General features: G+C 31.6%; 7 protein-coding genes and 1 non-coding gene across 18 annotated transcripts in view; 5 read left to right on the forward strand and 3 right to left on the reverse strand.

The window, feature by feature from the left end:
* The window catches only part of LOC110649193 (putative disease resistance RPP13-like protein 1), a 5,592-nt gene extending 961 nt beyond the window's left edge, over positions 1–4,631 (reverse strand). For 5 of the 7 annotated variants that reach the window (XM_058133601.1, XM_058133599.1, XM_058133600.1 and 2 more), the window contains exons 1-3: positions 4,107–4,631; positions 404–3,986; positions 1–219 (exon numbers count right to left, since the gene is read on the reverse strand). The exon at positions 1–219 is cut by the window's left edge. In XM_058133601.1, the coding sequence (XP_057989584.1) occupies positions 459–3,986; positions 4,107–4,421 (3,843 nt within the window). In that variant the 5' untranslated portion in view covers positions 4,422–4,631 and the 3' untranslated portion in view covers positions 1–219; positions 404–458. The remainder of the gene's footprint in view (positions 220–403; positions 3,987–4,106) is intronic. The other 2 variants (XM_058133603.1, XM_058133602.1) reach the window with 2 other exon arrangements.
* A 42,918-nt stretch (positions 4,632–47,549) lies between these two features.
* Positions 47,550–53,427, forward strand: LOC110650610 (factor of DNA methylation 1). 2 transcript variants are annotated; one of them, XM_058133605.1, is made up of 6 exons: positions 47,573–48,987; positions 49,548–49,705; positions 50,092–50,229; positions 50,407–50,616; positions 50,983–51,159; positions 53,093–53,427. In XM_058133605.1, exons 1-6 carry the CDS (start codon positions 48,807–48,809, stop codon positions 53,114–53,116), a joined length of 888 nt encoding a protein of 295 aa, XP_057989588.1. In that variant the 5' UTR covers positions 47,573–48,806; the 3' UTR covers positions 53,117–53,427. The 2 variants fall into 2 exon arrangements, with proteins under 2 accessions (XP_057989587.1, XP_057989588.1); XM_058133604.1 differs by lacking the exon at positions 53,093–53,427 and having other exon boundaries at positions 47,550–48,987; positions 50,983–52,294.
* On the forward strand, positions 52,162–52,293 carry LOC131173725 (small nucleolar RNA snoR143). Its single transcript, XR_009144038.1, has one exon. It is a non-coding gene; the product is annotated as a small nucleolar RNA snoR143 (small nucleolar RNA).
* Positions 53,428–55,715: 2,288 nt separating the features above from the next.
* On the reverse strand, positions 55,716–57,682 carry LOC110650608 (expansin-A4). The gene is made up of 3 exons (XM_021805668.2): positions 57,430–57,682; positions 56,862–57,180; positions 55,716–56,345 (listed from the first exon to the last, which is right to left on the reverse strand). Exons 1-3 carry the CDS (start codon positions 57,575–57,577, stop codon positions 56,036–56,038), a joined length of 777 nt encoding a protein of 258 aa, XP_021661360.2. The 5' UTR covers positions 57,578–57,682; the 3' UTR covers positions 55,716–56,035.
* An 18,316-nt stretch (positions 57,683–75,998) lies between these two features.
* On the forward strand, positions 75,999–81,084 carry LOC110650611 (telomere repeat-binding protein 3). Its single transcript, XM_058133606.1, has 10 exons — positions 75,999–76,317; positions 77,519–77,641; positions 77,736–78,576; positions 78,674–78,892; positions 78,993–79,061; positions 79,166–79,245; positions 79,542–79,783; positions 79,965–80,282; positions 80,390–80,453; positions 80,694–81,084. Exons 2-10 carry the CDS (start codon positions 77,561–77,563, stop codon positions 80,910–80,912), a joined length of 2,133 nt encoding a protein of 710 aa, XP_057989589.1. The 5' UTR covers positions 75,999–76,317; positions 77,519–77,560; the 3' UTR covers positions 80,913–81,084.
* A 7,741-nt stretch (positions 81,085–88,825) lies between these two features.
* LOC110646221 (scarecrow-like protein 30) lies at positions 88,826–92,526 on the forward strand. Of its 3 annotated transcripts, XM_021799604.2 has the most exons (3): positions 88,826–89,033; positions 89,429–91,783; positions 92,104–92,526. In XM_021799604.2, the coding sequence occupies exons 2-3, from the start codon at positions 89,651–89,653 to the stop codon at positions 92,173–92,175; spliced, it is 2,205 nt and encodes a 734-aa protein (XP_021655296.2). In that variant the 5' UTR covers positions 88,826–89,033; positions 89,429–89,650; the 3' UTR covers positions 92,176–92,526. The 3 variants fall into 3 exon arrangements, with proteins under 3 accessions (XP_021655296.2, XP_057989590.1, XP_021655294.2); XM_058133607.1 differs by having other exon boundaries at positions 88,827–89,033; positions 89,396–92,526; XM_021799602.2 differs by having other exon boundaries at positions 88,827–89,033; positions 89,429–92,526.
* Positions 92,527–96,170: 3,644 nt separating this feature from the next.
* On the reverse strand, positions 96,171–102,389 carry LOC110646219 (actin-related protein 5). 2 transcript variants are annotated; one of them, XM_021799599.2, is made up of 12 exons: positions 102,120–102,389; positions 101,940–102,010; positions 101,607–101,731; positions 101,323–101,367; positions 100,512–100,614; positions 100,296–100,405; positions 99,272–99,381; positions 99,093–99,183; positions 98,576–99,019; positions 98,228–98,355; positions 97,091–97,433; positions 96,171–96,983 (listed from the first exon to the last, which is right to left on the reverse strand). In XM_021799599.2, the coding sequence occupies exons 1-12, from the start codon at positions 102,218–102,220 to the stop codon at positions 96,477–96,479; spliced, it is 2,178 nt and encodes a 725-aa protein (XP_021655291.2). In that variant the 5' UTR covers positions 102,221–102,389; the 3' UTR covers positions 96,171–96,476. The 2 variants fall into 2 exon arrangements, with proteins under 2 accessions (XP_021655291.2, XP_021655292.2); XM_021799600.2 differs by lacking the exons at positions 101,940–102,010; positions 102,120–102,389 and having other exon boundaries at positions 100,512–100,619; positions 101,607–101,708.
* A 749-nt stretch (positions 102,390–103,138) lies between these two features.
* On the forward strand, positions 103,139–103,663 carry LOC110646223 (cyclin-dependent protein kinase inhibitor SMR4). The gene has a single exon (XM_021799606.2). The coding sequence runs from the start codon at positions 103,243–103,245 to the stop codon at positions 103,438–103,440; it is 198 nt and encodes a 65-aa protein (XP_021655298.2). The 5' UTR covers positions 103,139–103,242; the 3' UTR covers positions 103,441–103,663.
* Positions 103,664–144,179: the final 40,516 nt, after the last annotated feature.

Genomic DNA, 144,179 nt, shown 5'->3' on the forward strand with positions numbered 1-144,179 from the left:
AGTGAATTAAATTGCTCAGAATTTTACTGCTGAACCGTAAGCACAAAGGAGGGGCACTGTCAAGATTAGCAGGAATTAGCGTGTCAACAGACGAGGAAAAGATTAGCTTTGCTTAACCTCTTTACAGCTAGGCTCTCACAGACTAAGAGAAATTTGTCTTCCACTAACATGTCATCCTTGTCCTTGTTCAGCTCCCCAGTGTGATCAGTGAAGATGCAACTGGTACCAAAGAAACAAGAAGAAGAAGAAGAAGAAAAAGAAGAAGAAGAAGAGAGAGAGAGAACAGCAGCAACAGACAGAACAGCCTCTTCAGAACATCAAATATAGATGCAGAACTAAAAGGTCAAAAGGAAAACATGGAGTAAATCCATTATCATAACTAGATAACATCATAAATTATTACCTGAAGCGAAAGTATGTTTATCCTTGCCTCACTGGTCCAAGAAAGTTGAATTTTCTCATGAGATCAACACGTAATTGATTGTAATGCAGGGAATGTGTGCTATCTTGTACCAGTCTGCTCCAATATCCTTTTGGCATCTATCTTTAAGAAAAGGGCAGTTTCGAATATGTAAGGAGGATAGTGAGGTAGGAAGTGCCCCTTCAGGCAAATGCAAAAGCTTACTGCACCCTCCAATCTCTAAAATTTCAAGGGAATTAAGATACTGGATTGCCTTAGGCAGAGATGTGAGATTTGGAATACCAAAAATGTGGAGAGAGGAAAGACTTGAGGGCAAAGGCCACTCCTCTGGGAAGGACTCCAAGTTTGGACACCTAGCAATTTCAAGATGTCTTAGGGAGAAAAGTTTGTGCAGTTCCCACTCGATTTTCGGCATAAGCATGAGGCAGTTGTTAATCGTAAGGGAATTTAGATTTGTAGGAAGACCACTATCAGGAAAGCAAGTTATTTGTGGACAATTGGAAATATGCAGCCTCTGAAGAGACTTCATGATGTGCATCTGATCAGGAAGGAACATAAGGTTGTCACAGTGATTGATTTCCAAAGAAATAAGGTTGGGAGGAGGTCTTAGAAAAGAGCAAGGAAGAGGACAGTTCATGATGGTTAAATTCTTGAGTGATGTGAGATTCTGAAGATCCTCTGGGAAGGATTCAAGGTTTATACAACCACTGATGTCAAGATATTCAAGGTTTGGGAAATGTAATGAAAGTGACTTCACCGAATGACAACCAAATACATTTAGACGTTCTAGGGTTGTGTTGTCTAACAACATTCCTTCAGGGAACAACACTAGTTTTTTACAATTCATGATCCTGAATTCTTTCAGTGTGGTAGGCAGACCACTGCAAGATGAAGATGGATGAAGAGAATATGAAGTAAGACCTGTAGAACAGCTGCTGCTGTGCATTGTTACTCCAGGAAGGGATTGTAGAGCTTCACATTCCTCAACGATAAGTTGAGTAAGCATCGATGGCAAACCCATATCAGGGAAAGATACTAGACTTGGACACCCATCAATGCGCAACATTCTGATAGATGTAAGCTTGTATAATCCAGGTGGCAAGGCCATCAATCTCTGACAGCACGAAATTTCAAACCTTTCTAGCATTGAGAGACACTCAAATCCAACTTGGTTGGACAAAGTTGAAAGGTTACTACAATGAGCAATCCTAAGTTCTTTAAGTGTTGTTACCTGATGCAAGAACCCTTCAGGTAGCCTAGTAAGGTTTGAAATCACATTCAAGGAAAGTAGAGAAGGCAGGCAAGAAATACCAGTTAGCAACATCTCATCACAGTCCTCTAACTCTAATTTACGGAGAGATGGAAGCGTTGGAAGTGCTGAAGCCAACTTAGGACATTTTAACAAGCAAAGGACTTCAAGGTTTGGGAACCCTTGACTTTCATTGTCAATAAAGAAAACCCAATCCTCCCATTCCATCATTTCCTCAAACCTCAGAGTCTCCAGTGATGGAAATGTTATAGCTGAAGAAGAGCTGGCCCCATAAAACTCAGGACCGACGCTTTTGATGCCATTCATCCCAATAAAAACCAAGTCTTTGAGAAGGGGTAGTTGGCCGAGTGTAGGTAAGGCTTTGCAATTCTTACAATTGCTGAGACTGAGGAACACCAAGTTGGAATGTGAAGGATTCCCTATCCAGTTCGGAAATTTTGCACCTCCATAGCACTTGACTGAGAGCAATTTCAAGTGTCTATGAGGTTGCAGCTTTTCAAGGACATCCATATCATTGTTTGGATGATCATTATTGTTATCCCATTCCAGCATCAACTCATCAAGATGTGGCTTATCTTTGAAATTGGCCAGCTGGGCATCATTGGCATGGACAACATATTGAAGCTTTGAAATAGAAAGTGCCCCTCGGAGATTTGACAGTTCTCTCAACTCCCTAATTCTCGATCCGCCACTCTCTCCTACCACAAAGTTGGTCAACCTTTGTAGTTCCTTCATTTGTCCCATATACAGGGGCATCTTTGACAGCCTACTTCCACGAATATCTAGATGTCGCAGATTGATCAGTTTCCAAAGATTTTCAGGTAATTCTGTCAGATAGCAAAATGATAAGAGTAGTGTCTGCAAATTGTACAAGTTTGTTACTGATTCAGGAAGTCTTCTGATTGCTGTGTGAGAGAGATCAAGATACCGTAAATATATCAGGTTGGAAATTGATTCAGATAAGCTGGTGATCTTGTAGTGAGACAAAGATAGTACCCGTAAGTATGTCAGTGTTGGCAGCAGCTCATTTGGGACCTTATCAGATATGTAGCAAATAGCATCCTCACTGCTTAAATTCAATGGTATGAAGGTCCGCAAATTCTTGATGCAAGCAAAGACCTCAAATCTTTTGAAGCAATCATATTTTCCTTGAATATGGGATGAATGGCGTGCATTTTTAAAAATGTCATGCTGTTTATGATCCTCTTCAAGATGGAAACAAAATTTTCCAGACACAGATTTAGCTAGATCGTTGATGAGATCATGCATCGTGAAAAGTGATTTCTGGTCATTCACCAGCTGGAAAAGTGACCTTGATACTAAATCACGAAAATACTCATCCCCCACTTCTTCCATCAATTTGTTTCCTCCTGGTTGCTGCAGAAGACCTTCTGCCATCCACAATAACACCAACTTCTCTTTCTCAAAAATATAGCCTTTAGGGAATATCGAACAGTATGCAAAGCATCTTTTTAAATGAACTGGGAGGTAATGGTAGCTCAATCTCAGAACTGGGAGAATTTCACAACTCTTAGTTGGGAGATCCCATATTTCGCTATAAAGGACGTTTTCCCACTCCCCAGTGGATAATTTGCCATGGAGGAGACCAGCAAGTGTTTTTGCAGCTAGTGGTATGCCGTTAGATTTCTTGACAATTGCTTTACCAATCACCTCAAGATTTGGATGTGCACCATGAACTTCATCTTCAAATGCATGTTTTGCAAATAACAACCAACAATCTTCAAATGATAGCGGCTGTAAGTAGTAGCTAGGGACAGTGCGTATGGCTGATGCTGCATTTGCATTGCGAGTTGTGATAATAAGCTTACTTCCTTTCATTCCAGCTCTAAATGGGAGCTTAAAAACATCCCATTCATTATAGTTCTCATTCCAGAAGTCATCCAAGACAATTATAAATTTCTTCCCTGCCAAGTTCTCCATCAACCTTACTTGAAGTTGATTGAGGTCTTCAGTTTCAAAATTCAGCATAGTGATTGACTCGAGAATTGTTTTTGTTATCTTAACTATGTCAAATTCTTGAGAAATACAAGCCCATGCCCTCAAAACGAATTGTTCCTTCACTCTACAGTCGTTGTAAGCAAGCTGAGCTAGGGTTGTCTTGCCAACCCCACCCATTCCGACAATAGTAATTACACCAACGTCTTTGCTCTTTGCATCATCTGAGAGCAACAATTTGATTATCTCTTCTCTGTCACCTTCCCTGCCATAAACACAGGACTCATCAACTAGAGAAGTCGTTGGTAACCTTTTTGATTGCTTTCCTGTAGTAACCTCCTTTAAACCAAGGACGTTAGTTAGGCTTGCCATGTATTCTAGTTTGTGAATGACCTGCTCTAGCTTGGATTCAATATTTCTATCAAATTGAAAAAAAGAAGCAGTGATATAGTTCCAAACCTGTTTTGTCATGGATCGAGAATTTCTCTCAGCCGTGCATCTCAATAATTCAGTAGAAATTAAATCCAGCAGGTCTTCAGCTTGATACACTGTATCTTTAAGCTCAACTAGCCAATCTTTCACGGATGGATTTGTGATTTGCTTCTCTTCCGCATCATTGAGAACTGCAGTAATTGCCAGTATTGTTATCCTCAATTTCTTAAGTAGTTCTTCATCAAGACCCCGTCTCCGGAAGAATTCTATAAGCTCATAAGAAGCAAACCTGTCAAACAGCACTTGAAGGAAAGCGGAGAGAACTGCCTCGCCTAAGGCCATCTTCTGGTCTGTTTATCTTGTGGATGGAAACGAGAAAGGAAAGATCAGTGACTACATTATGCTGAGAGGAAAGGTCAACCTGCTATAGTATTTCCTTGCACTTTATGCAAATTAGTTATCAGCTTGAGGATTAAGAAGAAAAAGGTAGTAACCCACTAGTTGCTCATTGTCTACCTCTTCTGCCCCACATGATAAAAAGATAAACTAATAATTCTGAACCAAAAAATTTTTAAAAAAATTAAAAAAAAAAAGAGAAAAATAATTGATAAAGCTGAAAGGCAAAAACACATTGAAGGGAAAAATACTCCACTGGAAAAAGACATGATGAAAAGATGCATCTGTTGACCCCATAAGCTCAAAGGAGCATAGATTTTGATGATACCAAAACTCAACTAGAATCAAACTAATCATATTTTAAGTATTGTGCTTCTCAAAGAACAAAGAAAAAGACTCAAGGAATTCATGATGGATTCGTGCTTTTAAAAAAAGGATGACATTTTAAGATAACAAAGGACGAATCAAAGGAGATAAAGTAAGAAAAAGTTACCTTCCAAAGCTGCATTGAAGATCAAATTTGAAGGTACATGTAGTATAGAAGTTAGTTTTAACTTTTAGGATTACTTGTGAAAAGAATTGAGGAGTAGAAGTCAAAGATACTTATTTTTAATCTCTCAATTATTTTCTTTTGAATATCATAAATGGCTTAAAAGCATTTGATTATGATTTGGTGTAAAGTTTTAAAGTTTTTATAGTTATGCAGAAAAGTTTTCCTGGTATGCTAACTGGTTTGCTACTTGTTTTGGTATGCTAACTGGTTTGCTACTTTTTTTGGTATGCTAACTGTCTCAACTATGCACAACATCATAGAAAAAAACAAAATAACGGCTATTTTCTTGAAATTTGAAATTGTAACGTTCAAATGAGTTATCAAACAGTCAGAAACGTTCCAAAGCTATAAATACACCTATCCTTGGCCATTTTGCACTCAATGAAAGTCTCTCTATTGTTCTTAACCTTTTAAGATCATTAAAGCTTTCATTCAAAGTGTTCAAATTGTTTTTATTGCTCATCATTGGCTTACTTACTCATCTCTTCTTTATAGATTATGTTGTATTGAGTGAGATTGAGTTTTAAATACTTTCTTATCATTTATGAGAGGTCATTCAAGCACCTATTGAAGCTTGATTGTGAAAAGTATTTAGGATAACACTTGGTAGAAGTGTGAAGCTACTTGTAAAAGCTTTGGTGAGTAGATTTGTAAAGGGCTTTTGTCTGTTGCCTTTAAAAAAGAAGATTAGCGGAGTGAAGACTCAAAGTGGGATCTTTGAGAGAGTGAATGTAGGCTAGTTGAGCCGAACCACTATAAAAATTCAGTGTTCAATTTTTTCAACCCTTACCCCTTACATTTATGCATTTTAACTTTCTAATTGAAGTCATTTTGCTGAGATAAAAAAATTGATACTGTTTACTGTTAACTCTGCTGCAAACTGAGATAATTGGTTTACTATTGAATCTGCTGATATCTGATAAAATTTGTTTACTGTTATTTCTGCTGTCAACTAATATATTTAGTGTACTGCTCTGTTTGATGTGTTGTGATTTTATTCAAATTACTGAAATTCTTACTGAATGTCAATATATCCTGTTAGATCAATATACTTAATGCTTATGAGCCAACCTTGTATCAACTTATCAATTGAGCAGTATTGCACATATTTCACAGTAGAAAATTAGGTTGAATTTAGCTGTAATTTTTCAAAGGTTTTGAGCAAGAACCGAAAAATTATTTTTAAAGTCCAATTCACCCCCCTCTTGGACATATTTTGGGACATCAATTTGGTATCAGAGCTTGTCTCTCTTGCTTGAGGATTAAAAACCTTAGAGTGATCCATACACATGGCTGATTCATCTAGAAACTCGGCTGGTATATGCTCTCTTAGCTGAAGGTTATTCAATCACTAGACCATCACTTTTTAATGGCACAAATTACTCTTTTTAGAAAACTAGAATGAGAAATTTTATACAATCTGTTGATATTGATACTTGGAGAATAATTAAAGATGGTCCTTATATTCCTTATAAAACCAGTGAAGGAACTGTGCAAATTCCTAAAGTTGAGATTGAATTTGATGATAATGATTGCAAGAAAATTTTTACAAATGCCAAAGCTATTAACATTCTTCATTGTGCTCTTGATATTAATGAGCATAATCGTATTTCAAGGTGTCAAATTGCAAAAGAAATATGGGACAAACTAGAAGTCACATATGAAGGAACCGATGTGGTGAAAGAGTCAAAGGCAAACCTCCTCATCCGTGATTATGAGTTATTTGAGATGAAAGTTGGTGAAACTATTGCTGAAATGAGTACCAGATTTACAGATCTTGTTAACCTCCTTAAAGGTCTTGAAAAGAGATTTGAGAAACAAGAACTTGTAAAGAAAATTTTGAGATCTCTTCCAAAGTCATGGGAAGCAAAGACCATTGTTATTCAAGACACCAAGGATTTCAGAAAGTACACCTATGATGAGCTAATTGGTTCTCTCATTGCACATGAGATGATCCACAAGAAAGATGAGAAAGAAGGTGATCAAAAGAAAAAGAAAGGTATAACCTTCATATCCGAAAAGGTAAATGAGAAAAAGAAAAGTGTTGCTTTCAAAGCTAGTTCAAGTGATGATTCAAGTGCATCAAGTGATGATGATGAAGATATGGCTATGATAGTCAAGAGATTCAAAAGAGCATTTAGATCAAGGTGGAAGCAAATACAAGAAGTTCACAAAAAAATATGCCCCAAAGACTCCAAATCATTCAACTGAAATAGTTTGTTATGAGTGTAACAAACCAGGCCACATTAAGCCAAAGTGTCCTACATTGAAGAAGAAAAACAAGTTTAGAAAGGATAAAAGTAAAAAGTTAATGGCGGCAACATGGAGTGATAGTGACTCTTCATCAAATGATGACACAAGTGACAAAGAGGTTGCAAATACTTGTATGATGGCAATTGAAGAAAAAGGTGAAAGCTCGCACATTGAAGATAGTGAAAATGAGGTAAATCTTAAACCTTCTAATATTGATGAGTTAGAACTTGCATTTGTAAAGACATATGATAAATATAGATCTTTTAAAAAGAAATGCACAATTTTGATACATGAAAATTTTGCTTTAAGATCAAAAAATATTTCTTTGAGTATGGCTTCAAAGGAAAATGAATTTTACAAATCTCAAATAAAATTATTTAAGGAAGTTAATGATGAGCTTCAAAGATCAAAAGAAGTGTGTGAACAACTTATTGAGAAAAATAGAATTATTGAAGCAAAAGTTAAATCTTTGACAAGAGAATTAACTAAATTTACAAAAGGAAAAGAAACACTTGATATACTTCTTGGGAATCAAAGATCTATAAATGAAAAATTTGGAATTGGTTATGATGGATTTATGAAATATGGAAAATACAAACATTATTTTGTTAAAGCTTTATCTTCTTCTCAACCAAATATTACATGCTTTTATTATAATCATAAAATTCATATGACTAATGCTTGTCCTATTAGGAAAGGAACCTTTAAGGCAAAGAAAGTATGGGTGCCTAAAGGAACCCTACCAAATATTACTAACATACAATGACCCAAAGTTGCTTGGGTACCTAAGGACAGTTAACTGATTTTACGTCTGCCTACGGAGTATGCTGGAAACAGAACACTGGTACATAGATAGTGGCTGCTCTAGACACATAATAGGAAATAAAGGCAAATTCTCCTTTCTTACTTTGAAAGAAGAAGGTTATGTCAAATTTGGTGATAAAAGTAAAGCTAAAATTATTGGATGTGGAACTACTGGTAAAAATCCTTGCATTGAGAATGTTGCATTAGTACAAGGATTAAAATATAATATTTTAAGTGTTAGTCAACTGTGTGATAATGGTTTTAAAGTCATTTTTACTTCTACACATTGTGAGATTCATGGAAATAATGTTATGTTTGCTGGTGCTAGAATAGATAATATTTACCTACTTGATTTAACAAGTCTTGAAGAAAATTGTGAAACATGCTTTATGACTTCAGATGATAGTGCATGGTTGTGGCATAGAAAATTAGGACATGCTAGCATGAGTACACTTGCTAAACTTTCTAGAAGAAATCTTGTTAGAGGCCTTCCAAAGTTAAGATTTGAAAAAGAGTTTCAATGCAAAGCATGTGCACTTGGTAAGCATACAAAATCATCTATTAAATCAAAAAATGTTGTAACTACATCTAGACCATTAGAGTTATTACATCTTGATCTTTTTAGTCCAATCACACCTAGAAGTCTAGAAAACAAGGCATATACATTTGTAATTGTTGATGATTTTTCAAGATTCACATGGACTTTCTTTCTTGCTCATAAAGATGAAACCTTTGATATATTTGAAGCTTTTTGCAAAAGAATTCAAAATGAAAAAGGCTATTGCATTACATTTTTGAGGAGTAATCATGGAAAAGAATTTGAAAATAGTTTGTTTGAAAATTTTTATTCTCAAAATGGTGTTTATCATACATGTTCAGCTTCTAGAACTCCATAACAAAATGGAGTTGTTGAAAGGAAAAACAGATCTTTGCAAGAAATGGCAAGAACAATGCTGAATAAAAACAGTTTACCAAAATATTTCTGGGCAGAAGTTGTAAATACAGCATGCTACATTTTGAACAAAGTTTCCATTAGAGCTATTTTAAAGAAAACTCCTTATGAATATTGGAAAGGAAGAAAATCTAATATTGCATATTTTCATGTCTTTAGTTGCAAATGTTATATTTTGAATAACAAAGACAGCAACCTCAAGAAATTTGATGCTAAATCTTGTGAGGGATTATTTCTAGGTTATTCAACAAATAGCAAAGCATATAGGATTTTCAATAGAAAAACCTTGACCATGGAAGAATCAATGCATATACTTTTTGATGATGCTAACACTTTCTTGCAAAGAAAAGATTCTTGTGATGATGAAATTAAGCAGATTCTAAATTCAAAGAATTCAAATAAAGATGAGCTTGATCCAAAACAACTAGTAGAGGATCATCAAAATGACAAAGAAGAAGAATTTCCTTATTCCACAAATATTGAAATTCAAGAAGACTCCCAATCAAATGTGGAAGAATTATAAATTGAGGAACCTCAACATCAAGACATTTCACAAGAATTGAGGTACCATGAAAATCATTCCAAAGATAAGATTCTTGATAGTCCATCACAAAGAATGATGACAAGAGCTCAACTTAGAAGATATTTTGGTAATGTTGCTTTTGTCTCTCAATTTAAACCCAAAACATATGATGATGCTCAAAATGATGAAAATTGGCTTTTTGCTATGCAAGAGGAATTAAATCAATTTGAAAGAAATAAAGTGTGGACATTTGTTCCTAAACCTAAAAAGCATTCTATTATTGGAACTAAATGGGTATTTAGGAATAAAATGGTTGAAAAAGGACACGTAATTAGAAATAAAGCTAGACTAGTAGCTCAAGGATACAATCAAGAGGAGGGTATTGATTTTGATGAAACCTTTGCTCTGCTTGCTAGAATTGAAGCTATTAGAATATTGTGTGCATTTGCATGTTTTAAGAATTTCATGCTTTATCAAATGGATGTTAAAAGTGCATTCTTAAATGGATATATTAATGAAAAAGTTTATGTGGCTCAACCTCCTGGTTTTGAAGACCCTCATTTTCCAAATCATGTTTACAAGCTTACTAAAGCTCTCTATGGTTTAAAGCAAGCTCCTAGAGCATGTTATGGGAGACTTAGTAAATTTTTGCTTCAAAATGATTTTAAAAGAGGAAAAGTGGATACTACTGTTTTCATTAAGAAACTAGGAAAAGACATGCTTATTGTGCAAATCTATGTAGATGATATTATTTTTGGTGCTACTAACCATTCCCTTTGTAAGAAATTTTCCAATATGATGAAAAGTGAATTTGAAATGAGTATCATGAGTGAACTTACTTTCTTCCTTGGATTGCAATTCAAACAAATGAAAGATGAAATTTTTATAAATCAGTCTAAGTACATAAGGCATATGCTAAAGAAATTCAAAATGGAAGATATGAAAAGCATTAGAACTCCCATGAGCTCAACAGTTAACTTAGAGAAAGATGAAAAAGGTAAGGAGATAGATAATAAACTGTATAGAGGTATGATTAGTTCTTTACTCTACTTGATAGCATCCAGACCAGACATTCATTTTAGTGTATGTTTATGTGCAAGATTTCAATCATGTCCAAAAGAATCTCATCTTGTAGCAGTTAAAAGAATTTTTAAGTACCTCATTGGCACACACAACATTGGCTTGTGGTATCCAAAATATGAATCATTTGATCTTATTAGTTATAGTGATTCAGATTTTGCTGGTAGTAGATTGGACAGAAAAAGCACTTTTGGAACTTGTCAATTTCTAGGTCATGCATTAGTTTCATGGCACAGTAAAAAGCAAACTTCTGTTGCACTTTCTACAGCAGAAGCTGAATATATTGCAGCTGGAAGTTGTGTTGTACAAATTTTGTGGATGAAACAATAGCTTGAAGATTTTGAAATTAAATTTGATTATATTCCCATAAGATGTGACAACACTAGTGCTATAAACTTGTCAAAAAATCCTGTCCAACACTCTAGAAGCAAGCATATTGAAATTAGACATCATTTTATTAAGGATCATGTTCAAAATGGTGATATTCAAATTGAATTTGTCCCTTCTGAAAAACAGCTTACTGACATTTTTACAGAGCCACTTAATGAGGAAACTTTTTGCAAAATAAGAAGAGAACTTGGTATGACTGATGCTCTTGCTTAACTTTTGATGCATACTCATGTTCCTATATGAAAATGAAGTGATATATGTTGGTTTGTGGTGTTAAAAATGTGTTCTGATATTTCTGGTGCAATTTGAAAATTTCTGGGTCTGATCTGACGTGAACAGTATTTTGCAGAATTTGATTGCAGTGGCATACTAATCTGTTTGCTAATTTTCTTATTTGCTAAGTGTTTTACCACTGCTCCTAATTCTTCATTGGTAAACTAGTAGTCAGATTTGATTGTACTAAAATTCTAAGATTATTCTTCTTTTCTGAGCGCTTATTATGTATTTTTAAAAGCCATATTACTTAAATACTCCTTTATTTAAAGCAATGCATCATTATGTGTTTTAAGGGCAAAATAGACTTTTTATATATTAACTAGTGCAGGACTCAAAAATTTTTGCAGAACCATCAGTCTTCTCTGCTTCTCCACTGGTACATGGTATCCATCACTCTGCAAAATCTCCATTTATGTCTTTTCAAGTTTAAAATTCAAAATTTTTCCCTTTTTCGACGCATCGCCTCCCAAAATTTGATCGAATGCATCCTCTCTCCATTGGTAACCTGTTTCACTCACAATCCTCTCAACCATCATCTCCCTTCATATTCTTTAAAATTTCAGAAACCCATTGGCTCTAAAGCAAAGCTATCGTTCCACATTCTTCAAGTTAGAAAATCCCTAAATCCTTCCTACTCATTCCCCGACATCTCTCTCAATCTGCCAAAAGAAATCATTCAAATTGATTCTCATTGGGTTAAAATTTTTCGATGCATTTTCTCTTGTCGTCATTGATTCGTATTCTCTCTACAAGGTTCAGGTATTGATTTCGAAACATTAATGGAAAAGTGTTTTACATTTTTTTTGTTTATTTTGCTTTCGTCTCTCACTCTTGAAATTAGTTGATGGATTTTCTTATTTTGAGTATTCACATTATGCCAAAATGCGCTATATGAAAAAATCATGAATTTGTTGTTTTTGATTCTCAAAAACCTGAATTTTTCTTAATGTCAGTCCTAAAATTTTTTTGAATATTACATGACATTGTGTTAAAAATGTGTTGATATGCTTCTAATGGTTATACGTTGACTACTCACATTGTTCATTTTGTGAACCTAGCTTTCTCTATCCCTACTGCCAACTTTTTCTGATTTGGTCATGGCACGGTCAAAAGGAAAAGGCAAAGAAAAGGTCACCACACCCTCATCATCTTCAGATTCTACTGATGCGAGTGTCCCTGCATCACCTCCTCCACAGAAAGAAGTTCCTTTGGTCATTGGAAAATCAAAAGAAAAGTCCAAGAAGAGGACCAGTGAGCCTGTCCAGGAAAAAGGTTCTAAGAAGAAAAAGACTTCAAAAGCTCCAATTGTGATTATGGAAAGGGCCATTCATGAACCAAGGTTTATTCACTAGCCTGCTTTTAATGAAGTCTATGTTCCTTTACAGTCTCTGTTTGAATATAAAAAATGGGACAAATTATGCTCTAATACTGAGGGAATATATGTGGATTTAGTTCAAGAATTTTATAGAAATTTAAGAGTTGATTATGCTAAAAGAGATGAATCTTTTAAGGTTAAAATGAAAGGAAAAGTTTATGAGGTGACAATAGAAAGGTTAGCCAAAACCCTAGGCATCCCAAACAGTGGGAATAGAATCTGTTCTCACAAAGAAGTATTTGCTGTTGGAGGGTTCAATAAAAGAGATTTTGAGGCAGAAGTATTTAAAGGAGAAGTGAAAGATAAGACTAGCATCACCCATGCTCACCAACACATTAAAATCCTTCATAGCTTTATCATCTATGTGCTGAATCCTAGAACTGGTAGTCCAAACTATTTAAGCACACTTGATCTCTGCATAATTTGGCATATTGTGAATGAAATTGAGTTTAATCTTGCCTACTTTATGCTAAAGCAAATTATGAGGTGGAAATCACCCTACAAACTTCCCTATGCCCATCTTCTTAATGGCCTATTTAGAGACTTTGGGATACCCTTAGAAACTAAGAAACTTAGAACAAATATGATCCCAATTACAAGTCTGCATAAAGATGATGATGGCAGAAAACTAAGGTTTGAACAAGGTGTTAGTTCTAAGGATAGTGCAAGTGGTGCTTTTGATATTGAAGAAATTCTGGAAGAAGTGAATAATTTAAGGCAATTTGTTGAGGTTGAATTTGAAGAAATACAGAAATTTAGAGCTTTTCAAACTGCTCTTATGAAAGCACTTGATTCTAAGATTGATGGAACTTTGATGTTGATGTATAAAATTGTGGAAGAACTATTCAAAATCAAAGTTCATTTGGTTATTTCAAGCACTGAAGCTGGAGAAACCAGTAAGGCTACTGCTCCTGGTTCTATTCCACAAACAGAGGAAGAAGAAGAAGAGGAAGAAGAAGAAACTGAAAAAGAGGAAGAAGAAAAGGAAACAAAACAAGAAGAAGAGGAAGAGGAAGGAAAGGAAGAAGAGGAAGAAGAGGAGGAAGAAGCAACTGAAAAAGAGGAAGAAGATTTCGATGATGATAATGGAAAAGGAGGCAGCAAAGAAGGAAATGGAAATGACATGAGTGACTCTGATTCTGAGCCGGAACCATAGACTCCTACTCCTGCTGCACCTGCAAAAGGAAAGACAAAAACAGCTAAAGAGGAACAAAGAAGCAAGCGGAAAGAAAAAAAATTAGTAAACCAGCTGGCAAAAAGGCTAAAACTAGCAAAAAGCCTACTGCAGAATCCGGTACTACTGCTGCATCTGAGTTAATTGCTAGCCCTATTGTTCCCTTAACCCTTGGAATTGCAATGGCTGCTGAAATACTTCAAACCTTGAGTGATAAACCTGTTAAGACAAAAAGGGTGAAGATGGCTGCTCTGAGACAAATCAGAAGAAGCTCTAGGCTGAAATGATAAATCCCCATACTGGATGTTTACTAATTTTATTTTGTCTGATAGTCTGTCTATTAGTTTGCTATTCTATTTGCTATTTTTAGTTTTCTGGACTTTAATTAGTTTGTTATATTATCTACTAGTTTGACTATTTTGTTCATTGCACTTAAATTGAATTTTGGTTTATACACATGTGCATGTCTTCTCCCATGTTCTTTTGATGCTGACAAAAAGGGGGAGAAATGAATGAGTGATCTTGTTAGTATAACTTGTGATTAATATATTGTTGATATAGCTTATGAAATTAATTGTGCATATTTAGTTAGTATTTCAGTCACACTTGCCTAAAACTCCTTGTGATAGAAAATGCTTGTGAATATTTTATTGAAATTATTAAGGGGGAGTTATTTGTTAATATGTGTTGATATAGGCACATACATAGGGGGACTTATTCACACATATACATTCATACACATACTCACACTTGATTCTTACATGGTGATTCAATTGAGTTTTGACATCATAAAAAAGGGAGAGATTGTTGACCCTGTAAGCTCAAAGGAGTATAGATTTTGATGAAACCAAAACTCAACTAGAATCAAACTAACCTTATTTTAAGTATTGTGCTTCTCAAAGAACAAAGAAAAAGACTCAAGGAATTCATGATGGATTCGTGCTTTTAAAGAAATGATGACATTTTAAGATAACGCGGGACGAATCAAAGATAACGCGGGACGAATCAAAGAAGATAAAGGAAGAAAAGGTTACCTTCCAAAGTTGCATTGAAGATCAAATTTGAAGGTACATGTAGTATAGAAGTTAGTTTTAACTTTTAGGATTACTTGTGAAAAGAATTGAGAAGTAGAAGCCAATGATACTTATTTTTAATCCCTCAATTATTTTCTTTTAAATGGCCTAAAAGCATTTGATTATGATTTGGTGTAAAGTTTTAAAGTTTTCAAAGTTATGCAGAAAAGTTTTCCTGGTATGCTAACTAGTTTGCTACTTATTTTGGTATGCTAACTGGTTTGCTACTGTTTCTGGTATGCTAACTATCTCAACTCTGCACAACATAGCAAAAAAGACAAAATAACAACTATTTTCTTGAAATTTGAAATTGTAACGTTCAAATGAGTTCTCAAATGGTCAGAAACGTTCCAAAGCCATAAATACACCTATCCTTGGCCATTTTGCACTCAATGAAAATCTCTCTACTGTTTTTAACCTTTTAAGATCATTAAAGCTTTCATTCAAAGTGCTCAAATTGTTTTTATTGCTCATCATTGGCTTACCTGCTCATCTCTTCTTTATAGATTCTGTTGTATTGAGTGAGATTGAGTTTTAAACACTTTCTTATCATTTATGAGAGGTCATTCAAGCATCTATAGAAGCTTGATTGTAAAAAGTGTTTGGGATAACACTTGGTAGAAGTGTGAAGCTACTTGTAAAAGCTTTGGTGAGAAGATTTGTAAAGGGCTTTTGTTTCTTGCCTTTAAAAGAGAAGATTAGTGGAGTGAAGACTCAAAGTGGGATCTTTGAGAGAGTGGACGTAAGCTAGTTAAGCCGAACCACTATAAAAATTCAGTGTTCAATTTTCTCAACCCTTACCCCTTACATTTATGCATTTTAACTTTCTGATTGAAGTCATTTTGCTGAGATAAAAAAAATTGATACTGTTTAATGTTAACTCTGCTGCAAACTGAGATAATTGGTTTACTGTTGAATCTGCTGATATCTGATAAAATTTGCTTACTGCTATTTCTACTGTCAACTAATATATTTAGTGTACTGCTATGTTTGTTGTGTTGTCATTTTATTCATATTACTGAAATTCTTACTGAATGTCAATATGTCCTGTTAGATCAATATACTGAATGCTTATGAGCCAACCTTGTATCAATTTATCAATTGAGCAGTATTGCACATATTTCACAGTAGAAAATTAGGTTGAACCTAGCTGCAATTTTTCAAAGGTTTTGAGCAAGAACCGAAAAATTATTTTTAAAGTCCAATTCACCCCCCTCTTGGACATATTTTGAGACATCAGCATCAAAGTGGGTGAATGCAGTTAAGGGAGGCGAAGTGTAGTCATTATCCATGGCTTTGATTGTGACAATCTCTGTCTACCCTTGAACTATTTATGAAATGGTAGGGAAATTTTGCTGTGTTTTAGAGAAATTGCAGCGGAATGGAGAGCAGAAAATCAAAGTATTCAAAATGAAAGGGATAATTCTACAGCTCTCACTATTTTCTAATATATATATATATATATATGCTTCAATACGTGGATGAGATTCAAATAGTACAAATTACAAAACCTTGTTGCAGCTGGTCAACAACTAATACCAACTAAAGTAACTTAGTTAGACAAACTTTCACAAATTCTGGAACACCACAAACTATATCAGAATTTATGGCTAAATATAAGAGAATCTAAAAGTAATCAAAAAGTAATCAAATCTGTCTCCAAAATGAATCTCAATCAGTCGACACTCCTCCTTGAGATTCTTCTTGGAGAAATCTTACATTGATCTCAACATCTAAAACTTAGCTTTTGGCAAAGCTTTAGTAAAGATATATGCTTGTTGCTCATTAGAAGAATAGTGAACCAACTTTATTTCACCATTTTTGTCACACCTTACCCCTCTATAAGGCATAACATGATCCCGTAGAATACCTAATGAACTACCGTACTTCACCTACCGATAACTCATTAAGTACCCTACAAGGGATTTTAAACAATTTTCTTACTTTTGATAAGTGGTGAGCATTTTCTAATTAGTATCAAAATCATTTATTTTAAGTTGAAACCCAATTAAAATTTTTGACCTATTTTATTTTTCTGTAAATTTTATAAAAATTTCGGCAGAGTGCTGTCTGTATTTTGAGAAAACCGTTCTTCAGATACCTGTAAAAAGAACTTCCAATTATTTATTTCAACCATTTCTTCAAATTCACAATCAATCTCAATCAATTTCTCAAGTTTCAAAATTCAACAATCTTCATTTCTCAATGTCCGAAAATTCAATAATCATCAAGATATTATCAATTAATTTCATACATTCATATTTCATTAAGGATAAACAATTTATATATACATCATACTAAAAATTTACATTAAGAAAATTCAAACTAAAATTTATTACAAACTTTATACAAACTTTGTACAAGCTGCTCAAGACCAATTTTACATGTCCATACATTTACATGCATTATATACATCAAATTAAATATTTACAGTCACGGTACAAATTATACCCGATAGCTTCACAGCAGGTAGTTTCTCTGTCCTCAGCAGCTCACTCTGCTGCTCTTCTAGTCTCTATATCTACGACAGTAATAACAGCCATCGCTGAGTACTAGGACTCAGTGGTGCACAACATACTAAAATAATCTTTGTGCAGAATTTAAATTATATTTATTCAAAAATTGGATTAAACATGAGAATTAAATACAAAACATGAATTATGAGATTTTAATCTAAACAATTTCATTTCAAAGTATCAAAACCAATTTCATAAAACCCACAGTTATATCATGCCATTCGAAACAAATATAATCTCAATAGCTAGAGGCTAAGGAGAAGTCACATCACAAGGCTAGCTAGCTCAAATATATGGATATCCATTCAATTTCTTCTTCTACTGGCACACACCTCAACACTTCAGCCAGAGAAGGAATCAAAATTCGAAACTGATTACCCTCACTAGTCATGCTAGTGAGGTGTTCAAATATATGGTCATGACACTGTGGTTTCAAAACTTATCTTAACAATTTGCTAAACATTGCCATTTCAAATATACACAATTAACTTTCAACAATGTAAATCAAAAGCATCATAAGAATGTCATAATTCAATATTTCACATTATTCAAAACAATATGCAGAAGATAATTTATAAAAATTTTATGTTGTGCACAAACCTTAAACGAGTCGCCTCTTGGCCTTGACTCTATTCCTCGGGTTCTTTCCCAGTGTCCTTTTCCATTGAAACACACAATTTCACAGTGTTTCAATATCATAGCTCATAATTAGTCCAAAAATAAATTTACATTCATTTATACCTAGCTCTAATGTGCTAAACTTGACGTTCTTTAAATTTGGTGTTTCGGGGTTACTATTCACTACACTATTCAAGTCAAATTGTTGACTTTCTAAGGCTTAATAGGTATGGGAATTCCAACTTCACCCACATACCACATTTTAGTCACTAAATTTGTTGGTTTTGGTTATTTACTCAAATTCTAAGTCTTTTAGGCAAATTTGAAAATTTTCAATTTTGGTGTCCAAGGTTGCACTGTTCTATTGGTCATTTTTCTGTTAGAATTTGACAAAACTTTCTTCATAGAAAATGTTCCCTATTGTCTTAAATTTATTCTCCTTTTTGAATCACTCCAATTGGAGTTTTGTAGCTCAAGTTATAGCCATTTGAACCATGGCTACCGGATTGGACTTAACCCAGATTTCTGAGCAATTTTTAGTTCTAGCAGTTTTAGGTTACCAACTTTGGGTGGCCAAATGACTTGGTTAATGGCATAATTTGGGTTTTTTTTCCTCATGTAATTTTTAGGTCTATATCTCAACTATCCACTGGTAAAATTTCAGGTCATTTAGACCTGCCTAGCTCAAGTTATGGCCAAATGAACAAACACTGTTCATTTGGTCAGTTTGTACAGGGCAGACTGAGAATTTCCAGATTTAGTCAATTTGTTCACTAGGTTTTGTCCACTTTTTGGGCATGATTCCTAAATGAAAAATGTTCCATTTTGTGTCTATTTTCATTCTCAATTGGTCTCATACCGATTGGACTTGTAAATTTTTAGTTTTGGTCCCTCAAAGGGACCTTGGTCCTGTTGCCAGCAACATGACTACATTGAATCCAAATTTAACCTCAACTCCAATACTTCCAACACACTTCATTTGGTCACAAATGACTATTTCTCACCTCAAACCAAGTCAAACATATCATTTCACCATTTCTCACATTTTTTACTTCTAAACCCTAGGTGTACAAAACCCTAGTTCACCAATTCATTGCATTTAACCAAATCTAAGCATATCAATCTCACTACCACCTTCATATAAGCTTGCCTAACATATTAAATTCAATCAAAACACAAGCATATGCATAGTAACCCTAGCTGGCCAAATTTTCATTTTGGTCCTCCACAAATGTTTTCATTTCATTTCATTAGTTTCTAAGTTCATTTAAGTAACTAAACATGCACTTAAAACAGAAAATTGAAAGTTAGAATACCAACCTTAAGTGAAGTCTTTGATCTTCACTTTTTCTTCCAATTTCTCACTTTTTCTTTCCTCTAATCTTCCTTTCTATGGTAATTTAGAAGTTTTCTAGGGTTTAAGGTTAAAATTTATGGGAAAGATTCAAGTTATTCAAGCTTGAATAACTCATCAATGGTGGACAATCATGGAGTTTAGGGAGAGAGGGGTTTCGGCTAGCTTGAAGAAAGAAGAAGGAAAATGAATTTTGTTTATTTAATTTGTATATTTATCTTCTAATTGACTTAGTCAAATTATTAAATAATGAAAAATTATTTATGACCTCAAGTATGATGTCACCATGATGATGTCACCATGATGATGTCATTACCTTTTTAACTTTTCTTTTTCTTTTTCTTTTTTTTTTATTTATTTTTCCTTGGTTCTTTAATTTAATTTTCAACTCCGAAATTTTCTTTTCTCTGATTTTATTTGACAGTTAGGTCAGGAGTCAGCTATCGGGGTCAATTGACCAAATTGCCCCTCGCCGGTTCAACTCGGGTTGCAAATAATTCAATATTTCTATTGGCTCCCTGACCTAATTATTTGACTGACTTAACAATTCTTTTTCGTGATTTTCTCTTTTCCACTGTGTTCACAATAGTCTTAAGGACCACAGCGTCACATTTTACGGATCGAAATTTGAGTTTAAATCGACTTCGCAGTCCTTCCCGAGAAGGTCACCCATCGCTGTGACTCTCGGCTCGTTTAACTTCTTATGTTCTGTTTTTCTTATTTATACTTAACTAATTGACAATTACTAATTATTTGTGTTTATGGCTTATCTAGTTGTCTTAAGTGTGGTTCTAATCCTCTTAATTGTCCGGACTGACTCCGGTAACCGAAACAGTGAAATATACCAAGCTATACAAATGGGGGTGTTACAATTCTCCCCCCCTTAAAATAAATTTCGTCTCAAAATTTTACCTGGTATCAATCTCTGAATAGCTGTGGGTGCTGTCTCCTCATGTCCTCCTCTCATTCCCAAGTAGCCTCCTGGCCCGAATGATGGTTCCATAGCACTTTCACTAACGGTATCTGCTTGTTCCGTAGCTGCATCACCTCATAAGCCAGAATCTCTATGGGTTCTTCTTCATATGTGAGGTCTGGATTCACTTTAATTTCTTCTACTATTAGTACATGAGATGGGTCTGATCAATACTTCCTCAACATAGACACATGAAAGACATTATGTATCTTCTCCAACTCTGGAGATAGTGCCAAACGATATGCCAAAGGACCCACTCTTTCCAGAACCTCATATGACCCAATGAAACGAGGACTCAGTTTCCCCTTTCTGCCGAATCTCATAATTCTCTTCCAAGGAGAAACCTTAAGGAATACTTTCTCACCCACTGCATACTCAATATCCCTTCTCTTCATATCAATGTAGGACTTCTGACGGTCTGATGCAGTCTTAAGTCGATCTCTGATCACCCTGATCTTCTCTTCAGTTTGCTGAACAATTTCAGGTCCAATCATCTTTTTTTCACCCACGTCATCCCAACACAACGGGGTTCTACATTTTCTGCCATACAAAGCTTCATATGGAGGCATTTCAATGCTTTATTGGTAGCTGTTGTTGTAAGCAAACTCAATCAAAGGCAAGTGTGTGTCCCAATTGCCCTCAAATTTAATCACACAAGCCCGTAGCATGTCCTCTAAGATCTGAATTACCCTCTCAGACTGGCCATTTGTCTGTGGGTGGAATGCAGTATTGAAGTTCAATCTAGTTCCTAAGGCTCTCTGAAGACTACCCCAGAATCTAGAAGTGAACCTAGGATCTCTGTCTGATACAATGGATACTGGCACTCCATGTAGTTTCACAATTTCATCAATGTACAACCTGGTCAATCTTTCTAAACTGTAGTCCATCCGAACTGGCAGAAAATGAGCAGACTTGGTCAGTCTGTCAACAATGACCCATACTGCATCACGACTCTTCTGTGTCCTCGGAAATCCCATCACAAAATCCATCGTTATTCTCTCCCATTTCCATTCTGGTACTGGTAGTGGATGTAGCAACCCAGCGGGTACTTGATGCTCTGCCTTCACTTGCTGACAAGTTAGGCATTTAGAAACAAATTCAACCACATCTCTTTTCATACCCATCCACCAGTAATGCTCCTTTAGCCCTCTATACATTTTTGTGCCACCAAGGTGCATGGCAAAAGGAAACTCATGTGCTTTCTTCAAAATGATCTGTTTCAAATCAACATCATTAGGAACACACATTCTACCCTGGTGTAGCAGTAGACCGTCATCTCTTATTGAGAATTCTGGCTTCTTACCTTGTCGGACTTCTTCTAATAGCTTCTGATACTTTTGATCATTCTGAACAGCCATTCTGATCTGATCAATCAACACTGGCTGTTTATGCCATGCAACTGCTGTCTGCCCGTCATCATTAATCTCTAAGCTGGCATGCAATAATCTCAACTCATGTACCATAGACAAAGGAGTAACCCGTAGACTTGCCATAGTCTTGCGACTTAAGGCGTCAGCCATAACATTAGCTTTCCCTGGCTGATAGTCTATCAGACAATCATAGTCTTTTATCAACTCTAACCATCTCCTTTGTCTCAAATTCAACTCTTTCTGGGTCCCCAAATACTTCAAACTCTTATGATTTGTGTAGATGTAACACTTTTCCCCATACAAATAGTGTCTCCAGACCTTAAGAGCAAACACTATAGCTGCAAGCTCCAAATCATGTGTTGGATAATTCCTCTCATGCGGTTTCAGCTGGCGTGATGCATAGGCAATGACATTTCGATATTGCATTAATACACAGCCTAACCCATTGTGCGAAGCATCACTGTATACTGTGTATTCTTTACTCGGAGTAGGTAAAGTCAGGACTGGAGCTTTAGTCAAACATTTCTTCAATTCATCAAAACTCTGCTGGCATTTATCCATCCACTGAAATTTCACATCTTTTCTAAGCAGCTTAGTCAATGGAGATGCCAACATGGAGAATCCCTTCACAAATCTATGGTAGTATCCAGCTAAACCCAGAAAACTGCGAATCTCTGTGATATTTCTGGGAGGCCTCCAATTAAGGACAGCTTCAATCTTACTTGGATCTACCTCGATGCCCTCTTCTGATACTACATGCCCCAAGAAAGATATTTCTTTCAGCCAAAACTCACATTTCGATAATTTGGCATATAACTGTTTCTCTCTCAAAGTCTGCAGTACAATCCGCAGATGTCTATCAAGCTTTTCTGCATTCCTCGAATAGACCAATATATCATCAATGAATACCACAACAAACTGGTCGAGGTATGGTCTAAAGATAGTGTTCATCAGATCCATAAAAGCAGTCGGAGCATTAGTTAACCCGAATGGCATAACTAAAAACTCATAATGGTCATAGCGGGTTCTAAAGGCAGTTTTAGGAATACTCTGCTCTTGTACTTTCAGCTGATAATAACCTGATCTCAGGTCAATTTTGGAGAACACAGCTGCACCCCTTAATTGATCAAACAAGTCATCAATGCGAGGCAATGGATATCTATTCTTTATTGTCACCTTATTCAATTGCCGATAATCAATACATAAGCGGAGAGTGCCATCCTTCTTCTTTACAAACAACACTAGCGCTCCCCAAGGTGACACATTAGGGCAGATAAAGCCCTTGTCAAGCAGCTCTTGCAACTGCACTTTCAACTCTTTCAATTCTGCAGGTGCCATTCTATATGGTGTTATAGAGATTGGGTCCACACCAGGCATAACATCAATCTCAAACTGCACCTCTCTTTCTGGAGGTAATCCTAGCAATTCATCAGGAAATACATCCGGAAAGTCACATATAGTAGGGATGTCCCTTAGTGCTGGATTCCCCACTTGGGTGTCTATCACATGTGCCAAGTATGCTTCACACCCCTTTCTAATCATCCTTCTGGCTAGTGCAGCCGAAATGATGTTTGATGGCAATAAATGCCTCTCCCCATGTATTACCACATCACCGTACAAAGAGAGACTAAAAGTGACTGTCTTCAGTCTACAGTCAATTATGGCGTGATGCCTGGCTAACCAATCCATGCCCAAGATAATATCATAATCTCTGAAGGGCATTTCAATCAAATCTGACAGGAAAACATGTCCTTGGATCACCAAAGGACAGTCTCTATAAATTCTGTTGACCCGAACCTCTTGTCTTAATGGACTAATTACTAGCACTTCAAAACCCATTTTGACACATGGAGTTGAACCCGGATCAAACAACACAAATACTTCTTGATCAGAGATAGAGAATTTACCAGCTACAACATTAGAAGTCTCAGCCTCTTCTCGCTGTCTCATTGTGTAGACTCTGGCTGAAACACTTCCTTGTGCTGACTAACCAACTGTACCCTGACTGCCAGAAGCAGTGCCTCTACCTCTGCCTCTTCCTCTGCCAACAGGTTGTGAACTTCTGGAAGCAAGACTCTGAATAGATCCTTCTGTCGTCGTAGGAGCTGGACCATATCTCGGAGCACTAGTGTAGTCTTTGGCAAGATGGCCCTTGCCTCCACAGTTAAAACAGGCTCCAGTGGCCCAATAGCATTTCCCTCCATGAATCTTGCCACAAGTCTCACAGGGGCAGGTAGGATATGAACCCCTGCTCGACTGCTGACCAAACCTAGGGGGTCTCTATCTAAAGAATTGGCCCCTTCCAAATCTTCCACCTCGACCTCTGCTAGGTCCACTAAATTTCTTTCTCTTCCCAGAAGTACCATCAGAACTTTGTTCAACTGATTTTTCCCACTTGTCTTTCTCTGATTTTTCAACTTTTTCTGATTTTTCTTTTGTTGGGGTTGCTTCTGATTCAATCCTTTCTAACTCAAGTGCTTGAGACATGAGTTCTGAAAAATTGCTGTGTCTGAATCCCACTACTTGCATTCTCAAACTGGGCTTCAAACCAGTCTCAAATCTCTTGCACCGTTCCTTGCTGGTAGAAAGGAGACTCCCAGCATAGTGGCTTAAGCGGGAGAACTCCCTCTCATATTCTGCCACTGATTTACTCCCTTGCTTCAGACTCAAAAATTCTTGCAATTTCTGATCAACACATGCATCTGGGATGTATTTTTGTCTGAATTCTCTGATGAAATCATCTCAGGTCAGTACTGGTGGTTAAGCCAAGCTGTGGGGGATGGTCTTCCACCAATTATACGCATCCCCTTACAGTAGCGACACAGAATATTAAACTTTAGTTCATCTTGGCAGTGCAGCTTCTTAAATACTCTATCCATCCTTTCAAGCTATTGCTCTGCCTCTAAAGGTTCCACTGTACCCTTAAATTCTGTAGCCCCATACTTCAATAACTTATCATAATGTCTGGCTGGAGGCAGTGGTTGTGCCACAGGTGTTTGGGGTGGAGCTTGAACAGGCATACCCCCAGCCATTTGTTGAAACATCGCAACCATCTGCTGTGCAAACTGTGTAGGAAACTGCAGCATTTGTGAGGCCGGTGCTACTAATCCACTGACATTCTGTAAAGCTGGGGCTTCTCCTTGTGTCTCAGCTTCAACAGATTGCTCGACTGAGCGATCCCCTTCTTCCATTTCAGTCTGAAGTTAGGGTATCTCCTGAACAAATAACAGAAGGAGATTTCCCTCCGCTAGTTCATATTTATGATATAATGCACTGTATGTAACAAATATGGACATTGAGCAGTTGTACTTAACAAGGAAAGACACAAATTCTCAAGTTAAAACATACTTCAAAAATTTGCTCTGATACCACTAAAACATGTCACACCTTACCCCTCTGTAAGGCATAACATGATCCCGTAGAATACCTAATGAACTACCGCACTTCACCTACCGATAACTCATTAAGTATCCTACAAGAGATTTTAAACAATTTTCTTACTTTTGATAAGTGGTGAGCATTTTCTAATTGGTATCAAAATCATTTATTTAAAGTTGAAACCCAATTAAAATTTTTGACCCGTTTTATTTTTTCGCAAATTTTATAAAAATTTCGGCAGAGTGCCGTCTGTATTTTGAGAAAATCGTTCTTCAAATACCTATAAAAAGCACTTCCAATTATTTATTTCAATCACTTCTTCAAATTCACAATCAATCTCAATCAATTTCTCAAGTTTCAAAATTCAACAATCTTCATTTCTCAATGTCCAAAAATTCAATAATCATCAAGATACTATCAATTAATTTTATACATTCATATTTCATTAAGGATAAACAATTTATATATACATCATACTAAAAATTTGCATTAAGAAAATTCAAACTAAAATTTATTACAAACTTTATACAAACTGTTCAAGACCAATTTTACATGTCCATACATTTACGTGCATTATATACATCAAATTAAATATTTACAGTCAGGGTATAAATTATACCCGATAGCTTCACAGCAGGTAGTTTCTCTGTCCTCAGCAGCTCACTCTGCTGCTCTTCTAGTCTCTATATCTGCGACAGTAATAACAGCCATCGCTGAGTACTAGGACTCAGTGGTGCACAACATACTAAAATAATCTTTATGCATAATTTAAATCATATTTATTCAAAAATTGGATTAAACATGAGAATTAAATACAAAACATGAATTATAAGATTTTAATCTAAACAATTTCATTTCAAAATATCAAAACCAATTCATAAAACCCACAGTTATATCATGCAATTCGAAACAATTATAATCTCAATAGCCAGAGGCTAAGAAGAAGTCACATCACAAGGCTAGCTAGCTCAAATATATGGATATCCATTCAATTTCTTCTTATACTAGCATACACCTTAACACTTCAGCCAGAGAAGAAATCAAAATTCGAAACTGATTACCCCCACTAGTCATGCTAGTGAGGTGTTCAAATATATGGTCATGACACTGTGGTTTCAAAACTTATCTTAACAATTTGCTAAACATTGCCATTTCAAATATACATAATTAACTTTCAACAATGTAAATCAAAAGCATCATAAGAATGTCATAATTCAATATTTCACATTATTCAAAACAATATGCAGAAGATAATTTACAAAAATTTTACGTTGTGCACAAACCTTAAACTAGTCACCTCTTGGCCTTGACTCGATTTCTCGGGTTCTTTTCTGGTATTCTTTTCCACTGAAACACACAATTTTACAGTGTTTCAGTATCATAACTCATCATTAGTCCAAAAATAAATTTACATTCACTTATACCTAGCTCTAATGTGCTAAACTTGACGTTCTTTAAATTTGGTGTTTCGGGGTTACTATTCATTACACTATTCAAGTCAAATTGTTGACTTTCTAAAACTTAATAGGTATGGAAATTCCAAATTCACCCACATACCACATTTTGGTCACTAAATTTGTTGGTTTTGGTTGTTTACTCAAATTCTAAGTCTTTTAGGCAAATTTGAAAATTTTTAGTTTTGGTGTCTAAGGTTGCACTGTTCCATTGGTCATTTTTCTATTAGAATTTGGCAAAACTTTCTTCATAGAAAATGTTCCCTATTGTCTTAAGTTTATTCTCCTTTTTGAATCACTCCAATTGGAGTTTTGTAGTTCAAGTTATAGCCATTTGAACCATGGCTGCCGGATTGGACTTAACCAAGATTTCTGGGCAATTTTTGGTTATGGCAGTTTTAGATTACCAACTTTGGTGGCCAAATGACTTGGTTAATGGCATAATTTGGGTTTTTTTTCTTCATGAAAGTTTTAGGTCTATATCTCAACTGTCAACTAGTAAAATTTTAGGTCATTTAGACCTGCCTAGCTCAAGTTATGGCCAAATGAACAGATCATTTGGTCAGTTTGTACAGGGCAGACTGAGAATTTCTGGATTTGGTCAATTTGTTCACTAGGTTTTTTCCACTTTTTGGGCATGATTCCTAAATGAAAAATGTTTCATTTTGCGTCTATTTTCATTCCCAATTGGTCTCATACCAATTGGACTTGTAAATTTTCAGTTTTGGTCCCTCAAAGGGACCTTGGTCCTGCTGCCAGCAGCATGACCACATTGAATCCGAATTTAACCTCAACTCCAACACTTCCAACACACTTCATTTGGTCACAAATGACCATTTCTCACCTCAAACCAAGTCAAACATATCATTTCACCATTTCTCACATTTTTTACTCCCAAACCCTAGGTGTCCAAAATCCTAGTTCACCAATTCATTGCATTTAACCAAATCTAAGCATATCAATCTCACTACCACCTTCATATAAGCTTGCCTAACATATTAAATTCAATCAAAACACAAGCATATGCATAGTAACCCTAGCTGGCCAAATTTTTAGTTTGGTCCTCCACAAATGTTTTCATTTCATTTCATTAGTTTCTAAGTTCATTTAAGTAACTAAACATGCACTTAAAACAGAAAATTGAAAGTTAGAATACCAACCTTAAGTGAAGTCTTTGATCTTCACTTTTTCTTCCAATTTCTCACTTTTTCTTTCCTCTAATCTTCCTTTCTATGGTAATTTAGAAGTTTTCTAGGGTTCAAGGTTAAAATTTATGGGAAAGATTCAAGTTATTCAAGCTTGAATAACTCATCAATGGTGGACAATCATGGAGTTTAGGGAGAGAAAAGGGCTTCGACTAGCTTGAAGAAAGAAGAAGGAAAATAAATTTTGTTTATTTAATTTGTATATTTATCTTCTAATTGACTTAGTCAAATTATTAAGTAATGAAAAATTATTTATGACCTCAAGTATGATGTCACTATGATGATGTCATTACCTTTTTAACTTTTCTTTTTCTTTTTTTTTATTTATTTTTCCTTGGTTCTTTAATTTAATTCTCGACTCCGAAATTTTTTTTTCTCTGATTTTATTTGACAGTTAGGTCAGGAGTCAGCTCTCAGGGTTAATTGATCAAATTGCCCCTCGCTGGTTCAACCCGGGTTGCAAATAATTCAATATTTCTTTCGGCTCCCTGACCTAATTATTTGACTGACTTAACAATTCTTTTTCGTGATTTTCTCTTTTTCACTGTGTTCACAATAGTCTTAAGGACCGCAGCGTCACATTTTACGGTTCGAAATTTGAGTTTAAATCGACTTCGCAGTCCTTCCCGAGAAGGTCACCCATCGCTGTCACTTTCTGCTCGTTTAACTTCTTATGTTCTGATTTTCTTATTTATACTTAACTAATTGACAATTACTAATTATTTGTGTTTATGGCTTATCTAGTTGTCTTAAGTGTGGTTCTAATCCCCTTAATTGTCCGGACCGACTCCGGTCACAGAAACAATGAAATATACCAGGCTATACAAATAGGGGTGTTACAATTTTTCTTAGCTTCTCTCAAGGCATTGAACTTCACATTAATATGTTTGGTTTTGCCATGTTGAACTGGATTCTTAGTCATTGAAATGGTAGATTTGTTATCCACAAATATCAAAGTTGGCTCTTTGAGGTCTTGTTTCAAATCAGGTGTTACTTTCCTTGGCAAAATTGCTTGATTTGCAGCTGAGGCAGCAGCAACATACTTAGCTTCTGCAGTAAACTGAGCAAATATATCTTGCTTCTTTGAGTTCTATGAAAATATGCCAGAACCAAGTGAAAATGCATAACCTGAGGTGCTTTTAAAATCATCCAAGCACCCAGCCCAATCACTATGAGAAAAACTAGAGAGAGCAGCTTCTTCAACCTTTCTATACATGATTCCAAAATCAACAGTCCCCTTCAAATACCTAAGAACTCTTTTTGTTGCACCATAATGCTTTTGACTTGGAGATTACATGTATCTAGACAATAAGCCGGTTGAGAACGTTAGATTAGATCTGGTAGTTGTCAAATAAAGAAGACTACCTACCAAACTTCTATAAACAGTAGCATCCACCTTTGTTGCTCCAACTTTCGTCTCCAGCTTCTCATTTAAAACCAGAGGAGTTGCAATAGACTTACAGCTTTCTAAATTAAATTTTTTCAGCAAATCCAAAGCATATTTATGCTGAGAAATAAAGATGCCACAAGAGAATTGATTGACTTCAAAACTAAGAAAATAGCTCATTTCCACAAGATCAGACATTTCGAACTCACTCATGATCTGTTGCTTCAGCAATTGAATTTCATCTGCATCATTTCCAGTCACCAATAAATCATTTACATAGAGGGAAATAATCTACAAACTTCCATTTCCACTGCATTTAACATATAAAATGGGCTCATTTGAACTTCATGTGAAACCATAGTCAAGTAGATGCGAATCCATCCTGCTATACCAGGCCCTAAGAGCCTGTTTTAGGCCATACAAAGCTTTATTGAGCTTGTATACCTTATCCACACCCCACAACAAATCCTTCAGGCTGCTCTACAAAGATCTCTTCCTTTAGTAGCCATTTAGAAAGGCTGACTTTATGTCTAAATGATAGATTTTCCATTCAAACTGAGCTGCAACAGCAATTAACAATTTTATAGTGCCATGTGTAGATACCACATTTTAGTCGACCTTTGAATACACAACTTGTGTAATTAATATACAATTTTCTCTTTAAAAGTTATAATGCAGTTTTAATCTCCTTAAAAATATTATCTTCTTGAATGAATTTCCCATCTTAACATTATCCAATCTCAACAAGTTATTTTTCTAAACTCAGTAATGCTCCAAGTTGTTTCCCGAATAGATGTTAAGTTTCAAAATTATTCGATCTTACGCACATTTAGGTTAAGTTGTTTCCTGAGCTCTTCATTGTGTGTTCATATATTCGAGTTTCAGGATTATCTGATCTCATGCGCTTAAGTTAAGTTATTTTTCGATCTCTTCATCTTTGCTCGTCCTGTTCTGATCAATATCCGATCTTCGGATCCGATCCCACATTCTGTTATTTTTCGATCTCATTGTGTTCAAATATATCAAAATTCTAAATTGCGATCAGTTTTGTGATCAGTTATCTGGTCTTGTTTGTGTTAACACTTGTTTTAATAAAGGTTAATGTTTTATCTGATCTCTAAATAATTATCTGATCTTAGAAAGTACGAGATTGCTAATGTAAAAAGAGTTATATTATTTATCTCAAACTTTTAACTACATTCATTCAGTAAGCAGGTCTTCCCCAACCCGATCTAGAGTTAAAACTTCAATAGTCACTCCCTCCTCTCCCTCTTGTTCACCCTCACTCTTAACCTCAACACCTAGGGTGAGCTTTTCAAACCAGGTAAAGTCCTCTTCGAGGTAGCACTTAACTAGCTTGGCTAAGAGATCACTGTGGGTGTTCACGTAAGCTACAGCATCCTTCACCATAGCTTTATCCTCCTTTACCTTGATCTCTTTGGAGAACTTAGCCACGTCGGAAGCTTGACAGGATCAAGCGTCTTTAAGTTCTTTCTCTAGCCAAGCTATCCTCTCTTCATGAGACGTCACTTGTCCCTTCAGCTCGGCGATCCTCTCATTAGCAGCAGAGAGTTGGGTCTTTGCAGTCGCCGCATCCTGGACCGCCTTGGTGATCTCTCACCTTAAGAGATGGGCCTTTTCTCTAAGCATCTATTGGTTCGCAATCGCTTCTAAGCCCAAGCTCATCATTTAAGTAAGGAGATCTTCCATACTCTCTGGACCCATTCGAGTTTGATACTCAGGGAAGCAGATTGAAGAGCTCAAAACTTTGGCTAGGTCGGTGTTCCCTCGTACTGAGCGATTCCTCTTCAGTGATTGAAGCAAGACTTGGGTACCCAGGGAAAGTGGTCACCTGGCCTTGATTGCCTGACTTAAGGATCCGATCTCTGCAGCTGAAGGGACTGGAGGTTGGGAAGGGGGCTAGTCAGGTTGAGTGGGAGGCTCCACAGTAAGGATCTCCACTTCCAAGGTTGGTTGCTCTTAAGTTCGAACTAGAGAGCTCTGCACTTCCACTAGAACCCGGCTCTGGGCCTCAACAGCAGCAGCAGGCTCCTTCATTTCCAACACTTTCCTGGTGAGCTCCCTCTTCCATTTCTGACTTTCTTTCGTGGCCTCAGTTTTGCCATAACTATATAGAAAAATAAGTTAGTGAGTTCGCTAGGACTAAAAGACTAAAGATTCAGATTTTACCTGTCCCGAAACCAAAATCAGAGAGTTGCAGCCGGATGTTCTCATGGGTGATCACGTTCATCATCGACTACTTCAGTTTGGCCATATCCTTAACTCGGGCCTTTTGGCCAAATAATTCCAACTTCGTGGGATCCCCTTAAAGCCATGGGGATCTTTAGTCCGGAGGATGAAGAATCTATCTTTTTAATTTTTTAGTGAAGACGGGAGATCGATGAAGAACCTATAGTGCGATTTCACTTGAAAGAACTAAAATTCTTCATCTTTTTGCCCAGCGAGTCTGTGTAGTTAGGTGAAGACCTTCACTATGGGCTCGAGCCCTTTAGCTCGGCATAATCCTCTAAAGACCGCCAGAGTTCGTCAGGAGTTCGAATGCACTTAGGCGATGTAAACTCGGTGGTACCTCAGGACATCCTTGTAAAATTGATCCAGAGGGAACTGCAGCCCGACCTTCAATTATTCTTCGTATACTACAATCAGATCTACCTCATCGAAAAAATGATCAACTTGAAGATCCCCGTGGCACTGAATGAGCTCGAAGGAGTCAGTTGGAAGATTGAACTCCTGACTTATTAGCTCGAGATCGGACATCCCAAGGGTCGAGGTGAGTTCATCCATGAATAAAGGCTCTCTCCTTATGACTGGAGCTTGTTGTAGGCTTGACACGGGCTGACTAGTGGTCGGAACGATATCTGTAATAGTTTCAGTTCGCTCACTCGGTCTGGTCTCATCACCTTCTTTAGAAGATCATGAAAAGTGAACGGAAGGCAGACATGTAACTCTTTAACCCTCGGTGCCACTCATTTTCAGCCAGTAAAGGTAAAAGGTGGCCGAAAAAGATTAAAGCTATTACCTAATCACAAATCGGCGTTAGAAAAAGCTAAGAAATTAAGAGAGTCATCAAAAGGCTTGAGGAGAAAGATGAAAGAGAAAGTGAAAAATAACTGAGCCCTTCCTCTATTTATACAGGTCCAGACATTAAATGCTCGCGAGAACCTAGGCAGCGCATCAATCAGTGAAAAATTTAATTATGTCCCAATTTTTGATGTGCACTAAGAGAAGATCGAATCAAAAGAGATAGATAGAATAGGGTATGACTAGAGATCGCATAGGAAAGGGTCCCGGCGAAAGAGATCGACTAAAGAGAGTATTAGATAGAAGAGATACCGGAAGGATAATCAGAATAATGAGAACAATAAAAGATATAATGAATAAATAAAAACAGAATAAATAAATAAAATAAAAATAGAATCAATCTTAAATAAAAGCCCATTTCATTTCCAAAAGATGAAATTACATCAATGGGCGGTTTTCTCCAACCCGATCATTAATTACAAATGTACCTACATTCTACCCTACATTTTACCCATCTTGCTTTCATAGTTCGGACACCTGTACAGTTTGAACATCTCCCGATCTCAAGATGCCGTTCAAAAGATATGTGGAGATTGAGAAAGTAGCTCTCATCAACTATGATAAATACTACGGAAAGCTCGTTGTCATCGTCGATGTCATCAACCAAAACTGAGGTTTAATCGGGACTCCTGAGATGGTTAGGAGACAAATAAATTTCAAGAGGTGGTCATCGATATCAAGATTGAAATTAGCAATCTCCTTGCCTAAGATTATTCTTTGGCTCAATCTGATAGGCCGATTAGAGGTTGAAACGATAATCATTTCGGTTCCAGATTAGCTGTTTAGTCTGGTTCCCTCACCATCATCAGATAACGTTCTCATAATTCTCTGATAGTCGGTGTCGCCCATTTTCAGGTGATAGGTAAAGGAAGTTATCAAAAAAAGATCAAGACAATTGTCATAATGAAAATCAGTGCCAAAGATGTAAGGCATAGAGGAAGAACACGTCGGAAATTGACCAGAGAAGAAAGGTGTAAATGTGAGAATGGTAGCCTACTACCTCCTAGTATATATAGGCCTAGGCATTTGATGCTCGTAGGACTCTAAGCGGCTTATCAGTAAATGGAGAATTTAATATTTTCCCGATATTCGATATTCACCGATATATACCAGACACAGAGAACGGATTGAAAGGAGGTCAAGAAGGTAAGAAGAGATCGGACGTGGACAGGGTTGGTAGAAGAGATCAAGCGAGAAGGTTTCAAGCTGACAACAATAATGAGAGATCGGATAGGGGAATAAGAAAATGGCCAATGAAGATCAGAAGATTGGGAAAATCAGAAGTTCAGAAGTTACTTCGAATTATGACCCTTGATTCGCAAGATTAACTCCCCCACCATTGGATCTAAGTTTGTTAAGGCACTTGGGATACGATCCAATCTCCACCATCCACTCCATTTGTAAGGAAGGATCTGAATCGCTGAATCTAAGGCAGTTAAAGCATTTTGGTATGCCTCAATCCATACCATTGATCTCACTTGTAAGGACAGATTTTAGACTATTGGATTAAAGTAAATAACGGATTCGACACCTTTCATTCCTAGCCTTTGGGTCCACTCTGTAAGGCAAAACCCCCCTAACCATTAGATTAGAGAGAAAATGACAAAAGAGTCTTGAGCTAAATCTCAGCCTCCAATTCTTGGTCTCTTTAATTCTTCACCCTCAGATTCGGTCCCTCTAAATCTATGCCCTTCAACCTTACCATCTGAAATCTTGGTCGTTCATTTGAAGACCCCTTTCCCTATAAATACCTGAATACTTCACTGTAGAAGGGGTCTTTGGGGGGCTTGGAGTCTATCTTTTGGTCTTGAGTTCTTGGTCTTCGAAGTTTTCCTCGCACTTTAATCCTTCTTCTTGAAGTTTAAATCTCTAGTTTTTATCTTTCTCCTGAAACATAGAGTCACTGGTGCAAAAGAGACTTTAGAAATGTGTTTTCTAAAGAATCTTATCTCCAAAAGTCCCAATACTTTGGTCCCCTTCTTCAGTAGATTTGTCCAACAGCTTGGTGGTTCAGTCTTGGTTTGTCATCAGGATCCCGCCCCTGTCGCTTTTGTCATTTCAACAGGTGCTCCTCGTCAGCATAGCCTTCACGACCCCATTTTGATGTGAGACATCAGCATTAGCTCTCCCGTTACCCTTATAGCTCTTTATAGGTAAATGCCTTATAATCCTTTCCCCGATTGGGTACAGTTAGGTTGTATTTGTTACATTAGCCAGAATCTGAAATATTAGAACGTTTAATCACGCCAAACTTTTAAAGTAGATTCGAGTTAGATTGGCCTATATCACAAATTTTACTTATTGCCTATTACAGTAACACATACATTATTTCAAAAGTATATGTCTCTTTACTTTTAGTAATGTAGAAATAAGAGTTCGAGTGGTATAAATATTGCTTGAGGTTCGGAAGAATAATGAAGAGTTCTGATAGGAGGAGTGAAGTAAATACGAGGGTGTTGACAAGGAGAGTTTGTATTCTATTAGAGAGATTGGAAATAATAAGGGCAAGAAGGTCAGATATAAGTTTGGATAAATATGGAGAGTTCCCGTGACTAATAAGAGATTAGAAATAAAGAGAGCGAGAAAAGAGTTCATTTAGTAAGAGATTGGAAAGTAACACGCAATTTGTTATTTCACATATTCGCATAAAATCGTCTCATTCTTTTTTTGTCTTTTTTTAGCAAAGAGTTCAGGAGAGAGTTCTTTCCTAGAGCTCATGTTTACAATAGTTGAAATTCGTTAGCATTCACTAAAATTTTTCAAGAGGGAAAAACTTTTCAAGAGGAAGAATCCTTCCTCTAAAATTATCTTAAAAGAAAACTTTACAATTTAACATTATGGGTTCACGGAAGAGTCCTTACGTGAACCTCATGATTCATAAATTTAGTTTGGGTCCAGGAGAGTCCTTCTTGGAACCCTTGCATTTGTGATCTAAATACGAGGGAGAGTCCTCCCATAAAGAACGTCTAAAATTAATCAACAATTTTACAAATATGCAAACATTTTGGGAGCAGATTAATGCCGGCAATGCTTTATGAATAATTATGTCAATGATGGGACCTTTCTTTATTAACTGAGAGTCCTCATTAATGAAGAAAACTCTCTAGGATATAATTAAAAAATTTCTTTCTAATTAGAGTCCTAATTGAAAGGAATAAAAGTCTTTACCCTCATTAATCCAAGTTCCTCACACACGTCATGACTCATGCCCTCAATTATTTGGTCGCCAATAACGAGGTAAACAATGGGTGGGCCGAGAGTCCTCCTCACCCATTGTGAGTCTCTAGGAGGTCAACTAAAACCTCTCCGGAATTAGAGTCCTAATTCGAGGAGGGAGGAACTTAATAAAATACATAACACATTAAACAAACACAATATCAATTCACTTTAGGGTCATCCCATTTACTCGTATTCTTGGGGCACTCGGAAAGGTGAAATATCAAGTGTTCCTATAATAAATATTGGGAACCAATATCATAATTTTAACTCCAAAAATTATTAGCTTGAAATTATAAAGAGCACAACATTAAATCTACTTGCCCTCGTTGGGGGACGATGTAGAATGTCTAACACCTTCCCCACATGTATACGGACCCTAAACTTAGAATCTCTATTTTTGAAGTGGTTAAATTCTTTTAAACAGTAATTAGTTTTCTTTAATTTTCCTCAAAATTAAAGTGGCGACTCCTCACTTTTTCACTTCTGTGAGAATCGTCCGGCGACCGCAAAATCCTTGCGACACCATGCCTAGCCACTGGAGCAAAAATATCTCCATAATCAATTCTAGGAAGTTGAGCATACCCCTTTACAACTAGCCTTGCTTTATATTTGAAGATAGTGCCATTAGGATTCAACTTCACTCTGTAAAGTTGAGCATTCAGCTACCCATGCCTCATTTGTTGAAGCCTCTGCATAACTTGCAGGTTCAAAGATTGCCAAGTTACATGTTTCATAAATCTCAACAAGAGATTTGGTCTTGGGAGGTGGTGCATCAGTTGATGAATCACTATCAAAATTATGAGCATTAAATTCAGAATTTATAACAACATTCTCAAATTTCTGTTGAATTGCACCTGAATGCTCCACCTGATTTTTTTCCCAATTCCAGTAGGCATCTTCATCAATCTTTACATCTATACACACAAGAACTTTTTTGGTTTCAACATTGTATGCTCTATAGCCTTTTGATTGAGCTGCATAACCCAAGAAGATACCGATTTTAGCTTTTTCATCAAGCTTCCCTCTTTTCACAGCAGGAATATGAATGTAACACACAAACGCAAACACTCTCAAGTATTTAGCAGATGGTTTTGAATGGAACTAAGCCTCCACTGGTGTCTTCCCATGAACAAACCTAGTAGGCAGCCTATTAAGAAGATATACAGCCGTGTATACAGCTTCAGCCCAAAAAATTTTTGGCAATTTCTTCTTTGTCATCATGCATCTGGCCATTTCCATGACTATTCTATTTTTTCTCTCTGAGACCCCATTTTGTTCAGGAGTATAGCTAACAGTAAGTTGGTGCTTGATTCTGAAAACTTCACAAAACTTGTTAAACTCACCAGAAGTGTATTCAGTACCATTATCTGATCTCAAAGTTTTTAGCTGATAACCACTTTGTCTTTCCACTTAGGCTTTAAACTTCTTAAAGACTAAAAAAACTTGAGACTTGTTGTTGAGAAAATAAACCCAAGTCATCCTAGTGAGATCATTTATGAACAAGATGAAATACAAGATATTGCTTAAAAAAGCTGTCCTCATTGGTCCACAAACATCAGTATAAACCAATTCCAGCTTTTCCTTTGCTCTCCATGCTCCATTTTTTGGAAAAGACTGCCTATGTGACTTCCCAAGTTGGTAATTTCCACATACATTACCATCCAAAACAACCTCTGGCATATCTCTAACCATGTCCCCACTTTGCATAAACTTTAGAGAATTTAAATTATAATAACCAAATCTTTTATGCCACAAATCAGACTCGTCTGTTCTAGCCGTATAAGAGATTTGATCAACTAAATTCCAATTTACAGGAAAGCTATTACCCACCCTATCAACTCTTACAACTTTAGAACCATGAGAATTAAAAATAGTGTAGACATTGCCTTTGAATGACAAGGAATAGCCCTTCTTCATCATTTAGGCTACACTAAGCAAGTTTTGATCTAAACTAGGAATGAAAAGAACATCTGGAACTAGTTTAGTACCTTGCTTAGTTTGAATTGATACTGAACCCTTGCCTTGAGATTTTATAACTTCACCATTGCCAAGCTTGACTTTGATTCTCACTGATCTATCAATTGAAGAGAACATGCTTTCATCTCTTACTATATGACTAGTGCAGCCACTATCCACAAACCATGTATGTCTTCCACTGGTGTTTGTAGTGTGAGTAACAGTAAAGACATGATCATCATATTGGGTAGGTTGTTGTTGCTGGTTCTGATTCAACTTGCTTTGCTTGATTCTACAATTTTTCTCTACATGTCCCAACCTTCTGCAGTAGTTACATTGAGGTGGCTTGACTCCATTCTTTTGTCAATAATCTTTTTCAAGATGATTGGTCTTGTTGCAAGTTGGACAAGGTGGGAATTTTGATGTCCTGCCACTCCTTCTATTTGCAGGTCCCCAGCCTTTGTTTGTTGAATCACTTGCACGCTTCTTAGCTTCCTCAGATTGCTTCCCTTTTATTTGGCAAGAAAAGCTTCTTCCGTGGACTCCTCCATTCTAATAATCCTTCTTTTCTCAATTGTTTGAAGAGCATTCACCAATTCTGAAATAGAAATGATTTTCAAGTCTTTGGAGTCTTCCAAAGAGGAAATTTTAGGCTCAAATCTTTCAGGTAAGCTCACTAAAAATTTTTCCACAACTCTCTTGTCACTAAGCTCCTCTCCCAACAATTTGATTTTATTCACAACTTTCGTAAGCCTATCAGACTACTCTTGAATAGATTCAGTATCCTTCATTCTCAAAACTTCAAATTCCATTCTCAGATTGAGAACTTGCATTATTTTAGTCTTCTCACTCCCTTGATACTCTTCTTTCAACTTATCCCAAGCTTTTTTAGCTGATCCACAAGCCAAGATCCTAGTAAAAATGACATATGATACAGCAGAGTGTATAAAAGAGAGAGTCTTGAACTTCTTTGCACACTCTTCACTATGTTGCTTGGTCTAAGCAAGTGTGGGATTTTCACTCAAAGGAGTTGGATCTTTGCCTGTTTTTACAACATCCCATAGATCATAGGCTTTAAGATAAGCCTGCATCTTCATTGACCAAACGTGATAATTTTCTCCTGAGAAGACGGGTGAAGGAGGAGCAGAGTAATTACTTGAAGCCATAAATTCACTCACAAGTGTTTTAAGGTTTTTTTTTTTTAGGAAGGTTTCTAACTTGTTTTTTCTCTTTCACAGGTCACACAATAACCATTTGAAGCTCTGATACCATTACTGTGTTCAAAAGAAATTGCAGTAGAATGGAGAGTAGAAATATTCAAAATGAAAGGGAAAATTCTTTAGCTCCCACTATTTTCTGATGTATTTATATATATATATATATAATTCAATACATGGCTGAGATTCAAAGAGTACAAATTACAAAAGCTTATTGCAGCTAGTCAACAACTAATACCAACTTAAGTAACTTACTTGGATAAAATTCTATAAATTCTGGAACACCACAAACTACACCAGAATTTATGGCTAAATATAAGAGAGAAACTAACTAAGATTAATTCAAAAAGTAACAAAATCTGTCTCCAAAATGAATCTCAATCAGTCAACAAACTTAATTTTTCTTTGTGGTTTGATCAGTTCTGAGAGAGTAGTCAATGACGCCATCTGATTTGACTCAATTAACAACATGATTGCCTGTTCTGATGGAGAAAATTCCCACTAGTTGGGTGAATGCATGATAAGCTGGTGTTGAGAATAAATTTACTCTCTTTTTTTTGGACTTACCCTACTCTGGCAGGATACTTGAGAGTTAGAGATTATTCATAATTTTACAAAAATTCAATTTAACTATTTCTTTTTATCAATTCTTTTATTTAAAATTAAAAATTTTATTTTTTTTAATTTAAGAAAAATCATTTTAAAAAAATTAGAATAATTGTATAAAAATTCAATAAAATTTTTTTTTATAAATAATTTATTAACCCATAAGCTTAATATTATTCCTACTAATTAAATTTATCTAATTTTAATATCATCCTTACTTTAATAGAAATTTAATAGAAATATCATGTTAAATTTAGCAACACTACTCAATTATAATTTTATTTAAAGTAATGCTACTTGGCTCAAAAATAACATGTTCCGACTATGTCCCAACTGTCGCAAAGGTTTTTGCGGTTGCTGGATGATTCTCACCGAAACGGAAAAGTGAGGAGTCGCCATTTTAATTTTAAAGGAAATTAAAGAAAACCATTTGTAAAAATAAGAATTTATGACACCACTTCTAAAACAGAGATTCTAGGCTCGGGGTCCGTGTACGTGTGGGGAAGGTGTTAGGCACCCCACCTCGTCCCTCAATGAGGGTAAACAGATTTAATGATGTGCTCTTTATAATTTAAAATCGATAATTTTGGGATTAATATTATGATATTGGCCCCTATTATTGACAAAAGGACCATTTGATATTTCACTATTTTGGGTTACCCAAGAACACGAGTATATGGGATGACCCTACAGTGAATTGATGGTATGTGTTTGTTTAATTTGTTATGTATTTGTTAAGTTCCTCCCTTGTCGAATTAGGACTCTAATTTCGAAGAGGTGTTATTTGGTCCTTAAAGATTCATAACGAGTGAGGAGAACTCTCGGCTCACACATTATGTATCTCGTCATTGGCATTTAAATAACTGAGGATGCGGTGTGTGTAATGGATATACAAGAACCGATATGGGTATAGAGTTTCATTCCTTTTAATTAGGACTCTAATTCAAAAGGGATGCATTAATTAAAACCTAGAGAATTTCGTTCATTAATGAGGACTCTCTGTTAATGAAGGGAGGTCTCATCATCGACATAATTATCGGTAAAACCTTTACCCGTATCATTTCTTCTTAAAACGATTTAATGTTTTATAATAATAATATTTTGTTCAACTAAGCCGATCTTAATAATATGAGGATCTCGAGAAGGGCTTTCCATCAGATCCTAATATAGGGGTTCTTGGAAGGACCCTCCCGCAAACCGATTACTGGAATACGTGGTGAATTTTGTTAAAAATAAGAGTTCGTAGGATTTCTATGAAAGTAAATTAACATCAGGGATTTCAAGGAAAAGACTCTCTCCCGATCTCCCGTATTTGTAAAGGATGAGCTTTATAAAAAGACATAAAATGGTGAGTATTTTCAGGAAAGAACTCTCTTCCGATCTCCCACATTTATAAAGAGTGATATTTATAAAAAGAGGAAGAAAATTTGTGGAAGTTCAAGGAAAGGACTCTCTCCCTAACCCATATATTTTTTTAAAGATTTGTGTAAAATTTTAGGATAGAGAAGTTCAAGGAAAGGACTCTCTCCTAATCTTTTTTATTAAATGCCGAACAGTTTTATGCAATATGAGGCTGAAGGAATCCGAAAAAGGACTCTATCCCGATCCCCTTTTACCGAAAAATTTTCTTAAAAACTATTGGAATTTCAGGAAAGGACTCTCTCCTAATTCTTCTATTTTGAAAATTATGAACGTTGAGCCGAACTCTTTCTTGATTCCCTTTTGGAGAACCGGAACAGTGTCATGTTACACACGCAATCTCTCAATTTCTTCACTATCTAAACTTTTCCGTTTCCAATCTCACATTATTCGAACTCTTCAACTCCTGACTTCATATCTACTGATAAGTTCGTCTCAATTTCCAGTCGCATATCCTATCATCCAAGCTCATATCGGTTTCCGATCTCATAGCTTATCATCCGAGTTTACCTCGATTTCAGATCTCATAACTTATTTGTCCAAGCTAGTTTCGATTTCGATCTCATGACTCGCTTGTCCGGCCTAGTCTCAATTTTCGACCTCTCCTCCTACCCTAATCTTTCTATATCGATCTAGACTACCTCTATTTTCCCCTATTATTTCCCATTTATTCGAATTAAAATTTTCCTGTCATCCCTTCCATCCACACTCCTTGTGATATTTACGGAATTAGTAACTTTTATATCACCCGAACTCTCGCTCGTACGAAATAAAGAAGATTAAGAATAAAATGACGATGAAAATAAAACTTGCAAACTATAGAAAGTTAAAGATCATATTCGTAAGATACGTCAAACTTGATGTAACCCTATTCTGAAAATTCGGTGAGACAAAATATCTTTAAAATATTTATTTCATGGATACAAGCTAGTGATATTCAGAGAGTGACAAGTTAAACGCTTACCTGCAGGGAGTTGAAATAGTGGGTGAGCCAATATCGGTACTTTGCGAATTCTAGAACTATGAAGTGACTTTGAGTTGTAGAGAGCTGAAATAGCAGATGAGCCAATATTGATACATAGCGAACTCTGAAGTTATTAAAACTGGATCGAAGTGACTTTAAGCTATCGAAGGGGGTGAAAGTGAGGTTTTAATGTCACATTGTGACGGGGTTTTCAAGATGGCGCACAACTGTTAAGGGTATGGATGGCGAGACCTGTAGCTCTAAAGACAGGATCCTTTAGAAAACTGGTTTCTAAAGTCTCCAAGAATCTCGAGAACTTCCAAATGAAAGGCTATAAAGCTATATCGAAATTCAGAGTTTTCTCCCGATAATTTTCCCCCTTCCTTCTACAGTGTTACATGCGGGTATTTATAGGGAATGAGTACTCAAAATAGAGGGTTAGGATTATAGCAGGAAGAGATAGAGAGTTTAAATTTAAACGGACACGATCCGACATCTTAGAATTAAAGAGAATCAAGATTAAGGATTAGGATTTGGTTCAGAATCTCTATCCTTTCAGTCTTTAATCCGACGATCAGAAGTTTTGCCTTACAGAATAGATCCAAGGGCTGGGAACAAAATGTGTCGAATCAGTTATTCACTTTTGATCTAAAGGTCTCAAAAATGTCTTTACAAGTGTGATCAAAGGTGTAAATTGAGATGTACTGAGCTGCTTTAACCGTTTGAGATCCAATGGTGAGGAGTTAATCTTACAAATTGAGGGTCATGATTGAATGTGATTTTGATTCTCCAAGCTATCCGATCTCTATAGGTCATTTCTCAGTTTAGCTGATCTCTTTTGTAGTTGGTAGACCTGAGACTTCTTATTTCGATCTCTTAATTCAACTCTTTTTGCCTCTGATCTCTTTTTTTCCCGATCTTATCTTAATTTTCAATCTCTTTCTCATCTCTTTTTTGTATCCAACCTATATCGATCAAAGCAATAAATTTTTCAATTACCGATGAGCCGTTTCAAGTTCTGCAGGCATTAAATGTCAGGGCCCTATATATATGCAGGAGAATTCTGTCATTTTCACACTCGCACTTTTTGCTTCTCCGGTGAATTTCTAATGTGCTATTTTTCCGATCCTTACTTTTCTGGTGAAAATTCTTATCATGACAACCAGCTTGACCTTTTTTCAATAATCTTCTTTGTCCATCGCCTGATAATGGCTGATGCTGGCGATCAGAGAATTATAAGAGCATCATCTGATGATGGTGAGGGAATCAGACTAATTAACCGATTAGGGTCGAAACTGATTACCATCCTGGCTTTCGATCGGCTTGCCGATCTGAGCTATGGACCGATTTTGGGCAAGAGGACTGCTAATTTCAATCTTGATGTCGGTGATCACCTCTTAAAGTTCATTTGGCTCCTAACCATGTCAGGAGTCCCGATTGTAGCTCAGTTCTGGTCGATGACATCGATGATGACACCAAGCTTCCTGTAGTCTTTGCCATAGTTGACGAGAGCTACCCACCCAATCTTCATATATCTCTTGAACGGCATCTTGGAATCAGGAGTGGTCCAAACCATAAGAGCAAGATAGGTAGAATGTAGTGAAGGGAAATTTGTAATTGTTGATTTTAAGAGATTGCCCAAATGATGTAATCTGACATTTTGAGAATGAAATGAAATTTTATTTATTCAAAATTGTTTTTTTTTTATTATTGCATTATTTTTCCTGATCTCTTATAACTGTGTCCTATCTGATCCCCCAAATCACACTCATCCGACCGATCTCTTTGGTTCAAAACTACTTACTATGGTTGATCCCTCGTAACTGATCTTTAATTATCCAATCTCCCTGCCATGTTTCCAGAATTCTCTTTTTGATGAGTCATCGAAATTGTCAGATTATGCTAACCGATGCATCACTTAGGGCTTCATGAGCATTTAATGCTCGAGCAGGTATAAATAGAAAGGAGTGTTAGCCATTTGCCCACTTACGCCATTTTCAGATTTCCTGAGCAACTACGATGCTCTCTCTTGTTTTCTAAAGTTTTCCAGCACCGATTTATTCTCTGATAAGAGCTTTAATATTTTTTTGATCAATTTTTATTTTTATCTATGAAAATGAGCGGTACCGATGGTCAGAGAACTGTGAGCCCTCCCTCTGTTCATATTTCATGGACCTCGGAAGAAGGCGATGCTACCGGGCCGAGCGAGCAATCAGAACATGCTACAGCGATTATGTTGATTTCTAGTCTACCGGCCCGATCAAAGCAAGCACAAACACTGGCCACGGGGAAAGAGAATTTACCCGTGGACGAACTACCATTAGTCCTCGGGGAGGCCGAACTCCAATCCATAAGCCAAGAGTACAATCTTTTGATCGACTCTTTTGAACTTATCAGATGCCATGGAGATCTTCGGATTGATCATTTATTTGACGAAACTGACCTGATCATGGTGTATGAAGAGCAATTAAATGCCGAGCTTCGATTTCCCCTAGATGAATTCTATAAAGCCGTTCTGAAGTTTCACCATGTCTGCATAGGCCAAGTGCATTCGAACTCTTGGCGAACCCTGGTGGCCTTCAGAGGTCTTTGCCGGGCTAAAAAACTTGAGCCCACGGTGAAGGTTTTTGCTGAACTACATAGGCTTGCTCAACGAAAAGATGACAAATATTGGTTTTTTCAAGCCAAGCTGAACTGTGGGCTTTTCACCAATCTCCCCTCCTCGCTAAAGAACTGGAAAGATCGGTTTTTCATATTAAGGACCAAGGATCCAAATGGCTTTGAGGGTATTACATGTAGCTGGGAGTATTTGGTTCCTAAAGTACCAAAGAATATCGCCCTAAATAGAGACGAGGATGCCATGGTAAAGGAATTAAAGAATCAAGCGACCATTCACAAATATTCATGTTTGGATGCCGTTATGGCTGAGCAAAAATGGTGGATGATGCGAGTGATCACCCGTGAGGACTATGAGATGCAACTCTCTGACCTTGGCCCCGAGACCGGTATAATCTAGATCCTTGGTCTCCTAATCTTAGTGAACTCACTAACTTGCTCTTTGTGCAAGTATAGCAGGAGGCGAGACTGTAAAGGAAAGCTGTAAACGAAAAAGGGAGCTCGCCCAAAAAGTACTAGAGATAAAAGAGGCTACTGCCACTGCCTAGACACCGAGACGAGATTTGGTAGAAGTACTGAGCTCTCCATTCTGACCTCCAGAGCCACCGACCTCAGAGATAGAGGTCCCCATTCCAGATCCCCCAACTCATCCGGCTGAACCTCCTCCTCCTCCTCCAATCTCTTCAAGTGCAAGAGGGTCTTCTAAATTAGTTGCTCGGCCGCTCTCTCATGGTGCCCAAGTCCTCCTCCAATCTTTGGAAAGGAACCGTTCAGTTCGGGGCAATCCCGATCTGGCTAAGGTCCTGGGCGCTACTATATGCTTTCAAGAAAATCGGACACGGATGGCCCAAGATAGCATCAGCGATCTTCTGACTCAAACTATGAGTTTGGGCTTGGTGGCTGTTGCGAATCAGCAAGTGATCAGAGAGAAGGCCCATCTCTTGAGGAGGGAGATCCTCCAGGCGGTTCGCGACGCATCAGCTGCCAGGACCCAACTCTCCTCTGCTAATGATCAGATTGTTGAGTTAGAAGATCGGGTGAAATCTTATGAAGAAAGGATGGGTAGACTGGAACGGGAACTTGAAGACGCTCGGGCCTGCTAAGCTGCCAATCTCGCTCGGTTTACCGATGAGATAAAGGCGAAGGAGGAAGAGGCTCTGGTGAATGAGGCTGGTGCTTATGTGAATGCCCATGGCGATCTTTTAGCCAAACTAATAAAGCGCTATCCTCAAGAAGATTTCACCTGGATGGAGAAGCTCGCCCTGGGAGTTGAAGAGGAGAGCGAGGAAGAGCCTGAGAGAGAGGAGAGAGAGAATGTTGAGATCAGAAATATAACTGAACAGCAGGTTAGGGAAGACCCTCCTGCCGAATGACTTGTATATTTTCCTTTAGAATGAATTTTGTTTTTTTTTTTTTTTTTGTGATCAATTCTTGATGAGATTGGAAAAATACCAAACTAAGAACGAATGAGCGTTAATTCAATTCCACAAAGCTTAAGATCGGTTATCGAACATGACTGCTTAGAGAGCTCATATTGAGATTAGAAAACCTTTGAAAATAAATGATTTGAGACCGGGTCTTGGTCCAATTTTGCTAGGTTCAGGATCACTTAGAGATCGGATAAGATATTAACTTTGGTTAAATATTTAAACAATGCGAGTGAGATCTGATCCTGAAATTACCCGAAGTTTGGAGTGAGGGGATCAAAAAACTAAATGCAGACTGCGATGGTTCGACAATTAATCAAAGCAAGTCGAATAAACATAGAGATTAGAAAATACTCAATTTGTTCATAAGATCGGATATACTCTGGATTTATTATTCATCCGTAAAATAAGTTATTATGGGTTCGGAAAAAATGACTTGAGGTCAAGTAAATGGTAGAGATCGGGTAAAACGCCTACAAGGGAGATCGACTGAAATGTGAGTTATGACTAGAGATTGGCCAAAATATTGTGTCTACACCAACAATTATATATAACCCTAAAAATTTAAATATAAAATCTTAAAAACTTAAACTCTAAATTATAAAAACCTAAATTCTAAAAATCTAAACCCTAAATTTCTAAAACCTAAACTCTAAATCCTAAAATTTTAAATTTTAAATCCTAAACCCTAAAATTCTAAAATTAGGTTTAAATTTTTAGAATTTAGTTTTAGGGTTTAGAGTTTAGGCTTTTAGGGTTTAAGTTTTGGTTTTTAGGGTTTAGGATTTTAAATTTAGGTTTAGAATTTAGAGTTTAGATTTTAAAATTTTAGGGTTAATAATTTTAGAGTTTATGGTTTAGATTTTTAAAATTTAGGTTTTTTAATATTTAAAATTTAAATTTTTAGGATTTTGGGTTTAGAATCTTAGGATTTAAATTTTTAGGATTGGTTGGGGCAGTTGAGACATATTATTATTACCCCAAGTAACATTACTCTTTTGTTCTAATAATCATATTTACTAAATTTTAATAGAATTTCACCCAGATTTTATCACGATAAAAAATTACTAAATTACAATTTTATCATTAATTAAAATAAATTATCTTATTCAGTGCAAAAAAATATTTGATAAATCTCCATATAAAATTTACAGTAATGGATTTATTGATATAAAATTAAAGTAAAGTTGAATGGTTTAGTCAAAATAACAATTGAAGTTTAATGACTGCTGAAATGCATTAAATATGTACCAGTTAAATTAAGTTTAAAATCGCACAGTTGATAATAAAATCAGAATATTCTAATTTTCTATTCTTTTCCACTAAGCGTAAAATGAAAAGGTTAAAATTTCACCCTTCCCATTATCTTGTCTAATTATTGTAATTCGGTTATTGAATGAATTAATTCAACCAAACAGAAAAATTAAAATCATCTTAAATTATTAACTGATACTGAATTGAGATGTGAAAAAATCAAATTAAAATATCGAAATCAATCAATTCACTTCGACTTTTCAGTTAAAACTGTATAACCCTAAAATATAGATAATCATTATACGGATATTATTTACTTAATTTATACTCACCTCAAACATAATTATATTACTCAAATTTGTTCCAATAAAATTCGGGGCAAAAATACGATGGTTTTACCAACCACAGTCATAGGGTGTTGTTTGCATGAGGATCCAAGTCCCTATCACTATATTTGGTAAAAAAAAAAATGAAAAAAGAATTGGTTAGTTGTTATTGGGCCTGGGCCTTAGGCTTTGGACAGGGTCCAGGTTCCAAGAGCATACGCAGAACAGGGCTCTGCCTTAAGTTATGACAGCAGAGAGCAGAGAGCAGCTCCTTGGTAAGGGTAACTCCTTGCTTCCAGTGTGCCAAAAAAAAGGTCACTCCTTTTCACTTCCACTTCTTCATTTATTTATTTGTTTGTTTATTTCCTGTTTGGTGAGCGGGAAAATGGTGGAAAGTGAGAGAGAAATGAGATGATTTGTTATTTTATTTCTTTATAATCATTGCTTAAAGAAGAAGAAACAATAAATACTTAGAAAAACTCATTTGAAATTCTAGCTAACTGGTTTTTTAGGCTCAGGTTAAGCATTCTGAATTTCAAAACCCTTTCTTTATCTTTCTAGGTGACTAAAAGAGCCTACACCTTGTCAATATCTAATGGCAAAATCCACACATTTGGTTGATAAATGTGATTACGGTTTGAAATGTTGATTTTAATGCATGCAATAGCCATAATTTGAGTTATTATATCATGGTAACTGTTGGGAACAAGCAGTATATATTTGAGGCATTAAGAAATTACATGTAAAAATTAAACTACTTTAGGTTTTCTTTATTTCTTGTGACATGCAGCATTTTATGTCTTTGAGCATTCATGTGGGGTTTCTCTTCAATCTGTAGTTACTGTGAATTAGGCCATTAATATTATAGTGAGTTTCATTTATAAATTTCATTCTGATCTTTAATCCTCACTTGGTATGTAATATATTCTGTTCTTCATATTTGGTTCAATCTAACTTTGTATTGTTGTTATTACCTATCGTTCTGTTTTATTTTGGCTCATGTTCTAGGCATCTGTAGAATGAAGTTGTAAAAGAGATCTAATATAGCAAACACAACTAGTTGACAGTTTAGTCCTTAACAAAGTTAAATGGGAGAAAGGATTCATGTTGTGTGAAATTGTTTTGGGATTGTGATGCAGTCAAGGAAGACTAGGTTTAGGAATTATTTAATTTAATTGTTAATTGTGGAAGTAAGACCTTTAATTCAGATTTTCTAGTGCAATTAGGAAATTTAGATTTCTATTATTTATGAATTTTTATAAAATAATATTAGGCTTAGTATTTTCCTCGTTAGCTTGGTTTAGTATTTCTTATCTTGGGATATTATAAATACCTAATACCTATTTAATCTAGGTATTTTGAAGAGCGTATTATTATTGATATTGACAATCGAGGATTAATTAAATTTGAGAGTTTATTTCCTTTCCCCTTTGAGTGTTTTTTGTGGTTCTACACCATACCGCAGCCTGATTCTGCGGAGTTGAGATGTTGTAGGCACCATTTTATACTAGATTGAAATGGATAACCACATTCTTGAAGAGCTGCAAAAGGCAGGCAATCTTGTTGTGAGCCTTGCCAGGGAGATTGATTTCAAAAACCAGAAGTTGTTGGAAATGGAGAAGAAGTGTGATGGGACATCAGCATCTCTAAATGTGATGATGAAGGAGAATGACAGACTGCAGCAAGCACGTGTTGAAGGTATTCCATGCTCTATAAATATGGAATTTTTCGTAATCTCTAGTCATTATTTCTACAAGTGTCCTGCCATCATTAAGTTTAATACTCAAATCCTCAAGATTAATGTATTAAAAGATTTGATGTTTTATTGTTGCTAGAAACTTGATGCCATAATGACATGGAACATGTTTAAAAATAATTATTTTCATGCACCGGGACAAACCTCTAACATTTTGTTTCTGAGAGTCTCATCCTTGGGTTGGGTACGAGAACAAATGTGAATTGTGGTACAAGTGAAGCAACTAGAATTTATTGGGTATTTTTATCCCTGTATCTCATTTTACTGCCTTGCGAAATTTACTCAGTAAAGATGGGTATGTATCAACCAAAAATATATGGCAACTAGATTTAATGAGCACTTTTGCTTGCCACTTTTATTTTTCTATTTAATATAGCTAAGAATTAAATGGTTTGGTCTTGATTCCCTCTTTTTTTTGTTCTCTTTCTCTGTTCATCTTCTGGGTTTTTTCTGGCAGTTAGGTATGAAAAGTGCATGCTTATCACTTGAATTTATTAACCAGGTATAAAGAAGATGCAGATTGTCAATGCATGTAACAAGACACTGCAGCAGAAATTAGACTTTCAAAGGAATGAATTTGAGCAGAAAATTAAAGAACTCGAGAAGCAAGTAGCTCAACATGACCTTGAGCAGAAAAATTTGATCCTTCAGAGGGAAGAGGTACTCATTCTTACTTTAATGAGCTGATTGCTTCTATTTCTTTGTAGCCCTAAAGAGAAGATACTTCTAATTTTGCCACTATGAAAATGTTTGTCCTTTTTTTGGTTGTTCTGATAATGTTTTATTCCAGACTGCTTGTAGAACAACTCATCCTATTATCTATACTTCTGCTGGTCTTTGATGACCAGCACAAGATACACAATTTTGTTTGAGGCAATTTCAAATATTTGTGTTTGCAAATTATGATTGTCATCAGCGTTAGTGTTTACTTTCAATTTCAATTTTCTTCCTAATCTATAAAGTCAGCTTTGGATCAAATTTCATTGTAAGTTTTCCTGAGGAATCTCCTAGTTAAGCTGACACATTAATTTGAACTATATCCACAGCTGACTGATGATTTGAGAAAAGAATTAGCAGAAAAAGTAGAAGAATTACAGTGCATGGACAATCTTAACCAAATGCTTATCGTCAAAGAGCGCACAAGTAATTTTGAGCTGCAAGAAGCTCGAAAGGAATTATTAAGTGTAAGAATTTTAACAACCCCCCTCCCATCTCTTGTTCTCTTGTCTTGACTAAATGACAATTTATATTCTTAGGTTTTGTCTATGTACTAATTTTTTTCATTAACATCTATCTTCTCAACATTAGTGTAATGAATGCAAAATTATGAATAAATCAATGATATTGCGTATGTAATGTAGGGATTGCAAGATTTTATGGATGGTGAAATTACTATTGGAGTCAAGAGAATGGGAGAGATTGATATCAAACCGTTTGAAGATATCTGCTTGCAGAAGTTCTCTAGAGATTATGAGGAGAAATTGATGCAGATATGCTCATTGTGGCAACACTATATCAGCAATCCAAATTGGCATCCCTTCAAGAACGAGTTTGTAGATGGGAAATTGCAAGTACTCTCTCTACCTTGTAATTATTGTTTTGTTTACCTGCATACATAGATCGATCCTACATGAACAATGAATAATTAGACAGTTCCATAAGAAATTTGCATTGTTTTAGAGCGATTGATCAGTCCCGGAGTAGATAATATTAGTGTGAGAAATTGGAGGCTGGCCTGAGGGATGCACCCAACAAAATGCAATACATGGAGTTCTTTTTTTACTTGTAGACCTCTTTGGCAGCCGTAATGAACTTCAATTGGCAAGGCTTATGTTGGAGCAATTAAAAATATCATAACTGATCTGCTACTAGATCCTAAATACACTGCTATACTCCTTAGTACCCAATATATGAGCGATAATTCTTTGAAAATGCAGGAAGTAATAGACAAAGATGACACAAAGCTGAAGGAGTTGAGAGAACTGTGGGGCGATGCACCATACAAAGCCATAGCTGATTCACTAATGGAATTGAACGAATACAATCCAAGTGGGAGATATGTAGTTCCTGAACTCTGGAACTATGAAGAAGGAAGAAAAGCCAGTCTACAAGAGGTAATCAAGTATATGATTCGAGAGTTGAAGAGTTACAAATCTCTCAAGCGTAAAAAGCGATGGAGCTGCCATTAGAATCTAGTATTACAGAGTTTGTATTTATCAGTTAGGCTTATAGGAGGATTATGCTGTCCTATCAAGTAACTCAATAATTAAACTTGGCTGTGAATGTACTAGAACTGAGCTTAATCTGAATTGAAATTTGAAAGGGAAAAAAAAAAAGAAGGAAACAAGAGGATAGGGCAAAAAAGAAGGAAACAAGAGAATAGGGCAACTGCTGCATCTATAAAAATCAAAAGCTGGATACGCAAGTTCACTGAAATTTACCCAAAAATTATTGTGGCGCAAACTTTTTAAATGTCTAGGCTTTTTTATCAGAGAGAAATGGGCTTGATTAATGGGCTCTTGAAAGCCCCAGGATTCTAGACTTTCTCCTATAAATTTGAAAAAACCTAGAATTTCAAGCTCTCGTGTCATGCTTGAGTAGCACTTCCTCTGTATTTTGAAACTGCGGCCGTCATAAAATCCCTCATAGCGTAAAATTGTCATCAATATTTCTCCTCAATCTTCATTTGTTGTTGCTTTTGTTGTTTAATTGTTTAAGCTAATGGGTTATGATTTGAAAGAGAGAGGCTTGAGTGGGATCCCAACAACAGTCAAGACGCATCTCGTTTAAAGGGTTAAAAAGATAGGATGAAAGGCAAAGAAGAAGATGCCGCCACTCTTTTCAAAGAGTCTGTGCTTGGGTGTCTCCAATTTGTCATTTTTCCCTCTTTCTTGACCTTTTTTTGATTTGGGTTTTTCCCACAATGACGGTTCTTTCAATCTTTTACACTTGATATGAACCCAAATCACAAGATTTTTTTTCTTGGCAATATTAATGTTAGCTCGTCTTTGGTTTAATAAGAATTTGCATTTGTTGTGTTTGTTGTGAGGAAGCGCTTTATTTTTGTTTCCTCACTGAACAACAGTGCAGACAGAGAAAGCCTGATTGCTGCCTGTTTTCTCAAAGCAGAGAGCTGTTTTTGGGAAAGTAGGTATATAATTAGGCAGCGGCCAGACAACCGTAGGGATGGAATCCACAGATGGCGGGTATTTGATACCGCTTTGTCTACTAAATCCCATCTCACATGTATACTTTTGATGGATAACACTTACTACCCCCATGAATGGGTGGTTGGGTGGCTGCGTATAGACCAGTTATCTGATTTGATGCACAGAAATAGTGATCGAAGGGAAACCCTCAAGTTGTTTGATGATATGCTTGAAAGACTTCAACTATTACCTTACACATACTATAGCTTACATGCTGTCAGAATTAAGTAAATCAATTTAATTACGTTTCATTATATACATTATCTACTGTCTTAAACATTCAAGTAGAATTGATCGATTACCTGTACCATGAACCTTAATTCATGACCTATCATATTCATGGTGTTGCTGTTTCTGCCTATAATTTCTGGTAAAGTGGATTAATTTTTCATAAAGTTTTTCCAGATTTTTAATGCGTTATTATGTTGGAGAATGTCAATATTCTACAATTTGTTGCTGCCACTTGGTTGAATATTTGTCGATAGCAAATGCCTAGACGGAGTACCAATAACACATTTAGGCATTTGGCATCCATTTTGGATAGCTACCCAGTATTATTGGCATGTGCTGATCCACTCGTAAATGGGGTGATTACAGCAAGTGTGGATTCTATTCAATAATTTCTGTTCTTATTTTATGTCTTTGTGAATTTGAAAATATCCATTTGCATTCGCTATTTATCATATTTATAATGCGTTGGTTTCCTTGTAAGGTTTGTGAGTTGAACAAAGAGGAGACGTTATTTCATTAGTCATCTCTTTTGAGTTGTGACTTGCAGAAGCCTTGAGGTTCTGTTTATATAAGCTGCGTTTCGCTGATGTTAATTTTATCCATTCAGAGACCTACCAATTCAACGCAATAGCATATGCCTGAATAACCTACTCGCCAACGTGGGCATAAATGTTGATATTTATTTGTGGAGAGGGCTGCACTTGCAACCGATTTGAGAATACCCAAAATTTGTATTCATTTGAAAATACCAACCCAGCTTTGGTTTATTTACAAAAGTGTTCTGTTATACTATTATGGCGGCAAGTTAATGTTGCAAAGTAAGGAACAGAGGTTTTGCTCTTGTTGTCATTGCATACATTGGCCTCGAGATTTAAGTGGCTACTTGATGGAATGTTAATTTTTTCCATTTTCTACAGAAAATAAAGATCTTGATTTACCTGATATGAACTATAGTAGGCTATTATCATCATACAAGTTACCTATAAGACTCCTAAAAAGAACACACTTAGTACACGTTTGGCGTTGTAATTGAAGAATTCGAAGTGCTTTTCAAATTGAAAGCATCATTTTTAATGTTGAAAAAAATAATTTGTAAAAAATTATTTTATTAATGTAATATTTTTATGATTAGAATTTAAGAAAATATTTTAAATTATTTTTAACACTCTTTAATTAATATATTTAAAATAAAGTGACTTTTGGTATCTATTTGATATTTTAATTTGAAGGTCAAAAATCTTATTTTTTATAAAAAAAGAAATGATTGACAAAATAAATTTAAATATTTATGTATTATTTGTTTTATGGAAAATTTAATTATAATTTATAAAATTAAAAATTTTTATCTAAAATCTGTAATATAATTTAAGAATTTTTTTCACATTAAATTATGGATTTTATATAAACTTTTTTTAATTTTAAAAGTTGCAATTAAATTGATTAAAATTAAAAATTTTAAATAAAATAAGCAATATACATAAAATTTTTAATTTATTTTGCCAATATGAAAAAAAAAAACTTAATTTTAGATGTTCTTAAAAAAATAATTTAAAAAATTTATTTTATTATTTGAATATCTAAAATTTATTAAATTTAATTTTAAATTATTTTTTAATACTCTTTAATTAATATATTTTAATAACAATTTTTTTGGCAACAACTTCAATAACAATATTAAATAAACCCCTATAGTAAAATAGAATAACATAAATAAAATAAAATATTATTTTAGTTTTTGTTTCCATAAATATTCATATTTGCATTTTCCACCCTTTTTAATTTTTGGTATATTCCAGCTGATAATGAGTTCATTTCAAAACATGGAGTTACTTGTACCCTTGTTGATGATTTTTCTACCTTTCCTTTTCCTTGGCATGATGACAATACTAAGCCTTAAAGGTCAAACTATATTAACGATGAAACCTATTTTCTATCATGCTTTTAAAGAAACAAACTTATTCAAATTTAATATGAATGATTTTTTTTTTTTTTCATATCCTTATGAGCTGTAATTGATTGAATTCACATCTTTAATTACCCAACAACCCAAAACTAATTTATGCTCCTAGCTATTACAACTCCCATATCTTGTACATTTTTCACTTTTATATTTATATTTTATATTAAAATATTTGCATGGATTTATAAGTCCATTTAAGGATTATGATTTTAATTTACTTTTTTTAAAAATTGTAACTTTTCATTTTGAAAAAGACAATTTAAATATATTATGTAATTATTTAAATTTTTTACAATTAAAGTATATTAAATTTAATTTAAAAATAATTTTGATAGACTTTAACTAATATGTTTTTTAAATGATAGCTTTAAAAATAATACAATAACTAAATATTAATCTCAAATTAATGTATATTACTCCCTATATCCCATTTTAAGTGCTTTTTAAAATTTTTGCACATAATTAATGAAATGATTAAATAAATTTATTTTTATAAAAAAAAATATTGATAATTAACTAAGTATCATTGCATTTAATTAAGATAAAGAAAAGGCAATAAACAAGAAATAAATGCATTAGCGATGACAATAAGTAAAAGTAAAATTGAAAAATAATAATTAATATTTTCTTAATTTTCTAAAAAGACAAATAAAGTGAGACAAAAAATTTAAACATCACTTAAAATAAAACAACGGGAATATTTTTTGTTACTCAATCATGCTAGACATTAAAACTAATTTACAAATTTTCGATATTATTTTCCTTTACGGTATCCTTCATCTCTCCTTCTTCATTTCATTTTCTTTTCCCCGTCAACTTATTACACTTATATATGTATATATATATATAATTTGAGAATTTTGACAAGCCTTGAAATCTAAAACTTTTCTACTTGACATTCAAATTGGCCATCAAAGAACTTTGAGGAAAGGAAGAATATATTTCAATGTGAACCAAGAAAAGATGATACTAAAGGCAGCACTTCCATTCAACTTGTTCAGTTTCAACTTGGACAACTAGTTTTGCAAGGTAGAGTTTGTTCCTTCCCCAACTTCCAATTCTTTCCATCCAAATATCTTCAACCAAACAAACAAAAGAAAATTCCTTATTTTTCTAACCCAAATGGCTAACCATATAATAAAATTGAATATTTTTTAGCAAGAGAATTGAGATAGTGAAATTCAAATAAGAATCAAATGAATAATACATATTCAACATTTGAATCAAGTTAAATAAAGCATACAATAAAATTGACACAACCCATTAAACATTGGATACCAAATGCTTAACCTTTCAATAGCCACACATTAATTAGGCACTAAATGAAGAAAATTACAATATCATGTGTATATATATTAAATTATGTCACGGCAAATAAAAGCTGCGGGCAATTTGACTTTGCAGCCTCCTCAGCTCCTCCCTTACATTTAACTTTTCACTTTTACCGAAAAACAAAAAAAAAAAAAAAGGAAGAACCCTCTTTTAAAAGCTTAATAACGCATTTTCCCCATTTCAACTTTTCCCATAAAAAGGAAACAGAAATCCAAAAATTAAAAAAAGGGGAAAATATTAGGAGGGAAAATTACTAAATTAGACCCTGAAATTCTTCCCGGTGAAAGTTTGGCCAAATTGCCAATTTGAAGGGACAATATTCCAGGAAGTGGAGGTACGTCTATCACTGCCTGTGACCCTGAAGGAGAGTGACTGACCAACCAAAATAGCATTTGATTGCCAATTTTGACCCCAGTTACGACTCAAGCTCATCCATCCAGTCTTTGATCCTTTTACGCTCGCCTTCACGATATCTCCTGCACCTGCGACGTTGGTGATCAATACAAGGTTGAAGTAACGGAAGCCGTTGATGGTGAACCTGATTCCTCCTCCCTTTCTGCATGGCACCCTATAAAAAAAATGGGAATTTAATTATTTTAGATAGGTATTTTAGTAATTTCTCAAAAAATTGTTCATATTTGGAACATAGAAGATAAGGATTCCGTGGGATCAAAAGAAAGGAACGGTTCTGATTTTAAGTATATATTTTGCCTTAATTACAATTTTACCCTTTTTTATGAAAAATTGTTCAACCAAATCGAATCGATTTATGTGCAACAATTTTCATTTATGGTAATGAATCTCATCATGCTTAAGAATTATAATTAAATTATTATATTAAAAAAGTTCATTTTTTAATAAATATTTTTTAATGAAATAGATAAAATTTTTTGAATCAAAATAATTAATTGAAAATTTTGAAATTTGCAATTGTTAAATATCATTAGTAAAAATTAAAATTGAAATATATTCATTTCTTTGTCGAGACATCAATAAAATTAATAATACTTTTTTTCCTTTTTGAAAGAAAACGCGTTAGAGCCTTAGAGGGAGTAAACAAGAGTAGAAAGCTCGATTTTTTTACCGGCGATAAGAGACCGGGACGATGCCGGCACGGTATTCGGCGATCTTGAGGAACATGGGCATGGCAAGATCGAAGTGAGGACGAGGAGGGTTGCACCACCCGCCATTGTCACTTGGCAGAGCATAGTTAGGAGGGCAAAAGTTTGTGGCTGTGACAAAGATTGATGGGCTACCGGCATGGCACCATTGTGGATCATTAGCACATTTGATTTCAAAACAAGCACCACAACTAAGGCCGTTGTTGAACAGGGCTGTGCTTAGAGCTGCAGTGCTCACCCCGTAGCCTTGGCTGTACAGGTTTCCGTACCCACAAGCACCACCTACACATAAACAAAGAGAAGAGTAAGATCATTTCCGCAAATGGGTTTCTTGAGATTAATGGAAAGGTATGGGCTTATTTGGGAAATGCAGTAACAAATCATGGGTCAATTATGAAAAATGCAGATGCCCTCGAGTTGTTGAGAACAGAGCAACATAAATGAACCAGTAACAGAGGAAATTGTATATTGTTTCTGAAAATGATGAGATTAACAAGAACAGAAGAATGAATATGTCAAAAATTACAGTACCCATTGTCCCAGAGGCATCACTGCCTCCATAGAAAGTAGCATGGGCGCTTTGCCATGATCCACCAGTGTAAACACCAGGAATTCTTGCATCAACAAGAGTCAAAAACAGCACTAAAGACACAATACCAATTGCACCCCTCGCAGCCATTGGTTTCTTCCCTAACCAATGCTCTATAAAACAAGAGAGGAAGAGAAGTGTATGGGAAAGAGAGATGGGGAATTTTGGAGTTGTGGGGTGTGAGGAGAAAGGTAAAGAGTGGACTGGTATTTATGGAGGCAAGAGGCATGAAATTGCCAAAAAAAGATTAACTCAATAATCACCCTTAATTAGTGCTGATTTTGTTCTCTAGTTAATTATAGCCACCTTGGCGGTAATCCCTTTCAACCTCCAAGAAGGTTTTTTTATTTTTTTTACAGCAATTCAATTCTCTTAATATTACTTGACAGAAATGCCCCTAGGGTTTATCCATTTGGGAAAACTATTATTAGGGTTTTGGTAGAAAGGTAGGGGCATGTGAGGAAATGATGGGCTTTGCTTCACTTGCAAGTTGTGCCTTTGATTACAAGCTTTGTCCCAACATTTTCCTTTCCTTTTGGTCCTTTCTGATTTTTCCCTCCCTTAATTGGGAGGTGGTGGGCTTGAATTTGGAAGGAAATGGTGGGGCTACCAGTTGGTAGAATTAGAAACCCTAACTTCATATTTCATAACAATGTGTTTCATACCCAAAACTTTTGTGGCAATTACCCTAATTCATTAGGTCATTCATAATTTTGTAGTAATTCTATAGTTTTGCATACAATTATGATTATTAATGTTTAACATGATACTTTATACCATTGTGTTCCACACAATTAACATTTCTATTCAATTCCTTTTTTTCTAAGCAAGTACTAAAAGAAGTCAAATATAAACTCTTAAATATTTATATTATAAAATGAATAGAAATATATATATGTAAAAATTTTACTTACTATTTACTAAATTTTTCTTTTTTATATAATGGAGTCTCAATACTTGGTATTTAGTATTTATCAAAATTTTCTTTTTTAATTTAATATAAATTCAATGAATCGAGCAATAAGTGACGGATTATGTAATAAGAAGAAAATCTTGTATAGACCGAATTCACTATAGAATTAAGATATAAACATGCAAGATTGACGAATTTAATAGGTAAGTCCTACCCTACATTTTTGTGTCTTGAGTTTATACAAGAATAATCCATAATAAAAGATAACTCTCTTTTTCTTACGATAAATGTGATTAATATTAAAACAGATAATTTTCTTTTTCACAAATAAAGGAAAAAATAAAAATTTTTCCAAATTAAGAAATATAATTATCATCTCATTATTAAATATTCATTCAGTATAAGAATTTTATATATGACAATATATGTCCCATAGTGCAAGAAATGGCCCAAAAAAAAATTTACACCATGATTAGTTTCATAATGTTGTAGTATTTCATTAGTTTTGCATACAATTATGATTATTAATGCTTAACATGATGCTTTATGCCAATGTGTTCCATACAATTAACATTTCTATTCAATTCCTTTTTTTAATTGAATGCTAAATAATATAAACTATTAAATATTTACATAATTTTGAATAAATTAAATATTTATACTATAAAACATGCATAAACTCATGTGTATATGAATTGTATTTAATTTACTATTTACCAAAATTTTCTTCTTCTTTTTTTTTACAAAATAAATAAAGGAAATATTAAAAACTTAAGAGAAACACTTATCATCTAATTATCAAATATTCATGTTAACATATGATAAATGAGTCGAGTTTATATTAAGCCTTATTTTTAGACTCATTTAATAAATGAGTCAAACTCCAACTCAATATTTTTTTGACTCGCGTTAAAACTCGTCAGCTGATTCATTTGTAAAAGTATTTATAATTATTTTATTTTATTACATGGTAAATATTTTTATTTTATATGTGATTATTCTAAAAATAATATATTATTAAAAATTATGATATAATTAATATATAATTGTATTTATACATTATAGTTATCTGTAATTTACATATAATTTTTTATGAAAATTAAGTTAAATTTTATATAAGATTTAATAAAAATTTAACTTGGCTCAGCTCATTCTTTAAATGAATCAAACATGAGCTTATTGATATTCAACTCATTGAATTCAAGCTAAAAAATATTTTGACAAATTAAATTTAAATTCTTTAAAACTCAATTATAGTGTATGAAATCACCAATCAATTAATTGAAATCATAAAATTAGGAAAGTAATCTCAAGCTCAAAATCCACTTATCCATATTTTAAAAATATAGTCTAAGTGTAAACCCAAATAAAATTAGTCAAGCATAGGACACATAAAGATAAAGGTATCATTGCAAGCAAGAGTTATCCACCAGGCGAGGAAATTGTAGTAATTATATAATTGTAGAAGGAGGTATTTGTAATATGCGGCTAACTTTCTTTAAAGTAGAAAGCAGGCTTGCCTGGACTATGTACCCGCCAAATTCAAGTTATTTGACGGCCAAATTTCAAAAGGGCCGCAGCCGTAGGTGGAGAAGTGGGGACCCACTAAATTATCCGGATTTATCGGTCCACGTATTACGCTGTGCATTAGCCGTACGATTTAGTGGACTCTCTCTTGCTTAGGTCTTCCGCCTTCTAAAAGTCTTAAGCTTATGCACTATAGCTTTTATATTACTTCGCTGCCCTTTTTAATATTTACTTTCTTTAAAGATCGAGCTAGAATTTTTCCTTTAAAAATATAATAAATTTTATTATTATAATTAATATTTATTAATATTAAATAATAATTTTAAAATATTAATCTATCCTTATTATTTTTTATTTGAAGTTTTTTTTTAAAGAATGTTATTTGCAGTCATTAGCTAAAGGGATATTTGATTTTCCTCCAATCATAATCTCACGAAGCATGTTTCATTATTATTATTATTGTTATTATTTAAAGGAGACTAAAGGTTTTTTTTTATATTTATTAAAAAGTTATATAATTTTCCACTAAAATAATTATTTTTTTTATACAAGACAAAAAATAATAATTATTGAAGGTATATAAAAAATAATAAATTATATAAAATGAGATATTTTTAATAATTTTTATTATAATATCAATAAATTAAAATTAATAAAAAAAAAAAAAGGAGAGAGAGTTAAAAAACGGTTGGGACGGTGGTGAGTGTGGTTTACAGGTTTGGCATTAAGGAGAATCCAAAGTGAGGAGTGAGTCTATCAACCAAATCTAAGGGATCGAACACGTCATCAAAAATAATTCAACAACGCACACCCACCTGTCACCCTTGTAAGCTAGCTACCTAAGCTATACAAACGTGTGTTTTTATTTGTATTTTTAGTCCATCAAACTCCAACTCATTCCATGTGAAGTTGCCACCTAGATTTCGTCCTCTCCACCAAACATTTCGCAACTCCATTTATGTACCTCTAATTTCTAGTTTATCCTTTAACTTTCATTATTATAAAATTTAGACTAACTCAACGGGTTGATTTGACATATTCATGATTTAGACACAAAATCGAATTAATTCTCTGAATGATCTGGTTGTACTGTTGACTTGTTGATCTAGCAATTTATTTATTTTTTAAATTGAAAATTTAAAATATTAATATATGGTAACATAAGAAGTTATATAAAATGATATTTTTATTTTAATTTTAACATATAATTAATATTTTATAAATATTAAGAAAATAATTACTCATTTATAAAAGTGTTTATTTTGTATATTAATTGTAAACTTTAAAAATAAAAATATTTAATATTTAAATATTTTTATATAAATTTGAGAGTATTATTAAGGTATATGTAAATATAACTTAAAAAATATTGAAATATTAATTGTAAAATTAAATTTTAGTTGATTATCACATGGCGTGCGTAATATTTAATTAATTTTTTAATGAGTCACTAATTAAACCTTTAACCTACTAATCGAATCAGTGACTTATCACTTGAGTCTTTCAACCGGTCTAAAACTATGATGATTTTTATCACCCAAAAGATTTCAATAAAAAATAGTAAACACTTTTTTGGCCTTATAAATATTTTATTTTCCTTTATTGATTAATTAATTAAGATTTTTTTTTTTAAATTTAGGTTTAATAAATTAGTAACATTCTCTAAGGATCACTAAACTTACAATTGTTTAATTTTAATTGAGAGTTAAGACAAACTAAAATCAGACTGTGGAGTCTTAATACTCAATAATTACCTGTTGAATCAATACAATAATTAAAATTTTTTAAATTTTTAAAGAAATTATGAGAGTCTAATAGAGGTTCAATATAGACTGAATAATAATTAATGGGCTATGCAATAAAAGGGAGTCATCCATTTTCTCATCATAAAGGTAAATTATCTTCAAATACGTAGTTAAGAAAATACGAATTTTAGACATTTTCACTCTTTATACACCTTAAAAATGAAAAAAAAATCAATCAAATTATCCTAAATTTACAAATAGTAAATTAAATTATTTGATAAACTTTTTTGTTTTAATAACAAACTTACAATTGAAATAGTTCTTTAAAAATCTTTTCAAATTTATAATTACAATATATTTTTATAATATGAAAATTCAAAACTTATACTCAAGGTTGCCAAAGCCACTGAACTATGCTACACCAGCTTCTGATTACAATATTGAAAGTTAAAAAACTTAACAATCTTTTAGTTATTAATCATTCGTTAATATTTTGATCATGATTACTAAATTAAATAAATTTTAAATTATTAATCATCCATACAAATCTTTTTATTTGGTAATATATCCAAATAAATCTTTAATCTAAAAAAAATGTGTTTATATATAAACATTAATATTGTTATGGATTAGTGTTTTTAAATGAGCTGATCAAATTGACTGAATTTATTCCATTTCCTTTAAAAGATTTTCATAATTTCCTCAACTAATTATATTTTTGGTGATTAATTATTCCTTTAGAAGATTTTCATAATTTCCTCAACTAATTATATTTTTGGTGATTAATTATTTTTGTGTGTGATTTAAATACATAAATACAGACATGAGCTTTGATTTTGAAGTAAAATATAAGATAGGCATAGATTATTACCAAAATTATCAACAAAAGTATAAGACAACTATTAGCTATAGGAAGAAATCCAAGCAAGTCTTTGGTTATAACAATCACTACGTACACCTTCCAAATCATTCCAAATCAATTTGAGATTTGTCATAATTAATTATGGATAATTGATTATTATTTTCTTTTTTAAAATATTTACATAATCTTTTAGATTTCCTTTCCTTGATGAGGGTCTTTAGATTTTTTTTTTAGCTTGATTTTTGTTATTGAGCTTTTAATTTCTTTAAATTTTTTTTAAGAATAAAAGATAGAGCTTTCATGAAGATATAATATAAATCTAAAATATAAAATTTTATACTACTACAATTTTGTATAAGAAAATTTGAGATAAATTATTTATATAAAATATAATAACAATTATATTGATTTGAATGTGTTGACAAAGTATTTTACTTGGTCATTCTGCAAGAATCATGTTCCGCATGATAGTAATCTACAACTATTAAACTCCACGATCTTTCTACAAGCCTAATTTCGAAATGAACTTTAATATCCTCATGAAGAGAAAATCTGTATTTTCTATCATTACACTCCTACCTAAATAATAAAATAAAATAACTAATAACTCCATAATAAAAAAAAAATAAATCATCACAATAAAGAAAACAGTAATAAATTATCGCAAAGGAAAAAATATCAAATTCTCAAGAAGATGAGGCACTAAATCCTTCAAACAAAGATGACAAACTTAGATCTATCACAAGAATAAGTCGGGACAAATATAGATTTGTTTTAAAAGAATATAAATTTAGAGACTACCAAGAAAAAAAAAAAAAAGAAGAGAGGATATTCACCAATAGCTAAGAGAGAGAGAGAGAGAGAGAGAGAGAGAGAGAGAGAGAGAGTTTACGGAAGGAGGTGGCTAGTTTTTTTTTTTTTTTTTTTTTTAATTTCTTTAAACTTTTCTTTATGCAAGTTTTTATCGTTTGAAATTGTGAATAAGATATAAATATGATTTCTTAAAATGTTATGTTATATGTAACGTAGAGACATTTTCTTTAATGAAAAACATATCTTTTACTTTTACTATTTTTAATTAGTAGTTTCAAAATTTAACACTTCATCTAACAAAATTAATTTAGTAGACAAGAATGAAATTTTCTTTTCTTATCAATTAAGATTTTATTCTATTAAAAAGGTATTTTAAAATTATTTAATATTTTGAAAATGCTAAATTAATATAAAGAGTGCATTCTTAAAAAGCTAAATGATTAAAAATTAATTACAAACCTTTATAAATTTTTTCAAATTTATCAAATCTTTTTAATTTTATCAATTTAGTATTAAACTTTTACATTTATTTTTAATTTTAACAATTAACTTAATTAGATAATTTAACTGATAAAAATCATTCAAATATTTGTCAACATTATTAATATTAGTTAATATTTTAATTTTTTTTATTATTTCAGTAATTATTCTAAAAAAATAAATAAAATTAGTATTTTATTGAATCAACTACTTCTTATTGTGAAAGTTATAATTAGTTATATATTGATTATATTATTTATTAATATTTTTTAAGTTTAAAAGTTTAATTTTTTTCATTTTTTAGGTAAAAAATTTGAGATAAAATGATGAGAAATATGTGAAATAAAAATATAATATAAAAAAAGAGAGAAAAAAAATTAAAATTAATATAACAATATTAGATATATTATTCAACTATTATATTCTTTATTAATATAGGAAGCTTGTTAAAATCAATAAAAATATTAAAATTATTGAACAAATTAATAAAATTAAATATATTAGCTAAAACTGACAGTTAATAAATGAAAAGATTTTAATATAATTTATCAAGTGATGAGTTTAATTATTTTTAATTAAATTTATTACTAAAATTAAAAAATATAAATTAAAATATTTGGTTAAAATTGATATTTGACATTTTTTTTTTGTCATTTAACTTTTTAAAATTGTCTAAAAAAATTACTTTCGATGCACATAAAAAAAAATTGAGCATTTAAAAAAATTAAATGTTAAAATAATGATTAGAAATTAATTAAATATAATCTGCTTAGCCTAACTTGATCAAATGACTATAAGTATATTACTCATCTGACATACATACTCATATTTAATCTTTACCCTTTTAATCCCTTACCAAAAAAACAATATGTGTACAAAAATCTTCATGCGTTGCCGGCTCTTTTTAGGACCATTATGTGCTCTTTTTAATGTTAAATGAGGACCATATGTTGGAGCAAGGGACAATGTTACCAAATCATGTCTTCTCTATTAAACAAAAAATCTCTATACACTCTCCCACCCCTACATATGTAGCCTCCATTGAGCTTTACGCAATCCCTTAAAAATGTTCCAAGTTTCTCGAGCAAGCAAAATTTGGAATCATATCTTATCACAACAATTCTCTTTTCTTGCCATGCATGGCCAATATACATCCCACCTTTCTTTCTTTCTTCCCCTGTTAATGGCCCATATGATCTCATGCTTTCTTTGCATGATCCCTTGGAGCATGAAGGTCCTCACCCCCTTAAACTATGCTTACTTTAAGCTTAGTGGAGAGTAGAGACTAACTAACACATTAACTAACCTAACCACCATCAAAATCATCTATGGCAAAACGTTGCTAATGATTCTAATAAGCAAAAATTAATGTGGTCATGTTTGCATAATTATTATAGGCAATATAATTAGCTTCTTAATCTTGCAGGAAAAACTTTGCAATTTTGATTTAGTGTTTGTATGACCTTAATTATTGCAATGATCATTTTTTAAATCTGACCTATTATTAAACAAATAACAACCAATGATTAAAGATTTAAGGTTCAACAGGATCAAACCGAAGTTTAATTAATATATTATTAAATATAAATTAATTATCCATTATAAAATTAATAATCTTTTAAGAAATAATAATATATTATTATAATTAGCAGTTTAATATATTTTTTAAATAAATATTAAAAATAAATTTAATTTTTTAAAAAAATTGTATGACAATAAATATAAAAATTTTATACATTTGTGAAATATATATATATATATATATATAAAGAAATTAATAAAAATATAATATAGTTCTATATATTTTAAGAGGTTTAGGTTCAATTCTCCTCTGCAATAATTTTTTTTTTTTAAGTAAATGGGTTGATTCAGGCTTAGTTGAGTTGAGTTGAAGTAAATGGGTTGATTCAGGTTAAACTCAGTCGAGTCATCAATGATTTGTTACAATCGAACTGGCTACTAATTCAATTTTTAATTAAACCAATCGAACCCATCGATTCGGTCAAGTTCTGAGGACCATGGCAATGATATGCCACATTCCATAACCTAACAATGCTTTATTAACATCTAACTTTTCAGGTTGAAGAATGCTTTATTAACGTGATAAACAACTTTACTCCAATTCCCTCGATTGAGGGTCATTTTCATGCATCTCTTTCAAAATCGAAGTTTCTCAATTTTGAGAATGGAGTTCTGCACCATACAGCTAGGGAAGTGAAAATTATTTGAATCATGCTAGAAATTGCTGCAAATAAGGACCACATGCATTAGGTATCACAAAAAATCAAGCAGTCAATTCCACTTTTTGGTTCAGAATTCTGGCAATGAATTGAAGCAGAAGTCTATACGCATGAAATGAGAAACATAAGAAAGCAAATGAACACAGTACGCCACATGCATGATGGTCATCTCTTCCCCCATAAACAAGGTGAGGTCCCCAACCCCAATTGGCCAAAGCCTTGGTTTGGGCTATTAAAGGCATGTAAGTGCAAATTTCAGTGGCAATTTTATGTGAACATTTTGTACAATCTCAAACAGATAAGTCATTTAAAGTGGTTAATGTCTGCTTTACTTTACACAGCACTCATTCAGAATGCAAAATCTGAAAAAGGGTGTTTGTCATGCTTTTTTTTTCAAATATATGAGAGGACTAAGTTTTCTCGTTCGGTAAAATTATCCTCAAAAGTTAGCTTAAGAAAGACGTTTGTCCAAATCTTACATATAATATAAACACTTTATCCTAAATAAGTGTGGAATAACACACCCTCAAAAGATAGCTAAAGGGGAGGAGATTTGTCAAGTCTTATTTATAGCACAAACACTTTATCATAAATCAATGTAGGGCAACAAGAGATTCGAATCTTAGAGTCGTCATTGTTGAGAGGGACTTTACCTAAAAATCACTATCAACCCAAATATGAGAACCTACATACTTAAAATCAAATTGAAAAAAAAAAAAGGATTGTTCACACCAAAAAGAAGAAATTCACTCTAAAAAGAAAAACATTCTATGTTATTTTACTTAAGGATTTTATGAAAATTATTATAATGTCAAAAAAAAAAAAAACTCTTGAATTTGAAAAATAGTTGCCTTCTCAAAGAAGTGAGTTACTCTAAGTTGGCTTCACAATCAACATATGAAAAATCATGTTCAGTTAGGTAGTCATGTCAAGATGAAGCAAAATATGCAAATAGCAGGCAATTTGATGAGTAGGGCCATTCTTTGCCACCGCCACTCAGATTCAGTTCACATGCTACTAAATTCAAGCCAATGTTGAAACCCACAAATCAAACATCAATATTGCTCCCAAGAATCATATGAAAACAGTAGATGAGCACTGAATATATGAGGTCCCAAATCATATTTTAAGGTAACAAGGCAGTTCAAGTGCAGGAGAAGCATGGGCAGTACTTTGGCAAATGCAGAGATTTCAGGGCCCATATAGATCGTCCACAGAGAGACAATACAATCAACTGTGTTTAGCATTTGCTTTAAGCATTACTTGTTGGCGAGATTGATGCTACTTAAAAGTGCTCCTTACTATTCTTCCCTAAACTTAGGATATTATACAGTATACACTCAAATGTTATTTTAGTTTTAGAAATTAGTCACTGACATAATGATTTAGGCAATCCTCCCTCTTTAGGAATTGAGCTAGACCTTATCTATTTTCTTTGTATGGTCAACCCATATCTCGATGTTGAGCTATCTATAAATGTTTAGTACTGCAAACTTCACAAATTTCATGCTCTAAATATTTATGTATAATCCGTAAGGAATGCGTTTTTCCACATCAATTGGGACATAAGACAAGACAAGAGTTTTCCAATCCATTTTATTGGAGTTGTTTCCAAAACAGTGAAATTCATAGTATTTATAAGCTTGATCCAATCAAAAGTGTGCCTCCCAATTTAACACAACTCTATAAATTTGAGTTTTTCCTCCCTTTCATTGACATCAATTGTTAGAATGTATAAAATCCAATAGAAAAGTATACAATTTCAAGGCATCAATTGATGTGTGGCCAAACACTCGATTGGATTCCAGGAAATCTATAAAGAGGAAACAAAGCCAACGTTCTACAGATACTGATTCAGGTAGGAGACGGTGCATCAAATAATTAGTAATGATGAGAAGTTAATATTAGTGGCCTTTTGGGCCCTGGAGGGAGTGAAGTGCTTGTTGTTGGGTCACACAATTTACGCTTACTGCTCCCAATTGAAACCCTAATCATACCTCAATTCTGCCCAACTAGTTTTGTCAGCTAAGTTTTGCATTCATTAGCAATTAAATAACAGGTCAATTAACCTCACATCAACAACCAGTTTCATTTCCTCCATCTATTGCCCCCAACAGATCCACATGTGGGTTAGATTAAATTTGAATAATTTTTATATATCATATAAAATTCGTATTTTTAATTATTAAATATAACTGTGTGAATAAACATTATTCAATTTATAGAGAAGATGTCTCAATTATTATATGATCTCAAAATCATAGTTTTTAAATCTAAACTAAACTGATTAGTTTAGCCAGTGAATTAGTGAAGTGGCTCTCAAATCAATCCGAGTTTGTAATTAAAATCAGATAAAGAAGCGACCCGGCATGACTCTTGCAATCAACAGTTGAACCAGTAAACCAATGTTATCTAATTGACTTGACTAATTCATTTATTCAATATAATCTTTTGCTTAGTGTTAGTATAGAAAATTGAATTCAAAACCTCATAAAAAAAAGCTTTAAAATCAAAATCAATTGAATTAGCTTAATAATTATGTATTTTTTTATTTTAATATATTTAATTTTTAACATATAATAAATATTTCATAAATATTATAAAGAAAATTATGCATTTATAAAAATTTTTATGTATTATATTACTTGAATACTTTTATATAAAATTTAAAAAACTACTAAAGTTTATTAAATATAATTTAATAAATATTAAATTTTTATTTTAAAATTAAATTTAATTAATTTCATTTCTTTATTTATATTAATAAATATTAAATTTAATTAATTTTTAATTAATTATATATATTAAATTAATTTTTAATTATCCACTAATTCAACCATTAATATATTTGTTACGTCACTAATCCATTTACCTTATTCCTTCGTCGGGTCAATCCACTGATCGGATTTAATAACAATACTCAAAACATTATAATGGAAATTGGGTAGGGTGAAGGAACAATGGAAACTGGGCCACTCAGCCCTTCAACTTGGACATGTAGGGCTAAAAGTGGGCTCTGGGCTTTTAAATTTGGCCAGGGGATTAAAAATGATAAAAACAAAGAGCCAAGCCCAAGAGTTAGAGGTTTAATAGAGATTGAAGAAAAATGAAATATATTAATTTTTCAATATGCATAGGTTTTTAACTACTAAATTAAACATATTATTTTTTTTCTGAAAAATCATTTTGAAATTAAACTATAGGTGAGCACAAACCAATTTATTAGTTCATGAAACAGATTTTGAAAATCTTTTTTTTTTATTAAATTCAATGGGTTAATTAATTTTCTAAAATAATAATTAGATTTAATTTATATTAATTAATTAAAATTTAAATTTAACTAAAAACTTTAATGGAGCCTTCAACCCATTTCAATTGTTCATTGCTCTTCCCAGACTCCACTTATGTCTCATACTTTCAACTTCCTCTCCTACGTATTTTGATTAGGGTCAAAAGATAACCTTTCTTATTTATATTGTTCGGAGTTATAATATTTATACTAGCATTTAAAGTTTGAGAAAGTATTTTGATCAAAGATACAAGATAATACTGTTATTTTTATATTTAACGGCTAATTTAACAGCTATTTTTATCAAACTTTTCTATTTTAAATTATTATATATATAACTAACAACTAACTATTAATATCTAATAGCTAACCATTAATAAAATAGCAGATAACTATTAGAACCACTAATAGCTATTAGAAATATTAATATTGTCAAATCTAAAGTCAAAAGTTTTACTATGGTGAATTTTGAACAAGACTCTAAGCAAATGATTGTTGTTTTATTAAATTTATTGATAAATTATATAACATATATAGTGTTTTTTTACTCACATAAATATAAAATTTATTTTTCATAATTTATGAAAAAAACTACATTATATAAACATTAAAAAGAAATGCAGTTTAATGTTTCGAGTGCATCCAATAATTTTTCCAATTCATCATCCATCTGGCTTCAGGTGGAAACAGTTATTAACGACATTGCCAGAGTGATTCTCAGAGACTCTAATAGGAAAGGAAATAGGCTGGCCCATGCCTTTGCCAGGAAAATTCTCTTTCTGTTTGATGGTGCAGCCCAATTGAGGTGGCTTCAAAACCTCCAAGATTGCATTAGTCCTATCTCTTTAAAATCATCCAAAATAACCTTTCAAAATCAAAATAAATACCTTTCTTTTCTTGTTGGAATTTTATGTAACCCCAATTCTCTCAAGCAATTTGAAAATTCAACATTGTTTGCAATTTGTTGTTGAACAAAATTCATCGACTTTTTACATCATCAGCAGGCCAAACCCAGATCTGAATCATCCGATTCTACCAGGCACTTGAAAATATATATTTAAGAATAAAAATTGCTGTTAATGGGTGATTAATTTGCTTGTCCTTTATCTGTTTGTGAATTTGCCAACCTCACATTTTTCTCACCCTTGCCACCTATTTGATTTCCCCTTGGCCAATCTTTAGCTTAGCTTTCTCTTTTCTCCATTATTTTTTTCTTCTTCCTTCCAGTTTCTTGTTAGACAGCTAGCTGGCCAATAGCCAAGCTAGACATGCTGTATCCACAAGCCATCACATGTAGTTAATGTCATAAACCTCTTCAAATCACATGTATTCTCCCCCATCCACGAATCTATCATGTGAGGGTTTATGCTAATTGCTATACTCGATTAGCTCATCACTTTTTCACTAAATTATTACTTGGGTACACATGGGTCATCACTAAAAGGCCCCATTAACAGAAAATTTGTACCCTTTTTAGCTTTTTTGATTCTTGATCACAGAAGAACGAGACCCAAATTTCAGATAGAGAAAGGAACTGCTTGTGGGTCATGTTCCTAACTCTCAAATTAATGGTTTTTCTTTGATTGCTAGGAGTATATTTCTTGGAGATTCCCTTCTCTTGGAAGTTTCCTTTCACTATCTAATCTCTATTTGACTTTTTACGCCATTAGTGTTAGATCATCACATGCTTTTTATCTTTATCTGTTTGTCAATAATATGTGTTGAATATGGGTTTTAAGGGTATTTTCGCAATTATAAAGTCTAGTCTATAGGCTTTATTTGGAATAAATTTTTTATAAAATAAAAATAAATGAATTTCCACATAATTATGTTTAATTTTTAATTTTTCTTTTTAAAAATGAATTTTTTTTTACATTAAAAAGAATTAAATTCTCTCGTTGACAAAGAATTGAATTCTTATAAAATTCTAGATTTCAAACAGGAAAAGCGCATAGAATCGTTTTCTTTCTTTTGACCAGTAACAATTAATAATATACTAAAAGAAAAAAAAATATAACAACAAAGTCATATCCCAAATGTCTGGCATTAATGCATAATTTATCATTAATTATATTATGAATTGGGATATTAATTGCAATTTAAATAAAATCTTATAGATTTGAATAATTTAAATAAAAAAAATATATTCTCTAATCATTATGATGTAAAATGGGAAATGGGAAAGCACAGATCTATTAAGATAAGTGATTAAAAAAGCACTTTTGATTATTTTAGATGTCAAAAAATCTTAAAAGAATTCTAAGTAGTTTAAATTTATATAATAGCAAGATGAAATGGATGAGATAGTGAACCTAACTTTGGAAAGAATTACTATTAATATTGGTTTAATCCTTTAGAATGTCAATTAGGAACGTGATTATTATTATTATTATTATTATTTTGATTCTCAGGAAAGTGATTATTAACATAAAGAAAGACTTGGAAACTTAGTTAAGTACATAATAAAGGGTAGTTTGTTGACATAATTACAACTTTGATTGCAACTACTTACACTAAGAAACATTAAAGAAAATTTCAATTTCGTTTGTTAAAATCACATGCATTATTTGAAGCCGCTTCAAATAATTTGTTGAAGAATTCAAAATAGTTTTAAAAATTAATTTTAAAAATCAATATTAAATATCTCATTAAAAATTAAAAAAAAAACTATTAATTAATGAGTTTTAACTTAATGGTACTAAGGCCATGCTGCCTTTAAAGTAGTAAAATCTAATTAAGAATTAATACTATTTATATTTTGTATTTTGAGTTAATTAAAAATAGTCTGATGAATTTTTATTCACCTTTCAATTAAAAAAAAAATCTTAAATTTGAGTCTCTGTCAAATTATTATAAGGTTAATTATTTTGATAATAAGAAAAGGAGAATATTATTTCACAGAACAACTCATAATTATTATCTTAGTTTATTTAAATTATCATTAAATTTAAAAAATGTTTTATATTTTGAGATAAATATTTAAATATGAAATTATTAATTTAATAATAAAATAAAATAGCAAATTTATCTACCAAAATTATCGTTTTATAATAAAAGACTATAAATTTAAATTTGATAATTTTTTTAAAAGAAAATTGAGATAAAAAAAAAATGATTTCATTCACTCTAATTAGATTAAAGGCCTATTTATCATTCAAAGCATGAAACTATTTTTCTGAATAAAAATATTATTTTAAATATTATTAAAAAAATAATTTAAAAAAAATTATTTTATTATATTTAATATTTTTATAATTAAAATTAATTAAATTTAATTTTTAATTAATTTTTAATATTTTTTAATTAATATATTTAAAAAAATAATTTTTTAATGATAATTTCAATATCAATATCAAACAGATTCTAAAATGACACCATTCATAGATAAAAGTCCACAAAATTTAAATAGTCATAAGGATAAAATGAGAGGTTTGGACAACGTATAGAAATACAAGTTCAACAAACCGCGTATACAACTTCCTCACAGCTACCGAACCCCTGATGCTGAGGTCCTGAGTCATAAACAGCCAGACCACAAACGCAACCCGGAAGCTTGTTGTTTTTGACCCGGATCTGACTGACACGTGTAGAAAGTTACCTCGATGAAACCAGCTGCTTGACACTTGTCAATGAAGGAAACTTGTAATTATTATTTAAACAAGTCACGTCAGACATTATCTATTCAGACACTTTTTTACGGGATAAACCAGTTTGGCATTTGGGGCCACTCCTTTCGATACTTTCCAGGCTTTTTTTCACGCCACATATTTATTTTTTCAAATAATTTATAAAATTTTAAAAATAAACTACAATAGATTTGAGTTTTAACCGTGTGTTTTATATATTATTAAAAATTTTAAATATATTATTAATAAATATTTTAAAAAATTAAATAAATTCTTATATTTTCAATAAAAAATTAAATAAATTCATATATTTTCTAATAAAATCAAATAATAATAAAATATTATTTGTTTAAAAATAAATTTTTTTATTTTTAGATATTAAAAATTATTTATTAACTTTAATTAAATAAAAAAAGAAATTGAAAAATATTTAATATTAAAATTATTATTTTTAATATTTTATTATTTAAAAACATAAAAAATAATATTTTATAAGATATAAATTTATCTCACCTTAATTAAAATGTATATAAAATTATTTAACTTAAAATTTAATTTTAAATTTATTCAGCCTTTGACTAAAAGAATAATGACTTATTTAATATTTTTTTCTCCTAAAAATTCTCAATAAACAATGAATGATATACATAAATATCGTGACTTAAAATTTTTAATAATTTTTTAAAATTAATTTATATTAATATTATGTATAGTATTATATATATATATATTATATTATTTTATATATTATTTTAATATATAAATATATTTATCTTGATATTATTTATTATTCTAATATTATGTATAAAATAATATTAAAAAATATTATTTATTACTGTAATTAATAAATTAAATCCTAACTATTAAACAACTAACAAGTGATTAAGGTAGTGTAATTACTTTAGTCTATTCCTTTCTACTGATGGATTTTTTTTTAAGAGTGATGGAAAAAATATTTAATTATTTAGAAGTGGAGGATATATTTGTAATCATCAGGGTTTAATTGGATCCCTGTTACCTGTTTAGGCCAATGAATTGGATTGTTTAATTCTGTTGGGATAATATATCCCACGTTGAGAAAATAATTGAAAAGTGAATATAAATAAACGAATTATAATATTAATTTAATTAATTATTTTAATTATTTATATAAATTTAAAAAAGTAAAATAAATTAATATATATTTTACCTAGTAATCTTTCTGAATTTAATAAAAATTTTTATATTTTTTTATTTAATAGAGAAATCACTAAAAAAGTTATAGATTTTAACAATATTTTTTTAATATCATTATTTATATAATATTAAATTCATAAATAATAAGAATGCATTTCTTTTTTTTATGTTATGTTAGTATTATGTTTTTCTTATGATTAGTTTGTCTTTCAGTGTGTCAAATTTTTTATATAGAAAGGTGCCCCTATTGGAATTTCTATTAAGAAATTTATTTTTTAAATATATTAATTAGAGAATATTAAAAAATAATTTAAAATTAAATTTAATAAATTTTAGTTAAAAAAACACTTAAATAATAAAATTATTTTTTAAAATTATTTTTTTAATAATATTTAAAATATTTCTTTTTTTTTTTAAATAAATTTGATCTTCTAATCTCAATACTAAATAAACACTTAAATTATAGAGATAGATAAAGTCTTAAATAAATTAACACTGCATTTTTATTAATAAAATATAACTTTCTAAAATACTTCCTTTCTTTCTCTATATGTAAGTCCAATATATTATAATTGGTTTATTAATTAAGTCTAAATATGGTTAAAAAAATCTAAATATTTTAAACCGAAAATATATATATATATATATAAAAGATAAATAAGTGAATTGCAAATAATGTCACTCCTACAATAATTAAGTCTTAATTTTAAATTAATTATATAATTTTTTTTGTGTAATTATTATTGTATATAAGGCATGCAATGCAAAATATTAATTCGTGAATTTTAATTATTAATTAATCTTGGTATGGAAAACTAGATTTAATGATAAAAATGCTCATTCCATGCAATTTCTCACGTGTGCACATATATACTACTTAATAAAATGACTATGAGCAAATAAACAAGGACTATATATCCACTTACCTCTTTAAAGAAAATCATTCAATATATGGTTATATAATTTTAAAAAATATTGCTTGTCCAAAATGGGAAAAAAAATAATTAAGAAGCTTATTAAATTCGTCTATTTTCCATTTAATCTCAATATATTCAAATAATTATATTAATTTTTAACCTAATTAGAATTAATAAAGTTTATTATAATATGCAACTGGTCATATATTATTTTATTTCTTAATCCTATTTAAATTGATTATAGTATAATTTATTAATATCTCATATTGTTTATAGTTATTGCTTTCATATAATTGAAGGCACATCTATTGATTTTGAATTATTATTGATTTATTTTATTAAATATATATAATTTATTAATTTAATTTATTTTTTTTTATTTTTAAAATATAATAAGTGGAGAGATGTGGATTTTATATTTTTCTAATTACTTATTTTAAGATAATTCGTATTTTCATATTGAGTACTTCATGATCTAAAGGGGATCTATTAAATAAAAATAAAATTAATTTATTAAAGGAATCATAAAAGAATATCCCATAAAATACTATTAAAGATGATATTTGAAATTTAGTTCAATGAGATCAAGTTGCACTTGGACTCGGTGGACCTCACAAGTGGACCAATAAGAAAGAAGAATAAACCAAATGATGGATGCATAAGAAGTGAGCTACCACACCAAATCCACTTCCCATTTTCTTTTGTAATTTCTTTTACATTATCCCCAAAAAATTTAGAAATCTGACATGGTTTGATATATTCACAGAAGCTGCCACGTGGCAAACCGCATCTTGCCTTGAACAATTCCTTGAAAGAAGAGGGGTTTATGGTGACCTTAATACCCTTCCACTGGCTGGTCCGGTTTTGTGGTCAAAACTTTACAAAAAGATATAAGGGAGGTTTAAGCCACTGTTTTTTGGTGGTTTTTTAGAGAGAGAGAGAGAGAGAGGAAGAGAGAGAGAGAAGGAGAGGTTTTTGTGCTTTTTTAATGTCCTCTCCATTTAGTTAGAGATCATTTTCAATACAAAACCAGAGAGAGAGAGAGAGAGAGAGAGAGAGAAGAGAGAAGAGAATTGAAATGACTTGAATTGCTTTTCCTTTGTTCTAATTCCCTTAAATTACCTTTTCTTTGAATTCTCCATTCTTTGTTTTGCATTTCTCAAGGATTTTGAATTCTCCAATCTTTATTTGTTTTTTCTGTACACACTTTGTAGATTTTAGTCCGAAGATCTTTTCTTTGAGGTGAGTTAATCGAACTCCTTGTGAAATTCACTTTCCTTGAATTTTTTTGTAATTATGATTTTTTTGTTTTGTTTTGAATTGTGGTTGAGCAAGTTCAGATCGATCTTGGGGTGGGAATTCTGTGGAGTTTTAGTAAAGAAATGTTTTTTCTGAATTGGAAACTGAGATCGGGATCTGATCTTCGAAGTTGTGTTTTGGTTGGTTGGTTGGTTGGTTGATTGGGTGGAAATTGGTTGTATTTGAGTAGGAGATGGAATTCTCTAAAATTTTACAACATGGTTATGATTTGGAGTTATTCATTTTTATCTGAACTGATTCGGGGTTTAAGGGATTTAGATGTCGCTCTATTTTTGGTGGTTTATAGAGAAAATTGCTAATGGATTTGAATTGTACATAGGAGTTTTAAATTCATAGAATTCGGTTAAATTGATTGTGTGGATTGGAGTTTTGTGGAACTTTGAAATCCAATTCTAGCTAGTTCCATGATTTTGTGGAGCAAAAACCAAATCCTGGATTTGGAAGTTGCACCTTGAATTGTAATTCCTGAAATACTGTTCCAGATGAACTATTGCTGTCTACGTTGGATCGATCATGGCTTTGAACTTTCTATTGATCTTTGTTGGGAATTTTGGGGTCTCAAAAAGTTAATACGATGATTCCAGTGGAAAATAGTTTATATTTACATTGATGCAAATTATCTGTGAGGAATTTTATTCTAATTGACTTGATATAATAGTTGCAAATTTTCTGTTCTAGAGTTAATTTTCTTAGAAAAATTTAGTGCGAGAGCATGTTTCTTTCATTATTTTTGTTGATCATCAGGCTCTTATGTTATCCTATCAGATCATCATCGATATGTTTTTTCTACAATATGTAGTGTATATTCTGCTTCTCATGGAGCCATTATTTATGGATCTCTGTTTTGGGTGGTGACTGGTGGATCAGCTCTGATAATTATTTATTTAAGGGTCCTGAATTTTCATGGTGCTGTTGAATTAGCTGACAATGTTATCTTCTTTTCAAATCTCCCAAGAGCAAATGCTGATCACCATATAGCACCATATGGTTGCATTGTTTCTTATTTTCGCATGATGATGAGACCACTGCTTTTGCACTCTTATACCATGCAGTTCAAGTCGAGTAGTCAAATTGCATCTATAATTGGTTGATTTGGTTATTATTCTTGTGGATTTGATGACAGTGAAGGAATGTGGGCAGTGTAATTGACATGTATGCTTAAGATATGGTGCTGAAGAAGAGACAAGATTATGGTTTCAATGGCTTCCATCTTCCCTTCATTCCCAGGGCTCCTAGATCAGCTAGAGTAAGTACCCATTGCACTTTCAGACATTAGCTTTTTAATTGCAATGCTTTGTGAACACTCTTCTGACCTTATTTCTCTTGTTTATTTGTTCCAGCCGAGGGGTCTGCATAAAAAGAAAGTTGATGATAGTCAAATATGTCCATTTGAATTACTCGCTTCTTTAGCTGGAAAACTCTTGCAGGAGAGTGAAAGTTCTGCTTCTAGCAGTGCTTCTGAACCAAACGATCGGCCTGCAATTGGTGATGATGTTTTTAAACAGAAGCAAGATGAAGATAAAGCGCTAAAAACTGAGTGCCTTGACCAGGGAAGCTGTGAAGAAAGTGTTTTTATCCCTAAGTTTGCCCTATCAAACAGTGATAAAAAGTGCATTCTGAAGGAATCCAGACATGCTGAAAGTGATTCCATTCTGGAGCACTCAATAATCACAAATTCAGATTCCTCAGTGAAAATTAGCAGTGATGTGAAGTCTATGATTTGCAAAAGCAAGACTTCAAGTGATAATTTCCCTTGTAAAATAGAGGGAGGCTCTCCTCATGCTAGGGAATGTAGTGGTGATATGGAAAATGGATTCAGCAGACATCTAGAAACTGATGCTCTGGAGACCGGAGGCTTGACTATTGATAACACATCCAATTTAAAGGATCCCATGGACTTGTGTATGAAATTTCCTGCACTAATCAATTCAGAGAATGATGTCAAATTGCCATCATGCAGGGATCCTGTTCCTAAAGCCTCTAATTTAAGGCTTATGAATGATAGTAAATTAGGTATCAGAGATGATGACGAAAACTTTTCTAGTTGTAATAAGCCTGGCACCAAGCCAAGGGCATTTAGGCTGCCATCCCGAATTGGGGATCGAAGAATAAGAAAATTACTGACATCTAAATACTGGAAAGTAGCTCCAAAATTGAAGGATTGCGAACTTTCCAAAGTTGGTAAGCAACTGTGATGATTCATATGTATTTTTTCTCGGTTACTTCTACACTATGTCTATATGTATTTATGTGATTTATTCTATTATTGTTTACTCAGCTTGTTTAGATGGGGGAATGAGGCCTCTTTATCGCAAGCGGAAAATATGTAACAGTCATGAAAGATATCAACATGACACTCTCTATAAGAGGAGGAAGTTTTCTGATCATAGCTTAGTTGTGACTTCTGATGGAGGGTTCAGCAGTGAGAGTGTTTGTAATTCTCCAGGAAATGGCATAAATGTAGACAAGAATGCTCCTACTACAATGTTTCATGGAGGTCTTTTTCTAGCTTATTACTTTGATTTCTCCTATATTTTCATGATGTTCCAGGTTTCTGCCTGTTGATTTTGCTAAATGGTTTTACATATTGTTTTCAGCAAATGGGGTATCAATGTCATCATCAATTATAGGTCATCAAGCTTCTTTCCATTCCAAGGATTCTCATGGTACTAAACCTAGTGTTGAATTGATACACAATTGTTGATATCATTTCATCGTGTAAACTTGCATCGGCCAGAGGTTCTTATATGTGGTTCATTCTTTTGTACAGTGAAGTTCAGCATTAAGTCCTTCAGGATACCAGAGATTTTTATTGAGGTCCCTGAAACTGCAACTGTTGGTTCACTGAAGGTACAAATGTCCAGTCTTCGTGTTTTCATTTCATATATATTTAGGAAACCTCATCCTAGACAGCAGTATCCTTAGATTGTTTACTCTCTAACAGTTTCTTTTCTATTTTTCCATTGATAGATTTTATTGCTTACCATTTACATTTGCATGTGTCTTTTACATGTTGAATGCATGAAGTAAATAGGTCATTAGGCATTGAATTTTTAATAATAGTTTTCTTTGGCAAGTTGCCGCCAAGGGTCAGTGGTTACTTAATTCCTGATTTTTGTACTATGGTGTTATGTGACTTTCTATAGAGGACAGTTATGGAGGCTGTGACAGCTATACTTGGAGGTGGTTTACGTGTTGGAGTGCTTCGTCATGGAAAGAAGGTTAGGGATGATAACAGAACCTTATTACAGACTGGTATCAGTTCCAAAGAGAACCTTGATACCTTGGGTTTCACATTGGAACCTAGTCCTGTGCAAGCTCCTCCAACTGTGTGCACTGAAGATCCTCCCATTCCATTACCATGTGACAGCACTCAACTCCTACCAAGGTAATTTAAATTTGCATTTTATGTAATTTTTACCAGAAGTTAGAATGTCTTATGTGCATTTGTGTTTACACAGGTTAGATAACATATTGGATTGTGGTTCAGCATCATTCAATTGATTGTTTTTGTCCAGATGTATTGCAAGACATATCCGTGATACATGATGTGTTTTGCTTTATTCCAGGTCCCCAGCTGCTCCTGTTTTAGATTTGGGGATTTCTGATGCCTCACCTGGCCCTCCTCAACTGACTAGTTCAGGCAATAACATTGACAGTAATCACGAATCAGGTTCCTCTCATACTGACAAATTAGCCGACAAAACACTGTCAGATTCCAGAGCTCTGGTTCCAGTTCCACCTGTTAGTGTTGAGGCACTTGCTGTGGTTCCTGTTAACCAGAAAGCTAGGCGATCTGAACTTGTACAGCGTCGAACCAGGAGACCGTTCTCTGTCTTAGAAGTAGAAGCACTAGTGCAGGCAGTTGAGGAGCTTGGAACTGGAAGGTGTGGTGTTATTCACAGTTGTATTTTTATGGGTCTTTTGTTTCTTTAAGGGAGAGAAACAACAATGCTAAGCAGATCCTTAATAGAATTAACCATTCATCTTGCAGGTGGCGTGATGTTAAGTTGCGATCTTTTGAAAATGCTGACCATCGAACTTATGTGGACTTGAAGGTAAGTATTATATTAAAAGAAGATGAAATAAATCAAACATAGAGCTTTTATGTTTACTTGGGAATTGAGAAGGTGATTGGATTTCATTGGCGGTGGCAACTTGTATGGCTCCGCTTATTCCCCATTTATTGCATATCCACGTATATGCTACAGTATTTGGATGCTTTCTGCCATCCTTATAAATTATATGAATAGCCATACTATACTGTTATTTCTTACTTGCGATGGTGACTGTTGCAGGATAAATGGAAGACATTGGTTCACACGGCTAAGATTGCCCCTCAGCAAAGAAGGGGTGAGCCAGTGCCCCAGGAACTCTTGGATAGGGTCCTGGCTGCTCATTCATACTGGTCTCAACATCAGGCTAAGCAACATGGCAAGAATCAGGCTGCAGTTCTAAAGATAACAGAGACACACGGTGGTAGAAATGGAGTTGAAGGTGAAATTCTCTTGTTATGATGTAAAAAAGCAAGAAAATTGTTGACCGGAACAGGGAAGAAGAAACTTGTACAAATGATTTAAATCTCTGTAATATTTTCTCACACTCACATGATTCATTGCCACCTTCCCAATGTGGAAGGGTGTGGCATTTGTAAATGATTGGATGGAATAAAGAACACTCTAACAGAAATTTCAGTGTTCCCTCAATTCATTGATTTAATTGCTGTAATACATATTGAACAGAATAATCCAACAAACTAATGTAGTTTTTGTTTTCTTTAATTAAATTTATTGATTGTTCATTGTCAATTTCTTTATTGATTGTTCATTTGTTCATTGTTGTTGTGAGTATAGAAAAGAGGACTGATTCAAATGTATTCCGCATACATTTAATAAATTATTTAACATGAAAGGAGAAAATAAAAGAAGAGAAAATTATGAGTTGATTAAAATTGGGAGAGAGAGAGAGAGATGCATTGTTAAATAGGAGACGTGAAATTTCAGCTTCAAAGCAAAGGAATAAGTAACAGTATAAGATGGTTACCAGCACGTAAGAAACACTTTGAATCAAAGGTGTTTGCTTTGGAAGATGGGTAAGTTGGTTGGGAGGTTTCGTCTAACCCAAGTCTTTCAATATTCTCTTCACCTATACAACCAACCCACGTGCTCTTTCCATTTTTCATTTATATATTAGCAAGTTTTGTATTCTTCCCCTTTTCCCTTTACTTTCTTTCATGTATTACATCATGACATACACCAAAGACACTACCAGATATTTTAACAATTACAATAAACAGATATTTTTTTATTTAAATTTAATGTATTATAAATATAAAATATAAAATATATAATAAAATTCATTTATGAAATACGTAATCTTATATATTTATGAAGTACATGATAATTTATTGCAAGGAGGTCCAATTTTGAGGATTAGAGTGTGGAATCTGAATCTAAACTAGCTGCATAGGATCGGTGGCCTCTGGCATGTGGATGATATATATATATACACACACAGAGAGAAGAAGCCATCGTTTGGATTGGTTGGGTTACCTGCAAACCAAATATTCTGTTCTCATATACGCTAGACAAAAAGAAAATCATCGAATAATATACTGTTCTACGTATTAGAATCAAATCTTGCCTTGCGTTACAAGCAAGAAAATATCATAATATTGAAGATTGGCTGTTGAAAAGTGACCACCTTCAATGTCATTTTGCTAACGAGTCTTCTACTTCTCAAGTGCTTATTATAGTCCTTTTACTGGATTTAGCCATGGAGGAATGAGGCCATTTTTAAATTAACTTATAAACCCTAATTCTAAACTTACCTGTTTATTTGAAAGATTTACAAAGCTTACAATTAGTACAGCATAATAAAAAAAAATGGGGTAGAAAAGTTATCCTCATTTAATTTTAAATTTTCATTATATATTTTCATTTAATTTTAAAATAAATTAATATTTTTTAATCATTTTAAAAATAATTATACTTATAAGTTACTGTATATCATTCATATTAACTATTTATTAATTAATTATAAATATTTTAATCAAACACATAACTATTTAAAATTTTAAATATTGATAAAGTCAAATTAGGTTATGAGATAATTATTTTTTAAGATTTGAAATGAATTAGAAAAATATATTCCTAATAGCATTGGCATAAGTTTGAGTTATCTAAGATAGCATAATAATTAAATCAAAAAATATGTTAAGATTGGAAATCTAGTTGGACCTTTCTGCATTATAAATGTATAGTCTCATTGTTGGTAAAATTCAACTACATAATTATTAATTAATTTTAATCTCATTAACTTTTGTCATTTCAATTTAGTTATTGACCTCCAATTTAAAAATAAAATAATAAAAAAAATTCTCAACATGGGCATATCAACTACTTGATGATTACATCCCACACATTATAATACTTTTGGATTGTTTTTTATAATGTGGAGGAAAAATAGAGATTCAATAAAATATTTGGTCAATTTATTAATTTATAATTAATTCAATAATTAAATTGGAAGATATATTTTTTAAGGGGGAATAAAAAAGCTAATTATTTTTTTCAATTTAGCCCATTGTATAAAGAAGTTGGTTGGGCCAACCATGAGATAGTGTGGGCCCTACCATTTGTCTTGTGCAGTCCACGTACTTCATTACAATTGGTCTCAAATTTGACTAACCATTTAGGGCCCATCATTTTCTAGTCAGTATTGTGTCAACACTTATCTCAATTCTCCTGATGGGATGGGATAATGTCACCCCCTATTCCCTCAATAGTTGATTTTTTTTTCATAAATTTTATTTATTTTGTAAAAAATAATTTGAATATGAAATATATTTTTATATGAAAGTTTTTTAAAAAATTATTTTTTTAAAAATAATTTAGTTTTTTTTAATAAAAAATATTTTTTATTAATATTTTTTAAATGTTTTAAATATTAAAAAATATTTTTGAAAAAATATTTTTTTATGAAGTAAACAAAACCTTAGTTTGTAATAGGGAATAGTTATTTATAAAATGTCAATAATAGTAATCGAATAAAAGATAAAAATGTTGAATATAAAGACTCGGATAATCCTCTTTTAGAGATATTATATTGTGTTTAAGTTAATTTTTTTTTAAATGTTCATATTTAAACGTAAAGAAGTGTATTATTTCATATCGATTAAAAAAAAATTTAAATATAAAGACTAAGGCAATTCTTCCTCTAAATAAGCTTGTTAGATTAGGCTGATCTATTTTCTTTGTAAAATAAATGCTAGAATTCCTACAGCATTTGAGGCATCCTTTTTTAGAGATGCAAAGGATTAGATCATTCATGAAAGATTCATTTTGTTTAGATATATTTTAATTTGAGCTGTTTTCTCAGAACTTGAAATTTCCCCTTCTTTAATTTTTTAATAGGATTTCATAATTTTAGATTGTATATTTTCATAAGGAAACAAGATGCATGGGTTTTCAAGTTAGAAAAACAAAAAAAGTCTGTACCAAAATCAAAAAAAGAAAAAAAAAACTGATATGTTTATTCTTCATAAATAATTTATACGTATCCTTTCTAATTAAATATAAGTGTTTTAATTTTATTTTTTGCATAACGTAAAAGGCAAGCAAAACATGTAATCCAAAAAAATTGTGAAATAATAATAATAATAATAATAATAATAATAATAATAATAATAATACAAGAGCAGCCACTGATAAGATTATTCCAACATGATACAGTGAGATTAAGAAATGACAAGAAGAAGAAGATAAATTTTTTATTTGTCCTTTCTAGTTGGGAAACATAATTACAATTATATATGCTCCATTTAATATTTTTTTTCTTATTATTTTTTAGGTTGAAAATCATATAAAATGTGATATAATATATAAAATTATAATAATGATATATTTTATTTGTATAATTAAAATAAATATATATAATGAAGGAACAATTTATTAGGCTGAATTAAATAAAATTATCATAATTTTATTAAAAAGTATATATTTAATTGTATATAGGGGTGTGTATGAGTTGGTTTAGGCGAGTTTAATATAATTTATCAAAATAAATTAAAAAAATTGATTTTAATAATATTTAAATCGAAATCAAGAAATTAAATTATACGTTCGATTTTTACATTAATCCAGTTGAATTCAGTTTGAACAGTTTTTATTTATTTTAATATTTTTTAAGATTTTGTAATTCAACTGTTGTTAAATCTTTTTCATACATACATTATCATACATTAATTGAATAATAAAAAATTAATTTAAAATATATTATTCAGTAAAAAATAAATAAAAATAAAAAATAAAATAAAATTATTCATATATTTCTCTTTATATTTCTCTCTCTATACGTTAACCTAAAATTTAAACTAAAAATTTAATTTATAATTTTTTTAAATTATAATTAATATTTAAATATATAAAATTACTGACTTTAATTTAAATTTATTCAAATTAATTGGGTTAATCGATTTGGTGATTTCTTTATACACTCCTATTTGTGCATATCTACCTTCCATTAAAAAAAAAAAGAAAAAACTTGAAATGGTCAAAAATTGTGAGCAGTAATTCCATCACCTTGGAAGTCTGGATAGGCCTGCAATGCAATACTGAAAATCCCCTTTTATAATTATTTATTTTGTTTCTTTCAATCTATTTAGGATGAATTGCTTTCAAGTGTATTGTCATTATTTATTAGTTAATCATTTTATTTTGAAAAATTAATCAGTATATTTTAATTTTTTATTTCAACAATTATTAGACCATTTCATCCATTTTTTATTAATTTATTATGAAAAACTATAATATTATTATTTTTTAAATATTAAGCATTCTCTTTGTTATATTCTCTCCTCCTTCCCTCTCTGCTATTTCTTTTTTTAGCTTGGATTAAAGGAAAAAATATTAAAATTAGATGACAATATTTAATAATTGACAGAGTAAAAAATTAAAAATATATTAATAAAATTTTAAAAATAAATAAACTAATTAATAAATAATGATAATACTCAAGGTGGAGAAAAATTAACCCATGCATCTATTTATTTGATTCTATCTTCTTTTCTATGGGAAAATTAAATAAACCTGCACGAGACAAAACCTCACCTATCAATTTTCATGATGCATCTGGAAGAAAAACATGCATAAGAACCTGTAATGAAAGTCATACAATCTAATAGAACAGCTGCTGCTGCTGCTGCTGGCGGTGGTGGTGGCGGCGGTAGGAAATTTATATTATATTAAATTAAAAGACATAATAATCAATATTGTTTTCTAAAAAATCTTATTTTTCATTTATCTTACTATAGATTTCTGAATTTATATATTTAACATTTACCCAAAAAACAGAAATCGTTTCAAAAGAGGTTATGCAAAATTGAGTAATTGTTTTCTAATTTAAATAAATATAAAAAATAATATGGAAAATCCAGAAAAAAGAGTTGTAATTCACATGCAGCACATGAATGGAGTAATAATATGAATTTTGACAATTAAATTGTATCTCTGTCATGATTTAATTAATCGTTATACTTTTCAAAAAAAAAAAAGTTGGTTTTACTTTTAATTTAATTCAATTGCCATTACTCTCAAATATGAAAAAAAAAAAGTATAGAGCTATTTTATTAATGCCAGCCATATAATTTATGCGATAAAAATATTTTTTAAAAATATTATTAAGAAAACCTAATTTTTATTTTTTTTTCCAATTATACGATATATTAATTAAATCATCAATCAAATATTATACTTTTCATCTTTTTCAAATTATACTCTACTGTCAGTATTCCCATTAGTGAGATAACAAAAATGCCATATCAGTTTGCAACATTAGTCATTAGTTCAGGGTTTAATTGGCAATTATCACGACTCAATTTCATAGAATATATTGATATTAGGACTTAGACCAATATAAGACTCTTAAAACTCACAATAAGCCTAACAGTTCTCAAATTCGGTATTAAATTACATAGTACAATATCATAAATCATTTTGGGGAGCCCATTTACAACATAACATATAGAGGAGCCCAACTCAATCTATTTTATTACTATTTATCATTATTAATTAATAACATGTATTGTAATATTTTAGTGTCATATCAGAGCTTTAAGAATGAAATAAATAAATAAAACTTTTTAATTAAGCAATATTATATCTTATAGGGAAAATTATAGATTAGACTCTAAAGAAAAATGCTCTTCCTATAATCTAGAAAAAAAATATTAAATAGAAGTAAGCAAGTAGTTTAAATATTGATTATAAATGTAATTTTTGTAATTACATAGAACTAGTACAATTCTACTATAAAATACACATCTAACATATACAATATATAATTCAATAATATTCGCACAAGAAAACAATTTGGAGTTATGCACACATTAAACATAGCACATACATATATAGATATGGGAGTTAATCCTCCTACGATAACTCTCATAATCCAAATCTCACTTGTGAGCTTGACTCATGTTGAACTTCACTTAATCCATGCGAGGGGCCAACAAGTAGGGGAGAGCATTCAGTCGGTTCAGTTCTGAACCGAATAGAATACCAAAAACCGAAAAATTGAATCGCTTAAAAATATAAACTGAAACAAACCGATCACTTAAGGATAACAGAACCGAACCAAACTGAACCGAAAAATATCTGTTCAATTCGATTCAGTTTTGAACCGAATAGAATACTAAAAACCGAAAAATTGAATCGCTTAAAAATATAAACTGAAACAAACCGATCACTTAAGGAGAACAGAACCGAACCAAACCGAACCGAAAAATATATGTTCAATTCGGTTCCGTTGCATTAAATCGAAAATATTAGAATTTTTATTTTTTTAGGCCGGGTTATGTATCTAGGGCTGAAAAATTATTTGGGTTATTTTACTATTCGGTTTAATCTGTTTTATCGATTTTAACTGATAAAAAATCAAATCGAACCAAAAATCAAACATGTTCAAATTTTAAATTGAACCAAACCAATAAAACTAAAAAATCGAACCAATTGAATCAAAATGACTCGGTTCGATTCATTTTTTCGATTCACACCGAAAACTGCACAGCCCTACCAACAATATAACTCAAAGTCATACCTCTCTCTCTCTCTCTCTCTCTCTCTCTCTCTCTCTCTCTCTCTCTCTCTCTCTATATATATATATATATATATATATATATATATATATATATATATATATATCCAAAGGTAACAAACACAATTGATTGATAATAAATAAATATACAAAAAAAAAATGCTCTTGATATATTTAAAACCAAAATAATCTATATAATAAAAAAATATATTATAAAATTGTGAATTAATAAGATAATGTTAACGTTAACATTAATATTTATACAAAAAAAAAAAATTCAGGCTATTATAGCAATTTTTTAGTTTAGAGTAAAATTGTAAATTTCTCAAAGTTCAAAGTTTTTTTTTTGATAATTTTTATTTTAAAATTTGGAATATTTTTTTATGCATAAAAAATATTTTAAAATTAATTCATTTCATATTTAAATATTTTTCATTCTTGGTCCTTTTTAATTCATAATAAAAAGCACCAATTTCACAACATACATAAAAAAACAACGTGTTTGAAAATACAAGAATATTAAATTTCCAACACAATACCAGACTGACATCGTAGTGAGCGATGATAAGAATAAAATATTATAATTGAAAATTAAGAAAAAATTATATGACTTTTTATTAAGGACAAACTTTTTATATCAAATTTATAAACTTCTTTATTTTTTAAATGATTTTGAATTTTTATTGATATGTAATAGAAGATTCAATTTGCAAGTAATTGTTATGTATGTTGTAACAACGTTTAAATTTTAAAATAAAATTTTAAAGATTTAAAAGATATTAATTGTTAATATTTTATTTATTTTCATTTATTATTATTTTAATTTATTAATATTTTAGGTATATTAGTAATTATTATAAATATTTGTGTTAATTGAAATTAATTTTATGTCATTAATAATATGAATATTTATTATAAATAAAAAATATTATAAAGTTTAAGAGAAATTAAAAAAAAATCTTGAATTTTCACTCTAAGTTGAAAAATTATTAATTAAACATTAAATTATTGGACATTTCAATTATCTCACTATTTTAGGAAATATAAAAAGTATAGAGTTAAATTGATAATGAATTTAATTATTAATTTTATTAATATAAATTATAATTATAAAAAATTTTAAAATTTAAATTTTTTAATAATTTCTTTTTATCAATGAATAAACACGAACGATTTAATTTCCGATCTAATATAATATATTTAACCTTTTATTATGGCTGTTACCATAATATTTACATATAGAGCTGTAAAATTATTAGATATTTTTACATTTATTATTTTATAATAATAGAAAAGAGCTGCAATACAAAGAAAAGTATGTATGTATGGCAGACAAGGCGATCAAAAGGGGTTTGGATATTGGACGGCATAGATTTTCCAGCCAGGGACACCTGGATTCATGATAACCTCCCTTTCAACTTCATTAATTTCCTTTAAATGCTTAAAAAGATGCCATTTTTAATTCCTGGGGGAGTGGAGAGGCTATTTTAATCTGCCTCTTCCCTTGATAACATGCCTGTTTCTCTGTCTTTGGCTTAGTTGAGGTACTTATCTTCACCTTCTATATGCTGTTTATTCGTTTTCCTTGCACAAGAACCTATTTTGATTGATTTTGAAGTTTTTTTAATGCGAAAAGAAAAGTTTTCTTTTTGTGCCCACTTTTTGATTCCTGTATAGTGCAGTTCTGATACCATGCTGTGATCAACGTCTGTGAAATGATATTCAACTTTTGTTTGCATTTACGTTTAAATGAACCATTATTAACTTCTCTCTCTCTCTCTCTCTCTCTCTCTCTCTCTCTCTCTATATATATATATATATATATTTATATGTATGCATATTCACTGCTTAAAGATAGATATCTCATTTCCCTTCCTTTTTTGCATGTACTTCTGCTACGTTTTAGGTTACAATTCTGGACTCTGATACACACTGATAGATGATGCTTGTTGAGAAGCTATTTCTCTGGAAGGAAACTCTGAAATAGTGAAAGCCATAGCATATGTTGAAGTTGGTACCTTGTGGCCTTTTGGGTTTTTGGTGTTTTTGAAGGTTCTGGGGGTGTTGGGTAGTACTGGCTTTTGTTGCTCAAAGTTGGATTTTTTTTTTTTTTTTAAATTGTACTGGGTATATTTTATTGTGGATAGCTTTTGGAATATTGATGGTCATGGATCAACAGTTAACAGGATTATATGGTTCTGTCAGTGGCTTAAAACTCAACGATGAGAACCTTTCTGTTTTATCAGGTCAGAATCTCGTTAATGGTTTAAAATTGGATGACTCTTTTGTCAACCAAAACTATGCCAACATTCCTCCTTTGCCTCCTGATCTAACTTTAGTCCCTAGTAATTCAGTCTTGTCTTTGACTAAGAGCCAAGATGGGGATTCACATGAGGATTTTGATTTCAGTGACGTGGTTCTGAAGTACATTAATGAGATGCTTATGGAAGAAGATATAGAAGAGAAAACTTGTATGTTTCAGGAATCTTCAGCAGCACTTCAAGCTGCTGAGAAATCTTTGTATGAGCTTATTGGAGAGAAGTATCCTCCTTCGCCCAATTGTGACTCAGTGCCTTGTTTAGATCAAAGCCCCAAAAGTTCATATCGAAATCTTGACTCTAATTACTTTAATTATCCAGGCAGTTCAAGCAGCTCTAGTGGTAGTAACTTAGTAGATCCTGGATTGAACTGTGATCTGCATGAGTACAAGTCCTTGAGATATGCTTCTCAATCAGGTTCCCAGTCATCTCATAGCTCTGGGAACAGCACAAGTGCTGTTGTTGATGGTTTTGCGGATTCTCCAGTGAGTACAATTTCTGAGATGTTTAGTGACAGTGAGTCTATTATGCAGTTTAAGAAAGGGTTTAAGGAAGCCAGTAGGTTCATTCCTAATGGTAGTCTGTTTACTGATTTGAAGAGTAATGGGTTGTTTCTTAAAGATTTGAATGAAGAGTCTAAGGATCTGGCAGTGAAAGCTGTGGAGAAGCAGGAGATTGGGCACTTTCCAGATGATTCAAGGAAAAAGAAGAATCCTTTTCCAGAGGATTTGAATTTAGAGGGAGGAAGGAGTAACAAGCAGTCTGCAGTTTATGCTGAATCAACTGTGAGTTCTGCAGATTTTGACACAGTATTGCTCAGCTGTGGACAAAGTGAATCTGCACTTCGTGAAGCTTGGCAGAATGGGAAAAGCAAGAATGTGCAGCAGAGTGGACAAATAAAAGGGACTAGTGGTGGAAAAGGTCGAGGTAAGAAACAGGGAAGTAAGAGGAATGTGGTGGATTTGAGAACTCTTTTGACCCTTTGTGCGCAAGCTGTTGCAGCAGATGATCGTAGGAATGCAAATGATCTGTTGAAGCAAATCAGACAGAATTCTTCTCCTACAGGTGATGGGATGCAGAGATTGGCCCACATTTTTGCTGATGGCCTTGAGGCACGCATGGCTGGCTCGGGAATCCAGATTTACAAGGCATTTATGAGCAAGCATACGTCAGCTGCCGATGTCTTGAAAGCCTACCATCTGTTTCTTGCGGCATGCCCATTTAGGAAACTGTCCAATTTCTTCTCAAATAAAACCATTATGAATGTAGCTCAAAATGCAACAAAACTACATATTGTTGATATTGGTATTCTTTATGGTTTCCAATGGCCTTGCCTTATTCGGCATCTCTCATCTAGGCAAGGTGGACCTCCCAAGCTTCGAATCACGGGGATTGATTTTCCACATCCAGGTTTCCGACCAGCAGTAAGGGTTGAGGAGACAGGACACCGCCTGTCAAACTATGCAAAAACTTTCAATGTTCCATTTGAGTTCAATGCAATAGCACAGAAGTGGGACACGATCAAAATTGAGGATCTCAAGATTGGTAGAGATGAGGTTCTTGTAGTGAACTGTGTGTTGCGATTAAGAAACTTACTTGATGAGACTGTGGTGGTGGAGAGTCCAAGAAATATTGTTCTCAATCTGATCAGGAAGATGAACCCAGATGTCTTCATAACCGGGATAGTGAATGGAGCATATAGCGCTCCATTCTTTATCACGCGATTCCGAGAGGCTCTCTTCCACTATTCAACTCTCTTTGATATGCTGGAGGCTATTGTGCCTCGTGAAATCCCAGAGAGGATGCTGATTGAGAGGGATATTTTTGGATGGGAGGCAATGAATGTCATTGCATGTGAAGGTGCTGAGAGAATTGAGAGGCCAGAGACATACAAGCAATGGCAGGTTCGGGCTTTAAGGGCTGGGTTTAGGCAGCTTCCTTTGAACCAGGAGATCTTTGCAGAAGCAAAGGAGAAGGTAAATGAACTATACCATAAGGATTTTGTGATTGATGAAGATAATCAGTGGTTGCTTCAAGGATGGAAGGGTCGGATTGTTTATGCACTCGCTTCGTGGAAGCCTGATTATTAAGTGTCCTCCGTTCCATATTGATATGCAGGATCATAAGTTTCTATTTGTGGTCTATTTCCTGCCCTTGTGCAGTGATGGTTTCTATCATGGATTTCTGATCAATGAATTTAAGATAAAAGTTCTCTCTTCCTTGCCCTGCCATCGGTATTCTAGTTATGGGCTTATGAACTTGAAATTGATAACTGTTTTACATATTTGCTGAGCAGGAAATCTGGAGTGGAATTTTGGCTGCTGCTAATATGATGCAATTACAATGGCAATTTTTTACTTGCATGTAGCAACTGCAACTGTCAATTCGACAAGGAGAAAGATTCATTTAATGTCCATGGCACCTGACCAATCTTATATCTTGAGTGGGAATCGTTTTAAAACTGTGATGCTGGAAAAAGAAAAGAGAAGGGGAAAGGAAAATGATACCTGATCACTATTTCAAGGTTTCAAGAAAAGCATATCTAAACTAGTTATTATATTTAGGTTAGCTGCAGTGTTTTATAGGATTTTATAATGATTTGAGGATCCTCTAAATTAGAGCCTTAGCCTTGTATGGGATTTAAGCTGTCTCTATATATATTGCTCTCTAAATATGTATTCTTTTTTTTATCCTATCAATTTTATCAATGTTACCCTTATCAGCGGCTTTCATGCCTGTTGTGTTTTTGTTTTTTAAGCAGTCCCTATATATATTGCTTTCCAAAATTTTCCCTTTTTTTTTTTCGCACTATCATTTTGTCAATGTTGTCCTTATCATTAATTCTCATGCTCTCGCGCTTTTTTTTTCCCTATCTTATAAGATTTGCTAGGGAAAATTCATCCATCATTTTCTTATCAGCAAAGCAAGAAAGCGAGATGATCTCTCATACCTAATCCACCTTTAGCATATTTACTGCAGAGCTTGTGTGATGGATCCCATTAGAAGCGGAACATATATAAATCTTGAGCACATGTTATACGCAAGCATGCTGTGGTTGAAACTTGAAAATCAACTCTTGAATTGAAAAATCTTGTGAAACATGCATGGTCATCTGTTTATCGTTTAGTAATTATTCTCTGTTTGGTATTTGGAATCAGTCCATATCAATTAGTTGAAATTTTCATATATTAGTATAAATTAATAGCCCTTTGACAGTGACAATGTTTTCTTATTCCATTTGCCATGGTGCTCATTATGTCATATTGGTTCATAACATGTTGTGTAAGGTTGAAGCAAAGTAGAAACAGGTTTTTGCTGTTTTGCTTGTGTGATGACCGATGAAGTTACATATATTAATGGCGTGAAGAAGTTTTACATTGGCAAAAGGATCATTTAAAGTTTTAAATTGAAGTAGCTTTGACTTTGCAGCCTCTGCAAACACAACATTGGAATGCACATACTGACATGGAATTTGCTTATACATACATAATTGTGAATCTTGATTGAATTCTGTAACCTTAGCTGATATACCAGAAGTCAGAAGATCATTCTTGTGTAAAGATCAGAAGTCCCAGCAACCAAAGTTGATCTGTTTACATTTTCTTGTTTTGTTTATTGCTACCGTTGCTGGGCCATTCATCAAGTTCCTGTTAGCATACAGCAACTTTCAAACTGTGCTTGCTCAGATGTCATGCATTACGAACAACCTTAATATATATATATTGGTGGTTGATGCCATGGATTATTAAAATGCAAAAATGAAGCAATTTTAATATGATAATATGAATAAATAAGGTTGCAGAATACCAAATACCAAGAACGAACTTATTTATTGTAGTTGGAGGATTGGAGAGTGGAGACTCAAATTTAATTCTGTCAAGTGAGCAATATATCTTCAGCTAATAGAACAAGTCAGGCGAGACATATAATGAAAGATTTTGGTATAGTTTTTTTACCATAATGTGAATGGAAGACCTTAAAGAGGATTTTGACTCTTCCTTACAAGTGCAACATTCTTCATTTTTATGGCTGCTTTTACTATAGTCTTCTGAAACTTTTGAATATTTCCACTTTTGACAAAATTACCATATTGTGATCTTTCTTTCACAAGATGCTAAAAATGGGTTGCATTTGTCACATTAATTATTTGAAGTGGAAATATTCAACTTCAATTTTCCTTATTCATACTCCTAAATTAAGTTATTTACGATATCCACAATTTGTTCAAATCTTCTTTTAATTAAAATATTTAAAAAATTATAATAAAATAATAGTATAAATTAACTTTTCCATATAGTTTAATTTCATCTCTGAATTTGTAAGCCTTGTTTTGCCTAAACTCGTGTTGACTTGGTCTTTTGATAATAATTATAGAATATAGCAGTGACTCTAATCCCACATAGAATGATAAATTAATAATAAATAAATAAATATATAAAAATGGGTCTCATAAATCTATATTTATAATTAGTTTATCATTTCACATCTTATATTTATATGAAATATAAGTGAAGTGACTAAATTAGTCTTTAATTTTTTTAAAAATTTTTAATTAAAGTCAATTTTACAATTTTAATTTAATCCAATTAAACTTAATTTCAGTCATCTGCATCACGTGACTGTTAAATGACAATCATATGAAACTGTGGGACTTATAAAATATTAATAATATATTATTCCCAACAATTTAAAAAAAATAAGAAAATAAAATTAATAAAAATAAAGAATATAATAAATAACAAGATAAAATTATTATTATTATTTGAATATGTTCCAAATCTTATTAAAATTTATTTTAAATTGTTCAAATTCGTTCTTATATTTTAATTAATAATCTACATAAAATATATTTTTTATTAATAATTTATATTTAAAATTTAACCATTCTATAAAATATTTAATTTTATTTATTTAAAATATAATATATAAAAATTTTAAAATATAATATATAAAAATTTTAAAATTATTATAAAAATTATATTTTATATTTAATTAATTATTTATATAAATAATTTCATATAATGAATACTCAAATTCAACCTAATCCGAGTACTATACTTCAAATCTAAATTTATTCCTAATTTAATTATACATTACTTAAATCTATCATAATAAAATTTTATGGAATTGGGTATAAAAAACCTGCCATCTCTAATGGGTTGTAACAACAGAAAAGTAGGGTCGAAAGTTGCTAAGTTGGGATCAAGAGGGGAGGGGGGATTTAGGTTTGGCATTTGCAATATTGAGGAGGGGGAGTTGATGATTTCACCAAGGGAAGGAGGAAAAGATGGGAAAATACATACAAATTTTTGGATTGAGTTTTTTTTATTATTATTAATTATTTAAAATATAAACAATAATAATTTACTAATTAATAATAAATTTTTTTGTTTATTATTTTTTAGGAGATTAAGAGAATGATACTCATTTTATCAGGTGAGTTAGCCACTAAACTAACCCAGGCTATAGAGTTTTTCCCTTTGTTGTCTTGGCTTTCAATTATGTCACAATTTACCAATTAAAATCTATAATAGAGGCCATGTCCTTTACTGTTTTTTTTTTTTTTCATATACTTACCTACTGCAGCCTTTTCTGCTGAGACAAAGCAACAGCCAAAGCATTTAATTCAGAAAGTCAGCTCTGGTAGGCTAACGCCCCCTCTCAACTCAACTGCTTCTTCCTTCAAAGCGGAGAATTCTCTAGACAGCTCTCCACGGTCCCCAGTCAACTTGGGCGAACTCCTCTTTTCAATTTTTCAGAGGCGGCTAACAGTTCATTATATGTCCCCGCAAATGCAAAGTCGAATATTTACTTTATAACACAACATTAAAAAAAAAAAAAAAATCCATTCCATCCACGCCTGCAACATTGCCATATTACAATTTTCAGTCAGCTCCAAACCAGATGTCTCCTGAATTAGGTCCCAATCCCTTGGCATGAATGCCATCTGAGTCAGAGTTCGCGCAACTATTGGCTCATCCACTAAAGCCTTCTTCCTTGTTGCCCTGATCACTTACTCATGCACAGACGACACATAGACCTTCATGGTGCAACTCTTTGGCAGTGGAAGAAGTTTTTGATAATTTAAGATTCAAAATGTTTGATTTAGAAAAATGATTAGATAAAATTTTTGCAGATAATTGTTCTCAACTATTACATGGCCACTCATCATCTCCATGCGTTTGGATGAGAAAAAGGGAGGGAAGAAATAAGAATATGCAGCCAATGAATTTTGTCCATACGGACTAAAAATGCCATTTTTTTTTTTTATTAGTTTCATGAAAGGGTAATATTAAAATTTCACCTTTTCCATTTGGAAAAATTTAAGACTGAGAGCTGCAGGCCTAAGTCACAAACAAGCAATAACAAAACCTGATTTTCCTTCAAAGGCCCATAGAGATAAAATCCCAAGCTGGGCAATCATTCCGTAGTTGATGACCTGCATCAAACGGTAACTAGATATTCACATTGAAACTTAAAACTACTCCCTATTCCCATCTGAGAAAATAGAATTATAGAGGTATCTAAACCATGTTTATAGCCTCGATATGTCTTTAAAACGGCAGAAACAGCAAATAAACTCGTGTAACTCAAATCCAATCATTTGTTTCAAATTCTGAGCCGTTCCTCACGTCAAACAGAATTGTGTCATGGAGTGTGACAATACAATTATAGAGTGTAGCAAAATTGGTATCTGCGAAGCCAATCTTCACCCTTCTCATAATAATCCATCCTACTAAATGTCTGCTGTGGGAATTGCAATGCAGCAGCATAAGTAGAAGCCCCACGCCATGCATCGAGAATTGGATCCAATGCTCTGACCACCTTGATAGGAGACCCGCAAGGACGAATCATTCGGATACCAGCTTCCAAGCGCTCAGACATGCCAGGGTAAAGACAGCTACCACCAGTCATTAGGATTGAACTGGTCAGTCTCTCCTCCAAGTCCTGGTCCTTGGTTGACAATCTCCTTATTGAGACACCAGCCATCTCATCTAGCCCTGCCTGATCAATCCCAACAAGGTTGGGATGAAACAGAATTTCTGGGCATCTGAACCTTTCAACCCCAAGCAAAATTTGGAAATCCTCCTTTGTCAATGGACGAAAACGTGGTATCTCAGGAGCAGGTTGCGATGGTCCTACATCTAGTTTGGGAACAAATGCTGGGTCTATTTCCTGCAGAAGTAAAGATTAATCCAAGTTATTAAAAAAAAATGGTGCAATAAAAAGAGTGACCAAAATAATGGAGCAGTAGACTGATATAAAGGACTTAATAAACTGACCTGAAGCCTAGAAGAAATTTGCGCAAGCTCTACTTCATCCTCATCTAGCCCCTCATCATCATCATCATCATTATCTTTGCTCATGAGTTTGTAAAGTTGCCAATCTTCATCCTTGGCACCAAAAGTATCCTCACCCTTCCCCCGATCAAAAGCTGCTGTTGTTAAGAGCCGCATCCTTTCTCTTTGAGCAGCATTCAATCTCTCACCACGACCAACACCACCAGGCACATTATTTCCATTTGAGTGGTTCCCATTTGCTTTGAGTCGTTTTCGCTGTTCAACTTTCTCAGAAAGTTCCTTGTATTTAACACGCATCTGCTCTAAATAAAGTTCTGGGTTCTCTCTGCATTAGAAGCAGCAAAATAATAAACAAATAAATAAAACAGAATAAGTTAGCTAGTTCATTGTTTCACTAATGTCTTTGAATAGTAAAACACATTTCAGAGCATTCAAAATAATTGTCAAGAATAGGGAAGAAGCATTGTAGAGCAGTAAATGAATCAGTGTACTTAGTGAACATCTCATAAACATGCTTACTAAAAACTCATCTATATTCATTGATAAAATTAAAGAACAAGTTTGAATGCAACTATTTAAGCAGAACAAACTTGGAAAACGAGATCTTGCTTGATTATGCTGATAAACTAGCTTGGTAGTGCTCATTTAAATGTGCAGCTGTTTACTAATTTATAGTTTCTAGAAGACGACTAGTAAGCACTTTTAGACTGTTAAAGTTTGAACTTAAAACAGTATATTTGATTAAAAAAATTATTCTCAAATGTATCAGGTTGTGAGATCGTCATCATGAAAGGTCATTTGTAAAAAAATAGACAAGGCATTGCCTGGCTGGATGCCTCCTCCATAAAAGGGAGAGGCTTCCCACGTTTTATGTGTTGAAAGCCAAGTCTTTCATGGCAGGCCCTAAAGTATATCGGCCTGAAAAACTTATATTAAATGATGACTACCTAGAATTAGTTAAACAATTAGTTCTTGCAGCTTCATGTCCACCTGGGTAAAAACAAAGCTTAAAAGGCTGAATTAAAACAAAAGAAAGCCAAGCTAAGTTTGAGTTTGGCTCTCAAAAACTCTCCTTAAAAGAAAAAAAAAGAGTAAATAAAAGAAAGTTACGAGACTTACAATCGTTTTTCTTCATCTAGTTGATTTTTCCTTTCTCGTTCTAATTCTTCTTCTTGACGTTTCTGTTTAGCTCGTTGCCGGCCATCAGATGTGGTTTTAAGGAACAGCTGTCTCCTCTTTTCCTTGATCTGTAAAAAGTTATCACGTGAATAATGCTATTAGTAACAAGAAAAGCCACAGTATTGCACCAGAAAATTGAATATTACTGGCCATTCCTGAGTTGAACTGTGCATTAGAAAATGATGTAGCTTAAATGATTAGTGGTTTTAAATATGTTCTATAAACAAAATGAACAGCAACTTCAAAATGGCAAGGCATATCATCAGTGAATTTGTACAAATAGCATACCTGCTCTGGGGTCAACATGTTGTCAGGAATATTGACAAGTGGATATTTTTCATTCATGGAAGAATCACTTTTCTCTTCAACTTCAGCTTGTTCAGCCTTTGGCTCGCCTTTTGCTTTACGCAAGGACAGTGTTACTTTCACAAGTGAGGATTCTATTTCCTGCTTGGAAACATAACCAGTATCTTTCAGGAAAGATGGAATTTCAGCTTCTTCCACTTGCTCGAGCTGCTGCAAAAGAAATTCCATACCACGCAACTGATTTTCTAGTTCATTTATCCTAGATGACCTCTTTGCCTCAGCCATTTCTCGTAACCGTTGACCTTGTCTCTCCTTTATGGCTGCCTTTCTGGCAATTTCTTCTTCTGATGGAGGTTCCTCCACTGGTGGTGGAACCCATGGAAGCTGCCAACACCTAGTTTTATCTTCAGCCTCCTTGGTCCCTTTCTGCCACATAACCACAATTGTTAACATTTGGAGATATGAAAAGTGCATAAGCATATAAACCCAAGCTTTTTACCTGAAATAATCGAGCTTCTGAAGTATAATCTGGTGCAATATAACAGTGCTCCATCTTCAGGTCTTCAACCTTTTCCCATGTAAATCTAGCCCTGTTTTGAACATATGAAAACAAAACCAAGAAGTTTTAGAAACTACACCTATAAGATTGAAGCACAGTCCAGCTGGAAATAAACTCACATATGATGAGGATATTTAAGTGAAAGAAGTTGCTTCAGATAATCAGTTACATGGAATCCACCAATGTTAGTTCGACAGCATCCTTTATAAACAGGTTCTCCATCAATAAACTGGGATTCAAAACACATGTCAGCATCAACCTAAAATAATGGAAATGGTAATTTTGGCTACATTTATCCTATTCATAATTTCTAATCAGCAATTGAAAGACCATTCATTTAAGTATTGAGCCTGAAAATCAAATAGATGTGGAATTCAAGTAGGGATTATATGAATAAACAGAAATTTGTTTAAGCAAACATCTCAAGCATGCTAATGAAAAACTGTAACACAGTCAATTCTGCTGCAATGTAATATCCAACCACCAATATATATACAGCACATGCTAAAGCAATAACACAAACAGTGCAAGCAAAAAATATGTGTGTGTGTGTGTGTGTGAGAGAGAGAGAGAGAGAGAGAGAGAGAGAGAGAGAGAGAGAAATGCTACCTCTTACATTATCAGCAACATTTACCCCTCAACCCCATGATTTAGAAATTAATTTTAATTATGACAGGACAAAAAAAAAATTAAACATATAAGTAGCAAGCGAATGAGGCAAGTGCCCCAAGCACCTAGGCACTTAGCGTCTCTGCCCATGTGCTCGCATAGGCAGTGCCCAGCTGAAGTAACCTTGCCTGCACTTCTGCTTCTTCAAGCACCTAGGTGAGTTCCTAGCTTGCCTTTGACAACACTGATTGAAGTAGTTTTTTTTTTTTTTTTTTCCCTGCTTTACATGTCCAAATTTTATTATACAATTTAACATAAAAACTCAAATTTATATCCTTGTATTTCAAATTCACTGGCCAATACAACCTTAGAAAATTCCGGGCACAAACTTGTTAGTTAACTACTTTATACCTAGTTAGCAATTGCAACATTGCAAAGTTACTGCATGCACTCACAAACACAAACTCAAACAAACAATGATAACCTGATTTTGGAAATACAATTTCTACTTTTGACATGAGTAGATAAGCATACTGGAATAACATGAGTTGTTGTAAATCCTGGGCAAATAGCCAGCCCATCTTTATCACAAATGCCATGCCGTTGATTATACTTATAGCTGAATGCCGCATCCACACCAAATGCTGAAAAGAAGGAATAAAATACAGGTTAATTAGAAAAGTCACAAATATACAACAGAAACAAAAGACCTGCCAGCTAAATTTGCCCAAAACTAACACAAATCTATACCTACTGATGGAACTCCATAAGTTTCAAAAAGAAGCTCTGCCATTTTGCAGCGTGATTGAACTGGGTTGCATACGCATTCTGTGATCAGGATAGGATGATCAATCTGTCCTGCCCTCAAATGAACAATAAAATCAAGAAACAGTCTTGTGAACCTATCAACCAACCTCAAAGCTGATGTAGATTAATATATAAAGCGAAAACCAAGTAGCTTGTCGAGAATAACAAATAAAAAACTGTACAATATTGTTTGCCATGTATTCATTACTAATTAACACTAATTGTCAGTGAAAAAAGAGATTTCAAAAGCTTCTCACACAAAATTACAAGCACCAACAGCAACACTATGAAAAGTCATTTCAAATGTTGCCCACACCAAACTAACCTTACATTCTTCCCAAGTGATCTTGACTTCCCACAAGTTACTGTAGACGATAAACTAAATCCAACTTGTTTAAATTCACCCTAGAAAGGTGAATGACAAGTTAACAACTGTCTGATAAACCATCCATATGATTTGAAATTTAATGCCCCCAATCGCCCTTCTCAACATATAATCTATGCAAGCCACAAACTTTACTAGAAATGCTACGGCAGTAGAATGTAGAATATGGCTCAATGTGATTAAATTAAATTAAGAAGCCCACTGTATTACTATCCAATGTAAATAGGTAACTTCAAAGATCACCAGTCAGTGAAGCAGAGAGAATTTTACTCAACAGGACAAATTGAGCTCATAGCCTCATCCCATAACCCTTCCATGGTGGAAGACTAAAATACCAATTTTGTCCATTTAAACAAAGTTTCATTGTACCTGTGATCCATTTGCTCCCAGCCGATCAAATCCAAAGTCAAGAATCTACAAAATGAAAGAATCAATAAATAAAACCACCATTGTCAACATATCTAAACAAATAAATCAGCAATGCACACAGCTTCATCACACAAGTCCTTAATCAATTTTCTCAAGCTTGTCATTGGTTTAAAAAACAATGAGAAATTTAAAAAAAAAAAAAAAAATCTTCACAGCCCACTAAATTTGATGAACTGAACTAGATAATTGACAATTCATTATATGCATACTAGAATCAAACTCACATATTCCATTATCTCGAATTGATAAACAACATTACTATCAAATGCGGAACGAGGCCCCGAGCGAGTGCAGTCAAAGTATTTCAACAGTGCAGGATCATGGTCACCAACAATAGTCACAGTTTCCCCTACATATCACCAAAAAGCAAATAATTGAAAGATGAGTATTTTAGGATACAAAGTAAATCCCTAATAACTTACACAAAAATAAAAACACCCTCTCGATTGGAAATGGAATGCTAAGCAGCAAAAAAAATTTACACTATTGTCCACTGTTTTCCTACCAACCAAACAACATAACTATTTAGGGAAAAAATAGAGAGAAAGTTAAGTTACCAGTGGCTTTGTGGCGGGGTCGCTGAACAATGTTGCGAAAAATAACTCTAGGATCAGTTTCTCCAGCCCATCTGGTCAATTAATCAGAAAAATTTCACGAATTATCCCAAAAATAATAATAATAAAAGGTGCAAGCTTGGTAGTGAGAATTAGGGTTTAAGTTTAGGTACTAGGGATTACCCGATGCGGAAATAGGATGCGCCATTGTCGATGACGATAGGAGTAGTCGAAGAGAAGTAATTGTAATCAGATTGTCTATGAAATTGAGAAATGAAAGGCATTTGCTCCCTCTGTCAGGTCTTCTTCTCTCACGCAATGGTGAAAAGAATTAGAGAGTTTTTTTTTGGGGCCACGAAGCTTTTTGCAGGAAGTTTTCCTTTTGAACTCGCTGATAATAAGTTAACAAAAAGACCAGAACGTAGACCATAGTGGCAGGCATACGACCGGTTCACTCTGACCGCAAAACCGGACGATCTGGGTGAAATTTAATATAATGTCTATTAAAAATAAAATAATTATAAAAAATAAAATATAAAGAGATTATACAAAAATATAAAATAATGTATTTTATTATATAATTTAAATTTATTAAATAAAAATATATTAATCTTGTCCAACAATCTATTAGTCCAACCCAATACCTTTCTCCATGTAGTCCAAACCAAGTTGTTTTGTTAAAATCAGGCCCAACCCATTGATGCTCTACCCGAGGAATCTGGATAACTCCAACATGGCATTGTAAAAAGTCTCCGCTCTCCAACTCCAACTCATCGCTGACGTCCTATAAGAAAACGACGTAGTTGGAATCCAAAAACTTGCCTTTGCACGTGCTGTTTTGTCCGCCACACCAACTAACTCCTGGGTGGGCCCATCCTGCACTCGTGCGACTCAACTAATTAAACTTGTGGTCCAGTTTTAAACTCACCCATCCCTTAGGCTTGGACCTTCTCCCGCTCAAAAAAATAAAATTAAAAAAAAAGGAAAGGTTGCCAACGTGGCTCTCCACATAAGCAAAAACAATCCTTGTACGAAGAAATTCTTCCACGTGATATGACACATCAGCAAAACTGCACGAATTAATGTCATTTTGCGGGTTCCACGTAAGCTTGGCTCTAGTTGCTTCCACCACACGATTTGATAAGTCAAATGGCACCTTCCCGAACAAGCTGGCGCCTAGCGCGAATGTCATTTTGGTAAATAACAACTATAAAATGGAACTCTGAAGAACTCTTCTCGTCAAATAAACCCAAGCTCCAAATAACTACTTCCTCTCCGCTTTGATTAAAGCTTGTTTTGCAAGAATATGGAAGTGGATCATGAAGGTTGCAAGACACCGAGGCGCCGTGAGAGTCGAATACCGGCAGCGTTGGCGTGTCCTCCGGCGCCGAGGAAGAAACCGGTTTTTTCTAAGGAAAGGAGCCCGCCGAAGGACGGGTATTTTCAGCCGCCTGATCTTGAAGCTCTCTTCATGATTGCACCAAGAAGGGAGGCCTGTGCTTAATTAATTAGCTGGGTCCTGATGGTTAAGGTTGGCCTATAATTTTGTTCTGGTATATTATATAAGATTTATAAATTTTATTGTTCTTTTTAGGCCATGCAATGCATTTTTGTTTCTCGAAGTAGAGTTCTTCAAAAATGGTAGCTACTGTTGTAGATATGGTTTTAATGGAGACTGTAATTTTCCAGTACTAATGTCTTAATTATATTTTCTTTTGTTGTTTCTATTTTGTTCTTTAACTATGAACTAATTTACATGAAAAACAATAGAGTTAGTTTCTTGATGTGTGATAAATCGAACGCTGAAACACTATGAACAGCAACCTTCGTTCCGATTGCATGCAATAATGGCGTTGATGTTTCCTGAGATTGACATTACATATTCAGCTGGTTATATGTATAATTTACTCTATCACTTGGCATGCCCCTCTTGCGGTTAAGGTAAGGATTTGGGCCATGGCTAGCTACCATAGTGTGATGGGTGGTGTGCATAAGGTCTGGAAATTTATTTCCGCTATTTGGCTAACCAGTGATTACTGGTGATTCTGGCTTGATGCAGACGAGTTGTAGCCTGCAATACGAATGAAGTCACCACCGCGGGATCGCGATTCTTTGTCCCGCCCATTGACGTATGTTTGTCACCTAGGGCATGAGGGGCATGATAACTTGATGTCATCTCACTTTCTTGCGACTTATCGACAGTTTGCTCAAGGTTTCAAACTCAACAATGGCATTGTGCTTGTTGCGTGACTTAATCTAATACTTTTAAGGACTTAATCCAACACTTTACAATACCCAACTGAAAACTCTGAAACTTTATAGTCTTGACTATAAGATGAAATCAAGTAGATTCAATTCAAAGAAGTTGGGAATGAGTTTGGATGAACGTAGAATGCCGGTTTGATGGCCGACGCAATAAGCTTGGGAATTGCGTAACGAGTCGAAACTTGTGGCCGTGGACAGTGGTTGGTAAAGGGTAGGTAACCAGTTACAATAGGTAAGGATATGGAAACTGCAACTTGTTAGTGTTTTCTCACCAACTCAATCTCGTACCGTACGTGTAAATAATATTGAAATAATTGAAAATAACTAAATAAGGGTGCTTGCAAGCTGCAATTCATGAAAGAGACAATTTAGCTAACTTCATTATCACCGTCACTCAAAAGAAGGGCTTCAGAAAGAAAGAAATTGGGCAAGCCACATGACAAGCCCAAAATTACCTAAATCCTTTAATTGGGCCTCTAGTTCTGTGCTCCTCTGTGTTGGGTTTCTTCCAAATTCCAATCTTTTGAACTGAGATTCATGAGAAAATTAGCTTAGCTGCTGTATATCCATCTCCCAAGAAGGAGGAGACAAAGAATCCGTAAATGGAGTAAACTACAATCTTGGAATCTGATTATATATCTACCTCCCAAGGTGGTGGAAACATAATTAGCTTAACAGCCTCGTAAGCATAATTTTTTTTCCTTCGTTATTATCGTTAGTAACTTCTCAAAATTATTTTCTTTGCAATGTAATTATAGAAATAGAAAAAAAAAATACTAACATTGCTTTTTAACTAAAAATAGAACATGAAAACCACGAAAATCCAAGTTTTCCAGCAGCTTCGTAGTCATTTTCCGATTTTCAAATTGCTTCTTTCTTTGAAGTTCACTAGATTTTCATAGCTCATTGGTCAAGTTTCAACACTCTTCTTTTAAAAATTACCAATGAGGGTTGAGAGTCTATTTTATAGTACGTATCAGATATTTAAATTTAAAAAACTCCCCTTCAATTTTAATATTTTTGAATTAAAAAAAAAAAAACAAAGACATAGTGTCACGTCTCACATGCATGGATGAAATATGAGAGGATAAAATATGAGATTGGTATAAGGTTTATGTTTCTTAAGTTTCTAACTCTATTAGATTGATCACTCTAGTCTAGTAACTTGGAATCTAAAAATTATTTGGGTCAATTGGGCTAAAGTGTAGTAGACTAAGGCTAAAATGATAGCAAGTAAAAGTCCCAAGTGGTAACGCATTAATTTGTTTGAAGTTGAAATGAGTTCACTTCTTGAAGAAATGTTAATTAAGATCAATTACAACATTTGGATTTTTCCAGTATATTTAAAAACTAATTAAGAATCGTATCACTTTAGGAAATTTGGATGGAATATCATATATGGTAAAGGCATGCATTAATTAAGAGTAGCTTGTTAACCATCTTATAACAATTTTCTTCTCAATATACAAAAAAAATGGAAGGAAAAGAAAACAAGGAAACAAGAAGAATCGTTTGTATCAAGACGCCCAAAATATGCCAAGAACATGATGCAACAAGATTCTCAGGATGAAAATATTGCGAAACTGAATGGCAATTCAGGTTATCTGTTCTACCCATTCATCTTGTGACTTGAAAAGCAATAATAGTAATAATGATTGGAGGAAATGAGAGAAATCTTGAAAATTTCAGAAAATAAAGTTGATCCAATAGATGAAGTTGGTTGTGTCATTTCTTAATGCATGGTGTTGAATTATTGTACCACGCAAGCAGGCAAAAACTCTCTGGTTAAGGGGTACCTTCTTGTACTAGAGAACAAGGAGCACCAGATTCTTTTTCTTTGGGTTTGCAAGGTGCATTGGATGCCATGCAGCACTTCAGGTGAACCTCTGTAAATCTAATATTCTCAGATCCTTACTGTGGAAATCTTATAAATTGTACCATTCTTTAAAATGATATTTGATCAAGGGACCGTATATATATTATATGATGTGATAGATGAACTTCTTATTGAAGAAAATATCAAAGATCATCTCTTGTAATTTACTAGTCAACAAATTGCATTATGCATCTCTTGAATGGCATGAGATCATATCACATTCACAGCTAATGTTGACCAGTAATATAATTCAGGTTCCCAAACTATACCGTAAAGATACTGAAAAATGATGAAAGATGACAAATGATGATATAATTATTGTGGGTACACTTCTCTTGAATTCTGTCGTCAATTGAAACTCATTGCTGTAGATTTATATATATTCTGTAGATTTATGTATATCCTGTAGATTTATATATGTCCTTCCATTTTTTTACTGAGGGTTATATTAATATTAATATGGTAGTAGGTATTGGGGTATGACAAAATAGGACAGCGTGTGGTAAGATTTACTGTGCTCTCAAGGGTAGGATTTAGGTTTAATTCTTAGAGAATGTATTATTGAAAGGGAAAACCATAAACTCCAAAAGAATTAATTTTCTGTAAACCGTAAAATGAATTAAAAGGATACTTGATATAAAGAAAAGTTAAATAAATAAAATATAAAAATGCATTACCCCACCCACACATTTATATATACTAATTTTCTTTAAAAAAAAAATCACTTATCATCCATTGGAAGTTATTAAAGCATAGAAAGAAGAATCCCTATATTTAATTAATTTTCTACCTCATCGATCATCATTATCTTTGTCATTGTTAATATCGTTGGTAAAATTAATAATATGTTATTTTATGTGATTTGAATTTTAAATATATTATTTATATATTTAAATTATGACCCAATCTAATAAATTTTGCATTGCAATTTGATAAAAATATTTTTTGAAGTTTATGGCGCTAGTGAAAAGTCTATTGTAATCATAATTTTAAGAAATTTGAGAAACGCACCAATTAGGAATTAAAAGTTTTGTATGATTATATTTAGTTTTTTTCATTGTAGTGAAAATTTTCTCTTATATCTCATCTGTAGATGTAGATTTTATAATCAAATTATGTAAATTTTATGTCCATTTTTTTTTCTTTCTTTTTGTATTATTGTTATGTGACTATGGCTGAGATATATGCCTGTTATAACTCTATAATCAGTAAATTGATCCCTTTAATTTTTTCAAGTTTTTTATTTAAAATTTTCTTTAAAACTTTGAGAAAATAAGATATGAAATTTTATGGTTAGCTTGGTGTTATTGAATTTTTTTTTTTAAAAGGAGAAATCAAACCCTTAAATATTGTGATTATTTATTGAAATAATGTGTTTTTTAAAAATTATTTACAACTCTAATATGAATATGAAATTATTTACTAAAATAGTATTTATTTAAAAAACGCCAATTGAAAAGGCAATTTTAAGAAAATGCATTTAACAAAAAAATTGTTAATTAAAAATGTAATTTCACATACATCAAATATCTCAATTTAGACCCTAAAATTGCTAGTCAAAATGACTTTTTAAGGTATGTTAGATTGATTATGAAAACGAATATTGTAATACGTAAATTGCAAAAAATTTATCAAATTCTTTAATTTTTTCTTCTAAATTATACATTATTATTTTATGTTTTAATCTTTAATTTTTTAACTGCAATACAAGCGAAAATTTACTATATAATTATACATTTATTCATTATGTTTTAGTTTTTTAACTTTCCAAATTAAAATATATTTTAGTATCTAAAATTTAAAATTGAATTATATTTTATCTTTTAAATTATTATTTTATGGAACAATAATTATAGCCCATTGCTATCACTATACTAAAACAATAAGGAACTAGAGCCCTAAATATTTTAAAACTTATTTATTGAGGGTTTTTTTATTAGAATTCAAACTTTAATTTCATAAATTTATAAACAATTTCGATACAAATAAATTAAAGTTTATTAATTAAATTATTATTTCTGGGTATATGCCAAAAGCCATAAATTTTAACAATTTACTGAAAATAAAAATTATTTGACCAAAGAAATACACACTTGTTTTTATCATATCTCTCTCAATTTAAAAAAAAAATCCTTGACTACAATTTATTAATGAATTTTAAATATATTTAGTCTACTACATTATTTATAAATAAATTATTTATATTATTTATAATTATATTATCATAAAATAATTTTATTGACTTAATATGAATATTTTTCTTGTTTAATAGAAAATTGTGGAATTATTTCCAAATTTTTAGTTTAAAAAATCCTTATTCATTTTTTTAGCCCCTTCATTTTCTTTGTATTGATCCGCTTATAATTATCTACATGCAATAATGTGGATGCTCTGCATAAATAAATTCCTTACACTCTTATGCTAATTTTTTTCCAATTCTATAGTGATGTGCGCTTTTGAAATCACTAGTCGAGATAGTATTTTATGTAAATTTTTTTTACTCACATCAGATAATGCGAAAGCGCTCTTGAAATTATCAATTTAGTTGATATTTTTTATATAAAATTACTGCTCTTATCAGATGATATGATAACTCATTGAAACGTTATTTTAGCTGTAATTTTATGAACAATACATTATTTTAGTAAATAATTTAAATTTCACATTATTATCATAAATTATTTTTAAAAGCACATTATTTTAATAATTAATCTTAAATATTATTCAAATAATTCAATTTTTGAAATATGGAAGCTAGAATTCGAATTTCATCGATTATAAAAATTTTCAAATGTAAAATTAAAGAATAGAATAATAATGGACATGGCTTCTGTATCTTGTTTGTTTGAAACGAAAGAGATCTCAGAAATGGACTGAAAAGATTATAAGACATTTTCTTGGATGGATGAGGAGATAATGGCGTCATGGCATCACATCAGATTGAACAAAATGGTCCCAGAAACTGAAAGAGATCTATAGGGAGTGGAGAAAATAATTAAAACTCTTTCTTTGAGATCACAAAAACTCACCCATTTACTCTATATACGTTTAAGTTTTCACTGCCTTCCCTCTCATACCCAGTAGCTGCTGTGCTGACACTCCATTTTCTTTCTTTATATTCCTTTTTACTATATATAAGATTAGTAATCATAATTATTATGGGACTGAGAGTTGCAGTATATTTAGTGGTTCAAAGAAAGAGAGAGATGCCTTTAATGGTAAGTTGATGATGGTTTTGTTTTACCGTAATGAACAAGAACCTCACAGACACAGTTGGTGTAGATATTTATTCCTGCTGTAGGTAATAAAGCCAATATTTCTCATCTTTCGATAATATGTTTTAGGTGTAATTCTTCTTGTCCTCACTCGGGACATGTTAGTTACGGCAATTAAAAATATGAAATTAAAGGAGTCCACAAAATAATAATAATAATAATAATAATAATAATAATAATAATAATAATAAAACTTGTTATGAAATACACTTACGTTACCTATACTGTTCCCAGATGATTTCAACAGAAAAAAATAATTTTTAAAATAATATCTTATTTTTTTATATAGACAATAAAATAAATTTTTTATAATACCTTTTTTTAGAAATTTGTTATATTTGTGATGCTTAGAAAAATTTAAATCACTAAATTTTAATGAAATAATAATTCGTACCATTAGAAAATAAGTTTATAAGAATAAAAAAAATTAGTTAATTTAAACTTTTTTATATTATAAATATTTTAAATTAATTTAAGACAATTGGCTGTTAAGATATTAGGAAAATACAAATTTTAGTTATGAATTGTGTGAAAATTTTCACACTAAAAAAAGGTGAGATAATTAAAAGATATATAAATAAAAAAAAATATTTTAAAGTTTTTATTTTATTAAATAGTGTCAAAAACATTAGTGCGTTTTCTCAAAATCTATCAAGAGAATTCTCCTGGACGCAAATTGATAATAGAAAATGGTGGTCGATAATTTTCGTGGTCTTCTCATAAGTGGAGGAAAGAGCAAAAGATTACTTATAAATTGATAGATAGAATGGTGACTCTCAGTAAAATGAACTTAATGAAATACTTAGTTGTACTTATGAAAAAGAGTTGATCAGTGAAGCAGTGACTGTCATGCAAGTGACAGTGCTAGTATGACTCTTAAAGCAACATGCTTTGGGCGGAAGTTTGATGGCAGAATTAGTGGTGTAATTGGACCTTTGATGACACCGTAAATAATCTAAGTTAAGAGAAAAGCTTTTGGTCAAGGAGGATAAGCCCAATGTAGAAGAGAAGAGTTCTATTTGAGGGGTAGTAGGCCCAGTGAAACTCAATGTAAAAGATACTCATTCTAATACAAGATTGGCTTTGAAAAATCTGTTGCATAGGCAACAGCGTTTAAATTAAAAGGTTGGGAGTTTAAAAATCAAAACCAAACTCCCAACTGTTGAAGCAAATGATCACTTAGTTGATCAAGATTTTACTTCCAAGCAAAAGTTCAACTTAATTGTTGAGTTCCCAATAAGTATTACACACACATTAATTAATAAATTAAAGGCAAGGGAAAATAAAAACAGAGAGGTGAAGAAACAGTAGGGAAAGGGGGATGAGATAACGTGTAAGTGTATACATAGAAGAAAAGAGGGAACTTAAAGAAGGCTATACGATGAGTAGGCTGTGAACATTTGGGTTTCCATTTGAAGAAAGCTATACCCAATTAACAACATAGCATCTGCTGTTTCGTGTGAGTTCTCAGCGATTTTTCTGGGCTGCATTTGTTTTTCTGCTTCAGTTTTGACATGAAATGTCACAGCATGCAGCTGCTTAGCCTGCTGCCCAGCAACTATAGCTTAGGACTTGTAGTCCTTTCCCTGCCCAACCAACAGAAAAAAAAAAAAAAAAAAAAAAAAAGCTATGGGAGGATTAATCGTTAATTCTAAATTTAGCGCAAATATATATATATATATATATATATATATATATAAATTCACAGTATTTAAGATCGTTTGTTTTGTAGGAAATAATTTATATATTAAAAGTATTTTTTATTATTTAGTTGTAATATTAAATTAATGGTATACATTTATATAATGAATATATAAGTGTTTTTATATTTTAATAAAATTATTAAAATTAAAAAAATAAATTTCTTTTTTAAAAATAAAAAATTATTTTTTTTTAAATGATTTAATTTTTTTTAATTAAAAAAAATAGTTTTTATTAATTAATTTTCTGAATACTTCAAATACTGAAAAATATTTTTCAGTAAAATATTTTTTATAAAGTAAATGAGTCTTAAATATATAATTAATTCAGAGTTTGATTTGAAAACTTTACGGAATTTTATCTCTTTTTAATTTGTTTTAATTAATTCGTAATAGCACTTCAAATCATGCCAAGGTGGCTTCACACAACAAATTGATCATGTTTTGACCTGAGCATTAAATTATTTTTATTCTTTACATTAGTATTTTTCTTTTAATTAGCAAAGCAAATAATTTTATTAATATAGAAAGGAATCAGAAAAAACTTAACATAAATACATAAAGTAAACCCGATAAACATACCTAGTCAATACATCTAACCTAATATGGTTGAAAAGTTAATTAATTCTTTATATTGGTATTTAATTAATCCTTTATATTGCTATTGAAAGTTAATTATAAGTTATTGTTAGTCCTTTGGCCTAATTTTTAAACTTGCAAAGGGAAAATAAGTGAAATTGGCTGCTCTTGAACAGCCATTTTGATACCCAAGTCAATTGATGATGTAGGATACTTAGTTCAATGTGAATTTCAGTAGAGAATTAGTACAATAACGTACCTATAGGGATGGAAACTGCTATGATATATAGACTGAGCTAGGTGAACATTGTAGATATTTGTTGAACATCTACTAACTCGGTGCTAATCTAATGTGTGATCTCACAATTTTTTACGGGGATATCTCATCTTAGATGCATGATCCTTATCCATCATCCAAGCTATGGTTGAGAATCAGACCAAACAATTTAAATGACAGGAATGATTGAGTCTAGACTACACATCATATCGAGCTTCCAAGCTATATAGTGTTGAATCGAGCATTCCAGTTATCAAGCGATTGATTGACTGAATCATTTTTCGCTTTGACTATTTGACCAAGCCATTTGACTCTTTGATCGAGTCAAATTAAACCATTTAATCAAGTTATTTGACTAATTTTTTAGTAGACTTATCACAAATGAACCATATTGTTAAATTTAGTGTAAAAGAGAAACACAATACATAGAAGGTGGCTTTAAACTAGGAATGGAAAGAGAGGCAGCTAGGCGGGAATATAGTATAGTAGGGTAATGGAGTGCTATGTAAAACTATAGAGACAAACAAAAACATATTTAATTTGAAAGAACAGCTTTATTTATGGGTTTTAAAAAGAGGACAAGGTTGTAGGCCACTAGGGAAGCAGGCATCCCCCACTATATGTCAAAAGAAGATCTCCAGGCTCCAGCAAATCAATTGGACTGAGGAAACAAACACATCAGGTTTATGTCCTCTCTTCCTTCTCTTGTTGTGCTTATGTGAGCTTTAGCCAGACTATCACAGAACCACACATGCAATCTAATCGAGCCACTTCTATTTATTCTTCTCTAACTTGTACATATTATATTAAATTTATCTTTTTTTTTTCATAAAAAAATAATAATTAAATTTTAATTTTAAATTAATTAAATAATTATATAAATTATTTATTAAATATTAAAAAATTTTAATATTATTTCTCACTATACTTTATTGTAAGTTTCCTCCTTTCTCTTTTTACTTCATCTGCCATTAACTTATCACACTTATATATTAAGTCATTTAATATTCTACATTCTATAAAGTTGTGATTTTATATAAATATATTACATAGAATAGTAAACTAATAAGGAGATAAACACGCATATAATTATAGTTATTAATTTTCAAAAAAATTGATTTGTTATTATAATTTTCTAAAATCCATTATGCATAAAAGCTATTCTATATAAAATAGCAGGATATAATGTAATTTATTTTCTATTGGATGTAATTTATTTTCTATAGGATATGATCAAATCATCTTAATTAACATTTTTTTCGTTTTATTACTAATACATATGATACATCTACTCTCTAACATAGCATATTTTTTTTCCTGGAATGAATTATTAAAATTAATTGCTTTGGTAGGCCCTCTTAATCAAGAGGATCTAATTGCTAGACTTATTAATTTAAACACTGGTCCAAAAGTGGGAAATTAAGTATTTAAAATCTTCTGTGGGCTAAATTTGAAAGCATATTTATTTAGCTAAATAGATAAAAATTATGGACTGCCATGTTTGAAACCTCAGTATTCCTAGCTTAAGACAACTATTATGATACGAGAGTTTTGTGTATTTTTAGTATTTGCTTGATAGGAATATATTAATTGGCACCAAATTGTGGTTAGAATGTCAATTTGTGAAGAATTATGAGTGGGTCAAGTGAGGTTGGTGCCACCCTCTTTTGATGATATATGACAGTGTTGTGTATTTGCTGGTTAGTTGATGAGTCATATAAAAATTTTCCTTGTTTCAAAATATATGAATGATTGATCAGCATATAAAAATTACTGAGTAGATGGATGATAATATACAACAAGTAATAGACCAAAACAAAATGTAATTAATATATATCTTTAAACAAATTTAATTGCATGAATATATATATATATAGGTAAAAATATATTTGAATCATTAATATTAAATTTATTTCTGAATGATTTTAAAGACAGATTCCACTACATCCGTTTATTGCATTTAAAAATTTTGAAATGCTGCTCATTAACATTAAATTGTAATTTATAATTAAATCAACTTTATTCTTACTAACTTAATGAGTAGTTGTGGCTTAATTGAGCACTAAAGAAAAATAAAGATTTGGGTTCGGGGTAGTGTAAATTGGTAGATGTTGGAAAAAGGGTTAGCATTGAAAGGGTCAATTTTAAGATTATTTTATCATCGTTCTTAAATTTTAATTTAATAATATTAAAAGTTATTTTAGGCGAATTTTATTAAGTATTTCGGTTAAAAACTAATCTTTAGGCAGAAAGACTATTTTATTCTTATAGGTGAGAGAGAAATATTTTAATAAAGTCATATTAAATTAATTTTTAATTTGAGTATTCGATAAAATATGATCAAAGTAACCTTTGAGTGATATTATATTAAAGTTTCAATATTTTTTAATGTAACGATTAATTAAATTATCTTTAAAGGTGAGGGATAGGTGAAATTAAGGACTTAATTTCATCTATCTCTCTCAATTTTTATGTTGTTTTATTATTGTCTCTTAATTTTAATTTATATAAAAAAAAATGCATAAACTTCAATTTAATACTACCTATCCTTCTGGTAAAATTCTGTTGAGCACTCTAGCCAGAAACTTACCTGAACATACATAGGTGGATTATATGCAATTAAAAATATTTCTCTCAGCTACATGAAGAAAATAATCTCTTTTTTTCTTGTATAACTAATTTTCATTAAGAATTAAATTCAAAATTTTACAATCTTAAAAATTATTTCAATGCTATTGAGTTAAAGTAATAGAAATAATTTTTTTAATTGTGATTGAAATATAAATAATAACTCTTTTATTTTATTTATTATATTTAATTCACTTATGCATGTCTAGATTAATTTTTTATTATAATACTTAATAGAATATAATTAAAAGAATTTTAAATAATATTAAATTAAAGTTTAAATATTTATGTGATAGGACATAGAAAAAACAATCTCAAACTTAAAGTTGGAGGGTGAAATTAAGCATGAAATTAAGCCAGAAGACGCAGAAACCAAAGAGAGAAACAAAGAAAAAGGAAGAGGGGGAAGGAGTGCGTCCGTACGAGGAGGATGTTTATGGGCAAGTAGCCTTCCACTTCTCCGTGTCCGACGCCTGTTCGTCTTACGCGTGTCCGTACACTTCCAGCCACATCAATGTCACATCATCTCTCTCTTTGGTCTTTATACGCTTGCCAATGCATTATTATTATTTTTTTTAACGAGAAATGCATTATTATTATTATTATTATTATTATTATTATTATTATTATTATACCAATGTGCTCAAGGTTGAAAAATACAAAATTGCTTTCTTTGTAATGAATAGTTGTGGCATACAAAATTTGGCATGCCATTTTCACAACTCTATTTGATCCTTAAGCATATGGGTGGATGTGTAACCATCATATTACAAATTAAAAAAAAGCCTAATTAATCATATCAACTTTTCTTTCTCAATTTAATTATCCGTTTTTTAAGAACTTAATTATGCGGTATTTGAAAACGAGTATATTGATGATCTTGACAGATGTTTGAAATTTATTTGTCATTATTATTGTAATTGCCAGTAAATAAATTCCTCTTGAATGTTTGATCATGTACAACTATGAATGTTTATTATTCAAAAAAAATTTACTGTCCTTTTTCTTTCAATAAATTTACAGTCCATTAACAGCTTCAAAAAGTATTTTAAAAAGAGGGTGAAATTACATATTAGTCTTTTTTGGATAATTGAAAATTTCTTAAAGAAAATGAGAGATATTAAGGTATAAACCATACTATTTTACACAATGAAATAGATACTTAAAATCTGTTTGCTATTTAGAATTATTATTAAAAAAAATTATTTTTTAAATATATTAATTAAAGAGTATTAAAATTAATTTAAAATTAAATTTGATAAGTTTTTAATTATAAAAATATTAATAACAAAATAATTTTTTTTAAATTATTTCTTTTCAATAACATCTAAAATGATATTTTTATTCAAAAAAGTAATTTTAACCCTTCAACTACAATACTAAACAATACTTAATCATTGAATTAGTGACTGAATTGTATATAAGCACTTAAAACTATAAATCCCATGACATAAATCAATAAATCTCCTAAAAAAGTACAGTGCATAAAATTAATTTGATATAATGAAATGTAGCTTAAGAAAACTTTTTTTTGGCTCTCATAAATGTTTGTCTTTTCCCTCTCTCTCAAGTGCATAAAATTATCCCCATTGAAGTTTCTCTCAAGAATAGCCCCTATATATATATATCTATTAAAAGATGTTTTGTTATTAATAAGTGTTGAGTGCATTAGTAAAACTCATTGTGCTTTTAAGGGAGAACTCAGATTTGATCATTGGATAATACATTGTTAGGAATTGCAGCCACAAATCTCAAACGGATAAACTTTTTGTGGATTGTAATACGGACATAAGCTGATACTAAAAAAAAAAAAAAAATCTTTCATTCATCAAAACTGAAACGGTCTTCGTCGTTAACAATGCTAATCCACTACTAAATCTTATCTTAAATGTCATAATTATCTTACCATTTACAATGTATTTTTATTGGAAAAAAAGACGATAACATGGGTACCTACTTATCTTTACAAATTGAGTGCACTTTGCGTATGCAAGTAGTAAAGAACTATATACCCTGGATGTGAATAAAAACAAATTCGTGTAAAATCATCTTTATTTCCCACTAAGATTCAGAAAATGCAATCAACTTTTGCTTTTTTTTTTTTTTTTTATAGCTAGAGATCAATAATTCATGATGTGCTAATTGGTAAATCTGTTGAATTTATGAGAACAATGATGTCACAAGTGATAAGGAGGCAAATCTTGTGAAAATGCCAACTTATGTATAAAAATGAGAATGAATCATGAAATAATTATTTTTCACTATTGTATTTATTGAGAAAATCATGTCAATTTTATTATATATATTATCTTAAATTTAAGAATATGGTTAGCTTAATTTTGGGCATATTTGTTTGTAATTGATCTTCTTTGACCAAATAATATAGCCATAACCTTAGCCCTAATTTTAGCTCAACTAACTAGTTTTCCAATCTTGTTTGTTCATCTTGAGCTTATAAACATTTGTATTCCATTTTTTTTTTATAAGCGTTTTATTTATTTATTTATAGAATACAGTAAGAACTTAGTATGCAACGTTCAGCTAAGGTCCAACCACTAGGCCTTCTACGCGTTTGTATTCTTACCTAAATTTACATTAATAATATATAATACATTGGATAGACCAATTTTATTTCTCTTGTTTTCTATCAACACAAGTTTTAGTTAAAATATCTATATTTTTGTATAATTATTATTATAAATTTACAATCTCAACCAAAATTTAAGATTATGAAATATTATAGCTTAAATTTAAAAATTGAATAAAAATTTAAGGATAATTATTTAATATGAAATAAAAACTACATTATTTCCTTCATTATCCATGTTATCCCATAATATATAATATATTAATATACAAGGAGAAGATGCTTTAGATAATTAATGCAATTCAAATTGTTGGAAAATAATTAAATATATTTTAACCCTAAAATTATTAGTAATCAAGCTCTTCCCTATACTTTTGTTCCCTTTTTAGTATGATTGAGGAAAAAATTAAGGGCTTGGATTGGATAATTTGGTAAAATTAAGGGTAGTTGACAAAGAATATGTTTCAATTATTTCGAATAACATCCAAATTAAGTTTAGGATAATAGATGTAACTATCTCTTAATTTTTTTTAATTAATAATAAATCACCTAATTAATTAATATACCAAAAAAAACCAAAGAATTAAACTAATGTTCTTTCCTAATTTTACTGCAATAGGTGCGGTTCTTAATTACAGTTTCGTGTACAAGCCTCTTTGAATAAGAAGACAAGAAAAGAAAATGAAGAACATTTTTCAGTATATAATCAAAACAAATTAAAAAAAATTAAAATAGCAGAATACGAAATTGTTTGGAAGTACCAGCAAGAAAAAGAGTTTTGTCAAGTAGAAAATGATACCTAGCGTAGTTGCAACTGAGAAAATATTCTTGATCCATCAGAAGCTAGAAGTTGAATTAATTGAGTACTGGTTCATATTTCAAATACGTAGAAAAATAAGAATGGATGATTTCAGAGAAGACTAACAAAGATAGTGTACATTTGCTAACGTTTAAGTGATGCAAATGGACAACTCAATTCGTGTATCTGAGGTCCCTACTGAAATCCAATAATTAAAACATGGCCATAGCTCTGAATGTTTCATGAACATAGAAGAAATTTCTCATCCTCCCTCACAAGGTCCTGAGAAATAAATCATTTGCATTAGAAAAAGGCCTAGTATTTGAAATGGCAAGATGATGTTCATAATTGCTGCTAAATCAATCTTAAAAATATACGATTTAATTAATCATCACCAGCATGCAAATATTCTATTTAATTAACACGGATATGACATGAGATCGAATTAATTAGTTTAAGCATATAAGGATATATGATGAAAGAGTAGTATAGAGCTGATAAGAGTTAAGTTAGGTGTTAGAAGATGAATCCATAAAAGGCCGTAAACTTGCAAAGACTCACACAGAGAATAAAAGCTTGTAAGGGTCTAAAAATGGAAAATAGGGGATCAAAACAAGGAACCTGATGAGAGTTATTGGAAGAGCCACACCCCACAGCCCCCTTAATATGTGGAGGGGTCAGGGCCCTGTCAATTCGAACCCCCCTCCACTTGAAAACTGCTTGTAGAGGACGCAACCATATATCCATATCTGCCATTACTGGGGTTAATAGGAGGTTCATTTTCCCTTTCTCAGTTTGGCTATTATTCCCCTTGACATCTATAGAGAAAGAGTAACTAGGTCGCAGTGAGGATTAAAGATTTAGGTAAATTTGGTACCTAAGATTACGATGTATAACTGTTGTGGGTACACCGTCTCTCTCTCTATCTCTCTACTGACAAATCTCTTAGCACCAACCAATCCTCATATCTCTCTCGTATTCATTACCCATTCAAACCCCTTATCTCTTCTTCCTCTACGAGTATTTATACCCTTCGACACTTCAAATGAAACTCAGATATCTGTCTTTCTTCTCTATCCTTCCTTTGAGTCTCTTTTCCATAGTGTTTTTGCTTTCTGTGGGTGTATAGTTTCTTCTTCCATGTTCTCTACGATTCTTTTTGAGTCTTTGTTACTTGTCAGTTTATGCATAGAGAATAACCGTAGATAGCTTTTCCAGCAAGTGGGTCTTTATTACTTATTTCACATATCTAGACATGGGCTTAGCCTTTTGAAGCTTTTTTTTTTTTTTCAAGAAAAATGTCCTTGGTTTTGCTTTTTATTCCTCTTTACTTTTTCTTTCATGGGATGAGATTTAGGGTTAGGGTTAGGGTTCCCATTGTAAAACCAATTGGTTAGCCAATCTCTTCCCTTTTCTTCTCTCTTTTATCTGTTTTGCATGGTCAGATGATGATGATGATGATGATGATTACCAAGATCTAAAGAACCATTACACCAGTCACTGTTTGCCGATGGAGCATCATCAAGATTCACAAACTTTATCTAGGGCTAGTGGGTGGAGTTGATGGTGGCTTTTGGTGGTCCCTTTTGCTTCAACCCAAATGGGCCTTTGATATGGGAATCTTGATGATGCTGCAGCGGCAATAAATGGCTAATTTATCTCCACTTTCAACAGATTATACCCACAAAATGGATCGATATCGATACTAGCTCCCAAAGATGAAGGTGAAGTCATTAAATATTCTTGACAAAAGATACAACGGCAGGTTGTGATCTTGATACTGCTGCTTATTTCTCCATATATTAGTTGATTTATTTATGCTAATATGCACTAACACAGATAGGGTTTTGTGCTTAACCCAAAACTTCCACCAGTTTTTATGTTCACTGTAGGCCATAATCCACCCAGTTGGTGATATGGTGTAAATCTCCAGTGTTTTCAGTGATTATAGCTTTTTTTTTTTTTCCTTGAGTGTTTCTTCTCTGACTGGCTTTTCTCAGGGGGTTTTTGTACTGCCACCACCTGGTCTCAGTAGGTATGTCTGTCCTTTGGTTAACTTCTCCTGTACCATTAGATATCATACCTGCTTTTATTTTTGGGTACTTTGTACGTTATTTGCCTCTTCTCCATTGCTTGCTTCTGTTTTCTTTAGATCTCGATTACCTTTTTAATTATACTGGAGTCTTTTTTTCTTTGAGATGGAATTATACAGTAGTTTATAACCTATACATGTTTTCCGATCAGTGAAACAATCTCTTGTTCTTTTTCTTGGTGGGGGAAGGGGTACATGATGTGTTTCGAATATGCAGCAAAGTCTCATATACAATCATTTTGCTTCAGCTTCTGCTTCTGTACAACACGAAAATCATACAGCGTTCGGTTGTCCCCTGGCCTCTTGATGAAGGTCTTCAGCATTTCATGGTGGATTTTTCAGATTTGGCATTTTCTTACTATTCTTATTATTTTATGTTGTTTTAACTTCTTTTAAAACTAGATTTGGTTTTCTGGGTTAGTTGAAATCTTTTTATTGGAAAAAAAAGAGAGGTTTTCTTAATTTCTTTTATAAGATTACCAAAATCATACAGCAGTTTATATGCATTTCATTGAGAGAGAGAGAGAGAGAGAGAGAGAGAGAGAGAGTACTCTGTGTGTGTTTAATTTATAAACGACCTGATCCCATCTGTTTACTGTTTAGGGTTTGATAAATTTTGTACTTTATTTACTAAAATTTTAGATCATAATTAACTTCTTATACCGTCAGTCCAAGTTGATTAATAGTCCATATAATTATTTCTATATATTCAGATATTCTGATGGGTGAAAACCTTAGATTGAAAGATTTGACAGTTTTTTTATTGCTGATTTCATGAAGTTCTTGCATTGGTTGATATCTAATGCTTTCCTTTGAAAGGTATCAACGAATCAGATCTAGTTATGGAGTTGAATATGCCATTTAATTCATTATTAATTGGTAATAGTGGGGTTCAATATTTTTAATTTTTATGGTTGTATGTAGCATTCATTGAAGCATAACTCTGATAGGAAATATGGGATGGATTCTTTGTCAAAATTCTAATTAGTTTTTTCAGAATCGTTTCTTTTGGTTCTTCAAACTGTTTCAAAGATCTCCATCTTTCTCCTTCAATGTACTTTCATCTGGTTTCTTCCTCTGTTTCATTGTCCTTTAATTGCTTGTATGAGTGTTTTGAAATTATTACTGAAAGCAAAAGACATCCTTAAATTGAAAGAAAAATAGCTAAATACCGATGAATTTTGGCTCATTGGTACTGAAGTTGTTTCTAAAACTCTGAGATATTGAGTTTGAACTTTGTCAAATTCAAATCAATAAAAAAATAGCTAATATGATAATTGAAGTTTAGCTTACAATTGGAATAATCTTGAATATATGTGTTGTTTTTCACGTTGGACAATCATGTGTTCCTTCTGCCAGCAAAACCGTGGGCTTGATGATTCGGTGGCTGACTTTTAAGGAATAATGCAAGTCAAGAATCCAAACATTTCTCCTTTCCACCTCATGATCCAGTGAAACTTAATTGAATCAGTACAACACATGTTTCTTCAGCAGGAGATATGCATATTGAGCCTGTTGTGTGTTCTTCAGCAGTATATAGTAATTGCTTTGGATTTTAAAGAATTTTCTTTTCTGTTCTTAATAGGGAAATCAAAGCTCTTCTCTCAGAACTTTGTACTAGTACAACTTTCCATTTCTCATTATTATTTTCTGTTTAATGGCAAGCTTAATTATAATCAATAATAAATGTGCTTACCTTTATGTTGACATTATTAATTAAGAAGGGTTTGTTGTTGTTGTAAACATGAACAACTAGAATTTGGAGGTTAATCAGGAGAATTTGTATTATATGATCATGACAAGTCAGGTATATTTGTCTTTTACTCTTTGTTTAATTTGATCCAAAGTTATTTCAAAAAATAATCCAAATTGAAAGGATAGTAAAATGATTTTGGTGTGAAGTGTTGTGTTTGTATGTTAATATACAATCCTTGTCTCTTCTTAAAAGAATCAATATATTGAAAGAAAAAAGACTAAATATCTTTATTAAAAGTTTCAAAATTTCTCAAATCGACACCAATCCAAATGAATATCTAACCCCAAAGAACAAATTTTAGTGATTAAATTGAAAAAGGATAATAAAATTAAAAAGAAATTCATAGTTACGAAAAGAATATAATTTCCTCAGATAAAGTTTATCAGATACACGTGAAGAGTCATGAATGCTTGTCTCCTACTTTTTATTAATGTGATGATTTATAATTAAGAGACGTATAAATTAAAATACTGAAATCGCATTTTATATTAATTTTATCTTTATTTTTGAAATATTATAAAAACACAAGAAACCAAAACAACATAATTTGTTAATCAAATTACCAAAGAACTCAAACAACATAATGTGATGTATCATGTATGAATCCTAAAATTAAATAATTTCCCATTTAACTCTAAATCAACTACTCATGAAACTAAAGCTGCTAAATCTTAATTCAAAAAATAATTTAAAGGTAGTTTTTATCAAAAAATACATATTATTTTGTTGATGTAGTGTTGAATTTTGGATATCAAGCCGAATGTAGAAGGAATATTGTCAAAAATTCGAAGATTACACTCACTAAATAAATAGATAATGCTCAATATATAACATATCTAGCTATATCAACCTTATATAAATCTAATTAATTAATAGAATTACAACTTCATTTTTTTAAAAAGGCTTCATAACAGTGGGAATTTTACAATCGCGGTAAAAAAATAGTTTAATAGAAAAATATTCAATTTAACTCTTATACTTATTAGAAAAGTTTAATTTAGTCTATTTTTAATTTTTTTTTATCCAAATTAACTTAGAAATTTCAAATTAAACTCAATGGGTCAAATTTCTTAATTTAAATAAAAAATAAAAATATTTAATTTCTTAATTTTAAGATTAAATTTTTTAATCTCTTAATTTGAAATCTGAAAATTAAGAAATTTAATTTCTTAATTTTTAAAATTTTTAAACTAAATTAATTTTAAATTAAAATTTTTAAATTAATAGAAGAGCTTCAAGCCCTAATTTAAAACACCCCCTCCCCCGGGTCTTTTTTTTTTTTTTTTTTTTGTTTCTTTTAATAAAAAAAAAATGTGCCACATGGCATGTATATGTCCTTGTCATCACCACCAATCAGAAAATGGGCTGATCACGTAAACCTTTTAACAGTTGACAACAACCTTGAACTATCAGGCCCACTTACACACTCAAACTGTCTCCAAGTCCAACGGTTCAACTAATCACTCGCACTGGCCCAAACCCTTTTTTTTTTATTGCATTATCAATTAAATAATTAATCTAAATTAATCTAATTTTTATTTAATTCTAATTAAGATTTAAACATATCTCAAGACAGTTGTAATACCATTAAATTAAAGTTGATTAATAATAAAATTAATTTTTTTTATAATATAAAAAAGTTATTAAAAATACTTATTACACAAATAAAATTTGAGTAATTATCACATATAGTTACTCAATTTTATAATTATTTTTATAAAAATTATTAAATTTTAATTTCTCTCATAAAATTCATTAAATTTTAATCTAATTTTATACAAATTATTATAACTAAAAATTAAATATTTTCAAATTAATCTGTCAATTATTTTATAAATAAAATTACCTAATTAATAATTATTTATGGAGAATAAATGGAGAAAGGGACAAAGTTTGACGGCAAGAGGGATATTTAGATGCAATTTATGCATCCTATTTCTTTTTTTTTATTTAAGAAACTAATAAAATTAAGTAATTAAAGTGGTTAATAAATTAATTCAATCACTATAAATAATTTACTCAACACGTTTTTTGAATTTAATAAAGGTAGTAATACAATTTAAAATTTTAATTTTTTTTAATGAGACAATTATTAAATAATTGAAATTAATAGTTTAACAACTCCCGACCTATTTTATTTAATAATATTATAGTGGACAGCTTAAATAGGTAGGAGTATTGGGTAAAGATATTAAAGCATCTTATACAGATTGTTGTTTGTTATTACAGTTAAGATAATGGCAGAACAGAGAACTGAACTAATATATATTAATTTTGTTGAAGATTATCTGACAAAGAGACAAAAAAAATCCTCCTTCCATACATCATTTTTAATCAATTAATGATTTACAAAATCAGGTAACAACAGTAAATAATTTGCATTGAATCATCATTGACGATTTCTTGTTCCTCCCTTCACATCTATACATCATGTTTCAATTACATGTCATTTAAAAAAAAAAAAAAGAAAAAAAACAAAGATATGGGGAATATAATCATGTGTTCAAATTTTTTTAAAATAAATGTGAGTAATATATTCTCAGTTACCGAAAAAATTAAGTTATAAAGTTTAATTTCATATTTAATTATATAGTTTAAATATAATATTTTAATTTAATTAAATTAATTAAAAATTGTGATTAAATATATAAAATATTTTTTATATGTCAAGGGCATTATGAGTAGACAAAATCATAAATTAAAAGTAAAGAGAATAGAACACAACAAAGTAAAGACAAAATGTCATTAATAAATATAGAATTAGCTAATTAAAATAAGGTTAATTGAGGAAACAATGTAGCCATCTTCCATGATCTTAGATTCCATTTACTTGTTTTTTTATTTGTGCTTTGTTTTAATTACTTTATGATCATAAGCATGCATCATATATATATATATATATATATATATATATATATATATATATATTATCATTTTCTCTTTGATTCTTTATTTGGTTTTGTGAGTATTAGCTTATGACTAGTCAAAATGTCTCCTCCAATGCATATGGAAAAATGCATATATATATATATATATATATATACACACTATCCAAAGGCAGTTGCATGATACTTAATTATTGGGTGGAGCTCATAATTAACTGAAGATGCTTTAGACATAGATATTTAGAGATAGCTGTGAAAATCCTTTGCCAATGAGTTGGTTTTGTCAATCACCCCTTCACTTGTTCAGCTGTTATCTCTTATCTTGCTTTACATATAATGTTTTCTCGAGAAACAAATGAGAAAAATTAATATTTTTTTTTTAAGTATTGATAGTGATATATATATATATATTATGCATGATACATGGCACTAATTTAACGGAAAAAAAAAAAAAGAAATTAAGGAGATTATTAAAATTGGAAGAAAAAATTTTTTTTCTCTAATATTTTGATAATATGGATTAAATAATTCTTTTTTCTTTTTAAACAAACAGCAAATGATATTGTATATTACTACTTAGTTATTAGACTTTTATTTTATAACAATAAATAAGAAACTTGAATTTGAGATATTGTTCATGCATATAAATTAAATTTGTAAAAAAAAAAAACTCTTTTTTATAAATTACGATTAAAAATGTTTTCGAGTCAATTTACTTGTACTAAAGTTAAAATTCCTTCTTAGACAATTTTAAGAACACACATCCATATATCAATTTAATACATTCAGAATTTTTAAATAATTATAGAATATTTTCAGCAGAGTTAATTGATAAAATAGGAGTTACCCTTGATACTTAAAATTTTGATAACCAGTCAATATATTATAAGTTAAGGTTACATTAATGGAAAATTTTACAATGTATCAGGAATACATAAAGTGGGTCATTCATGAAGTAAAGAAGGTAGACTCCACGCCGAGAAATTATATGCTGACCCGGCTATACCAACTAGGATTTCTTAGTTGGTATGGCAACCCAATCAAACTTTAACATGTGTATTATTTAAATTAAAATTAAAAAAAAAGAAAGTTATCAAAATTTAATTGGACACGTAAAAATATTAAAAATAATAAATTATATTTTATACAGTTAAAGAATCATTAAAGTTCACGTTTTAAGTTTCCGACTACAATTAAAAGTTTACATAGTTAAAGAATTATCAAAATTTTCACTACAATTAGAAGTTCTTTAAAAAAAAAACTGAAGTATCAAAGCGGACCAAAAGAGAAAATCTTAAAGAACAAATAAAAAAATAGGTACGTTTTTTACTACTAGAACAATTTTCTATTTTTTTTACATAGAAATAAGACTAAAGAGGATCAAAGAGAACCAAAAAGAAAATCTAAAAGAACAAATAAAAAAATAGGTACGTTTTTTACTGCTAGAATAATTTTTTATTTTTTTTATATAGAAATACAAAATATGTAAATTTCTTTTTGGTGAAAAGCTGCCGAATAAGTTTACTTTCTTTGTTTTCTTTTTTAAATTTTATTAGTACTTATGGTCACAAATTTCTATAATTTTTTTTATTTCTTATTAGATTGTTCATGTTACAATTATTTGTAATTTCAATTATTTGTAATTTCAATTTTTTAAAATCAATACTGTATTGCTTGCCGGAATAAGTTTCTAGCTATTTTTTTATTTTTTTGGTATTTTCTAATGACAATTGCAAAAAGTATACATTTTTTTTATTTATTTAGTTGAATAAGTTGCTAGAATAATTTTATTTTTTTTAGTTTTTATTTTTATTTTTATTTTTATTGCTGCTTTCTAATTACAAGTTTATAGATAATGTTAAACAAGCACATAAAAAAAAAAAAAAAGTAAATCCTTTTGTTTATATTGCAATGGCTTTAAATGTGAATGTGCTCAATTTGCAGGATTATTTATTGTTAAAATTGAAATTGGAAAAAGGTTGTGATATTGAATAGGAGAAATTGGTACAATGACAGATTCCAACAATTATGAAAAAGGTATAATTAAAAAGTTGTTTTAAATTGTCATTTTGTATTATAATAAATTGCTTAAATATTCAATTTTTTAATTATTATATTGATGTATTGTAATTTTTTATTATAGTTATATCCCTTGAAGATGATGAAGCACTGAAAAATATGGATGTTGACAATGAGACTCCATATATTAGTCGAAGTGAAAAAGATATCAATGCTCTGATGAACACAGTGGTTTGCAATGAAGGTGAGGCATATAAGCTATATAATGATTATGCTATTGGAGTTGGTTTTAGTATTAGGAGAGGAACCACTAGATATCATGTTGGCAGAAGGGATATATCACAAAAGGAGTATTATTGTTCAAGTGAAGGTTTTAGTAAAGAAGTTAAACTTTGTGAAACAAGATACCGTAATAGATTTGAAACAAGAACTGGTTGTCAAGCTATGGTCCGTTTTACAATTGTAGATGGCATGTGGAAGGTCACAAAGTTTATATCAGACCATAACCATGAACTTGCATCACCTAGTGAAATTCATCTCTTGAGGTCTAATAGGGAGTTAACTGCTTCCAAAGCTAGTGTCATAAACTCAATGATCAATGCAGGCATAAGTACCAAGCATGCTTATGCTTATTTGTCTAAAGAAGTTGGGGGAAGTGAGTGTGTTGGTTTCACCAAAAGAGATTGCTATAACTATGTTAATAAGCAAAAGATGGTTTTGATTGAAGCAGGTGATTCTCAAAGTTTAATAAATCATTTCAAACATAGAATGAGTGGTGATGCGATGTATGTGTACACAATTCAAGTTGATCAGGAGAATAGAATGACAAATTTTTTTTGGCGAGATGGGAGATCAAGAATTGATTATGATTGTTTTGGTGATGTGGTTGTTTTTGACACCACTTATCGCACAAATAGATATAATTTAATTTGTGCGCCATTTGTTGGGGTTAATCACCATTGGCAAAATTGCATGTTTGGCTGTGCATTCTTGCTAGATGAAACTACAGATTCCTTTCTATGGCTATTTACCTCATTCTTAGAATCAATGGGAGGGAAAGCACCAAAAACAATCATCACTGATCAAGATCAAGCAATATCCAATGCCATTGCTAAAGTGTTTCCTAATACTAGACATCAGTTATGTTTATGGCATATTTCAAAGAATGCTCCTTCTCATTTGGATAGTTACAATTCAAATCCTGAATTTCGTAGGCTTTTCTATAAATGTTTACAAGGTTGTAAAACAGAGGCTGAATTCCAAGCAACATGGGATAGAATGATGGATGAATTTAGTGGTCTTAGAAACCATAAATGGTTAAATAATTTATATAAAATTCGTGAAAAGTGGTGTATGGCTTTGAATAATGATGTATTTTCAGGTGGATTTAAATCATCTCAAAGAAGTGAAAGCACAAATAACGTATTGAATGGTATTGCAAACAAATCAATTTCACTTACAAAATTTGTGCTTTCATTTGAGGATGTAGTGGCAAGGTGGCGTTCTGAAGAAGCAAATGAAGATTATAATTGTAAAAAAGGTTTGCCTTCTCTTGCCATTAGGAATAGTGGCATTTTGAATCATGCAGCAAAGGTTTATACTAATAAAATTTTCAAGTTATTTTAGAATGAGTTGCTTAATGGGATTGCAACAAATTTGTCAGAAATTGCTTGTCATGATAATGTTTACTCTTTTGAAGTAGTGGGAGAGGGGGGAAACTCAAGGACAAGAACTGTGCATTTTAATGCTTCTACTATGGATATTAGTTGCACCTGTAAGAAATTTCAATCTATGGGATTATTGTGTTCACATGCATTAAAAATTTTTGTTGTCAAGAATGTGACCAAGATACCAGATAATTATATTTTAAGGAGATGGACTAAAGATGCAAAGAAAAGGAGATTGAATATGTGCAAGGAGAATCTCATGCAAATGATGAGGAGACTGCAACCATTTTTCGTAATAATTTGATGAAGCTTTCTTATGATATTATAATGAGAAGCCAAGGAAATGAAGCTACTAGACAATTTTGTCGAGATGCACTTCGGAAATTGGACATTGATATTAACAGGGAGCTAACAAGACTTCAATTAAGTGAAAATAATGCAACAACAGAGAATCAGATTATTGATTCATTTAATGAAGATGACGAGAGTGATCCTATTTTAGATCCTCCACGAGTTAAGTGGAAAGGTGTTTCAAATGCAAGATTAAAGGGTCATTTTGAAAAGAGAAAGACCAAAGCCAGAAAAGAATCAAAAAATTCAGGTATTTAATATATTTAATATTTTTAAAATTAAAATGTTGCATATAATTTTTTCTTAATTGTTCATTGTGTAATGTATGAAAAATCATGCAATCAAATGTTAAAGAGTCTTCACAAATTGGTAGTGAGAGATCTTCACAGTATGCCTGTATTGTTCCTACAAATATGGGCATAGAATATTTTAGTCAACATGATTTCCAACAACATACCAAGCCTATGTGCAAGCAATTTGAAAGAATGCCAGCCCACACATCCATGTCAATTCAAAATAGAATGAATAGTTTTCCATCTCAAATGTATTTGTCTATGCCATTTCAATTGCCTATGCAAACACAAATGGCTATTACTATGCCATTTCAGGTATAACTAGTTAAACACTTTTATTTATTGTTAAGATAATTCATAAATTGATTTGTGTACTAACAAAAAGTATGACATTTGTTTTGAAGGCACACAGAGTTAATTGCAACATTAATAATAATGTGCCATATACATGCATGTTACAAGCCATGGAATCAACATCACATTTAGATCAAGTAAAGTAAAAGTGCAAATAGTTTATATTTATTTCAATACAATCAGAATATTCAATTTTAAGTAAATTAATTATTATCATTATTTCATAGGGATCGAATTCTAATATCCAAAAGAAACAATGAATTTTTCATTTGCTTGAAGATTGTAGATTCCATGGTAAATAAATTATCACTTTATTATTATTATTATTATTATTATTATTATTATTATTATTATTATTATTGCCTTCTTGTTTTTTTTTAATATGTTTTTACAGGCAGCATTCTAGTTGGTAGAAGAGAAGTTTTTCCCAAGCATCATATTACTTTCTTTAGTGTAGGATGTTAGACATTTTATTTATTAAAAAGTGTGCATTTATCGTTGAAGGATTATGGGTTTTATCATTTATTCAACAGGTATTTATTATTGTTATAGTTTACATATTGTATTTGCTTGTATGAGATTTAATTGTGATTTTATTGCATTTATATTAGAGATAGGGCATTTTATTTATTTAAGTCACAATGCTATATAATACTATTAGTTTTAGTGTTTTACATGCGCCTTGTAACTCAAAAGAAGCGAAATAAGATATGACGTAAAAAAAAAAAAAAAAACTTGATTTTAATTTAAAGCATAACGCAATAAAGGAGTTGTAAAGTGCATCAACTTGTTGTTTTTAGTTCTAAAATGCAAAAGAAAATGTAAGAAAGACGATACAAAAGATTAAATTCCATGTGTTCAAACCACAAAGCGAGCAACCTATCTTGACTAGCTTATTCGGCAGCTTTTCACCAAAAAGAAATTTGTATATTTTGTATTTCTATGTAAAAAAAAAAAGAAATTTATATATTTTGTATTTGTATATAAAAAAAAAGAAATTTGTATAGTTTTTATTTCTATGTAAAAAAAATAGAAAATTGTTCTAGTAGTAAAAAATGTACCTATTTTTTTATTTGTTCTTTTAGATTTTCTCTTTTGGTCCTCTTTGATACTGCAGTTTTTTTTTAAAGAACTTATAATTGTAGTGAAAATTTTGATAATTCTTTAACTATGTAAACTTTTAATTGTAGTCGGAAACCTAAAACGTGAACTTTAATGATTCTTTAACTGTATAAAATATAATTTATTATTTTTAATATTTTTACGTGTCCAATTAAATTTTGATAACTTTCTTTTTTTTAATTTTAATTTAAATAATACACATGTTAAAGTTTGATTGGGTTGCCATACCAACTAGGAAATCCTAGTTGGTATAGCCGGGTCAGCATATAATTTCTCCGGTTGATAGAGTATGTGCACCGAATGTAATGAATGGTTAAATAGAATAGTAACAACGTCTTCAGTTAAATAGATCAATAGCAAAAGCTCTGATCTGAGGATTTAGGAGCTCGTTAATGAAAATTGCCCTTAGATTTAAGCAAATCAGAATCCTCCCTCATCATACATTAAACATTTAGTGATACCCAAGAAAAAGTTTCACAAATTGGGGGTATATAAAAGCTCATTCATTAATATCAAGACTGAAAATTGCTCTGTTTGTTTATAGAATGCTGTTGTTTGATACTTTCAGCACAAATAAAAATCTTCTCCAAATTAGTGGATGAATCATGCATGTATAGCACCTAAGGAAGCAGCAGCAAGAAAACGGGGCGTTTTCAATGGAAACAAAATTATATTGTTTTCTCGAGTATTTCTTTGTCTGCATACATGAATCCATTCAGAGGCCTCTGCTTGTTGAGTCAAAGAGAACAGTGGCTTAATATCAGACAATTAATTAGGGCTCATATATATTTTATTGAATCATCGACCCTAGACTATTTTCATCTTCCTCTGCATCATTATATGCTTCTAGTACATTTAGATTCAGACAGTATTATTAACTTTGAAGGTTTAGACCATGTAGTTGACATGGAGGCACGTGATACACTAATCCCACTTGATGATAGAATCGTCAAAACAGTGATTAACAATGTATTATTTTCAAGTTAATTACTGGTTGTTGCTACACAAACTTCTCATAAGAATTAATTTAGTTTTCAAGATGCATGGTTGGGTAGGCTACCAGCACCAATGCACCAATCCAATCAGAACTCTGAAATTAAATTTGCTTGGACGGAGCCAGTACTAATAAGATGGTTCCCTGTCGGGAAGTCCTCATATGGCACCCTTAAAATTTTTAGCTGAATCCAACTAATTTGAGATTAAAACTTCGATTGTTTTTATTTCAAGATGCATCAGTAACCACGATTAGATACACTAGTTTCTGCATTGGATACTACAACTTGCAGCTACATTAGAGAAAAATGACATAAAGTCAGGTTCCTTCTTTACCTTTTAGCTGCTTTTATTGGCAAATGACAACTTAGAAGAGAATCTAGCTGCAAAATAATATATAGGCAAACCTTTATGACATCACTGGTTCAATAACAACACAAGTTAAAAGCTTTTTTAATGTGGTCACAGGTATCATGGGCTAGCGCTTAATGCCCACTTTATCGGTCCAATCAAAGCACAAGATAGATAGAAGAGTTTTTTAATGTATGAAGCTGGTAAGCACAATCTTGCATAAACTATTATATCACTTCTGCATACATATATAAGCAAACGATAAATTCAGCAGCAAGAGAAAATGGTGCACCAGAGTAGGACAAAGTTTGCAATCAACTTCAGAGTTTTATTAAAGCTTATATTAAGAGGAAAGGTTAACTACCCCATGATCCCAGATGCCATCTTCTAATTTCTTAATTAGGCTGTTTTAATTGATGATAATCATGTGGTGGGTGCTGCTGCATTTTCTTTGCATTTGAGAAGAATTTTGACCGAGTCAAGTAATCTAATTAATTGTCACAATCAAAACAAAGATGCCATAGAAACCAATGGGAAGAGAAAAGGATGAATATTTTCAGAGCAATTGCATCCTGTCCTTTGAACATGGCATGCTTTAAGGGACCTGCTTCTCCTTTAGCAATTCTGTTTGATATAATATATGCACAAAAAAGAAAAGGTAATATTGCGTTAAGTGGAGCAGATGATCGGTGATTCGTCGGTATCGATAGAGAGACAACTTAATCCTTCTTTCTAATTTTGACTTCTTAGCTCATGGAAGGCCGTCTAGGCTAGGATTTTTCATCAGCAAAACTGCAGAGGAAGAGTTGTCTCCATGATTCTTTTCTGTTTCTTTTTTCTTTTCCATGCATATGATTTTATTATTAGCAAGCTAATTAATGGAATGTAGCGTTAGATTTCTAATAAACAGTAATTATAGAAATTGCATATTAAAGAAATTGGTTGAAGTTTTTAGCCTGGCAATGTAACATGAAATTATTTAGCATTTACATCATGAAGAGTACAGGAACATTAAAAACAACGCAAAAAATTGTTTTAATTTAGCAGAAAACTTGGTTAACAATTTGTTTATTCACTGCATTATCCCAGATTCCTTTAAAGTTCTTCATTTCTCAAATCTGTTCTCTGCATTTGGCACACATGTTCTGTGTTTAAGGAGAACTTGCACTGGTAATAACTCCTTAAATGCAGCATCATCTAAGCAGCTGCTTCCCTACTTGCAACGCTGTTTCGTAAAGTAATCGCAAAAATGTAAAGGGTATTATTGCATATGATGAATATAATGATACAATGCAGCATAATTATTGGGAAAGGATCGCTGCAAATAAGAAACTTAGCAGCTGCAACAAGAAAGAGAAGTTGTCTTTTGTTCTGTCCATTTTTGGCTTTAGTTCATGGAATGTAGCCCAAAAGTTGGAGTCATAAATGATAAGGTTTCCCATTCTTGTATGGGTTTTCTGTAACCAAGAAATTCTTGTCTCTGAGATATGCTGTGATAACGATAACACTCGAGTAAAAGTAAAGCAATTTGATGAAAATCTTTCACTACTAAGAAGCAAGAAAATTTCCCTGTTTGTTCAGACTGCAAGTAGCTTTGTTGGTGATTTTAGTCTAAATCCATTTCACCATGACGATTAAACATTATCTTTTCTTCGCAATCGAAACATTCATTTTCAAGTATCATTAAGTTCTTGAAAAATGTTCAGCTTAGTTACAAGCAAGCTGAGTAACATATACATACAAGTTGCATACATGTTGATTTTTGTTCCCCATAGCCCTGCATTATGTTTTCATTTTCCCTCATTTCCTTTCAATGATACAAGAATGATAGCTTGCCAATGTCCCATTGGAGACCTAATTAGAGAGAGAAGAAGATATGCTAAATCAGGTAGGCAAAACTAAACATTATTGCCATTTGCCAAGGTCGTTATCTGCATAGCCAAAGGCCTGACAAAATTGCAGAAAATAATCTAATCCAATCATTTAATTAGAAAAATCAATCAAGGATATATAAGGCCTACAAATAAACTATTTATGCATCATTAATTTGTTTGTATAAAGGGGCTACTAGTTGCTCCAAACCATGTGCTTGCTCACGTAGATACTGACAGTACCATGAGAAAAATCTAACAAATAGGTTCACTGGTTTGGAGGTTTTATTCACATGGAAGCATTTGAAAGTCTTATCCCACTTGGAATTTTCTTTTGGGTAAATGCCACATCCATTGAATATTGTATATTTTTTTATGAGAGGGAGCTGCTGACTGCTTAATTTGCATTTCTCTTTCATATTTCCTTGGAAGCTACAAGTCTAGTGCCAAGAATTTTTTGCTGATGAAGTTACCAATTTTCAAGATAATAATGAAGTGATTGATAGAATCATCTGCTTCAAATTTGCAGGAAATGAAGAACATTTCCTGTTTCTTGATGAAAGATTATCCAAGGCTGTAAAGATCTTTGGCTTATGCACGTTAGACTAGGATTTGCATTGAAGTTTCACCAAAGAATTTCTATTTTTATGGTGGAAAAAAGTTTAGGTAAAGGGGGCTCCCATGCTATCAATCTCGCTGACGAATTAAACAATTGGTAAAACACGAACTCTCAATTTAATAAGAGTGTTGATTGAATCTTATCAATAAAAATTTCGTAAAAAATTTAAGTAGAAATTAAAATACAAAATTAATGTTTTTTTTTCTTAGAATTGCAATGGTTTGTCTAAATACACCTAACCAAAGCTATAAATCAACAAGAACATCAAATCTAATAAAAGAGTCTATGCATTCTTGTGGAAAGCTATGGGGACAAATTGAAGCTTTAAGCTCAAGCAGTACTCAAGGCACATTCCAGTCCTTGAAATGCTCATTTTTCACTTCTTAATGCTAGCTCCTTGTCCCATAAATGTACAATAATGACATAAGTCAATCCACTTGCATTTCTGTCTTTATTTGTTCCTATATTTAACAACAATCAAAAATTAAAAAAAAAAAAAATCTAACTTTACTCAGTCTAATAAATGAAGGCATATCACACATTCGATGTACTTATATTAGGGTTTGTATTTTTCATTCCCTCTATTAAAAGAAAATAATAATAAATTATTAATTGATACAAAAATATATTTTTTTATGAAATTCACATGCAACCTATTTTTTTAATTTCTGAAGGAGTATTATGTCATTATTTTAATTAGATATAATTGAACAAATTTCAGTTAGCTATAAAAAAAATAATAATGAAGGATATTTTTTATTTATTTATTTTTAAGTTGATCTTAAATTATTAGAGGCTCAAAGATCAATTTATTATAATTTTCTTTTAAGAGTTTTTAATTTTTTAATTAGAACATAGTAAAACACTATGTTTATTGTTGTGGATCCCAAATTATTTGAAATTAATCTAGAAAAGTAATAGAAAATGCTCTTTAAATATTTTTAATACGATTTATTAATTGTGTCATATTCATGTCGATTTTAATCGTGTTCGTGTCCGCATGTTGATACGACATGAGCACGACCCGTTAACCCAAATTACCATCTCTAATTTTTATCAAACACTTCTGTTTTAATACTAGTAAAACAGCTAATAGCTATTAAAACAGTTAAGAGCTTCTAAAATAATTAATATTATTGAATAGAATCTTAATTAAAATAACATAAAAATTTAATGACCTAATTATAATAATTAATTTTTTTAAAACATAATAAAATTTAATAACTAACATATAACCATTGACACAAATTATCATAAATCGATCGATCATATTAAGAACTTGTTATTAATGATTTAAATAATAATAAAATTATAAATTCGAACTTGACTTATAGACGTCATGAAAAGTCATTATTCTAAGGCTAATCAACTACTTATTAGGTATAAATCAATGGATTTTGTTTCAAATGAAATGTACCAATTATTATTCAATTAGCTCTAATTAAAAAAAAATTGATTGATTAAATTTTCAAATCAACCCTAGTTTGCACATGAATTTAAATAATCAACAGACGTACACTCTTCCAGAAGCCTACTCTTCTAGAGTAACATGGATTTTGTCCTTTTTTCTTATAAATTTTTTGAAATAATTACTTAAATTCAATTTTCATGTTAATTATGGACATATTTGAATTAGGTAAAGTCTATAAAAATTAAAATTTATTTTTAGGTATTTTAAAATATAATTTTAATATTAATTTGACATATTAAAAGTTTTTGATATAAAATATTTTTTAAATAAAATCAAATTAATAAAAAATAATTGTGATCTATAGAAGATTCCAAAATTGATATGCATTTCAACATACACCAACTGTGCACAATTTAAATAGAGAGATAAGTAAATCCAAATTCGGCCAACCAATCGTGACTTGCCATATTAAGTTTCATGCCAAATGACTGTTGACATGTGAGCTTTTTTTTTTTCCAAATATATAAATTAATATATGAAATTTACTTGACGAGTTGGATAACCCTCTTAATTTAATTTTTTATTATGACTTATTTAATTTTATTTTTTCAATTAAAATATACATTTAAATTAAATACATTTACATCATTTTATTTATAAAATAATTAATAAATCAACCAAAAATTTTTAATTCATGATTATAATAATTTTTATAAAATTAAATTAAAATTTAATAAATTTTATAAAAACATTTAAAATTTAATAATTTTTATTAAAATATTTATAAAATTAAGTGATTATGCGTGATATTTATTTTTTTTTTTATCATTCTCTCATTTTAGATTTTTGTATATTGTGATTGAAAAAGTAGACCAATTTTCAAAATTTATCAAACTAATTTCCTTCCATTTAAATTTTTCTTATTAAACTAATATCAAGTGTAAAAAAAAAATTTCAAATAATTAATGAATTAGAAAATGAGCATTGACTAATGTACACGTGTTTTCAGCAGATTCCCTCCCTCATGCAAAATGTTGACCGTTGACCCGTGGAAGAGCCGGTAAAGAACTTTCGGTTCGCCACATGCGACCCGAGACACAAAGCTCGCGCTTTGTCGATGGACACGTGTTAAAAGGACATAAAAAGTTGGGCCTGCTCACAGGAACTTGTGATCATGTGCAACGTGAGTTCATCTGTAGCCCTCATGATGCTGATGCTGATGCTCCTCGACGAGACCAATTCGTCCTGCCATGTCCCAGATATTTTTCTTTTATTATGGAACTTGGCTAAGTGTATGATAAACTTATTCAATCGTAATATTGTAATTTTAATGGATATAATGTATTATTAAAATTTGAATTATTAGAAAATATAAAACATGAAACTTAATTGTGGGGTAAGATTTTTGAACTGCCATTGGTTTAACCAATTCATGTATGTGCTTTAATTAATTTAATTTAACAATTTTCTTTATATTATTAACAATGTACAAGGTTTAGGGCACAACCTTTCATGGGTTCATATTATAGTTTAGGGCAATTGTACTAAGTAACCATAAAACAATGACATAATTGGTTCTTTATTCTTTAATTACACTTTTGATAATCACAGTCAAAGGTCTATTTTGACCAACAAATGCCTAAAATTACTTTATAAAATTTCATGATTTTTAGATATATTATTAATATTAAGTTTCAATAAATATGAAAAATTTTAAATTGCATCTAACATATATACAATGAGTTAATTTTAATAGTTAATTATAATAGATTTTACGTAAATTTCACTATGATCTATGATTATTGTGAATTTACTGTACATACAACACACTAAATAAATTCTAAGCACAATAATTAGGGGTAAGTATTTAGTTAATCAAATCGGATCAATTAAAAAAATTAAATAAATCAAATAAAAACAAAAATATTATATTGATTATAAGTTATAACCAAATTAATAGAAAAAATTAAAATATATATCTTATATGATTATTTACTTAATAAAAAATTTAATAAAAATATATTTATAACCTTTTTAATTTATAAAAAATAATAAATATGATTTAATATTAATAAAATAATAATTATAAGTTAAATCTTATTATAAAATTATAAAAATAATAATTATTAATAAAATTGTAATTAATATATTAATTAATAAAAAATTAAGTATTTTGTTAGTTCGATTATTAAATTAAAGATAATTAAATCAAAAATTAAAAATTTTTATTATTAAAAATAAAAAAATTAAATTGAATTAAATTTATTTTCATTAAATTTATTTTAATTTATTATTCGGTTGTCATTGAACCGGCGATAACGAAAAGCAGTAGTGTAAAATCTAGTAAGTCGTAGAGTATAGATATGCAATTTATACTTTTCCATCAAATTGCGAAATCGATGATCAAAGCCGTAGAAAAGACGGGGTCCACCTTATGGTACAAATCCAAAGCTAAAAAAGGCATCAATCACTGATTGGTCAATACCCATCCCGTGTAACGTCACTGTAGGTGATCCTAACTCCTGATTCATCTAATCCATATCCAATTGGAGGGCATGTCGGCTCTTTCCTCTTGTGTGGTCTTTTCCTTAGAATCATTTCACCCCACGCCAACTAATGGGATGAAAATTCAACTCTCACATTTATTATTGTCTCCTTCATTTTTCATTTAATAAAAAAATATTTTATTTTCTGTGAACAACTGCAATGAATAAATTCATATCTTATTAAAAAAAATTTAATAAAATTTAAATAAAAAATATTTTGATTAAATGCTATAGAATACAGTGAATAGTGTAGGGCGGGAATGCCAATTTTAAAAGAGACAAATTAAAGAGAGAGACCCTCTGTAATGCTTATCCACGGAAACACGTTAAAAGGATGTCTTGCCTTGGTTGGGCGATCTCCTGGATCTCAATGGTCGGTGGGTTCTTGCACTTGAAAATGATAAGAGCTAACAATAAAATAAAAGGAAATTCCAGAGAAAGAAATTAACCATGCTGTTTTGAGTAAGGTGAAATGAGCTTTTATTACTCTCTTTGAATAGATGGTAGACAATACTACCACTCCCATCTCTTTCCTTTAGGAATTGACACCTGTTGATTTTCTGAATTTTTATAATTTTTTGACTTAAGGGCAAGATTATGGTTAATTTGTTGCAATATTATGAGAATAATTACAACAATAATCAAGCATTTCTCATATCTAATCAACGATTATGCTTTAGTAAACACCAATCATAGCCCAAAAATTAATATTTTTGTGGCTGTAAAGTAAGCTTGAAATGATAACTCATGGAAAAAGAGAAAAACAAATCCTTGGGGAAAAAAATATTGCCTTTACCCCGCATGCCAAAGGTAAATCATCACGAGAGTGCCTTATGATCAATTGTTCATTATAATTGTTTAAGGGTTCCCTATAGAAGGATTACAAGAAATTTAAAGGGTTTATAAAAGTGAAAAGTTAGTTATCTGATTAGTTAGTTTTAATCTTTAGTAATGATTAGTCATTATTTAAGTAAATTCATCTTATTTATTACGAGTTCTTACTTTGATTTACTCATTTGCCTCTATCGATTTAATTCAAGTTTGTAATAAAAATTTACTTATAATTCTTTTAAATTTTGAATTAAAATTATAAGTTTCAGTCATATTACAAATGATAATAAATAAGATACTTGTAAAAATTATTCTATTTAAATTTGAATTTATTAAAATTTTCATATTTAATATAATAATAATAATAATAATAATTATTATTATTATTTAAAAAATATTTAAATTTATTTAATTTATATATTTTAATTAATAATCTTAATAAAAATATTTTTATAAATATTATATATTTTAAAAATTTAAAAATATCATAAAATAGTTAAATTATATTTTTATAATATATAATATATAAAAATATACAAATATTATTAAAAATATATTTTATATTAATTACATATTTATATGCCCAAATTTAGATAACCACATCTAATTTATAAAATTCAAATCAGATTCAAATTTCATGTTAATATTATTTTTTAAATTTAAATTTATTTTAAATTTATTATATATTATATAAATTTATTTTAATATTATTTGATCGGATTAAATATTTATAAATATCGACTCGTTATTTCTAGGCCGGACAACCTTTTCGTCTGTAATCTCAACCGGAATTTTTTTTTTTTTAAAAGAAAAGTTTTACAGTTACAGCATTACATACACAACCTCCCTGAGATTTCCTGCATTCAATTTCCCGTCCCCCTTTCACCCCGTAGCCCATGACGTGTGTATTGGGAACCTACTACCTTCAAATATATATTTTTTTATTTTTATTTTTTTTTAAATATATGGTGGGCCTCCCGAGGCCAGAAAGGCCCAGGTGATACCCACTGCCACACCCCTCTGTTACCAATTTCCTTTTCTCTTAACTTGTTATAAATATCAATCCTAACCCGCAAGCCTTATTCCGTCACTCAACTCACTTTCATTCTCCAAAAATTAACTACCGTTTCAGTTCTCTCTCTGTCCCTCTCTCTCTCTCTCTCGGCTAATTTATTTGTTTTCTTGTGTTTCTTGCTCTTGTTGTTATGGCTGCTACTCTTACACATAGTGCAAGTGCACCACCTCAGTTTTACTTTGATGAAAAGTGGAAGCTCTCAAAGAAAGAAGGGTCATCAAGAAGCAGCCGCTCTTCAAATTCTCCTCTTATGAAGAATTCGTCTCAGAGAAGGTGTTCTTTTACAAGAAAGTGTGCAAGGTTGGTTAAAGAACAGAGAGCCAGGTTCTACATCATGAGGAGGTGTATTAGTATGCTCATTTGCTGGAGAGATTATAGTGATTCTTGAATCAAGTGAAGGGAGAAACCAAAGATTGAGGGATTCATCAAGAAAGAGAGAGAGAGAGAGAGAAATTGAATTAAAAGTTGATTCTTCATCTCTCTCTCTGTGCTTTTCTTGTTTTGGCCTCTTTCTTGATTTCTCTTTCTTTCTGTGAGATGGGCTCTTGGGTTCGCTCTAATATAGACCCAATTTCTAGGCATTTTCTTGGCATCCAAGGAGGAAGAGGAAGGAGATCATATGAATGTATATAAATAGACTTATTTTGGCCTTTGGTGTTGTACTCTTTTAATGTTTTTGCCTATTGGTTTAGATTTTTTGGGCTCTGAATCTCCTTTGAAGGAGATGGCTGAGATCTTAATGCTACTGTTACTTTCACTACTAGAGATTAATTATGATGATAGAGAGAAGAACCAATCAAATATCAAATATATAGCTTCATGAGTCATGACCAATTCTATTTCATTTCTGGGTTTCTTTCTTCTCCCACTTGCATGATTGAATTGATGGGTCTCTCTTGTTATCTCACATGCCTTTCCAGGCTTTGAAACTGAAAGAGATTCCATTCAACCATTGCAGCTACTTGTTGGTGACCTCACTGTGGATCTTGTATGCGAGTCTGCATTAAAAATTAGTTTTTCATCATTTTTTTAATGCAATCATGAATGTTTAAAACAAATAAAATATAATTTTCAGACTCTGATCAACGTGGGAGAGACGCGGAAGTCTTAACTAAAAGAGGCAAAAGAGATGCCTTTTCTTTCTTGAATTTCCTCCATTATTTTTGTACAATGGTAGTAATTAAAGTTTCATTTTTTACTAAAAAAATTCAATTTTCCTGCTAAACTTTTTAGAGAAAGAATCCTCCAAGCTTGCATGCTGTCATTTCTAAGTAATAGGCTCGCAGCTACAGAACTTATTTGGGGGCGCGAATCACAAGGCTCTGTGCTAACCCAAATGACAATTATGTCCTGAAATCTTTAGCCTTTGACCATGGATCTGGACCACTTTGACCACCTATTCAATCTAGGCCTATTTTGGACATTCAGGTTCTTGGATACAGAATGAAAGTTGAAGAACTTGCAGTGTGGATGAAATCCTGATCTTGAGTTCTTGATTGATTCTTGATGCATGTGAAGGTCTGAAGGGTAATTTTGCATGAACTTGAGGGGTATTTCTGACCAAATGATTGTACAGCTGGGCTCTTCTTGTTTATACTGTGGGTGTGTACTGTGTAATGTGGATGGTATCATGGTATGGTCTGACCATGCAATAAAAAAATGGAAACCTTTGGAAATCATAAAGCTTCAATTCTAAAATAAGTAAACCACAGTTATGTGTTGAAGAGCTTTCTGGCTTGTGATATACAGATCATAATTTTTCTTTACAGGAAAAATAATTTTGAGGGTATGGTTTTAATTTTTAAATATATAACAATAAGAAGAAGCAGCAGCAGGGCAGTACTTTGCTCCGGAAGTTGCAGGTTAGGCACCCCATTGCTGACAATGAACCACCAGAACTACACATGGGTTCACAAAAATCTATTCGTCTCTTGCCTTCACAGTTCAGAACTCAAAATCCTTGACAAAACCACAGGCAAAATTCCTTTTCTTTTGATTTTGATCTGATTCTTCATCTGCACTAAAACCAACTTGTCATGTAAATAATCCAAATCCTACTGTTTTATGAGCATTGTTTGATTATCACTAACATTTATTCATACGAGAAGTTTTAGAAAGTGTCTTGTTTGATTTACAAATAAGTTAAATTTATTTATAAATAGAAAATTATTAATAAATTAATATTTAATTTAATTTATAAATTAAAAAATTTATTTAAAATAAATTAAAAATTATAAATAAAATATTATTTATTTATTTTAAAATTCTTTTTTAATAAATTAAAAAATTATATTATTTTAATAATCTTTAAAAATAGTAATATTATTCTTATTTTAATAATTATAACGCTTAATTATATATTTTTTTTAATACTTTTAACTAAATAATTTTTTTACTTTATTTTTAAACACCTTTAATTAAATATTTAAATTAGTTATAAGTTATTTTTAAAAAATTTTATTAAAAACTAACTATTTAATTTATAAATTAAAAAATATATTTTAAATTAAAAATTAAAAAATAATTAATCAAATCAAACGATTTCATTAGACTTGGTAGAGCATTTTACTTTTTCCCTGGAATAGATAGAACTTTTTGTTGGGATAACAATTTGTGATGTGAAAGTGAAAGGGAAAACATTGGAAACAGATTAAAGTGAAAGATAGATATACAGGCAAGTGGGACTGGGAAGTGATACATCTAATAGAAATGGTAATGGATAATGAATAGTCTCTTTTTCAATAATTCTCTTCCTCTCAATAGATATTAATTTTTACCATCTCATTTACTATTTTAGTAAAAGTTTCATTTTGACCCTTTAATAAGTATATTTCTAATGAATAAAAAGGGCAAAGGGCCCAAAAATGACCTTTAATAACTGCAATCAAAGATAATTTTATTTTTAGATAATTAAAAATCATCACTAATAAGATGATGGGTGTCGAGGCACACAAGTATAATATTAACCATTGAACATAGTTTTTTTTTTTTTTAATTTCCCATCATTATTTCCCTATTCATTTTCCATCTCTTATTACAAATTACTATTGATTTGCTATTTTTCTAATTGTCCTTTTACTTGAACTTGGGTGACCAATAAATTTGATTGCTTTCTTGATATGGCATGAATTCATGATATGCACAAGCATCATGTCCTACCTTGCAGAACTTGTATGTTCTTCTAGTTTGAATTCCAAGTGGGTGATAATTGATCTAGCCTTTGAGCTCTAGAGTAGGCCTTCTTTGATTTGAGAATCTAAATTAGATTAGATCATTAAGATTTTAATTATGATTCTCAAAAATTCTTCCACTTTCCGGCTCCATTGTGGGCTAAAACAAATTATTATTAGTAGGTTTTGTCCTTATTTTCCTATTCATTTCCATGCTTTCTTTCTCTCTTCTTTTCTTTGGTCATACTTCTTGATTAGGGTCAACAAGACACTTTACTTTCCTTATCAATTTTCCTTCTTTTCATGCATTTTCTAAGTAATCAAACAAACATCACTCCCATAAATAGATTAAGATTTGAATATTAATCATTGGAATTTAGATTGGCGTGCCAAAGGAGACACTTAAAAACAAAAAGAAAACCAAAGTTAATATTATCTCCACCCTAAACTTTAGTGGTAATGGGGCCTAATCCTCCTTCGTTTACATCATTATAATTCTTGCTTGATGGTCCATTTTCTCTTCAACAATTTTATATATCGCTGATTATCTATGTAATACTAAATTGTTAATCACCTTGCATTAAAAATATACCACATAATAGTATGTTTAATGTTCTTCATCTAGTGATTACTAATGAATTTTGATTCAGAGATACTGAAATTATCTTTAAAACTGTAAAGTTTCGAATTTAAACTCAGTGAGAGTTATTTATACAAAAAATAAAAATTGATATAGTGATTAAAAGTATATTATTCACCTGATAGAGTCAAATTTGAATTTTCATTCTTTCAATTTCCAAAAAAAAAAAAGATGTTAAGATTGATTATTTTGTATAAGGAATCCATTAAAG

Source organism: Hevea brasiliensis, chromosome 14, assembly GCF_030052815.1.
Source record: "Hevea brasiliensis isolate MT/VB/25A 57/8 chromosome 14, ASM3005281v1, whole genome shotgun sequence".
Lineage (NCBI taxonomy): Eukaryota > Viridiplantae > Streptophyta > Magnoliopsida > Malpighiales > Euphorbiaceae > Hevea > Hevea brasiliensis.

Bases quoted from the DNA above. Each gene is read 5' to 3' on its own strand.
- LOC110650610 (XM_058133604.1), top strand. From the start codon at position 48,807: ATGGATAACCACATTCTTGAAGAGCTGCAAAAGGCAGGCAATCTTGTT. The intron at 48,988-49,547 runs GTATTCCATGCT...TTTATTAACCAG, and splicing joins GCAGCAAGCACGTGTTGAAG to GTATAAAGAAGATGCAGATT. The intron at 49,706-50,091 runs GTACTCATTCTT...CTATATCCACAG, and splicing joins TGATCCTTCAGAGGGAAGAG to CTGACTGATGATTTGAGAAA.
- LOC110650608 (XM_021805668.2), bottom strand. From the start codon at position 57,577: ATGGCTGCGAGGGGTGCAATTGGTATTGTGTCTTTAGTGCTGTTTTTG. The intron at 57,181-57,429 runs GTACTGTAATTT...GTTTATGTGTAG, and splicing joins TGATGCCTCTGGGACAATGG to GTGGTGCTTGTGGGTACGGA. The intron at 56,346-56,861 runs GTAAAAAAATCG...TTTTTTTTATAG, and splicing joins GTCCCGGTCTCTTATCGCCG to GGTGCCATGCAGAAAGGGAG.
- LOC110650611 (XM_058133606.1), top strand. From the start codon at position 77,561: ATGGTGCTGAAGAAGAGACAAGATTATGGTTTCAATGGCTTCCATCTT. The intron at 77,642-77,735 runs GTAAGTACCCAT...TATTTGTTCCAG, and splicing joins GGGCTCCTAGATCAGCTAGA to CCGAGGGGTCTGCATAAAAA. The intron at 79,246-79,541 runs GTACAAATGTCC...GACTTTCTATAG, and splicing joins CAACTGTTGGTTCACTGAAG to AGGACAGTTATGGAGGCTGT.
- LOC110646221 (XM_058133607.1), top strand. From the start codon at position 89,651: ATGGTCATGGATCAACAGTTAACAGGATTATATGGTTCTGTCAGTGGC.
- LOC110646219 (XM_021799599.2), bottom strand. From the start codon at position 102,220: ATGCCTTTCATTTCTCAATTTCATAGACAATCTGATTACAATTACTTC. The intron at 100,406-100,511 runs GTATAGATTTGT...CCTTCTTTTCAG, and splicing joins TTATGGAGTTCCATCAGTAG to CATTTGGTGTGGATGCGGCA. The intron at 99,184-99,271 runs GTGAGTTTATTT...TGTTCAAAACAG, and splicing joins CTTAAATATCCTCATCATAT to GGCTAGATTTACATGGGAAA.
- LOC110646223 (XM_021799606.2), top strand. From the start codon at position 103,243: ATGGAAGTGGATCATGAAGGTTGCAAGACACCGAGGCGCCGTGAGAGT.